Here is a 144,179-nt window from a genome sequence, read left to right as displayed (position 1 = left end):
AAAATCCCAAGCTAGTTGGAGGGCCTTGCCCATAATGCTCCTAAGGTTCTCCATTGAAGAGAGGTCATGCGACCTTGCTGGTTGAGGTAGGATTTGGCAACCACAAAGAGAAGCGGTAGAAACTCGCCATATGTGGTTAGGTATTATCTTGCTGCAGTGTAAGCCTAGGAAGGCTTGTCATGAACGACAACTGAAAGGGATGTAGAATATCGTCAATGTACTGCTGTGCTGTAAGGGTGCTGCGAGTGACAACCGAAGGGATCCTTCTATGAAATGGTATTGCACCCCAGACCATCACTCCTGGTTGTCGGACTGTATAGTGGGAACAGCTGGCACGTCTGTGAAGACGTGAAGTACAGTTATTCTCAAAATTACAATTGTCTAACGACAAGATCATCAAAACTGCTTGCAATAAGTATCATCTATTGCAATTTTAACTGTACTGTAAGCAAAAATTTAATACACAACAAAACTAACTTCAAGCACAACCAAAATTATTATATTTGCTTGACAACTGTTTCTACTCAATAGAATTTTTTTAAAAATGTGTGTAAGGTGTGCGTGTAGATGTGTTTGGCTATAGTTACGTTTAATCACAGACCGTAAAAAAGAATTAGTGGTAGAAAAGACTAATGTAAAAGTCTATCTTAAAAATGGTTAGTAAGTTGTCATTTTTCGCTGTCAACAGGCATTATGAGTGACAACTACCAATCATCTGCGAATAACTCCACGGAAAGCTGACCAATAACATCGAAAACCACTGATGTCTTGACAAATAAGTTACTATCATTTTAGAGGGCCTTATCTTATTTGTGCCTTGGAAATGACACGGGTTTACATGTGGAAATATCGAACATTTGACAAATGTATCCAGCTGCATACTTGAGTCTCATTAGAGCACACAACATGGTGGGAGAAGCTTAACTTCTGCTTGGGCAATATGTTGAACATTATAGTCTGCATGATTCAAAGGATACTAAGTCCTAATCAAAAAGTGTAGGAAGTTTTCATTATTATGTATGCATCTGATATGTTGACAAATACATCTTTTAAACCACAAGGCTTTAAAACTAAGAAATATTATCACTTTGTTCCAAAGTTTACATCATGATAACATCGTCACCTATTTGTGTGTTTCCAAACAATGTGATTGTAAATTTACGATGACAGGTTCAAGGCTTAGATCCATCATCACTTCCTTGTCAAATTATTCTTTCTGAAGCTTTTCAGCATGCCATACAGACTGTGCCCATGCTATTGGCGGGATGTTGCCTATTGCCTCTCCACAAGCGATTCAGTGAATGTTATCTTGAATGGTCCCCCGCAGATCGCATAGGTATACTACAGTTGGCGGGAAAATAAGCAAACTTGTGTTTAATCACTAAAACTGCTACGGATGAGTATTTATCCTTTTTCCTGCTTAAGATGACGGCTAATAGTTACATATATTTAAAGAGAAATGCGTAATAACAGTGCTAGTGATTAGCTGAAGTTTAATCGGTTCACACACAGAGCTACTCAAAAGAAACTGAAATTACCAGCAGTTACTAACGCGTTAGTGACGAAGCTCCGCCCACACACAGGCTCATCAGATGTGATTGAAACACTCTGACGAAAAAACAAAAATCACAGCAGCAAAAATTAATTAATGTAGAGTAATGAAATTTCGGGAATACAAATACATGTGTCGAAATCATATATGTAAGTGATTAACATAGCAAAATCACCGGTTACTATAAACATGAGAAAAGTCACTGCAAATGTGAATTGCTCGTACGTTAACAAATGCCAGAAGTTAAATGCAAGCATGCAATATATTGTACAGGTGCCAGATGTCAGTTTGTGTGATGGAGTTAACACCACAGTTGCCTCCGCGTCCTAATTTTTGTGAGCAGAAACAGTAGTGCTAATCCAACCAGGGTGGTCTCCAGTGGGAGGGCTTTGATGCCATCTGAGGACCAGGCAGCATTTCTGGTCGATCACTGTGAGGCTTGCAGAATATCTCCCCAAAGTGAAACCACGTACTGAAAGAACAAAAAATTATTCTAAAAATAACTATGAAAAAATTGTTATTAAACCATATATTGGAACAATTATAAAAACTTTTCAGGGTGGCAACCTATATGGGCTCCGCGCTGGGAGTGCAACACCCACACCAATCACCACTTTGCATTTTTGAATAATTAATTAGGGCAGTAATGACAAGTAGCAGCATAGATGTGAACAAATTTGTGATTCATTGCTCTTTGCTAACAGAGGTGGCTAAGGGATGAGCAATGAGACTGTTCTGCATTGTGTTATGTGCAAATAATTTTTGTGAACAGAGTTTTGTGCAGTATTTTACTTAGGGAGCAGGTGGTGTGAAGCCAGCAAGGCATTAGCCCGAAGGTCGAATTTTACCACCTCCAGCGCCCCAGGTGGTGCTGTCCCCACCAGGGGAGGGCTTTGATACCACCTGAGGACCTGGCGGCGTTTCTGGCCGAACACTGTGAGGCATGCAGAATATCTCCCCAAAGTGAATAACGCAGAGAGACACTATTTCGCCCTTGGTCGTGTCATCCGGGGCTCACAAAAGCATCGCGGGTGACATTACCAGCAAGGAATGTACCTACACGAATCCCCCACTCCATAGTTTTTGTTCGTGGGACAGAGGAGTGAAATGCATCCGTTTAGAAGCTGGCACTAAGGAAGTGTCTGGAAAGTTTTTTGGACGAGCGATGACTCCCACAGGCGACCATGATTGGCCAGATTGATGTGACATAAGCAGTGTTTCTTGCTCACTCACAGTCAAGCAGGAGTAGCACTCAATGGTAAAAATTTGTTAAAATGTTGTGATTGGACAGCCACAACAGCAGAGAGGCACACCCCACTAGATTATGGTAGCATTGACACTAGCATTTCAGTGGAGGAGCTGTGTACCTTATATGGAATTCCGCCTAATTTCATGGAATTGTATCATATACGTGCGCTGCTGTGGCTGCAAGGACATCACTTCTGATCACCATAAAAGCACAACGAGAACAGCCAGCTCGGGACCCTGTAATGGAGTAGAATAGGTAATATATGCGGCTCCTTCCGTAGCACGATCAGCCTTGCAGTTCATAGAAATTAAACAGGTGACCAATGACCCATTGAGCATTGCAGCACATACATGCATTATTTCTGTGATTAGATACTGAGGGAAAGAAGGTGACCTAGAATCTTGTGGTCTCATTCACTTGAGGGAAAGTATCAATCCACATTGCTAGATTTTATAGTTACACATTCGTGTTATACTCCTTTCTCTTTATTAAGATATTAATCTGTCCACACTCAACACACATCACCTCATTAAGTCAACTTGGTAGTGTATGTAATTGTCAAATGGAATAAATCTGATTATCTTTCCTGATATTTCAGAGTACACATATATTGGCACACCAACCCTTTTCCCAAAACCAAGTCACGATTCTGGTGGGGTTAACATGGCATTAATAATTTACATGCATAAATACTTTCTATGAGGCAAGCGACCTCACCCAATATGATTCTTCAACAGAGGCTGGGATTTGTAGTCAGATGTCATTAACCACATAAGAATCACATGGGGGGGAATTTATAGTAGCATTCCGAGTTCAGTAAATAGTCCATTTGCTTATCACCTCACAGTAGCAATGGAACCTCAGTTGACACTTCCCAACTTTGAAAACACATTGTTTACATTAGAAATTAATTTGCTACATCATTGTTATTACTTACAACAGATACTAACACCTTTATCCCAAACAAAACTGACCCTTACCGTATGGTGAACAGAGTACAAATGACAATGCTCAGGCAACTGCTATAGACAGAAAAATGGTAGGGGAAGGGGTTTCCCACTATTTTAATGTGTTCCTATTGGTAGAGAGATAAAAATGGAGGAGGTGGAGGGTTTCCCACCTTTTTAAGCCATTCTTGGCCTATATCAGTGGGTGAAGGGAGAGGATGACCCCAAAATGGTTCAAATGGCTCTGAGCACTATGGGACTTAACTTCTGAGGTCATCAGTCCCATAGAACTTAGAACTACTTAAACCTAACTAACCTAAGGACATCACACACACCCATGCCCGAGGCAGGATTCGAATCTGCGACCATAGTGGTCGCGCGGTTCCAAACTGTAGTGCCTAGAACCGCTCGGCCACTCTGCCTGACTGATGACCTCATCTTAGATCATTATCTGTACCACAATCGGCATACTGGATGAACGAACTTAATTTTTTAGGTGACACAATTGGCCTGCAGGTTTGTGTGAGGCTTCAGGTTACAACCTGATCGTGAATGAAGCCATGCAAAGTGCACTACAGCTGTGGGTTGGGTATCAGTTTACGTTTTGACCAGTTGACCAAAATACAAGGGCAGGGAGGGGTGGCGGGGGGGGGGGGGGGGGGGGTTCCCAAGAAGCATGGGGTTGACCTTGAAATAATATCGTTACCTGGGCTTGTACTGGCCTTGCTACCTTACTGTTGTTTTGTGCGCCACCTTCTACCACAACATCAACCTGCTCTTCACACAGCACTGCTGCTGTCTGCTACCAGTCTGTGCCGCATGTGTTGCCTCCTCCATCACTCTCACTGATAGGGACAGTTGGCTGCATGTGAGGGGGAGCCGCTGCTCACTCGTTTCTGTCCTGCTCCGCCAGCGAAGCCATGTCCTTGCCGCGCTTTCTTCTTCTCAGTTTCTTTTTCTTGGCTATCACAGCACCTGCTGAGCATGCCTGGTCTGTCTTCTTCTTCCACTTCATCTTGTTAACGTTTCTGCAGATTGACTAGGTCATGAAGACGCCAGGATTTGCGACATACAACCCACTGCTATGGGTTCACGTCAGTTCATCGTATTTTTTTTCAGTGTACAAGTTTGAGTGATGTGTTTTTCAGCACACTTCTGCCGGTACAACATACTTGTTGAGTAGAGCCTTGAGAGTTTCCTAGTCAGACAAATACTCTACTCATGCCTACACCTGAGTATTGTCGTCCAGGTGCTTGAAGCTGATCACACCCATCACAGCGCTCTTGAGCATGCCAAGGAACTCCATCTAACCTCCACCCAGGTATTGGATGTAGAAATTCGGACCTGGCATTCTTGGGTCGTGATAGTTGTGAGCTGTGATCCTAGTATCATTTGTCAGCCTTAGTTTATCTCCATTATGAATGTGGCAGGAGGCATCACTTTCCATGGGAAAATCATCCTCAGCTGAGTTGCCAAATTCGTTTTTCGAGTTTCTTCGGACATTGGTCAGACGATCGTCAGTCATCTCATCAGTCAGTTGCTTGGTTGACTCATAACGCATCGTTGCCGTGGGGCAGACCACCGACTGAGATATTTTCCCTTTTTCACAGCATCTTACCCATGGCGCACACACACTGACATGATAGATTGGGCTATTGCTGTTAAATTAGCAAACACGGCAATTTTGCCACGCTTTCCCACTCCACAAGCTAGTCCACTCAGTCATCTAACAGCAGTAACAGAGCGCTCAGCAGCAGCAACGTGCTCGCCGCAGTTGCACAAGTGGAATAGTACTACTGAACTGGAACGAGTTCAGTACTTATACTTACTGGCTTCTCTTTCCCCGATTGGTTCTAGGTCCTCTGCCTGCAGCCCAGTCCCACTACAATTGACCTGAGAAGTTCTGTTTTTGGTCCAGTGCACCTGGCAGTGAGTTGATAGTCCATTTTCGATCCGGCGTTGCGATAAATATCAGGAAATTAATCATACTGTGATCAATGAAAAAAACGTAGGCTCTTGCACAGGCCCTCCAGATACTGGGAGAATATTATAAGAGAGTCAATAAAGATAAAGGCATCAGGAAGTCTCGTGAATCGTGACACTGGGTACCAACTGAGCACAGCATGGGATCCTGCACTGGAGTTAGTAAAACGCAATGGTTGCAGCAGCAGAACTCAACAAAAAGAAGAACTAAGCGTGTGAGCATGGTGAACGAACCCCAGGCAGACGACGAGGTAGCTGTGCCAAGAACAGAAGGTCTGATGGCTGTCAGGCGTATCAAACTGAAAATGGAACATCAGCTCGTTGCCAGGTGCATTGGACCGAAGACGGCGATTTTAATGGGAACGGACAGCAGATAGAGCGACTAGAACTGACAGGGTGGGGGGAAGGCAGCAGATGTAAGTACTGGGCCTGTTCCAGTCGTTTAGCAGTCTCACATAGCACCTGATGAAGACACTGAGCCACGTTGTTGAAATACTATGCATGGACGACAATGATATCTGACAATCCAGTGGTAGTGACAACATTCCTGATTTAATTGTAAAGAAATGTGGAGAATCCATTGTAGAACCCCTAACCCACATAATAAATGCATCCTTTACAAATGGAGTTTTCCCTGACCTACTAAAGACTTCTAAAATTACCCCACTTCACAAAAAGGGCTCTAAAAATGATGTAGCCAATTACAGGCCCATAGCACAACTCAGCTCATTCTCAAAAATATTTGAAAAATTATTTTACACCAGATTGGAAGACTTTACTAATTAACTATCCTTATTGACAAAACACCAGCATGGTTTTAGAAAGCAAAAGACATCTACCACAGCTATTTATGAGTATCTCAACAAAACCTTAAAAGCACTGGATAATAAGGAAATCACTACTGGTATCTTTTTAGATTTATCCAAAGCCTTTGATGTAATTGACCATACCATACTCCTTAAGAAGTTAGCAAATAAAGGTATAAGAGGAATTACAAACAAATGGGTAGAATCTTACCTGTCAAACAGATTTCAAAAAGTTGAAATTAATTTTGAAAAAAAGAATACAACCACCCATCGATCTACTGTCCACTCCTCTGACACAATGCCCATTAGATATGGTGTGCCACAAGGCTCAATCCTGGGACCCGTACTGTTTCTGCTATACATTGATGATATAAGCACGAAGCTTGCTACAGGACATACCACACTATTTGCCGATGACACAAGTATACTAATAACAGGTACTGATACAGAGGACCTCAACCTAAAAATTAAACCGCTTATGTCGTCACTCAGCAAATGGTTCAACAAGAACAAACTGATTATAAACATACAGAAAACAACGTACATCAACTTCAGACTCTCATCCAAAAAACAAGAAATGCCTGATGTGATTCTAAATAACCAAGAGCTTATGTGTGTGGACTCTGTCAAGTTTCTTGGCATATGGCTTGAAAGAAATCTTAAGTGGGAGACTCACACAAATTATATCTCAAAAAAGCTCTCAACTGTGTGTTACATTTTAAGAATACTCAAAAAATCAGTCACAAAATCTGTTCTCATACATGTATATTATGCTTACTTCCATTCTACATTACAGTATGGAATCATATTTTGGGCGAACTCACCTGGAGGTAGATATATTTTCAAAATGCAAAAACAGGCAATACGCATAATATGTAATCTAAGACATAACGAATCATGCAAACAACATTTCAAAACAAATGGCATTATGACACTGCCCTCTGCTTACATTTATAATATCGTCTCGTTTGTCAAGTCATACCTGTTAAACAATGACTGCACACTAAAATTCAATGGAGATATTCATAACTATGCAACAAGGCAGCAATATGACCTACACATGATTCAGTCCAGAACTACCTGCTACCAAAAAAGTGTTTTAAATGTTGGGATACAAATGTATAATAATTTACCCAATGAAATCAAAGCAACAAAGAAACCAAGAGCTTTCCCACATAAGTTAAAAAAATATCTCTTGGACCATTGTTTTTATGCAGTTGATCATTTTTTTGAAAGGGGTTAAAAATGTAAACAATATGAGAAATGTTCAATTAGGTCTGAAAATTATATACTGTGCATGTCTATAAAATATAGTGGATTACTATATACTGTGCATGTCTGTGAAATACACTGGACTACTTTACTATTACATTTGTATTGGCTGTTTGTATTTCACCATACAACATTTGTATTTACTGTTTTGTTAAAGATAGCTAGCTTCCGCATTGCAAAATAATGTAAAATCAATTTATTAAATATTACTTGTCCAGTATCATATGTACAACCTTACAGTTCTATGATTTGTATTAACTGCTTTGTTTAAGATAGATAATTTCCTTGCTACAAAATAATGTAAAAATCAATTTGTAAAAATTACTTGTAAATAGCTCTCTTGACCTATCCAATATCATATGTACAGCTGTACAATACTATGATTGCCTGGATCAATAAAAATACAATACAATACAATACAAAACCAGCCACCTCAGATCACCGGTAAAGCCTGACAAATTACTTCAAGAGACTCTTCAGGGAAGACATGTACTGGAATATCAAGAAGTTGGACATGCTTTGACAAAGGAAAGGGAGGATGCAGAGTTCTCTCAGCTTACTGCTGAGATGTCCAGATGGAGACATAGTACTAGTTTTTGCTAGGATCAAGCATCACATCAACTGCAGAATAGCAAGCAAAATAAAATGTCGGGCGAGCATAGCATGTGTGATAGAAAGGATTCGAGAAACGCTCTACAGGTTAGATGTGGTGACCAGGGAGCTTTCACACATTCACTTCTACATGACAACCTCCCTGCCATGCAAAGATTGGGACTGGGTAAACAGTGCTTCTTAGTCCCTAACAGAATGCGCTAAGTGGAATGCCTCAGATTAACAGTCTGTGAAGTTTGACTGTGTGCGTAAGAAAGCACAGTGGATGGAAGATACTCACACGGTGATTAACTCAAGTGGCAAACAGCTGATGACACCACCTTGAAGGTACTTATTGGAGCCTCAATTTCACAACTACTCCTAGAAATGTGCCTATTTTAAGTTTCATCAGTCCAGTGGAGCAAGTAGCCAACACTATTCCAAAAAATGCGTCAAAAAAAAAAAAAAAAAAAAAATCCGCCGGGAGACCTACAGGGTTCACCAAGACGAAAGGTCGAAAATCGAATATTTTCAGTGACGAAAGGCTGGCACTCAAGAAGCTTCAGAAAGACAGCAGCAGCGTGGTTTTGTCAGCAAATAAAGGGACTTCCCAAGTCATCATGCATCAGACTGATTATGATGAGAATGCTCGTCAACTTCCAATGGACCCAGCGTAGACACTGGAAAGTGGACAAGAAGACCAGAGCTCTCTTGAACTCAACAGGCATGCCTGAAAAGCTCATCAAACAACTATTATCAAGAGTGCCAGTTCCACCTAGGCTGTATCGACTCCTTAATATAGACAAAAAGGGTGTGCCACCACCCCCATTATCAACAACATTGGCACATCAACATACCAAGCTGCTAAGTATTTGAAGGAACTGCTGTTCCCACTTGTGGAGAAGTTTATCCACCACATCTGCAACTTGGAGGACTTGATACAACGTCTCAAGCAACTACACATCATGATCAGTTTTGATGTGGTCTCCCTGTTTACCAATGTACTATAAAAAGACTAACTAGAACTGACTGCACAGAAATTTGATGGTGCTCTGATGGACACGTTCAGGTGTATATTGACTTCAATATGTGTTCTATACGGTGGTCCAATACTATGAGCAGACAGAAAGAGTAGCTATAGGAAGCCCCATGACTCCAATGGTTGCCAATCAATTCATAGAGAAATTTGAGGAGGAAGCATTAGAGACAGCTAGAAAGATATCCACATGTTTCTTCAGATAGTTGGATGATACCTTTGCGATCAGGCGTTATGGTAGGGAAAGGCTTATGGAACTTTTAAATCATCTTAACTCGTGTCACCCAGATATAAAGTCCACCATAGAACTGGAGAAAGTTGGTCCGCTGTCATTTCTGAAGCTGCTGGTGAAAGGGAGAGCAGATTAGGGTAGACATGTAGTGTATGTCCTGGATACACAAACACACCAACAATACTCAAGAGAGGAGCACTAGTAAGATAATGCTGTAACTGGTAAGTAGAAGATAGCAGTGTATGTATGAGAAGACCTTGAACTTGCGTATCAGGTGACACATCTGGTGTCAGGTTGAATACTGAGAAAATGGACTAGTTATATACAAGACAACTTCCCACTTCACGCTCCATTCCCCCACAAAGAGTCACCACGTTCATGAGACAATTATGTGAGTTATATTCAAATTTAGCCCAAATTCCCCCTCCTCCCCACCCCCAGGGAATCACTATCTCGTCCATACATCCCTCCCCCACAAACCAAGAAGGTTCAACCCCCTCCCTTATCATTTATAATCAGAGCAACTGCAAAGGTCCTTTCATTTGAGATTTGTGCATCATAGACCAGGGATCGGGGTGTGGGTATTTGTTAATAATGATGCGTTTTACACACATTTTCTCAATAATGTGCTGTACTGTAATTTTGCAACAATGGCCTGATCACTTCCACAGCGCAAGACGCAGAGGTGGGGAAAGAGAGGTGTTGGCTATAGACCGCGCACAATGAGGGACACGCAGCAGTCCAGACCTCTCTGTTAGTGTGCAGTTAAAGTTTTTTTTTTTTTTTCGCTTCATCACCCGCAATAAGCCGCGGAAACAAAAACGAGCTCGTAATGCTCTGAAACTAAAACAAACACAGTAAATTCTACAGCGGAGAGAGGAATAAAACACAGGATAATAAGTTCGAGGCAGGAAATAGAGGCAAGTCTGGTAAGCTGTTTGTTTAGCTGTAATGGCAACCGCATGAGGGCAGCCAAACATGAAGAAGTTGAGTATTCGCTGTTTGAATGGTTCCAGCACATGCCCTCACAGCAAATTCCGCTGCCTGGCTCCATGGTCCAAGAAAAGATTCGTGAAATCGACCAGAAAAAGTGAATTTTCTGGGTTTGCGCGTTCTGAGGATGATTATCCTGGTTTCAGAAGAGCCATAAAATCTGTGCCGTCGATGTCTGTCATGAGAGACAGAGTGAAACAGGAAGATGCCAATGAGTCGGCGCGAGAATTTCAGTCCAAGCTCTAATACAACTATTACCCAAGAGATACGTTTAATTTGGATGAAGCCAGCGTTTCATGTAACCTGACGCCTGAAAAAGCACTACATATCAAGAGCGAAAAGTGCCAAGGAGGAAAACGCAGCAAGAACAGATTGACGGTGGTCTTCTGATGTTAAGCCCAATGTTTCTGAGAAGCTCAAACGTTAGTGATTGTAAAATACAAAAGTCCACGTTGTCAACCTATTCAATCTGTCAAATTGCCATGCCGCTACGAGAGTAACAATAAAAGTTGGATGACCAGATCTCTCTTCCGTAGCTCATTCTTGAAGGTTCAACAACAAATTGGCTACGGGGAAAAAAATATTTTGCTAACTTCGTATCACTGCTCGGCACATCGTTCGATGACTTGGAACTTCCGAACGCAGGAGTTGCCTTCTCACCAGCTAACTCCACCTAGCGTCTGCAGTCACTGGTTAAGGGAATTATCGTCTCAATGTAGCGTTATTACAGACGCCGATCTGTACAGTCGAACTACAAGAAACAGTTCGATATTGGAATGTATTGTAAGGTATCTGCTGCTTGCGATTAACATGCAACAGACACCATTGCTAACTTTTTAAAGAAGGCCTGGACAGCACCTGAGGACGCCGCTGACACTAAAGAGGAAACTGATGATCCACCATCTGACCTTACTCATAAAGCGAATACCTTTTTGGGATGGAGTTGCAACACACACTACTATTAACTTTTTAAGAAGGCCTGGACAGCATCTCAGAACGCTGCTGAAACTAAAGAGGAAACTGTTTATCCAACATCTGAACTTATTCATAATGCAGATACAACTTTGGATTCTGATGCTGCTATTCTACATGCTTACACCTGGTTGGTGCCGTATTGTACTGTCAATATAGAAGAAGGGTCGTAGTCAGAAGACAACACCTGTGCTACTGAAGAACCAGTCATCAATTCTGCTGATCATGCAGAAGACTATGATACAGTAATATTTCTGTCTTCTTCTGAGGGGAAACGTGAAGACATGAACCAATACCCCATACTGAAATTGCAGCTGGAATTGCTATTCTCAAGAGATTTGTTTCCACGGCTGGTGTCTCCATGGCATTTCAGGCTGCACAGGATGTTCATTGTCTCATAATATTACGACCAACAGACTGACAAACAAACAATATTCATTTAGTAAAACTTCATATAAATTCAGAAGATGCGTTTTTTCTAACAAAGTACAACTTCACTATGTAACAGTTAACCTTTGTGTACTTAAAAGAACTTGCATTCACGTTACTAGCGAGAGGTTGTGACACACACAGTTTCCTGATAACAAGTGTAAAATCTTAATTAGTTTCAATCTTTGAAACTGTTTTTTTTAATTAATGTATTGGAGTGAAATGTGTAATGAATGAGAATGCTTGTAGGCGAAACTAAAACGTGTATTCTGATTAAAATGCAGTGTGTTAAAGAACAGTACAGTAAAATATCATTTGTTGTTTACATAACGCACTAATTCAATGCATACAATGTTCTTCCACGATATGTGTGCCGTTGTACATTTGAAAAAAAAATGATGACAAGCATTTGACAAAATGCACAAATACTTTCTCAGTTAAACAGATTTCAGAAATACTTTTGTACATCCACAGTTAGTTGTTCTTATTTTTCTTGGAGATCATGAAAATAGAGCACCCACGTTCATTGGTACCTATAACGAGAGAGAAATGACCTCAACAGTCGTATATTTCTCCAAGAAACCTCATTAATTCAAATTTGCTGTTTTTTGTTCCCTTTAATTCTGTTAAACAGGCGTCTATTGTATCATGTGAAATGATAGTCTTTTCCTTCATTTGATAGTTTGTCTGAAGTGTCTACCAGTATAACCATCTTCGCACGGCCACGTGAGCGATATGTATTGAGTAGAGCTTAGGTGAACGAAGGAGATGCATGGAGTTACCGGCCACAGAGGGAGAGAGAGTGATGTGTTACAGCAGAGAGAGGAGCATGGGTAGCAGAGGTGCCCACACAGAAAGGAAATTTATTTGAGATGCTCCCTGATGTGAGAGACTATAGGAAATAATTTTGACATTATTTCATAGAGAGATGACACTTTCAGAAGATGGAAACAAGCATTAAGTTTGTTTTGTAGTGTAAGGATTTCATTTTATCTAACGAGATCTATAATTAGTTTCTTCCCACCTCTGACAGTTTAAAGTATTTCCTTATGAATGACTTGGTTCAAGAATCATGAAAGAAGATTGCATACATTGAAGAAGCCTGGAGATACTGGCAGGTTTCAGATAGATTATAGCATGGCAAGACAGAGGTCTAGGAACCAGGTTTTAAATTGTAACCATTTTCAGGGACAGAAGTGCACTCTGACCACAATCTATTGGTTATGATTGGTAGATTAAAACTGAAGAAACTGCAAAAAGGTGGGAATTTAAGGAGATAGGACCTGGATAAACTGACAGAACCAAAGGTTGTAGAGAGTTTCAGGCAGGGCATTAGGGAATGATGAACAAGAATGGGGGAAATAAATACAGTAGAAGAAGAATGGGTAGCTATGAGAGATGAAATAGTGAAGGCAGCAGAGGATTAAGTAGGTAAAAAGATGAGGACTAATAGAAATCCTTGGGTAACAGAAGAGATATTGAATTTTATTGATGAAAGGAGGAAATACAAAAATGCAGTCAATGAAGCAGGCAAAAAGGAACACAAACGTCTCAAAAATAAGATCAGCAGGAAGTGCAAAATGGCTAAGCAGGTATGGCTAGAGGAGAAATGTCAGGATGTAGACGTGTATATCACTAGTGGTAAGATAGATACTGCCTACAGGAAAATTAAAGAGACCTTTGGAGAAAAGAGAACCACTTGCATGAATATCAAGACCTCAGATGGAAACCCAGTTCTAAGCAAAGAGGGGAAAGCAGAAAGGTGGAAGGAGTATATAGAGGGTTTCTACACGGGCGATGTTCTTGAAGACAATATTATGGAAATGGAAGAGGATGTAGATGAAGATGAAAGGCAGATATGATACTGTGTGAAGAGTTGGATAGAGCACTGAAAAACCTAAGTCGAAACAAGGGCCTGGGAGTTGACAACATTCCATTAGAACTACTGATAGCCCTGGGAGAGCCAGCCCTGACAAAACTTTACCATCTGGTGAGCAAGATGTATGAGACAGGCGAAATACCCTCAGACTTCAAGAAGAATATAATAATCCCAATCCCAAAGAAAGCAGGCGTTGACAGATGTGAAAATTACCCAACTATCAGTTCAATAAGCCACGTCTGCAAAATAATAACACGAATTCTTTACAGACGAATGGGAAAACTGGTAGAAGCCGACCTCAGGGAAGATCAGTTTGGATTCCGTAGAAATATTGGAACACGTGAGGCAATACTGACCCTACGACTTACCTTAGAAAATAGATTAAGGAAAGGCAAACCTACGTTTCTAGCATTTGTAGACTTAGAGAAAGCTTTTGACAATGTTGACTGGAATACTCTCTTTCAAATTCTGAAGGTGGCAGGGATAAAATACAGGGAACGAAAGGCTATTTACAATTTGTACAGAAACCAGATGGCCCTTATATGAGTCGAGGGGCATGGAAGGGTAGCAGTGGTTGGAAAGGGAGTGAGACAGGTTTGTAGCCTATCCCTGCTGTTATTCAATATGTATATTGAGCAAGCAGTAAAGGAAACAAACGAAAAATTCGGAGTAGGAATTAAAATCCATGGAAAGGAAATAATAACTTTGAGGTTCGCTGATGACATTGTAATTCTGTCAGAGACAGCAAAGGACCTGGAAGAGCAGCTGAACGGAATGGACAGTGTCTTGAAAGGAGCATATAAGATGAACATCAACAAAAGCAAAACGGGGATAATGGAATGTAGTCGAATTAAGTCGGGTGATGCTGAGGGAATTAGATTAGGAAATGTGGCGCTTAAAGCAGTAAATGAGGTCTGCTATTTGGGGAGCAAAATAACTGATGGTGGTCGAAGTAGAGAGATATAAAATGTCGATTGGCAATGACAAGGAAAGCGTTTCTGAAGAAGAGAAATTTGTTAACATCGAGTATAGATTTAAGTGTCCGGAAGTCGTTTCTGAAAGTATTTGTATACTTTCGAAATGTGGTGCTACAGAAGAACTGAAGATTAGATTGGCAGATCACATAACTAATGAGGAAGTATTGAATAGAATTGACGAGAAGAGAAATTTGTGGCACAACTTGACTAGAAGAAGGGATCGGTTGGTAGGACATATTCTGAGGCATTTAGGGATCACCAATTTAGTATTGTAGGGCAATGTGGAGGGTAAAAATAGTAGAGGGAGACCAAGAGATGAATACACTATACAGATTCAGAAGGATGTATATTGCAGTGGGTACTGGGAGATGAAGAAGCTTGCACAGGATAGAGTAGCGTGGAGAGCTGCATCAAACCAGTCTCTGGACTGAAGAACACAACAACAACAGCATGAAAGAAAAGTGTAAACTTTACATAGGCTAACCATTACGATTCAAAATAAATTTTTATTATGTATGATAATGTTAAAAAAGTGTCACTGTTCATTTTAGTTTGAGTCATTTTTGTTTCATTAAAAGGATTCAATATCATTGAAGAATACTTTCCTTTTGTCATTTATAAATTTTTCACGAAGATTATCCCCACTATCAGATGAAAGATAGAGTTGGCGAGATCTGCACTGTCACGCCTGGCACTATTGTGTGGACAGCGAAGCATATTTTTGGAAAGAGAACAGAAGTTCAGTTTGCTCATGCGGCCTGATAGGTAAAATAAAGTAAGATAATGCAATTTGCCAAGCAGTGATTTATTTCCGGTACATGCAGTTCAATCCTTCATATTTTTGCAGTGTGCATACAGAGTAGGGCCGAGTTATCTCTTGAAAATCTCTTGAAAATCTAAGAATCTATTGTGGGGCCTAAATGAACATTTACAGAAAAACGTAGGAACAATATTTAGTAAAACTTCATTTAAATTCAGTAGATGCGTTTTCTGCATCTTCGAATGTAACCATTGGGTACTTAAAAGAAACTGCTTTCACGTTACTAGCGAGAGGTTTTGACACACACAGTTTCCTGTTAACAAGTTTAGAATCTTAATTAGTTTCAACCTTTGAAAAAACGAGGCGTCTGGCACAAAAACATAACAAGGAGACAGTCGTAAAATCCAAGAAAATGGCTTCTGTGACTATGGGACCTTAGAGGAGACATTGCACAAAAACAGACTGAACGTGGAGATAGCTTTCAAACTGCTCAGCGTTTCATAGGACGGACTTGAAATGCTTTCTGTTCACCAAGCACCTGTGAGGCTGTTCAAACTAAATATTCTTTGGATTACTGTCATGAACGTGGAGTTAGAAACGGTCGTGGACAAACAAACATGTAGTGTGCTTGAGGGAGCCATGTACAAGGAATGGACAACTAATTGATCTCTCAAACAACACAACAGTGATCACAGAGGAACCAAACCAAAAGATAAAATCATATTAGTGAACGGGCAGTGGGCTATAAAAAAGATGTCACAACTATTCTGTGACCATGTAGTTACAGTAGAAATACAGGGTGGGGCAAATGAAAGTGGCCCAGAGAACAGAGTTCCAGGGTACAAAGAAACACAGCAGAGGAAAGGAAATACAGTACTAGCCTAACTACAGCAGATGTTGAAAGTGGGCACTATTCATCTCTTGGAACTTTTGGGCACATTTCGGAATGTTTTTTGACTTGATCAAAACAGATACTTTCTGACTCCATTGTTAGACTAAGCGCTGCATAGCACTCTTTGCTGGTACTGTGACACCACTTAAATTCTCAGCAAACAACTGACCACACCGTTTCCACGACTTTGTTTTCACATAACTTCCTGCAACGAACACCTGCTGCTCTACTTGAGCACCATCGTCCCCTTTGCACTGCTCCATTCACATTGACACAGCCAACGCTATGCTCTGAACCAGTGCGTATCACGTGGCAGGTATAGAGGTGGTGTGTGCGTCACAGGGTGTGCTTATTTGCATACATTCACGTCCAATCGTTTCCACTCGTCCAGGCCACTTTTATTTGTCACTCACTGAATGTAAAGGGAATGATGCAGAGGTAATTCCATCAGTTTATGTGCAGTTTTCTGATGAGATCCGTCTATACAGAGACTCAATAGAGAGAACTGTACAACAGACGTAACACCATTTTTACCAGAAGTTAATGATCACTGCAGATATCAATGTTTATTCAACACTGTAGCACTTATCATGAACAGATACGTGGGGATGCTATATTAATAACGAGTTATGCACTAACAACCGACACCTAGTTAATAATGAAGGGTCAACCCCACATATCGAGCAAAAGGGCAGGAGCAAAATCAACGATTGACATTACAGTAGCAAATACGAAATCTGTTGGGCTCATTACATCATGGGAGGAATGTGACATTGCTACACACAGCTATTATAATGTTACTGTCGCAAGCAGAAGTAAGATTTATGGGAGCGACTCCACTAGGATTAGAAATCACTAGGATTAGAAATCACTAGGATTAGAAATCACTAGAATTATTAATCAGTACGCCACTCAGAAGTGGTGGTTAGTGTTTTACGTCCCGTCGACAACGAGGTCATTAGAGACGGAGCGCAAGCTCGGGTTAGGGAAGGATTGGGAAGGAAATCGGCCGTGCCCTTTCAAAGGAACCATCCCGGCATTTGCCTGAAACGATTTAGGGAAATCACGGAAAACCTAAATCAGGATGGCCGGAGACGGGATTGAACCGTCGTCCTCCCGAATGCGAGTCCAGTGTGCTAACCACTGCGCCACCTCGCTCGGTGAGCCACTCAGAAGTGAGTGCTTTGAAGTGTACTACTGAGTTCCTGCACCTGGAATGTCACCGGTGGTGGAATCTTAAAATTTCTGTTCTGTCTTCTTTTTTTCCTTCCTAATCAAATAATCTTAAATTAAATTCTTTTAATTTCTCAGACTAACCTTATATTTTATTTTTATTTGCTTGTAAAACACTTGTTATAAACTAGGTTACAATAAAAATATCTCTTGTAGAATTTGTAAAAAAAAAAGTAATACAAAAATAAGGTCCTTTCAGTTAGCTAGGTGATGGACCATCATTTTAAATGTAAATGGTTATGGTACAGACCACCAGATACTAGGACACGTTATAAGAGAGCTAACAGAGACTAAGGTGTCAGAAATTCTCATGAATCGTGACAGTAGGTACCAACTCAGCAAAGTCAGGGAACCTGAACTGGAGTTGCAAAGGCCGCAACAGCAAAACTCAACAAAAAGAGTGGAAAATGTTGACATGGAAATCGAACCCCACACAAGGTGCACCATTTTGAGAACAGAACCCCAGATCGCTGTTATGGCACTGGGCCGAAAAATTGTCGTTGTGTCGTCCTTACGACATGTGCAAATCTGTCGTGTTTTCGCGCCACAACATGGACAAACGAAACCAATGGAAGAAAGCTGACTCAGCGAAGGGGCCGTCAGTCATGCATCTCAAAGAGTCTGCCAATGACTGTACATCTGACCCGCCTCTGTACGTTCACTAAAAAAGCACAGGACGGACAGAGTTGTATGAGGTAATGGTTGACTGCCGCGAGCTCGAACACGGCGTCGAGTGTGTAGACTGATGCCCCGATAGACTTCCGGGAACTGAAGAGCGCTGTGGCTGCCCACATCGACGAAGCGCCCACAAAGGAAAAGAGAAGACAACCAAGGTGCTCCTCAAGGGGTTGTCTTGAATTTAAGACGATAAGGCAGCCATGAAGGTCTGCTACATGCTAGCTTCAGGAACGTAGCATTAAATCTGCGTACCAGACAAGAAAGAAGAGATCTCTGTTGTTCGTCGTCGCTATGTGAACTGTGGACGGGTTCAGTAGCGTCTTCGAGCTATGGAAACTCCTTTGCTTCCCCAACACAGTGGAAGTTTACCACGCAGCATAGACTGTCGTTGGCCTCAGTAGTCCTGTTGGCAGGGTGAAGGCCACGTGTCAAAGCACTACCATGGCACCATCAGGTACGTAAAGTACTTTGACGAGCATGACAGTCACACCTGTAGCAGAGGCAAGGAAGAAACACCGGTGTGTGCTTGCTGCAGAGAACCACACATTGTAAACTGGCGTGCCTGCCCAGCTTTTCCAGGCCACGGTAACGTAAGTGAGACAAAGCAAAAGAAGAAGACTAACCAGGCGAGCTTGGCTGGAGCCGAGGAAACCAAGAAGAGGCACCGATGGAGATGCAAGCATGGCAGTACCTCAGCCTCGCTTACAGAGCGCAGTACTCGCCTTCCACGCCATTTGTTGCTCCAACATCTGCTCCCCATCCCAACGAGAGTGGTGGGAGGGGAATTTGGCAGTGAGATGCAGGATGCATTCACTCAGCGCTGACACACAGAGAAGCACAAGTCACCATACTGGCAGAAGACAGTCCGAAAACCAGCTACAAAGAAGATGTCTGGCGAATCGTGGTCGATGGTCTCCTTCTGAAGCCTGAATCGAGAGTTAGAGTGACACTCCATGCAGAAATGGAGGCTGCCTGCCTCTGACTAAAGGAAACATTCCATTGGTAGCACCTGATAGAATCGTGAGAAGAGCAGACAAGCCTACATAAGTGCGCGATGGCGCCAACTCAAACTGAAGAATGGCCTCAACAACAGGGACACAGACATGTGACCTGAAGCCACGAACAAGGACGATAGTGACAAACGAGGCAGTATAGGGGACAAAAGTCATCAGAGGAGAAAAACATTTCTGATCAAGCGAAGGAAGCAAGAGAGCTTGGGTTTAATGTTCAGTCGATATCGAGGTCATTAGAGACAGAGCACAAGCTCGGATTGTGTTAAGGAGAAATCGGCCGTACTCTTTCAAAGGAACCATCCTGGCTTTTGCCTGGAGCAATGTAAGGAAATCACGGAAAACTTGAATCTGGATGGCCGGATGCGGGTTTCAAATTTGTCCTCCTGAATGCAAGTTCAGTGTGCTAACCACTCCAGCAGCTCGACCGGAGTTGAACAAGCCAGAAGCACAGACTGACGAAGTAGTGAACAGAGTCGCCTCCTCACAAGCAGTGAAAGACTGTCCCCCATTCCTGCAAAAAGAAGACATGTATTGACAAAGCTGACATCAAATCCACACACCAAGGGAGAAACATCTGGTGACAAAACAAGGTGCCAGTATAGACACCCTCAGTTCTAACCAGGGTATTAGGAGGTTTTCGTTGGCTGTAAGGCAAATGCCAGAACTGTTCCACAACACCCTCTCAATAAATGAATAACTAAATCCCAAAATGGGAAAGAACCCACAAAACATCACTGAAAAATATAGAGATGCAAATAGCAAACTCATGCCTCAAAGGCAGAAAAGGACAAACATGATCTCTTCAAACAGTCCGCCCTCCTTGATAAGAGGAGGGGAAAAAAATTCAACTAGCAATCTCAAGTAGCACCTGACGAAGAGAACGAGTCACTTTGTCGAAATACTGCGCATGCAAGACAGATATCCGGCAGAGGATCTGACACCTCAATGTGTGAACAGGCCGCTGGGAAAACTTGAAGATTTAGGAAATATGCTACTGTCTAACTGAAACTGTTGTAGCATTACACGGGTAATCGTCCGTGTAGCCCTCGAAATCTTTAAGAAATAATCTTGTGGGGATGTCCATTGCCGTCTGATATACCTTGTGTCAAGTGAGAGTAGGAGAGTCAAAACAGGTAGTAACCCATGACGTCATCTCAAGTCGGGATTTTTTTTTTTTTTTTTTTTTTGTGAAATCTTTGCTGAGTGATTGACACAGTATACATGTTAATAATTTCTAAATTTTATTAGTTATTTATGGAGTAAAGAATTTAATTAAGTTCAATATGTTTTAGGATCAATGGGTAATGAGTCTTTATGAGATGGATATAAATGTATTTTGACATAGCGGACCACAATGCTGCGTTATGTATGATATTTTTTCTCTTTGAGCTTTGAGGAGGATGATGCCTTCTAAGTTGCTCGAGTGCGCGGACAAATCAGTTTTTTATGAATGGACATAGAACTGATAATTCACACCCCGGAGTTGATTTAGAAAATATTCTAGGGAATCACGGCCAAACTTCGTTACAAACCAATCGCGCGCGGACTTAGAAATATCGGCGCGAAGTTTGAGGTACGCGATAGGCTATCGCCCGTTATAGTCGCGTGAAGGATTAAGTGACACTGACCGTGATTTATTGACATTAAGTTAATAATAATTATCAAAGAATTATCGGAAGGGATAGTAAGTGTTCTTGATGCTTAATGCAAGTGTGAGTTGATTTACTGTTTGAATACGATAGTCAGCTAGTTGATACGTTGCTTAGCAACCTATAAACAGATTGTGATAGAATTACCGAAACGATCATTTCAATCACTAGTGACCACTACGAATACACACCACCAGAAAACTAACTATTCTCGTTGTGAATGACATTTAGAACGGATGAGTTTTGTTTCAGCTTCTTGGGATCAATAAACTTCGTCTGAAGTTTAAACTTTACAAACTGTGTCGTGTTCCTTCAGTTTGGTAGAGCGATAGACATTATAGTCTACACTACTATTTACTTTTCTTCAAAAAGAGAGCACTTACCTTTTTCTTTTAGAGGAATGTTTCTGCTTCAGTTAGCAATATTCTCAAAACAGAGATAAGGGTGACACACACACAGCACTATGTCATCGTGAACAACCACACACATGTGCCCCCGTTCTCCGTCCCTTTTTATGTTGAAGACCCTAAGATATAGCCACTGTACGACGAAGGAAGAAGGAAGAGGAGAAGAAAAGGGAAGAGGGCCGAAAAGGTAGGGGTAGAAGGGTTTTGTGGGCGCACGACAGCAAGGTCTTCAGCGCTGGCCGAAAAGGGGAGATCACACTGTATAAAGTATTTTAAATTGTGTTCATGCTACTTTCAAAAAAAAAAAAAAAAAAAAAAAAACATTTCATACATTGCGTATTAACGTCTTTGTCCCCTTCACTCCATACCTTTTCAGTCTCATCCTTTCTCGAGTATTCCAGAAGTTTATAATTGTACAATGTGGGATGTTTTCCCACTTCCCACACAAACTTTACGTTTACCGGTTGATCGTTAAGTTTTATTAATGGAATGGAGCACTGTTGCAATGGATTAGACCCAGAAACTGAATGATTTTAATTACTTCCGAGTCAACACATTGAGCAGCTTGTGACTGATTATTATGGGTTACTGACTGGCTAGTAACTGGTATATAGTTAATGACACATAGCGGACTCTCTAGTGTTTTGCGTCATCAGCTATTCTCTTTTGAGTAGCTCTGTGTGTGGAGTGCCTTAGTCTATTAAGTCAAAAGAACTTCAGACAGCATACTGTGAAATTGTAAAACTTTTAAAAATATTTTAACTATTCCTTCATCCAGGGCTTCAGTTGACAGAAGTTTTTCAGCCCTATAAAGGATGAATAGTTAAGTACATTGTTCAAGACTGTACAATCTGGAACCGCGCGACCGCTACGGTCGCAGGTTCGAATCCTGCCTTGGGCATGGATGTGTGTGATGTCCTTAGGTTAGTTATGGTTAAGTAGTTCTACGTTCTAGGGGACTGGTGACCTCAGAAGTTAAGTCCCATAGTGCTCAGAGCCACTTGAGCCATTTTTTTGTTCAAGAATGCCTTACAAGCTTAGTTCTTGAATCTGCATGCGAGATTGTTTGGGCAAGGATCAGTATTAGCATTGGATATAAAATTGTAGTTGGATTCTTCTATCAGCCACCAGACTCATCTCCTGATCTAACCGAAAACATTACAGAAAGCCTAATTTTGCTTGTATGTAAGTTTCCCCATCATAGTGTAATAAAAGGTGAAGGCTTTAATCATCCAAAAGTCAATTGGGAAAGTTACAGTTCTGTTAGTGGTGGGCAAGGCATGACATCCTGTGAAATATTATTAATTGCCCTCTCTGAAAACTACTTAGAACAGATAGTTTGGAACCTCACTCATGATGGAAATATATTAGATCAAATAGCAACAAACAAACCTGACCTCTTTGAGGATGTCTGCATCGAAACTGGTGTGAAGCAGTTGTGGCAACAATGATTTCCAAACTACAAAGGCCAACTAAAACAAACAGAAAGATATATGTATTCAACAAACTATATTAAAAAGCAGAAGTGCAATTCTCAGCGAGGAACTTGGAGCTTTTCTCACATTACAGGAGCATGTAGAGGAACTTGGATCAAGTTTAAAGGAATAGTTGAACATACACTAGATAAGTTGCTCCCAACATCAGGGTAATTACCCTCTGAGGGGTGAAAAGAAATTTTCTAAGAGGTAGAAAACCAAAAGGGTGTGAGTGTGTGTCAGTCATGAAACTAAATTACTTTTAAAACTTCATTAGTACTATGACAATTTTGGAAGATTCTAATACTGATTAAATAGGTTATCAATAATTAGTTATTAGCATTAACACATGACACCATGCGGTGAAGGTCACAGGCACCTCACATAGGCCACTGAATACACACATACTTTGTACTTTAAATAGTACATATATGAGAGTAAAAGTAAGACATAAGTAACAAATGCTAAATCCCTCTTGAAAATATATATGCAAGTTGTAGATAGTTTCTCCAATAGAGCAGAAATTGCTTCATTATTTACTTTCAAATAGATATATGGATTAATTGGCTTGTTAGCACTATAGTGCTGTACACAGAATTATCATCATCATTTTTGTTGTTAAGGCGGTCAGACACGAAACGTTAACAGCATGATGTCTCGCAATATCTGCCACTTCAGAAGTATTAGGAGTCTAGCACTTAAGTGATTTACTAACAGTAACTATAGTGTACACATTTTAACGAGCTGGATTTTAAATGGGGTCGCATGGTGTGGGTGAAGCAAATGCTACTAGGGAGAGGAATAGTGCAGAGAAGGCATTTTTGGAACAAGTGTCTACCCTCACTGTGGATAGTTAGCTATCGTGACTGAGTCGTAGGTAGCACTCGCTGTTCACAGGGAATTGTTTCATCATTCATTATAGCACATACACACACACACACACACACACACACACACACACACACACACACACACACACGTACATACACACACAAACAGAAATGTGCAAACTAAATATTATTCATCTTTCATCATTTTAAAAACAAAAGTTTTCAAAGAAAAGGGTGGGGGGGGGGGGGTACTAATAATATCAGATTGCTCTCAGGGGTAGTGGTCTAAGGAAGGTTGGGAACCACTGCACTAGACAACTGTAATCCCAGTAGAACAGTTCATAAAGTGAGGGAACCTCCATGGTATACAGACACCATAAAGCAACTTCCATAGAAACAAAGACTACTGCAAAATAGGTGTAAAACAAAGCGTAGCGTTATAGATAGAAATGAAACGCAGTTGGCTGTGAAGAGAGCAATGTCTAAAGCTCTCAGTGACTACTGTGGCAGAATATTGTCAAATGATCTTTCACAAAACTCATATAAATTCTGGTCATATGTAAAGGCTAGTGGCACCAAAGTTAGCGTCCAGTCACACGTGGGTGAGACAAACTGAAGAGGAGGGTAACAAAGCGAATGCAGAAATGCTTAACTCAGTTTTCAAATATTGGTTTACGAAGAAAAACTCAGGAGAATTTTCCCCAATTTAATCTTCGTACTACCGAATAGCGAATGAAGTAAGTGTTAATGTCAGCGGTGCTGAGAAACAGCGGAAATTGTTAAAATGAACAAAGCTCCAGGGTCCGATGGTATCCCCATAAGATTCTACACTGAATTATCGGCTGAGTTAAGCCCTCTGACAACCATAATCTATCGTAGATCCCTCCAACAAAAAATATGCCCAGTAGTTGGAGGAAAGCACAGATCACTCCCATTTACAGAAAGGGTAGTAGACGTGATCAATATTATCGTTATCAATATTATCGGCATCGATTTGTTGTAGAATCTTAGAACATGTTCTGAGCTCAAACATATTGAGGTATCTCGAACAGAATGATTTCCTTAGTGCCAACTAGCTTGTAATCTGAAAACATCAATCATGTGAAACCCAACTCGAACTTTTCCCTCATTTCGTACTGATAGCTTTGGATTAAGGCAGTCACACGGCTGCAGTGTTTCTCGATTTCCGAAAAGCATTTTACTCTTTACTCCATCTATGTTTATTATCAAAGCTGCGATTGTGTTGGGTATCAAGCGAAATTTGTGACTGGACTGAAGATTTTTTGGTAGGGAGGACGCAGCAAGTTACCTGGGATAGAGAGTCATCAAAAGATGTAGAAGTAATTTCGGGTGCACCCCGGGGAAATATGCTGAGTACCATGCTGTTTCTGCCAATATTAATAGCATCCTCGAAGTTTTTGCAGATAATACAGTTATCTGTAATGAACAACTGTATGAAAGAAGCTACATGAATGTTCATTCACATCTTGATAAGATTTCAAAGTGGAGCAAAAATTTGGAAATATGCTTTAAATGTTCAGAAATTCAGTAAAAACTGTGTGCTTCACAAAATGGAAAAACATAGTATTCTATAACTACAATATCAATGTGGATTGTTGGAATCGGTTAATTCCTGCAAATAACTGGGTGTAACACTTTGTAGGGATATGAAACGAAATAGCACAAAGGCTCAGTCATGGGTAAAGCATATGGTATGTTTCGATTTATTGGTAGAACAGTAGTGAAATGCAATTAGCCTGCAAAGGAGATTGGTTACAATTCTCTTGTGTGACTCATCCTAGAATATTACTCGTATGTGTGGGACCCAAACCAAGTAGGACTAATTGGGAGATATTGAATGTCTACAGAGAAGGGCAGCACAAATGGTCACAAATTTGTTTAATCTATGGAAGGACGTCACAGAGATGTTGAAGAACCTGAACAAGCAGGCTCTTGAAGATGGACATAAAGTATCCCGAGGTAGCCTACTTACAAAGTTTCAAGAAACAGCTTTAAATGCTGGAACATACTACAGCCCCCTACATTTCTGTCCCATTGGATTAAATAGATTAGATTAATTACATCACACAGAGAGGAACTTAAATAACCATTCCTTATGTATTCAATGTGTGAACAGAACAGGAAGAAACCCTAGTAACTGTACAATGGGACATGCCCTCTCTCATGAACATCAAAATAATTTGCAAAATATTAGTATAGATTTATATGTAGAACAAATATTGTGCGTGTACCATTTCATAATAGATCGGCATTACTGTAAATAACTAAATAGACTGACACATTAGTTTTCTCTTTTAACAGAAGTGCATATTGACTGTATTTATCATAAATTAACGTTATTGTCTTGTAGCTCCACAAAGTATAGGAGGGGATTACGATGAATAGCCAGTCCTAATGCACTGTAGAACAATATTTATTACCAATAAGGGCATACATTCATAAGTGTTCCCACACGCCCTAATCTTGCCCCCAAGTGTGGAGCCGGCCGAAGTGGCCAAGCGGTTCTAGGCGCTACAGTCTGGAACCACGCGACCGCTACGGTCACAGGTTCGAATCCTGCCTCGGGCATTGATGTGTGTGATGTCCCTAGGTTAGTTAGGTTTAAGTAGTTCTAAGTTATAGGGGACTGATGACCTGAGCTGTTAAGTCCCATAGTGCCCAGAGTCATTTGAACCCAAGTGTGGATCACGGCAAGGTAGGCTGCATGGTGTATTGAGGTGGTGATAATACACGGAGATAGGTAGGCCTCCCAGGTGCGCTGTCTTTTTCCATGCCAAGTATGTTAGGCAGTGAAGTACACTGAATGGTGTATACACGAAAAACTTGGAGTTGGGTCGGCATATGGTGGGGACAGCCTTGGTGTGAGTGTGGGGACGTGTTGGAACTAGGATATGCAGGTGGTGTGTTGTCCAGTGTAGGTAGTGTTGAGGGTGGAGTGGAATCCTGTGGAAGTAGGCGTGGTACCTTGAAAGAGAGACTGCAGGTAGTAGAATAGTGGGAAGTGAGGGTGGCTGTATCATTGTCACGTGGCAGTGCGACGGTTTTACGAAAGTGGTGTTTGATGGAGCCATCTGTAGTCTGGCAGTCCGTGAACAATCCTTCAATGAGAAAATCATCGTCTGTGGTGAGATCCTCTGGAAGGGGGTCACTGACGTCTAATCTGAGCTTGGTGGTTGCTGTGTGGTGTTGAACACCTTAAAGCCATTGGGTGTTGGGCGTGAGTGTGGTTGGCAAGCTTTGTCATCTCCTACGAACTTGTTTAATGTTCAAGCAGGTTTCAGTCTGATAATGGACATGGTATTTGGTTTTTTTCATTGTGGTGGATGACAATGTGTAGTGCAGAACATAGTGTGTCATCTGTCAACATGATGAACTCACAATCAACGAGAGTTTTGTGGACAAACACTTTTGGTAATGAGTGTGGATGAGGCAGCGTTATTCAAAGGTGCGCTATATTTTTTTAATGCACATTACTAATTCTAGTAGATCAGTGGACATGGTTGTCAAGTCTTGAAGTACGAAGTCCACTGGGAGAGATAGTGTCTCGCCTTATAGAAGTACAGCCAACAATGCACATAGTCATGTCTGTATGCTGCACAGACTCTGTGAAGGATCAAAGGAATGCTTGTGACCAACGCCTCTCATGGCAAATGAGGGTGGCTTTTAATATGTGGCGCCATCGTTCAAGTATCCCCATTACTTTGTGGGCGATATGTTGTGGTTCTGAATTGTGTGGTAGTTCATTTGCATAGTTCAGAGATGAGTGCTGACTCAAACTGTCTGCCTTGAGCAGTTGTGATCAGCATGGGTCAGCCAAATATTGATATCCATGTTTCAATGAACGCTTTGGTGGTGGGTTTGGCTGTAATTTCTTAAATTGGTGTCGCCTCAAGCTTTCATGTGATTCAGTAGTTGACCAAGAGGATGTATCAGTAACTGTTGGAGGGTGGCAGTGGGTCGACAAGGTCAAAGTGACTGTGCTGGAAGCGTTCTTTAGGAATGTCGAACTCACGTAAAGATGACTGTGCATGGCTCAAAGCATTACTTTTTTTATGTGTTTTGCATGCATGAGACCATAGTTTACAGTCTTTCTTAACTCTAGACCAAACAAATTCGTCCATGACAAAGAGCCAGATTGTGAAGATGTTCAAAGGTGTCTCAACAAATGCGTCCAGGTGCATGTGGTGTACCCTGTTTTGAGAAGTATCACATACTATAGGCTAGGTCTCATCTGGGATACAGCAAGGTTCAGTTCTGAGGTTCGTGTCTGGGTCGTGGGTGAGTGGTTGTAACTGCATGTCATTTTGTGCCTTGGCGCAAAATCAACAGTGGATGACAGGGTGATGAGTTGAGAAAAATAATCTTCTGCAATGTTCTCTGTGCCTTTGAGGACGTTGACATCTGTTGTAAGCTGTGCTACATCGTCCATGTGTTGATACCATCAAGGACAAACATCTTTGGGAGGGTTGCAGATATAGTTCAAGTGGTTCAAATGGCTCTGAGCACTATGGGACTTAACTGCTGAGGTCATCAGTCCCCTAGAACTCAGAACTACTTAAACCTAACCGACCTAAAGACATCACACACATCCATGCTCGAGGCAGGATTCGAACTGGCGACCATAACGGTCACGTTGTTCCAGACTGTAGCGCCTAGAACTGCTCGGCCACTCCAGCCAGGGCAGATATAGTCCACAAGGGGATGGTAACAGCTGTAAATGATCAGGGGGTGTCATCAACGTCGTGCCTGAAGTATCATGATCCCTTGTAGAGTGCCAGAAGCTACTTGTCATAAGCTGACCACTTGCTTTGGAACTATGTGAATTTGCGGGAGAAGAACTGGGGTGGCTATGGGGCACCTTCAACTCAGCTCTGATATTGGCGTCGCTCATGTCTGCTGTTATGGTGAGTTGTGTGTCATGGAGGGGGTTTGCTAGGGTGACAACTTCCGTGAGGCAGTCTTTGATGGGCTCAAACACTGTCTGCAACTTGTCCATCCATACGGATTTACATTCATCAGTAGTATCTTCAGCAACCAGAGCTTGTTTTAGGGGTGCTTGTAAGGCTGCTGCTTGTGGAAAATGTCTCCTTCAAAAGTTTATCATTCCTATTAACCTGCATAATTTCTCGTAGTCTTGTGGCAGGGACAGTTGATGGCTGATCTCAACATGTTATGATGTGGGTGTAATTCCTGATGCATTTTTGATGGGTCTGAGGAAAACAACTTCTTTGTGGCGAAGTTCCCATTTGCCTTCATTTATTATTACACTATTGTAGCTGAGGGTGTCCAAAACTTATTTGAGGTAATTTTGTGTGAGTCCTCATCAGGTGAAAAAATTAGGATGTCATCGAACTAGAGATAAGAAAATGGGAGCTTGAAGAGTAGTCTGCCGATAAAGTGTTGTGATGTTTGGGTTGCATTTCTGAGTCTGCATGAACATACATTCGAAGAGGCCACATGGCATGATTATGGCTCTTTTTGGAATGTCATCAGTGAGTATAGGTATTTGCAAATATGCCATTTTACAATGAAAACTGGAAGGATTTGCCAGATAGTGAGTGAAGTCCTCTACGTTTCAAATGGGGCAGTTGCCTGTGATGGAGTGAGCGTTAAGGATTCTATGCTCGCTGCATAACCTGACAGAGCCATTTCTGTTTGGAACCAGTTTTATGGGTGAAGCCCATGAACTGTCAGAGGAGGGGGGAGGGGGACTATGCCTCTTTGTAACAGCTCATCTGCATATGCTTTGGCAACCTTTAGTAGGTCAGGTGGCATTCAGCGTGGTCAGTGATTTACCAGGGGATCCGGTGTGGTAATGATCTTATGGACAATTTAGTTTGTAATGGCGCACTATTTAGCACACATTTGCGAAGGATCACACAAAAACTCGGCATGGACGGAGCGAGTGAGTAATGCTCCACTAACTCTTGGAGTGTTCGCTGGAAGCAATGTCATGTGCATGTCCGTTGATATTGATAGAGGTACTGCATTGGCGTGTTATGGGCTTGGCAGCCAGTGGGAGGTGATGAGTGGAGGGACTGCCATAGATGGTCAAAGAGCTGCAGTATCTCAAGAAGTTCATACTTGACATCTTTAATCTTGTTCCTGATGGCGTCAATGTTATGATGTAATCGAAGATTCACTTCATGCATGTCAGAATAAAGCTGGTGAACGTGTTGCAACTGCTCCATAATACTGATGCACCCCTGAAGTGTCTGATGGTTGTTGGGACTGTCCTCAGGTAATGGAGGTCATGGGGCAGAGAGGACTGTGCCAATGAACAGGCATGGTCGAAGATGACATAAATGAAAAGACCACTGGTCAGCTGGAAGAGCCCGTTATTGGATAGGCCTCGGATCAAGCTGAAGTGTTTTAGGAAACTGGCGCCAATAACTGATTCTGGCATGTCTGTAACGAGAAATCTCCAGGTGCATTGCTTTGTGTGACACGGTAGAGTGTGTGAACCTGTGAGCCATAAACCTGAAATGACATGTCATTCGCCATAAGGTGTTGAACAGGCATATAGTCTGTTAATGTATCTGGTGAATAAGGTGGTGTAATGCTGATCTCAGAAACTGTGTTGACGAGGTATAAACGTCTGCATGTGTTGCCATACACAAAATGTCTGTTATCATGAAGTAAGCAGGACACGTGCAATCCGTCATTGACTCTTTTAGTGTCAAGGCGACGTAAATTTCCAGCATGCTCAGGTGCACCTCCAGCAAATCGAGCGACTAGTATGGGAAACTGCATGGTTGGCTGCAGTTGTGAGCAGTGGCATCATATGTTGTACAATACCAGCAGAAGGTGTTCTGCTCATGTGCAGTGTGATCGGCCAGGTGATGCAGCTATGCAGGTTGGCGAAGTGGTTAGTGATGCTCTGTGGGGGAATGGGCGCATTTAGCAGCATTCTATGTCAGTGTGCCATAGATGGCGGCGAGTCGATGTCACGTGAGGATTGTTGCTCCGAACATGTACAGAGACGTCAGAGTCAGTGATAATTCGCTGGGTTTGGTTCAGCTTCACATTGGCATGCCGGTGGATGAGCCATTTTGGAAAATGCACATCATGCACACTGTCATTGTTGTCCACACTACTGATGCAATGTGTGTGTTGTATGATCCAATATATTCAAACCACTAGTGTAAGACGAGCGTCCAGAGGTTCATGTCTATGGGAGACCATAGCCAGTTGTACTTGCAGAGGAAGTTCCACATTCTACAGAGTCCAAAGTACGTTGTCAGGCATGTGATGAATATCGATCTGTGTGCATAAGTGATGTCATAGTTGTGATGGGGTCTTGTCACTGAACACTTCGTAATGAATGATCTGATGAATTTGCTCCTCTGGGAAGTGGGCTGTAGTAGCAGAGAAGAGCACCTTTGATTGTCTTGTACTTGTTGTTTGCCAGTAGAGCAAGAATGATATCACTTACTGCGTCAATATGTTCCGTTAAGTGGCTTAATAACGTGACAAACTTGATCTCATCACTGAGGTTGTCACCCGGTGTGAAGATATTGTCCATGATGGCGAACCACAATGTTGGTTGGTCTGACTAGAAAGTCAGTAGTTTGATGTGGCCCTGTGGTCGAAAGATTACCAGGGCGATGTTCACAGTGGAAAAACTACCAAGTTTTGCCCATAAACAGGGTGACATGATGTGTGGGAAATGGTACAGCAGGTGATGCAGCCAACTGCATGAGTTGTGAAATGATCATAACCGCACGTGGCACGGTTGTGTCATCAAAATCGATTAAATTCATCTCCAAAAATGATATTTATTACCGTTAAGAACACACATACATAAGCGTGTGAACAGAGTCAAGTCACCAGACCAACTACTGTTCAAAAATTCTGTTGTGCCAGACCCTATTCGGTCGCCAGCGATATAACCTCAGGAAGCAGTGTTCCCACAGTCAATTTATTGATGACCATAATCTAAAAAAAGTTTCAAGGAAACAATAAATCAGTACCAATTTTTTCTTTTGTAATAGATATCTCGCTTTGGCTGTATATTTTTTCAGTTCTAAAACAATATCAGATCCGTAAATTAAATTAAAATTTACTTTAAAATCATTTGTTTGTTATTCTGTAAAGTATTGCACCAGGCGTAATACAGTCCCATTGTGTGTGCAGTAATTGAGCACTGACTGAGTTAAATGGTACTTGTAAGCAGTCGGAAATCGCCTTGACTACTGTCAAGTGATTGGAAACTGTTGGAGGTGAGTGTGTTGGGAAGGCTGTCTGGAGTCATGTGCCAGAGATACCAACGGCACCTCAAGTACTGCCCTCTCCTGTGAATACTGTCTCTTCTGCAGGAAATACAGGCTCTGTCACTAATTGTCCACCTGAATGTGAGTGTCATGTCAATGGTACGTGAGGCGTCCGGTACAGGGGAGACAGGGAGTAGAGAGAGCTCAGAATGCTACAATCATTCCCCTAAACAAATTGGAGATGCTGCCTTCCACTGTAAATGAAACTAAGCCAGTGACACTCAGTTCACTTGTTGAGAAATATGCTGAGTGCCATGTCAAGAGAAGGCAAACACAAAGAGGTGGAGGTCTGTTAATCACCTGCAGTTCAAATGTTCAGCTAATAAAATTGCCCCTTACGGAATTGGTAGCAAGAAATGAAAGGAACACCATGTACACGCAGTGTGTATACTTGAAGGCCTCGTTCAACATAGTAAATAGGCTATTCTGGCAACCACTGAGGGAATATTGTGTAGCCACCTGCAGGCTGCGGCACACATTGGAACAAACGATGTTTGTTATCTGGGCTCTGAGGTCATACTTATATCACTCAAGCGACTGGCAGAGAAAGTTCAGTATTCCAGCCTTGCTCACAGTGTTTCATCGAAGATTACAATCTGTAGCATTTTCCCTGGAACTAATTGTGATCCCCTGGTTCGAACCAGAGACTTCAAAGGTTTTGTGACCAGGTAGGCTGTGACATCATGGACTTGCACCAGAGGTCTGAGAATTGTAAGGTTCTCCTAGACTCCTAGACCGCTCATATGTGCACTCTACATCAGAGGCTGCTAACCAGGCAGCTATGTGTGTGCAGTGCACTCGAGGGGTTCTTAGACTAGGCAAATCTCCATTCAGCCCAGATAATGATAGCTGTAGGAGACACAGAACTGTCTGTGTAAATTCTGTAGAAATGCACCCATAGCTAAGACTATGAAAATCCTAGTGATTAACTGCCGAAGCATTCACTACAAAGTACCAGAGTTTGAAGTGCTCCTAAAAAGCACTGAACCTCACTTAATGCTATCTATAGGTATCTAGTTAAAACCCTAAATTGATCCACTGAGATTTCGGGGGAAATTTAATCATTTATCAAAAGGATAGGCCAATGGGAAATGGAGAAGGTTCATTTGTCTCAGTGTACAAGGAACTCATGTCCAAAGAGACAGAAATTGAAGCGTCATGTGAAACTGTATGGGCAGGACTCAGTATCAAGGGTGGGCATAAAATTATAACTGGATCCTTCTAACGATCACCACACTCACAATCGAGTGGGAAAATTACAGTTTTATTACTGATGGGCATGACAAAATGTCCTGTGAAACGTTACTAAATGCTTTCTCTCATAATTAACTAGACCAGATGGTTTGGAATCCATTGACGCTGAACATATATAGATCCATTGGCGACCAAGAAACCTGACTGCCTTGAGAATCTCCACATTGAAACTGGTGTCAGAGTCATGAGGCAGTTGTGGCAACAATGGTTACCAAAGTACAAAGGCCAACTAACACTAGAAAAAAGATTTATATGTTCAGAAAACTACATAAAAAAAGCAGTTGTGGCATATCTCAGTGAGGAACTTGAAACTTATTGTCAGGACAGGATAATGCAGAGGTGATAACAGCTCATGTTTTTTTTAAAAAAAGCTTACATTCACTGGATAGATATGTACCCAGCAGAACATAATGGGAGATACCTGCTATGGTATACAGTCACAGTAAAAAACCTCTAAAGAAACAGAAACTGCTGTAGCCTAGGTGTAAAACAAAGTGTAGGGTTATAAAACATCCTGGCAGATTAAAACTGTGTCCCGGACCGAGACTCGAACTCGGGACCTTTGCCTTTCGGGGGCAAGTGCTCTACCAACTGAGCTACCCAAGCACGACTCACGCCCCGTCCTCACAGCTTTACTTCTGCCAGTACCTCGTGTCCTAGCTTCCAAACTTAACAGAAGCTCTCCTGCGAACCTTGCAGAACTGGCAGAAGTAAAGCTGTGAGGACGGGGCGTGAGTCGTGCTTGGGTAGCTCAGTTGGTAGAGCACTTGCCTGCGAAAGGCAAAGGTCCCGAGTTCGATCTCGGTCCGGCACACAGTTTTAATCTGCCAGGAAGTTTCATATCAGCGTAAACTCCGCTACAGAGAGAAAATCTCATTCTGGAAACATCCCCCAGGCTGTGGCTAAGCCATGTCACCGCAATATCCTTTCTTTCAGGAGTGCTAGTTCTGCAAGGTTCGCAGGAGAGCTTCTGTTAAGTTTGGAAGGTAGGAGACGGGGTACTGGCAGAAGTAAAGCTGTGAGGACAGGGCGTGAGTCGTGCTTGGGTAGCTCAGTTGGTAGAGCACTTGCCCACGAAAGGCAAAGGTCCGGAGTTCGAGTATCGGTCCGGCACACAGTTTTAATCTGCCAGGAAGTTTCATATCAGCGTACACTCTGCTGCAGAGTGAAAATCTCATTCTGTAGGGTTATAGATAGAGATATGCTGAATGAAACACATTTGGCTGTTAAGTGGGCAATGTGTGAAATCTTCAATGACTGCAGTAACAGAATATTGTCGAAAGATCTTTCACAAAAACCAAGGAAAATCTAGTAAGATAGTAACTAAAATTGAAGGTAGCAAAGAAAAAGCTGAAATGCTCAACACCATTTTCAAATGTTCCCCTACAAATGCAAACCCAGGAGAATTGCCCCGGTTTAATTCTTGTTCCAGTGAAAAATGAGCGAAACAGGTATTAATGTCATTGGCATAGAGAAACAGCTGAAATCATTAACTTGCAACAAAGCACGAGGACCTGATGGAATCACAATCAGATTCTATACCCAATGTTCGTTTGAATTAGCACCTCTGTAGATTCCTCAAACAGAAAACCGTACCCCTTACCATGCAGTATCCTTGACGCTCATTTGTGGTAGAATCAGAGCTCAAAGCAATGAGACACAGTATGACCTCCTCATGCCAACCAGCATCGGTTCTGGAAACAGTGATCATGTGAAGCCAACTCATGTTTTTCTCATGATATACAGAGTGTCCCATTTATCTTGACCACCCTAAATAACTGTTTGTCCAGATGTAAATTACAAAATGTTCCAAGAAAATGTTTGTTAGCCGTCAGGGGGCCATCAATCAGCTTTCAATTGCTTTCATTGTAGCTTCGTTTTTTTTTTTTTTTTTTCAAATACTTGAACAGCGGTGTGACTTTTTTAAATGGCACCCTGTATTTTTTATTCGGTAATTCATTTTCTCTCCTAAATGCCTATTCACAAATGTATCACAGTGTACCATTCACTGAAACACAATGTTATTAACTACATAACACAACATTGACTTCGATGCTCCCGGCTCTTATTGCAAGTACTCGGGGTAATGGAACACATCCATGTGCTGACGGCGACAGAGGACAAATGTAAACATAAGTAGAATGCACATCTGTCATTCCGTCAACCATCGTCAGTTGAAGAGTTGTGTGAATAGAATGTACACCAACGAAGAGAAGGTAGAAATGCTACTCACTATGGGGAATGTAAGTTTGCAGAATAGTTATTGGGATACTCTTTTCTTATGTACGGGTATGTTTAGTACAGTAGTTTAGTCCTTTTAAACATTGTTGTGTAGAGTAGGCATACAGTAAAGGCTGTCCTTCCTACAAACTGCATCGACATAACGTTTCTTTTATTGTTGTTGTTGAAGGTAGGTGAAATGCTACGCAGGCAGCGGAACTGTACAGAGAGCGATATCCTGACAAGAACCCACCTTCCCGACGGATGTTTTCTCGTCTTGTTGCGATGCTTCATGAAACTGGAAGTTTCAACCCACGATAACGCAGTCGTCATAGGACTCCCACAGACGAAGCTGCCGAAGTTACTGTTCTCGCTTCCGTTGCAATGAATCCACAAGTGAGCACACGATACATTGATCACGAGATTGGCATTCCTAAAACCAGTGTACATCGTATTCTTAACGTCACCGGTTCCATCCTTACCATGTACACCTACATAAAGAGTTGCATGGGAATGATTTCCAGAATCGTGTACAGTTCTGTTAGTGGGCACAGCAGCAAATCCGCGCCAACCCGAACTTCTTCTCTAATGTTCTATTTACCCATGAATGTTCCTTCTCAAACAAAGGACAGGTAGATACAAGGAACATACATTATTGGTCCAACGACAACCCACGATGGCTTAGACAGGGGAACATCGGCGTCAATGGAGAGTTAACGTCTGGTGTGGGATGCTTGGTACTACAATTATTGGATCTTATTTCATCAATGGCAGTCTAAACAGCACAGCTTATGCCAACTTCCTCAGACAAATTCTTCCTGCTCTTCTGGATGAAGTGCCATTAAGAACCAGAATGCTTGTGTGGTATCAACACAATGGATGTGCAGAACATAATTCCTTGCGTGCACGTCGTGTTCTGGACCGAAGGTACAGAATGATGGGTTGGTCGAGGAGGAACAGTTACTTGACCTGCTAGGTCTCCTGATTTAAATCCTCTCGACTTTTTTCTTTTGGGATGCATTAAAGACGTTGTCTATCGCGATATTCCAACAACTCCAGAGCACATGCAGGAACGTATCATGTTTGCTTGTAATTCTCTTCAGCAGACAACACTGGAAGCAGTAAATAATTCTTTCATTCAACGAGTGCACCAGTGTATCGGTGTCCAGGGTCACCACTTTGAGCACCTTTGAATGTTCTACTCCTGGACAGTGGTACAGGAGAGTCAAAGTCAATTTTGTGTTATGTTTTTACTTGGTTTTCATTTCTTTTCTGACAACTCCAGCAAGTTGACGAGTTCGTGATCCCAGACTCAAATCCAGTGTTGTGTTATGTAATTAATAACGTTGTGTTTCAGTGAATGGCACACTGTGATGCATTTTTGAATAGGTCTTTAGGAGAGGAAATAAATACAGAATAAAAAAATACAGGGTGCCATTTAAAAAAATCATACTGCTGTTCATATCTTTGTAAAAAAAACAAAGCTACAACGAAGGCAATCATGCCGATTAATGTCCCCCTGACAGATAAAGAACATTTACTTGAAACATTTTGTAATTTGCATCTGGACAAACAGTTATTTAGGGTGGTCAAGATAAATGGAACACTCTGTATACTGAAAGTATGAATCCAGGCAGACAGGGAGAAGTAGTATTTCATGATTACCGAAAAGCTGTTGCTAGATCTGTGCTTATTGTCAAAAGTGCGATCGTATGGGGTATAAAACGAAATTTACTATTGGATTGAGGATTTTTTGGGTGGAAGGACGCAGCAAGTTATCTTGAATGGAGGGTCATCATCAGATATAGAAACAACTTTACTTGGGCCTCAGGGAAGTGTGTTGGGTCCCTTGCTGTTCCTATTGTATGTTAATGACCTTGCTGACAATATTAATACTAACCTTAGACTTTTTGCAGGTGATGCAGTTATCTAAGCTGAAGTGCTGTCTGAAAGAAGCTGCATAAATCTTCAGTCAAATCTTAATATTATCTCAAAATGGTGCAGATATTGGAATCTTGCTTTTAATGTTCACGAATGTTAAATTGTGCACTTCACAAAACGAAAAAACGTAGTATCCTGTGACAATAACATCGATGAGTCACCGTTGGAACCGGCCAAGTCATGCAAATATCTGAATGTAATAATCTCTAGAGATATGAAACGGAAAGATCGCTTAGTTACAATCATAGGGGAAGCAGGTGCCAGACTGTAGTTCCTTGGTAAAATAATGGAGAAATGAAATCTGTCTACAAAGAAGACTGCATGCAAAGCACTTGTGCGACCCATCCTAGAATATTGTTGATGTGTTTGTGTGTGTCTACAAAGACATTTAAACAACCATTCCTCCCACGTTTCAGACGTAAATTGAAGGGGAAAGAAGTCCTAAAAGCTGGTGCAGAGGGATGCATCTTCTGCCATTCTTTTCACTGCGGTTTGTGTGTGGTATGGATGTAGATGGCGATGTAGGTTGATAAAAACTAGCCACTCACCCGGAATAAGCTTCATAAAAATCTTTAATAAATTACCATCTATACTTCAACCTATGTTTTTAGAACTGTTTCGGATTAAATTAAGTGCGCAATTTAAATGATGAAGCCTGTGAATGATCATTGGCGGATAAAGATTCTTGATACGTGTATCTAATATGATGTTCAGAAGGAGGCACTGTTTCATGTTGGGAATAGTACTAAGACCATAACGATTGGTGCTATTAACAAAACGACAAAGAACACCGCTTTCGTCTACATACGATTTTCCGTAGAGCCACTGTCACTGTAGTAAAGCGCTTCTGACAGCGATCGATCTTCAGACCCTTTCTTGTTAATCGATAGGTACTTTATCGATTGCTAATGACGTGAATTTGCGCGCGAAAAAACATAAACAGTTTGCTCAACTATAACTGGTAACTACTGACGTAATTTTTTAAGTTTGAATCTGCAACGAGCGAAGAGCGAAAATGAATTTAGTGAATGGAGGTAATGATGCTTAATTGATTTTGCTTTGATAGTTACTATAGAATTTAATAATTTAGCCTCAACACTGGTTCTTCATATACCGGTACGCAAACCACCGTGAAGTGCATTGCAGAAGGTACGTCGCTTTGTACTAGTTAGTAGGGTTTCTTCCCATCCCATTGACGTATGGAGCGCGAGAAAAATGATTGAATGCTTCTGTGCTTGACGTAATTAATCTAATCTTGCTTTCACGATCCCTATGTGAGCGATATGTACAGGGTTGTAGTATATTCCGGGGTCTTCGTTTAAAGTCGGCTCTTGGAGCTATGTTAGCAGACTTTCTCAGGGTACTTTACGTCGGTCCTCAGTTGTCTGCTTTCAGTTTCGTCAGTATTTCTGTGACTCTCCCACGGATTAAACAGACTTGTGACCATTTGTGCTGCCCGTCTCTGTATACTTTCAATATCCCCTGTTAGTCCTATCTAGTACGGGCCCCACACTCTTGAGCAATATTCTAGAAGTGGTCGCACGAGGTACTTGTAAGCAATCCACTTTGTAGACGGGTTGCAGTTCCCCAGTACTTTGCCAACAAACTGAAATCTACCACCTGCTTTATCCTTGACTGAGCCTATGTGGTCATTCCATTTCATATCCCTGCAGAGTGTTACACCCAGTTATTTCTATGAGTTGGCAGATTCCAACAGTTACTCGTTGAATTCTATTCATTGGCTACTGCTTTTAGTTTCGTGAAGTTAGAAATTTTGCATTTCTGAACATTTAGAGCAAGTTGCTAATCTCTGCACCACATTGAATCTTGTCAATATCTGACTGAATATTTATGCAGCTTTCTTTCAGGTAGTACTTCATTACAGATAATTGCATAATCTGCAAAACACTTGATTTTACTGTTAATATTGTCTCCAAAGTCATTAATATATAATATGAACAGCAAGGGTCCCAACGTACTTCCCTGAGGCACACCCAAAGTTATATCTACATCTGACGATGTCTCTCCATCCAAGATAACAAGCAGTGTCCTCCCGACAAAAAAGTCCTCAATTCAGTCACATCTACCTGGTCGTCTTGATCCAGAACTTTCAGTATTTTGTGTGAGAAAAGTGCAAGTTGGGTTTCACATGATCGATATTTTTGAAATCCATGCTGGTTGGCTCCGAGGAGCTCATTCTCTGCTAGATACCTCATTATGTTTGAGCTCAGAATATGTTCTTAGATTCTACAAGAAATCAATCTCAAGGATAATGGATGGTAGTTTTGTTGTTCACTTCTACTATCCTCCTTGTAGACGGGTGTGAGCTGCCCTTTCTTCCAACTACTGGGCACAGTTTTTTGTTTGAGGGATCTATGATAGATTATAGTTATAAAAAGGGTTAACTCAACACCAAATGCAGTATAGTGTTTAATAATAGTTCCATTGGCCCATGGAAATTTGTTCAGTTTTAACGATTTCAGCTGTTTCCCAACGCCACTGACGCTAATATTTATTTCACTCATCTTTTCATTGGTATATGAATAAAATTGTAGCAATTCTGGATTTTTCTTAGTACATGAACATTTGTCTTATTTGCTGGGGACTGAAAAATAACTTATGTACAACTAGAATTTCGTGGGCTTTTGTGAAAGGGCATTTGGAGTCTTCACATTGTTCTATTGACAGCCAAACATGTTTCATTCAGTGAGTCTCTTTATATAGTTTAATGCATTGTTTTACCCCCATTGTTGTTGTTGTGAACACTGTATCTTGTTTCCTGTACTGTTGATACCTCTGTGTTTAAATAATTATTCAAACCAAGCCGAGTGAGTCAGCTGACTCGCTGTTTTTGTTCATCCTTTATCAAGCATCATTGGTCAGCTCACCGGACCTGCATTCAAGAGAAACAGCATTCATATCCAAGTATGATAATCTATATTTTTTCCCAGTGGTTAAATTTATGTGGGTGTCGTAGTGATTCTTTTGAAAATATGAAGTTGGAAGTCCCATTAAATCCCATTTTCTTCCCCACTGTCCATGCAACTTTAATCGTTCATTCTTCTTTTCCTTTTTTTGCCTCTCAACCCGATTGTGTTTCTAATCAGGCGGGTGACTGTATAACCAGTTATGATACTTTGCCAACAATACACTGTGTCCACTTATTATATTTCATGAAAGGGATACAGAAATGAGTGATGGTGCATTGCTACAAAAGTATTGATTTTTATGTCAAACTTCCTGTTGGGAAAGTATGCCTTAGTAATTTTTGTCCCAACTGACTGCTTACAGATTCCTCATCAGGAAAAGCAGCCAGGCTGGTGATGCCACTGTTATGTGCTGTATTTCATGTAATCTTTTTGCCCTTGCCCTATTGTGAGAAGATATGTGTTGTGCAGATAGAGGGGGAGTTAGTGGGGAATACGTATGTGCCTGCACCCATTCTCTGCAAGCCATTGTTGTGGAAGATTTCAGTTAATTACAGTGCATATACTAATAAAAGAAATGTTTTATGTCTAAATTCCAAATCAACACCCGTATTCAATACTTCATATCTTATCACTGCTATAATTACTGCCAAGACAAGTTTTGGCAATGCAAGAATATTTGCACTTATTAAGTATTTATTTGTGCTTATTGTTACAGGTGCAAGCAGCAGTTGTGCTATTGACTTGTTGGCAGATGTTCTTGATGATTTATCAGAAAATGGTGTCAATAATCCTGTTGATAATGACAGTTCTCTTTGTCAAAAACAAAGCAAAACATACACTTTTATTGACATTATGGAAAAGCCTGAACCAGTGCAGGTAACAGAAGCACAAGCTGTTAAACAACTTGTGTTTGTTATATACTCATTTGTGTAATTTTATTTGTATGTTGTTTATTTAGAAACAACAATATTCTGTGACAAACGAGAGTTAGCATGCACTTCTCCCCCCCCCCTCCCCCCTCCCCTTTCCCCACACTTACCACAAAAAAGCATCAAATAGCAGTTAGCAATGTACTCTTGTGTCATACTGGAGGCAGCCAGTGAAGGGATGGTGGTATACAGTAAACAGTGACAATCTTGTCACCAGGTTATGTCCATATGATTGAAACTAGGCATTATATAGGTGACCTTTCCTTCATTTTCTGCATGTGCCTTGTACCAGCAATTTTTTATATTTATTGATATACTGTACCTCTGCACTTGTTATGCTGAAACTTTTATTAATAGTTCTGTCTGAAATATATCATCTTGATTAGTTAGTGAAGCAAAGAGTATGAAGTAGCTGAATATGTGAACTGCTTAACTGCACTCACTAGAGATTCCTGTGTGCTGTCCACAAATTCTGTGTTAACTAATTTACTATGTATTTAACTTATTCTTGCAGTTAGTAACACATTTTTTCCTGGCAATATTAGTTTACTGCAATCGTAACTGCCAGTAATTTGACATTGTCATCACATTAGAAACTGGTACTGATTTTTCATGAAAAAATCATCTAATTAACACATTATTGGCTGCTAAAAATCAGCTGCTGTTCAACCATCTTAATTCTCATGATTTCTTGTGACTGTCGTTACAACCTTTACTTCAGAGTACCTTGGATAGTCCTTCATTATCTTTTATGATGCATTTTTTTGTTATCCTCCTTCACCATTAGAAAAACACAATCCTCCACATTTTGCTCTTAGCGTCTGTACATTGTTTCATGGCCCATGATGGGATTGTGAGGAGCAGTAGAAGCTACAGTTCTATTGATTAACATTGCAAAACCAAGAAGGATAGCAAATAACAAAATTTTACTTATTTTGCATATTCGGTAGGTCCATAATAGGAAGAATACTCAGTTAAATTTGTAGATGCTTTAGGGATATGATGCAGGTATGAAATTCAGTATAGAGAGTTGCCACTTCTGTCAATAACAATGGCTCTGATTTGGCTGGGTCATGAATTGAACTGACCTTGGATAAAAGATCTGGATGCATCATTCCATGCTGCTTCAACTGTATGCCATAGTTCAAAAATCGTGGTTATGCCTAGGCCCTTGTCAGTTGCCAAGGTGCTAGCATGCAGCTACTCACCATGCTAGCACCTTGGCAACTGACAAGGGCATAGGCATAACGATAATACATGGAAGTGTAACACCCAGTGTTCAAATTACTGTCTATGTGAGTAGAGGTGATGCTGTACACAGAACTGGGTCACATCTGAAAGGCCGATATGGTGCCTCTCTTGAGTCCTTTGTTACTGTTGGGCATTCCAATATTGGTGCACCCCTCTTTGCTCTGCCATTTCGAGGAAAGCTACAACTATCTCTAGTGCTATGACATAGTTGCGCTATCTGCGTGGGTACTTGTCTCTCTGCATAAAGCCCAATTCCTGATTCAAGAAATGTGGTGTGGCTGTATGATCCTGCATGGCTGAGTGAATAGTATCTGTCTGCTTGGATGGTAGTCACATGTGTTTGATTGAGATCCTGCATGATGTTGAGTGTGGACCTGCTAATCTGATAGATTCCGTATTTGGATAATAGTCACGGGATCCTGACCACCGTGAGCAGCTATTTTTGTGGAATCATAAACTGTAATTTCAATAGACCGTGATTCTGCTGCTGATGAATTCCATCACCTACTGGTAGGTGTTTCTTTTTAGTACGTGGAACATAAAATGCTCTTCTCCACAAACAACTGTTATTCAGAAGTGCTTTCTGTATGGGCAATCAACTGTGTAGTCTTTCCTATCTCTACTACCTACTTTGAACTGTTGTACTGAAATGCTAATCGTATGCTTATTCTTAACTGTTGTACACTTCATGCCAATGCAACATTTGTCACATGGTGTCTTCATGGTATTGCAGTTTTAATGGCCAGAGGCAATGTTGCATCCTACACACAGATGTATAAAGGAGAGCAGTGTTTAGGAGGAAGCAAGCATTACTTCTTATGTGCAATACAGTTACACTTTTTTACGTTTTACTAAAGATTAATACAAAATTCTTATTATTCCACAACACATTACTCTTCATTGTGTGACTTTATTGAAGTTGCATTTTTCAGTAGGTATGTATGTTAGTTACATCCATAATGTTTAATGAGTGACTGTAGAAAGTTACTAATTTATATAAATTTTTGCATTTTAGGAAAGCACAGGTGGTGGTGATATTCACTCCTATCGAAAATCACTGAAATTTATAAGGGAAGTGAGTGGTGCGTGCCCTGATGAGGACGATGATGGTGATGAAGATGGACAAGTATTTGGCAGTAGTAGTGGCGACCATTATGCAGAGAGTCGTTCTTCATTTGCTCCAGAGAAAAAAGCATCCTGGAAGAGCCGAACACTTTCTGCACCTTCTTCACAGCAGGCAGTTGGCAAGCATGCAAGTGTTGACACGATGTTCGGAATGCGTATTGCGTAAGCTTTATTAGTCTGCTTGCTACGTTTAGTAATTTTTTGTGCTATAATACCTTTATTTTTTTCATGCATATCTTGGACTCTGAATGTTTCTCACCAGGTTCACATATTTTGTGCTCTCTCTCTCTCTCTCTCTCCCTCTCCCTCTCCCTCTCACACACACACACACACACACACACACACACACACACACACACACACACACACACACACAGTGTGTCCTCTCCCAACTTATTTTTAAATCATACAAATAAGTGAATCCATTTTCATAATAGGCCCACCTAACAAAACTTTGGAAAATTGAGTCACTAATCTTTCTCCGTGTATATACAAAAATTTAGTTCACTTTACACAATTCTTCATATCTAAAAGTGTAATTTTGAGAACAACTGAGGAAAGGAGGAGAAATAATAACCTGAGTGGTTGAAACATTCTGGATGTGCAAGAATAGTGTGCAGGAGGTAGGAGGGTTTGTACAGTTTGCAATAAACACTGAAAACAGGTGACAAAAATTTATGAACAGATTTAATTTTTACTTTTAGAAGTTAAATGAAACGCCTAACAGAAGACATCAAAGAAGAAGAAACAAGCAGAAATGTTGGAACTGTGGTATTGGGGGGGGGGGGGGGGGTGAAGACATTTTGATGTAAAATAGATTTCTTTTTCTTGTGGGCAAGTATTAGAGGGGAAAATAGGTAAGTTCAACATGTAAAGCAACTAAAGTTCCTATAGTTTGAGCACGATGTCTTGACAGAGTTTTAAGTCGAGAAAATAGGACAGAAGCCTTGCTTACCAAAGGTTGATATGTTGACAGCTGTGGGGAGAGTTGCAGTGCAGGGCAAACAAGCTGCACTTTCCTTATGCAGCACTGCTACTACACATTTGCTTATTGCTTTGCCACCTCATGACAATCATTTTGTGAGAGCTGAATATAAGTACTATATTTTTAGATCCCCAATGTTGGCAGTAGCCAGATATTGAACACTCGTGGCTTGAAGTCAGCTTCAGCTGATCCAGAGCTAGGAAGCTCTCATTCAGGAAGTTGTGTACAAACTAGACATCATCTTTTGTATTCATTCATGAATGTACTTAACCAGCATAGCCTAAGTTATGCTGCGATTTGTTTGCTGGTCTCTGATCTGAAACATCATCTACAAGTATTCGATCGATACACAAGCATATTAAAAATTTGTAAATCAGTTCAATCTGTTTGACATGCTGGACGTGTCCTATCCTTGTCGAACTATACCTGTAAATATGAAAAGTTAATCAGAAAAGAGGAAATGCCGCACTCTTTAACCCATGCATGTGTTAACAATATAGCTATAAGTAATGGAGACATGGTCACACATTATTGAAGATAACAACTCTGACATGATTATGCCCACTGTCACTTATTAGCTGTGGATGAGCCAGTGCAAGGGCTATCTTTCTCCAGGGCGCAATGCATTTGGTATTTAATTAAGCTCTCATTCTGCAAACAACATATGGCATTTGACACATTAAATTGCATGTTATAATATAAAATGTAAAATCCTGGATAGAATATGAATAATGGATGGCATGAAGTTAAGAAATGATTGCACAGTTGAAGTACTGGGCAGTAACTAACAACCTACCATGTAGTTCAGGTGGTGAACTATTGACAACTAGGACAGAAAACAAACACATGCATGGCTAGTTGGTAGCTGTGCATATGTATGTGAATTCTGTGGGGTCCTGCCGCCTCGTCTCTTATATGGTGCCTTGGGAGCTGCTTTCTCGTATAGCTAGGCAACATACAAGAAAATTGTATTAATGGAGTTTATTACAGAAATTGAATTGACAATACTTAACTTTGATTTACAATGACTTGTCGCAAGCAGTTGGCGACATGAAAATAATCAATATCCTTCGCTATATACAATGTCCATGCTAATTAATCACACAAGTTCATACGGATCACAAGTCATGGCTCTTCTAGTCCTCTTTTCTAGTGCCGGGTCTACCGTACCCAAGGCTGGCAGGAGCAGCACTTATATTCTCTTCGGATAGAGGCCGCTCCTGTCGTGGTATGGTCCTAGTCAGCGTAATATTGACTGATGTCATCTCACAGCCTTCTCTGCAGTTATGTTGTTGACCTTTGTGCTGGTGCTTGTCGTTACACTGGAACAAATTCTGTAACAGTTAACTCTAAAGGAAAACACTCTTCGCAAGCTTAGTAATATTTTCAGTCTTTATATACATATCAACACCTCAGTGGTTCACCTTGCCTTTACTTCTACTTTATTTACATTCTAAAGTAAGATTTCCAAAAACCATTTGAAGTCAATTAAAATGTACTTTAAGAGTTTGTGTGGGCATATAATCAGTTACCATCATATATTTTTGTAATATTTGATGTGTATCATTTGAGATTGATTGATGTTGTTGTTGGGAGTGCTAAAAACACAAAGTATTTTTAGGAAGTCTTAAATGCTTTCTGGTTAGCTGCATTAACACAGGCTTTCACTCTTAAAATAATTATTGCTGCAGATATCCACATGGGCCTCTATCTGTGAGTTGACAGAGAACTCTACAGAGAAGACTTTATAGTGGCATAAGTAATGAGAAAAATCTGTTAGCATGGTCTCTTTAAGATAGCTGAGATTAATTCTTACCTAAAATTTTTCAGACTGAGTTAATTTTTGTCTCTAATGAATGTTAAACTTTGGCAAATGCTTGTTGTCCCTCTAGCACTCTTAATGTAGCAACTAAGTAACTGATGTAAAGAATCTATAGCTTTCTGTTAAATTAAAAATGTTATTGAAGCTCTGGCAGGATGTAAATAATTTAGGAGTAAAAGTAAATACTCACTGAATAGTAGAAGCATTGAGTCACTGATAGGCACACAAAAAAGAATCAAACTTTGGTAAATTTGGCACAAATCCTGTATAGCCAGAGGGTGTGTGTGTGCGCGCGCGCGCGCACACACACACACACACACACACACACACACACACACACACACACACACGCCTCTGTACAGCTACATTGCGTAGCTGTATTCAGCCATAACAGTGTAGCTAGAGAGAGAGAGAGAGTGTGTCCAGTGTAGCTTTTAAAGGAATTCATCAAAAAGCTAGCGAAGTTTATTGTATTTCTGTTGAATTAGGTATAAATGTGTACTTTATTTATATGTGCTTTACTATTTGTACATATAAAAACTTGAGTTTTGAGGAAAGCATTCACAAATTTAAAAGCAATTGATATTTTTTTTTATGTATACATTGTTACTGATTGTTGTGGTTTTTGTGGATTTTTATGTTTTGCACTACAGTAAAACCAAAATAACGTACTGATGGGAACAAAAAGTGAAGAAAAAATTTGAAAAATAATGATAAAACTTCTACAGAAACCCTAAAATTTCTAGAAGATAACAGCATAGTATAATAACAAGTGATCCCACAGGTAGATACCAGAAAAATACACACAGATACTTGTAAAAAAACCATGTCAGACTTATTCACAAAATGGAAAGTGAAATGGCTTCAACAACAGAACATCAAGGCACCCACACTAAACGGCCTACCAAAAAATCCACAAGCAGGATATACCAATATACACAGTTGTACATTTCAGAATGCACCTGCATATCACCTAGCCAGAGAATGACACAGGTATATATAGAAACATCATACATTCACAACAACAGAAGAACACACAACACCAAAGAGCTGATACAAAAGATCAAACATATCAACATACCCACAACAGCCACACACACATCATTTGACATCTCATACAGGTACACAAATATCCCAACCACAGTAACCACCAACAGCAGTTAGAACAACAGAAAGACATTACCAAACTCCACTTAAAAGAAACAACAAAAATATCCAAACTAATTATAGGCAATACTTGTTTCCTATTTGACAACCAGTTCTACTCACAACAAGATTAGGTAACCAATCAGTGGACATCTAGCCAACATCTTTCTTGAGAACAATATATTTTAAACCATAGTAACATCCAAATAATACACAGTGGTATATTGGCTAAATAGATGACCTCATATGTCTTCTAGATGGAACATCCAGTTACCAACTTCCCCACAGTGACATAAACACTATCCATCCAAAAATAAAATTCACCATATGGTGAATTAACTTAAGACTATGTCATTTTTAGTTTCTATGTAGAAAAAGAAAATGAAATAGTCTAAAATTAATTTTCCTTGACCACAACAACCAACACCAGTTCTCCATGTGCAGGAGAATCACCACCGCCAGCATAACCATACACTAAACTCAAATCATGCAATTATGCACAAAAAAGCCATTTACCAATACATTCTGTACAAGTGGAATAAAACTCCCTTGGTGAAGACAACCACAAAAGTGAACTATATATAAGAGACAAACTGAATCACAAAATTAAAACAAAAATGTAAGGGACACCTAGCGCACAGGATAGTGTAGGCATAAGCATCTCGTTTTCTGTGCAGCATTGCTCCACAGTGCATACTGTTTGCCGATGTAGTAGCAGTCACTTTGACGTGGTATCTTGTAATCTCCAGGCATTGTGTTCCCTAGATTGTCCTTCACAGGCTTTGTGAGCTATTATATTTTTGCTAGGAGCATGAAGACGGATGAAACAATATGTATTCAATAGCCGGCTAATGTTTCATAACACTGTGCCACAGAGAGGCAAAATGCAAGTTTCTTGTTCTTTTCTTCAGTGGTGGTTTTCCTGTGTGTCTCTCCAGAAATTACCTGTGGTATCTGGGAGTGAGTGTAGTAGTTTTTCCTGAAGACCTTTCAGAGGTGACTTATTTCTGGTGATAGGTTTTTGGCTTCTGAGATGACTTTAGCACAGTGAATGAGGCTGTTCAGAGTGCCACATTTTTTTGCCTGATGGTGGTGGCTGAGAGCATTCAGATACAAGCGTGTTGGTTTCCTGAAGACGCTGTGGGTGAGGTGCCTTTTTGTTTTTCGGTGATTCGGGGGGGGGGGGGGGGGGGTGTCAAGGAAGGACACTGCACCATCTATCTAGTAGAGATACAATGTAAATTTAATGTGGTCATGAATGCTGTCCAGATGTTCTAAGAGTTGTCCCAGTTTTTCATGTCCATGGGATCAGACGGTAAGAGTGTCATCGACGTAATGATAAAAGCAACTTTCCACAGCTGGAGCTGTGTCAAGGGTGATGTCTTCAAATTTCTTCATAAAAAGGTTTTCTTTGATGGAGCTAAAAGACTTGCCATCTCCGTGCTGTCGAACTGATGGGATTTTAACCACTTGGCGCAGCTGAAAGCATGAGAAATTTTATTAATTCATATTGCTGCGAGACGTTGCATTCATGTGTTTTCTAAATGTTTGTGAATCATGGAATATGTATACCAGTCTGGTATTCACTTAGTTATATGTGAAAACAACCTAAAAACCACATCCAGGCTGGCCAGCACACTGGCCGATGCCATTAATCCACCGCTGGATTTGATCTGGGGCTGGTGCATGCGCCCAAATCATGGAAATGCCAAACTAACATGTGCAGCTATCTGGGCGAGTGTTGTGAATATTTTATTAAAAATGAAATTCCTGTATTTATAGATAAAATGATCCTTTTATTGGTGTTTAACATTTTCCCATTGTTTAACAGAAAGAAAATAAAAAAAAAGACTGTGTAACTTCAGCAAAGCGTGTCTGGGTAAAGGAATAATAAATTGTGCTTGCTGTTGGAAAGGGGGGGGGGGTGGTTTCATCCAAAAACAAATTTATTTGTAAGCTTATACCTCAAGATGTTTATTTACTTAGTTCCAACATATATCTTGTTATGTTCCAGTAATCCAATGATATCATCGCGTACTGTTGAGCAACTTATGCAAGGCAGGAAATTTGTGTCAATCGCACAAGCTAAACAGATGAAAGCAGACAAAGAGCCATCAATTGACTGGGTGGTTGTTGGAGCCATAGTGAACAAATCACAACCACGAACATCAAAATCTGTAAGTTTTTCTCTTGTGCCCATTGAAAGACCTGTTGTCAATATGTTCTTGAAACTATTTGTTATTAACCTCTAGATGTGATATTTGTGTAAAGCAGGCACTGGTGTGTAAAATCTTAAAACTCCAAAGTTAATGGTCATGGTGGATTATTATGTTGTTTGCTTGGCATATATCATAATTTTTATGCAACCATAATAACAGTGCATTTATAACTTTGTAGCAGTCAGTGAGTGAAGTTCTGCGTTATAAATTGTCTAATGGCACATCAAATATGAAAAAAATTTGATACAAGTTCTAAACATTTGTCTGAAGGAGTTGTCATACTAATGTTCTTGTGTGCAGTTTCCTTTATAAATGCCTTGCATTTTCTCAGAACTCTTCCAGCAAATCTGTCTTCCACTCTCCTTCCCTAATACTGATTTTGCATGATCATCCCATTTCATATTGCTTTTTAACTTTTGCTTGTTCCAAAATATTTTGATGATGTGTTGTGCTGAAGATGTTCACCACTAAATTTATAAATGAACACTACCACATTTTTCTCTTGTATTGGACTGTGTCTTGCTTATACCCACATGGAAAGTGTGTTGCCATTGATTACAGTGTGTCTCTCACATGTGACTCTGTGTGGCGGTCAAACATTGTTCATTGACCTTACTTATAATCAGAACTTCGTAGGATTTTCTGATAGGTCTGTCGCCAGGATCTGGCTGTGGAGATGATGGTAGGCTTGACACATAACTTTACAAATGCACAAATTGCTACTGGCTTTTGTCTGTCCATTTCTCTGCTGTTTCTTTTGTAGTAAGAGTGTAGTAGGCTCAGTTTTCACGTTCTCTGAATGGTACCGTGGGAGCCAAGTGGTTCTTTGTCATCTTCTATTACTTTGCTTGGTACTTATTTATCTAGACTGCAGTTTTAATGTGTTTTACATTAAAGTACAATTGTTCTACATTTGTCAGATCTGTGCTGAATGTTCTCATTTTGTGTTTGAAATAAACTGTGGGTGACTTATCAGTTTGATGTAACACAAATATTCTCCTAGCTTCCTAATTGACCTTTGGGACCACTGTTTCTATAACAGATGACTGCCTCTCATTGTTCTCTCTTATTGTGGAACTCTCTTCTACTAATTGATAAAAAGTGGTGGAGAATGTGTAACAAGTTCAGAAACACAATTGCAAGTATTATCTTGGGCAGGGAGATCCTGGAAGAATAAAAATCTTCTAAAGCAGCATTGACATTTTCCATTGTTTACAGTAATGTTGATAAATTTCACTTACAGTTCTTTCCAATAAGCAATTTTCATCTTTCATTTCCTACTTTTTGTTAGTAGTGATTTTTGTTTTGTAGGTGTTAAATACAATTTTCAGAGAATTTGCATAATGTTTGGAAAAAATTTGGCCATGTCATGTTTCTCCATAAAAAATTTAGTCCGTGATTTCTGAAGTATTTAGTGGCATGCCTGTTTTTTCGTATGACAGTGGTAGGATAAGGGAAAGGTTTAATTCTAACACACCTTAAAGGAGAAAGAGCCAAATATTTTTTCATCACTTTGTACCAGAGTTCTCTTTGTATGGGATGGGAGATGTAAGACATCCATTAAAACTGAATTGTACGTAACTACACATATGTTACTTCTATATGGTACAGTATATGCTGCAGTAAATATGACTGAAAGATCAAAGGCAGATAAAGTGTAGATTTTGTTACAAATGGTTCCATGCGATTCCTTTTGTTGAGAATCTATGAAAAGTGTGGCCGATAGTCTTATCATATATTCTTGGAGTTATGTTTGAATAGAAAATTTGTAAACACATTAAAATTTGAAAAGCAGTGGACTGCTAGTAAGCTACATCAAACTATGCTACAGAGCAGTGAAACTGAGTAACACAAGTGTTTTGTTAGTAGTGGAGTTTGTAGACTGAGTGCATTTTCCCAGTATACTACCAATGAACTAAAGTCAGCCACTTGCTTTACCTGTGACTTGACTCATGTGGTCACTCCATTTTATATCCCCACAAATCGTTACATGCAGATATCTGCATGAATTGCATAATAAAATGAGGGAAATCAGAGTTCACATGGAAAGATATAGGTGTTCGTTTTTTTCCACGCACTGTTCAAGATTGGAATAATAGAGAATTATTGTCAAGGTGGTTCGATGAACCCTCTGCCAGGCTCTTCTTTGTGACTTGCAGAATATTAGTGTAGATGTAGAAATGCTCTTAAAAATTTTTCTACATAGCTTTTGTATATTACTTGCAGGATTTCACATATTGAATCGCATAATGTTTCTGAATTGACCCCATTTTGACAAATACCTGCTGGGAAATCCAAATAGTGAACTAAAGTGTTTTGTTAAGGAAGAGGTCACAGAATGATCAGAGATATTGTATTTCCTGCAAAATCAGTTTGTGTTTTTAATGCTGTATGTCAAGCATGCCTACACCATTCATGGGTGATAACTCTTCTTCTTGCTAATTGTGTGCCGTCCAAATTGCAAAATTGTGTCCTGAACCCCATACCTCTCCAATGCCCTCTTGCTTACAAGGTTACAAAATATGATGGGGATCTTTGACCAGAACTGTTTGATCCTCAGCACAAGGAAAATGTAGAGTGGAGGAGAATTTTAACAGTGGCAGTCATTGTTCAGCGAGAGTCATATTGGTAGCTGTGGCGACAACGGTACAAAACTATATGATCAACAATTCTGTCCCTGTATTACAATCTCGTCGAGGAACATGCTTCTGTTATTGCTCATATATGAATTATATTCCATTAATCTATCTACTACAAACTGCACATTTTCATCATATGTGAGGAAGATGTATGGATGATTACCCAAGTATGTCACATTATTTCCTGTGAGAGATTCCTATGGTATGTTTTAGCTTGAAAAGTAGAAAAAGGAAAGAGAAAGCTCACCAGTAGAACTAGAGAAATGAGAGTTGTGATTTCTGTTAAATACCTCATAGATAAAACTCACATGTAGAGCAAAAATTTATAATTGAAGAAAAGTAAAATTTCGAAACCACACTTATTAACACTTTCAAAGGTACCGTAAGTAAAATATGTAAGCTGAGGGATATCAAACGTTTGTGGCAAACAATGCAGATGGAGATTCCAGAGTTGTACTAATTTCACAAAAGGCAGCCAACTATTGTGTGTAGGTTATGCATAATTAGCCACAATGCTCCAGTGGGAGCGTGAAAAGTGTCAGCACTATGCTGAAATGGTTGTTGATGACTAATAAGTGAGTTTATTATTTGTTGCGAAGGGTTCAGTATTTTCTTGAACATCCGTTGTCTGCCTATCCTCCCCCATCATGCTAACCAGCAGGTTCGCAGAAGACATTTACCATTACATTTCAAATAGTCATGCTTAATTGCCTGTATTCTGCGTGTTCCGTGCATGTAAAATTATAATACATGGTTGACTGAATGCAGATTATTGTTTGGCAGTGTTATTGCTACTCTGCCTTGTACACATGCATTTGTTTTGTTTTCAGGGTTCAAGCTACACAGTGTGGCGGATTTCTGATTTGAAGTCCTCTCTACTAACAGTATCAATCTTTTTGTTTGGTGCCGCATACTCCACACATTGGAAGCATGCCCTTGGTACTGTTGTGGGCATCTTGAATCCAAAATTGATGGCTGGGAGGTATGTAACAATTATTATAGTGCCATAAGGAAATAGTATTTTATATTTTTTGTTAGTTTTTCTCTTCAAACATTATTAGTTACATAGTTGACCAGTTGCTTATTTAACGGATTGTTCACATGATAACATGTTGTGAAATGGATTAGGCCTTAAATTCAACTGCATTTCCAGTTTGTAACCAAAATATGAATTAATGGCTTAGTAAACAAATAGTAATGTCAACTTTTCAAATATCACACATTTATCTAATCTTGTTAGTTCTGTTTAGCTTTATTTATAGCTATTTTAGCACAAGTAAACAAACTGGAAAAAGGAGAGTGACATGATGTTAATAAGATTTGGTACTTAGCTTCAGTAATGCTGTCATGAAGATCTTTGCTGGCTCCTTCATGCTAATTTCAGTTTAGAAGCTCCCACAGTGCGAAATCAAACACTGGTTTCATAGTATTCCATTTACAGTATAACTCCTTTTTAACAAATTTCTGGGGACCCAAATATTTTTTCCCCTTTAAATGTGGGTGTTTCTTCATGGAGGTTTTGCCAGAGTACATGGAAGGAATGACCAAGAATCATAAATCAGGCATTTTTAGGTGTTATAAGTGCCATTTCATTACAAAATGGGCAATCTGCTGTGGTACAGATTTAAATGCAGCAAATATAAAATTATTACACTTCTCACAGTACACATGTGATTTTTTTTTAATCAATAGAGCTTGTGAATTTGGTCCATCCAGCACATTATAGTAAAAGAAGTTGTTGTTAAGGAAATTCCTGACAGCATCAATTCCTTGCACAGCAGCAGCGAAACTTGACTCAACACCCTCCTTTTTTCATCTTCTTCGTCAGTGTCACTGCCAGCTCCTACCTGTATTCCTTCATAAGCATTTCATTTGCATTAATCTAGGATATGGAAATCAGGATGTCATCATCACAGTAACACCCTGGAATGTTGCATTTTCAGAAATGACAGTTTTGCTACTCTATTCTTTTGGAAGAATGTTGTCTTCAACAGCAACTGATTTATCACAACCAGACCTTGTGAAAAAGTTAAACGCATCTTGCTTTGTTATAGAATAACAGGCAGTAACAAACATATGCATCATTTGTACAGTTCCGAGCCTCATCACTTTCTTCCTCTTAAAGAACAAAATTGACCTCTATACTACTGCTACTCTGTACTTGACTTTGACAGAGTGTCTTAAGCCCTGGTTCAGAGGCTGCAGATGACTTGGGCAGTTTGGAGTAAGGAACACATCATTTACATTCTTCTGAAATTATGTTTCCTTAGGATGTACAAGGCATATGTCAATAAGAAGTACAATTTTCTTTTCTGCTGCACCCCTCTTAGCATCTAAATGTCCAAAAAAGTTGTTAAGGTTTTTGACACCTCTGGTGTGCTGTTGTAATCATAAGTACAAAGTAGCATTTTTATATTTTGGAAACACCTGGGAATTAACATTGGAAGCAACATTTCACTTTCATCACTTTTTACATACAGTAACATTGTTGTCCTCTATTTCTACCTCCATGCCATTTTGCAGGAAGTAAATTACGAAAGACACCAGTTTCATCAGTGTTCAGGGCTTATAATGTGTATCAACCATGGTGCTGTAATGTTCTTTTCATAGTTCCCACTTTCTGTGAGAAGAGCCTAATTTTCTCTACTTACACTTGAAATGACAGGTTACGATGTTTTTTAAAACAACTTAACCAGTCGTTGAATGTACTGAAATTTTCAGTGCCAATCTACAGAACGATTTCACGGGCCTTCTCTTGCAGTATGTTTCCACTTATAGGAATTCTTCCACTTCTCAGTCCTTGAGACTAATATAGAATATTTTCCACATCGTTGAATGTAGACATACGAATGTTCTGTTTTTGGACCTCAGGAATTGTTAGCATCAGCGTTCGACCCTTTCTCTGCTGTGGGTGAGTACAAACATCCAGCTACACCATTCCTCAGGTGTTGTGGATGTGTATGCACATGTCTCTTGGTTTTACCTACAGCACTTTAGCGGCCTGAATGCATCCTGAGCTGGCGACCTCTCACTGCTGTGGACAAGTTACTTCCGTATCTCTACGAATAAAAAAGTTATTGAGTATTTCTCATACAACATATGTTCCTTGTTGCGTGGTATCATTTGTGAAAAACCATATTTCGATAACTTGAATTATTTATGAGATATAATGATTGTTATAACCACAAGATTTGTGAATCACAAGGGCATGAATGGGTGCCTCATGCACAACCATCCTTCAGTTAGAAAACCCAATAACTTGGGAATAAAAATCAGATATTTTAAATAAAATTTTGATATATTATCTACAGTTCATTCATTGCAATGTACGAGGTGCATTCAAGTTCTAAGGCCTCTGATTTTTTTTTTTTTTTTTTTTCCCCTGCGGACTGGAAAGAGATAGAAGCATGCGCATTGTTTTAAAATGACGCCGTGTTCATTGTTAATACATTCCAGAGATGGCAGCACCTTACGGCAGATGGAATTTTACTGCCAGCGGCGAGAATGAGAACTGTTTTAAATATTTAAAATGGCGACGTTTTCCTTACTTGAACAGCGTGCAGTCATTCGTTTTCTGAATTTGCGTGGTGTGAAACCAATTGAAATTCATCGACAGTTGAAGGAGGCATGTGGTGATGGAGTTATGGATGTGTCGAAAGTGCGTTCATGGGTGCGACAGTTTAATGAAGGCAGAACATCGTGTGACAACAAACCGAAACAACCTCGGGCTCGCACAAGCCGGTCTGATGACATGATCGAGAAAGTGGAGAGAATTGTGTTGGGGGATCTCCGAATGACTGTTGAACAGATCGCCTCCAGAGTTGGCATTTCTGTGGGTTCTGTGCACACAATCCTGCATGGCAACCTGAAAATGTGAAAAGTGTCATCCAGGTGGGTGCCACGAATGCTGACGGACGACCACATGGCTGCCCGTGTGGCATGTTGCCAAGCAATGTTGACGCACAACGACAGCATGGATGAGACTTTCTTTTTGTCGGTTGTGACAATGGATGAGACGTGAATGCCATTTTTCTATCCAGAAACAAAGCGCCAGTCAGCTCAATGGAAGCACACAGATTCACCGCCACCAAAAAAATTTCGGGTAACTGCCAGCGCTGAAAAAAAATGATGGTGTCCATGTTCTGGGACAGCGAGGGCGTAATCCTTACCCATTGCATTCCGAAGGGCACTACGGTAACAGGTGCATCCTACGAAAATGTTTTGAAGAACAAATTCCTTCCTGCACTGCAACAAAAATGTCCGGGAAGGGCTGCGCGTGTGCTGTTTCACCAAGACAACGCACCCGCACATCGAGCTAACGTTACGCAACAGTTTCTTCGTGATAACAACTTTGAGGTGATTTCTCATGCTCCCTACTCACCTGACCTGGCTCCTAGTGACTTTTGGCTTTTTCCAACAATGAAAGACACTCTCCGTGGCCGCACATTCACCAGCCGTGCTGCTATTGCCTCAGCGATTTTCCAGTGGTCAAAACAGACTCCTAAAGAAGCCTTCACCGCTGCCATGGAATCATGGCATCAGCGTTGTGAAAAATGTGTACGTCTGCAGGGCGATTACGTCGAGAAGTAACGCCAGTTTCATCGATTTCGGGTGAGTAGTTAATTAGAAAAAAAATCGGAGGCCTTAGAACTTGAATGCACCTCGTATAAGTTAAAATCAATCCTACATGAAGCTGAAGCAAAGCATTTTTAACTCAGGTCCTTAAAAAATTATGTGCAATGTTCTACTTAATTCAGTGCAGTGTAGAAAGTATGACAGATAAAGGAAAGAAATTCAGTTCTTCATTGAGTGAAGGTTGTTGTTGTAGTCTTCAGTCCAGAGACTGGTTTCATACAGCTCTCCATGCTACTCTATCCTGTGCAAGGTTCTTCATCTCCCAGTACCTACTGCAACCTACATCCTTCTGAATCTGTTTTTTGTATTCATCTCTTGGTCTTCCTCTACAATTTTTACCTCCACACTGCCCTCCAATACTAAAGTGGTGATCCCTTGATGCCTTAGAATATGCCCTACCAAGCTATCCCTTCTTCTAGTCAAGTTGTGCCACAAATTTCTCTTCTCTCCAATTCTATTCAATGCCTCCTCATTAGTTATGTGATCTACCCATCTAATCTTCAGCATTCTTCTGTAGCACCACATTTTGAAAGCTTTTATTATCTTCTTGTCTAAACTATTTATCATCCACATTTCACTTCCGTACATGGCTACACTCCATACAAATACTTTTAGAAACAACTTCCTGACACTTAAATCTATACTCGATGTTAACAAATTTCTCTTCTTCAGAAATGCTTTCCTTGCCATTGCCAGTCTACATTTTATGCTGCAGATATAGTTCAAGTGGTTCAAATGGCTCTGAGCACTATGGGACTTAACATCTGGGTCATCAGTCCTCTAGAACTTAGAACTGCTTAAACCTAACTAACCTAAGGACATCACACACATCCATGCCCGAGGTAGGATTCGAACCTGCGACTGTAGCGGACGCTTGGTTGCAGACTGTAGCGCCTAGAACAGGCCGGCTTTATATGTGTTAAAGTACATAAATGTTTTGAAGTGTGTAAATAAACTGTCAAAACTTTAACGGCCCGTAGAATTCGTTTTATATAAGCACCACTCCCTGCTGTACCAGGAAAAGAAGGTAACCAGCAGAAAAATGCTCCTTTCAGTGCACAAAAAGGCAAATATGTTCCTCTTTAAAAGACTCTGACAGAAAAATGGGAAGCCAACTGCCTCAATCTTCATTCTGCCTTCCTCACCAAATATTAACAATCGATCAGATTCACTATTTTTAGTGCTGAAAGAGAGTAGCAGAGAGATAGTGACAGTGGAACAGGGTGTATACGACCCGGGACAACCGGGAAAAACCCGGGATTTTTTCGGAATTCCGGGAATTTTTCATTGTTTTAGCTTTCAGTTAAATTTTTGTAATTTTGACTGCAGAATTGATTCTCTAGCAAAGAATGTTATTGTTTCCTCCTACTGGAGAATGATACTGCAGCAATAAAATATAAACAAGAAGGAAAAAAATAAATCTTTAGTGGCAAAGGAAAAGTGCAATTTACAACAACAAAACACCGTGCACGCACAAGCGTGTGCAAATAGCAAAAATATGTCAAAGGCCGTAGGGCGCAGACTGTAATTCTTCGTAACAATAAACTGCTTGCTATGAGCATGACATCAAAGCTGTTCACATTATGTTCGTTTGACCAGTTGCCAGCGGTCTGTTGCGCATGCGCATTTGATCGCGTATAAGCAGTACCTTCTCCCATCTCCCTCTACTTGAAGTTTGGCTGTTAGCTGTATCAGTAGTAGCAGCAAGCAGCCAGATGCAAATGAGAAAAATTTTTCTCGCGTGCCATAGCTGCCAGATTCGCGCTTTCACAGAGTTGTCTGAGTTGTAGTGGGGAAGGGGTTAGTCTCCACGTGACCCGTGTTTACGTTAAGTGATTTTGCTGCTTCTCTTCATGTACAACTCCCATGTCAAATGAAAACAAAACAGATTTCTGTGGCCGGGAGCTATCAACTGAATTAAAATACATTCACATAATTATGGAGTGCAAAAATATATTATTAATTTCAATTTTCTGATTTTATTTTATTTCCAAGTTAGGAGCAGTCAAGCATTAATCGCCTTGCAGAACAATGAAGTTATTTTTGCAAGTTTCCTAAAGAAATTTGGCTTTATTAATCTTTCTGCTGAGGAAATCATTTTATTTGAAACATAGTGTTTCATTCTACAGTATTGGCTAGTTCCAACTGTTCACTGAATTTCAAGTACAATTTCAAATGCATGTTATCATCTTCTGCCATGTATGGCATTATGCCATAATAAAGAACCAAAAGTGAGATCGTAGAGTACAGGTACTCCAAGAAAATTGACATCCCAAAAACCACACTGAAATGCTTAATATCAGATGGGACCTTCATTGTGAATCTGGAAAAAGCCAATTTGCACTTCAAGCCGAATTATGCATTTTAGTATGGTTCACGAAATTCCAATGCTCTTTGGAGTATCCTCTGATGCCCTGTTTCTTTTATGGTGTAATGTAAGCTCTCTTAGTGCTTTATACACACGAACATGCGGGCTTCCTACACCACTGCAGTTGCACACGCACAATAATGCCTGTTTTCTGGCGCTCTCTGGCAACTGGTAAATTGACCCTATTTCTAACAGTCTCCGGATAGTACTGTGAACGGTGGTTAGAAAAGCGTTTCTTTCATAGTAAATTTCTTTTTACGCAAGATAAAATAAGTTACGTGTGAGAAACTGGGATGGATATCTAAATCACAGAGCGTTCGAAACTGAACAATTTGAGAACCAGCCACTTACAAGAATTTCGAGCCGAGACATTTATGTCATAATTTTAAATTTACTGGCACAGTTATGTGATGTATCTTAAAGTATAACACACGCAAAAGAGATCAATATTACATGTGAAAGCTTAATTTCTGTTGTAGCGTGTTAATCTTAGAGACCAATATAATATGTGAAAGCTTAGCTTTTCTTGTAGATATACGGTACTGTGTACATTAATGTAAACCATTAACTTTTCCTCTTGTGTGTTCGCGCTATGTAACCAGTGATTTTGCTATTGGCTGACTATAACACGTGTCCTATGCTCTGAATAGCTGCTGTCATCGGCTGGCGATACCTCGTGGCTTGAGATATGACTCGCTTACAAAAGGACATAGCAACCTCGGTTTCAACACTCTGGAAACTAACGCGCTGTATTTGGTACAATTCGAATTTATACTTTTGTAATACGAAAATATGCAACGTATATGTTGCTGAAAATCAAAGATCCTTCCAAAACTTCTCTCATTTTTTTTAATTAAAAGTCTCTCCATACTTCTCTCCCCCGTCTTTTCTTTTTTTCCCGGAAGTTCTACGCGATTGTATAAAACGTTAACCATTCAAAGGATTGATAAGTTTTGCAGTTCCGAGGGAAAATCTACTGAAAACTTACTGTCACTTAGCACGGAAAAAGCGTATTTTTTAAACGGGATATCCGGGAATAATCCGGGAATTTTTTTCCCTTGTCCCCGTATACACCCTGTGGAAGATAGAGGAGACAATAAACATAAAGAGAGAGGAGACAGTGAAAGTTGGAGAGAGAAAGTGGCAGTGAAAGAGAAAGAGAGATGAAGGAAGACAACAGCAGTGGGGATGGAGAGAAAGGAGGTGGTCAGTGAGTGACAATTGCTGTAAAAGAAAAAGAGATGGCTGGAGAACGAAGCCATGGGAGAAAAAGAGAGATGGACTGTGGAAATACAGATGGGTGGATGCCGTACATAGGCTTGGAGGAAATGATAAATACAGACGAGTCATAACTGTAGATATAGGGGACGGTGCATTTTTGGCCAGAATTTTGAACACCTGGGCATAGGGGAAAACATACGTTGGACCCCCACACAGAATTTTTGAGCTCCGAAGGTATGGTTGAAACATTGGCAGTGGGAAAGAAAGACAGAAGGAGACAGTGTAAATGAGTGAGGATCTGCTGTAAGTCAATGGGAGAAAAAGGAGACTGTGGTCAAGAGACGTATATAGATAGTGGCAGTGAGAGATAGATGCTTAGTATGAAGGCTTAACTACAAAGAGAGATTAGGTAAAAGGATTTAGAATGTTCTGTGTTAAAAGAGCACGAAAATGTTCGCACATCAAAATTTTTGGTGAGGAGAGGGCAGAATGATGATTAAGGGAGCTGGTTCCCCACTTTTCTGCCAGTCTTTTAAAGAGAAACATATTTGCTTGTTTTGTGTCTGACAGAGGCATTTTTCTGCTGGTGAAATATTACGTTTGTACTGTATGTTACATAAAAATCACAACTGAAAAAAATTATCTTGACTTGAAGGTAATGCTGCAACAGCTATGGTCAAGACGTATCAAGTGATTCATCATTAAAAATATTTTGTGAATTAAAAGTCTGACACTGCATCAAATAGTACCAAAAAAACGTGGTATCAAACTGTTCATTTTGCCAACTGGTACCAAACTGTTCATTTTGCCAACCTGACCTGTTTCCTGGTACATTACAAAATCTCAGCCTAAATAGATAATCAGTAAATAACATTTAACAGGTATGACAATAATTGTGTTTAATTTTTATACTGTATTATTAATGGATTTATTAATTTAAATTATGTATATATTTAAATTCTCATTTTTAAACACAGTGTTATCAGAAGTAGCTGAAGATTACTAGAAAAGCCTAGTGACAGCAATTTCAGCTGCATAGAACACATTATTAGGATCTCCCTTACAATGAGACAGTTTTAGAGATGAAACAAACATTCTGTGGTGTCTAAAACTTCAGGCAAGATGAGCTGCATGAATTCTGCGAGTGTATTGGTAACTTTTAGCCTCACTTTAACATACCCAACTGAACTTTTTGTTTTATAGGAAAACACAAATATGTTATTCATGCGCCATAAGCCACCAAGTCAGCCCTGTAGTTTTTACTGCAGGGGACTGTCAGCTAATGAAATAAGCCATTGTAAGAAATTGGATATCATAAATTGTTATATTTAGTAAAAATTTCCCGATCTATTCCTGCCATTTTTTGAGTAATGTGGATAGAGGGTTTGGGTTAACAAAAAAAGGGGAGCTGATGGGTGCCATTTCCTTTCTTCAGTTTTGGCTGTCCATATGCAGGTATCATACCAGAAAATGATAGGTATTGCTTCAAGTAGTGTAAGAACCAGTTCTGTTACTTTGCTGAATGATGGGTAGACATTCTGCGAAGCAGTAAACCACAATATACCATTGGAGATGGCCATTGTTGTGCATGGCCATTGTGACATTGCAGAGTTTGTCTGGTTCAGCATATTTGACGTCTCAGTACGCTACACATCAATTTCACATCACACTGTGATGTTCTGCTGTCTGCATGTAATTGAAATTAGGTAGGGGGTTTTGAGGGTATACTAGCAGGGTGTGTACGCCTTGGGAAATCTGAGAAAAATCTGGGAATTTTTTCATCTGGGAGGAAACCAGGAAAACCCAGAAACTTTTTAGATTTCCAGGAATTTTTCATTGTTGTAGTTTTAATTTAAATTTTTGTAATTTTGATTGACAAGAACTAAAACTCTAACAAAGAATTGTACTTTAGCCCACTATTGTAGAATCATACCGCAGGAATAAAACATAAATGAGAGAAAAACAGCAAAATGAAACTTAAATTTCAAAGAAAATGCGCCATTTACAACAAAATACAGAGCACACACTGATTTCTGCTGGCAGCAAAATGTGTGAAAGGCTTTGCAGTGAAAACTATGCAATTCTTTGTACAGGGTGTTTCAAAAATGACCGGTATATTTGAAACGGCAATAAAAACTAAACGAGCAGCGATAGAAATACACCGTTTGTTGCAATATGCTTGGGACAACAGTACATTTTCAGGCAGACAAACTTTCGAAATTACAGTAGTTACAATTTTCAACAACAGATGGCGCTGCGGTCTGGGAAACTCTATAGTGCGATATTTGCCACATATCCACCATGCGTAGCAATAATATGGCGTAGTCTCTGAATGAAATTACCCGAAACCTTTGACAACGTGTCTGGCGGAATGGCTTCACATGCAGATGAGATGTACTGCTTCAGCTGTTCAATTGTTTCTGGATTCTGGCGGTACACCTGGTCTTTCAAGTGTCCCCACAGAAAGAAGTCACAGGGGTTCATGTCTGGCGAATAGGGAGGCCAATCCACGCCGCCTCCTGTATGTTTCGGATAGCCCAAAGCAATCACACGATCATCGAAATATTCATTCAGGAAATTAAAGACGTCGGCCATGCGATGTGGCCGGGCACCATCTTGCATAAACCACGAGGTGTTCGCAGTGTCGTCTAAGGCAGTTTGTACCGCCACAAATTCACGAAGAATGTCCAGATAGCGTGATGCAGTAATCGTTTCGGATCTGAAAAATGGGCCAATGATTCCTTTGGAAGAAATGGCGGCCCAGACCAGTACTTTTTGAGGATGCAGGGACGATGGGACTGCAACATGGGGCTTTTCGGTTCCCCATATGCACCAGTTCTGTTTATTGACGAAGCCGTCCAGGTAAAAATAAGCTTCGTCAGTAAACCAAATGCTGCCCACATGCATATCGCCGTCATCAATCCTGTGCACTATATCGTTAGCGAATGTCTCTCGTGCAGCAATGGTAGTGGCGCTGAGGGGTTGCCGCGTTTGAATTTTGTATGGATAGAGGTGTAAACTCTGGTGCATGAGACGATACGTGGACGTTGGCGTCATTTGGACCGCAGCTGCAACACGGCGAACGGAAACCCGAGGCCGCTGTTGGATCACCTGCTGCACTAGCTGCGCGTTGCCCTCTGTGGTTGCCGTATGCGGTCGCCCTACCTTTCCAGCACGTTCATCCGTCATGTTCCCAGTCTGTTGAAATTTTTCAAACAGATCCTTTATTGTATCACTTTTCGGTCCTTTGGTTACATTAAACCTCCGTTGAAAACTTCGTCTTGTTGCAACAACACTGTGTTCTAGGCGGTGGAATTCCAACACCAGAAAAATCTCTGTTCTAAGGAATAAACCATGTTGTCTACAGCACACTTGCACGTTGTGAACAGCACACGCTTACAGCAGAAAGACGACGTACAGAATGGCGCACCCACAGACTGCGTTGTCTTCTATATCTTTCACATCACTTGCAGCGCCATCTGTTGTTGAAAATTGTAACTACTGTAATTTCGAAAGTTTGTCCACCTGAAAATGTACTGTTGTCCCAAGCATATTGCAACAAACGGTGTATTTCTATCGCTGCTCGTTTAGTTTTTATTGCTGTTTCAAATATACCGGTCATTTTTGAAACACCCTGTAAGAACAAACAGCTTTGGATGAGTATGATGTCACAACGGTTTACATTAGTTTCATTTGATCAGTTGCCAGCAGGTTCGTGTGCAAGCACAGAGGTGAAGTTGCATGTGAGCAGAACTTTCTCTTGCCTCTGGCTACTTGAAGTGTGGCTATTAGTTGTGTGCTGTCCTTAGGTTAGTTAGGTTTAAGTAGTTCTAAGACTTATGACCACAGCAGTTGAGTCCCATAGTGCTCAGAGCCATTTGAACCATTTGGCTATTAGTTATCTAAGCAGTAGCAACAAGCAGCCATGTGTTAGCCACAAAAACTTTTCTAGGACTCCCAAGCTGCTAGATCTGTGCATGCACAGAGCAGTCTGAGTTGTAGAGGAGGGGGAAATCTGCACATGACTTGTGTTCATTTAATGAGTTTGCTGTTTGCTCTTCGTTTACATCTCTCACATCAATTTCTGTGGCTGGGAGGTATAATTCACAAAACTACGGAAGACTAAATATGATATTAGTTTCATTTTATGATTTTATTATATTTCCATGTTATTGGTAATCAACCATTGATCATCATGCAGAACAATGAAGTTAGTTTTGTTGGCTTGCTAAAAAGTTTGGCTTTTATTACTCTTTTCCACAGAGGCAGCCAATTTATTTGAAACACTATTGGCTGGTTTCCACCATTCACTGAATTTCAGGCACATGTTCTCATCTTCTGGTACTAATGGCATAATACCACATCTGGGAGGAAACCAGGAGTACCTGTACTCCAAAAACTTGATATCCCGAAAACCACACTGAAAAGTTTAATATCAGTTTGGGCCCTACATCAGTGTCAGTCTAGACATACTTGAGTCTAGACATGTGCACTTTAAGTGAATTTTGCATTTCAGTATGGTTTACGATACTCTTTCTTGGAGTATTCTGATGACCTGTTTATTTTATGACATAATGTATGACCTGCTAATGCTGTATACGTACAAACACATGTAAATGTTCACTTGAAGATGGCTAAGCAATCAAATTTGGTCAGTAGTATTGAATAAAATGCTGTTTCAAATATATTGACAGCTATATATACACACACACACACACACACACACACACACACATATCCATCCACACATGTGTATGTGTGGATGGATATGTGTGTGTGTGTGTGTGTGTGCGAGTGTATACCTGTCCTTTTTTCCCCCTAAGGTAAGTCTTTCCGCTCCCGGGATTGGAATGACTCCTTACCCTCTCCCTTAAAACCCATATCCTTTTGTCTTTCCTTCTCCTTCCCTCTTTCCCGACGAGGCAACCGTTGGTTGCGAAAGCTAGAATTTTGTGTGTATGTTTGTGTTTGTTTGTGTGTCTATCGACCTGCCAGCGCTTTTGTTTGGTAAGTCTCATCATCTTTCTTTTTAAATATATTTTTCCCACGTGGAATGTTTCCCTCTATTATATATATATATATATATATATATACCTAAAAACAAAGATGATGTGACTTACCAAATGAAAGTGCTGGCAGGTCGACAGACACACAAACGAACACAAACATACACACAAAATTCAAGCTTTCGCAACAAACTGTTGCCTCATCGGGAAAGAGGGAAGGAGAGGGAAAGACGAAAGGATGTGGGTTTTAAGGGAGAGGGTAAGGAGTCATTCCAGTCCCGGGAGCGGAAAGACTTACCTTAGGGGGAAAAAAGGACGGGTATACACTCGCGCACACACACACATATCCATCCACACATATACAGACACAAGCAGACATATTTAAAGACAAAGAGTTTGGGCAGAGATGTGTGTATGTTTGTGTTCGTTTGTGTGTCTGTCGACCTGCCAGCACTTTCATTTGGTAAGTCACATCATCTTTCTAAATATATATATATATATATATATATTTAAAAAGAAAGATGATGAGACTTACCAAACAAAAGCGCTGGCAGGTCGATAGACACACAAACAAACACAAACATACACACAAAATTCTAGCTTTCGCAACCAACGGTTGCCTCGTCAGGAAAGAGGGAAGGAGAAGGAAAGACAAAAGGATATGGGTTTTAAGGGAGAGGGTAAGGAGTCATTCCAATCCCGGGAGCGGAAAGACTTACCTTAGGGGGAAAAAAGGACAGGTATACACTCGCACACACACACATATCCATCCACCCATACACAGACACAAGCAGACATTTGTAAAGGCAAAGAGTTTGGGCAGAGATGTCAGTCGGGACGGAAGTACAGAGGCAAAGATGATGTTGAAAGACAGGTGAGGTATGAGCGGCGGCAGATTGAAATTAGAAATTAGCGGAGATTGAGGCCTGGCGGATAGCGAGAAGAGAGGATATGCTGAAGGGCAAGTTCCCATCTCCGGAGTTCTGACAGGTTGGTGTTAGTGGGAAGTATCCAGATAACCCGGACGGTGTAACACTGTGCCAAGATGTGCTGGCCGTGCACCAAGGCATGTTTAGCCACAGGGTGATCCTCATTACCAACAAACACTGTCTGCCTGTGTCCATTCATGCGAATGGACAGTTTGTTGCTGGTCATTCCCACATAGAACGCTTCACAGTGTAGGCAGGTCAGTTGGTAAATCACGTGGGTGCTTTCACACGTGGCTCTGCCTTTGATCGTGTACACCTTCCGGGTTACAGGACTGGAATAGGTGGTGGTGGGAGGGTGCATGGGACAGGTTTTACACCGGGGGGCGGTTACAGGGGTAGGAGCCAGAGGGTAGGGAAGGTGGTTTGGGGATTTCATAGGGATGAACTAAGAGGTTACGAAGGTTAGGTGGACGGCGGAAAGACACTCTTGGTGGAGTGGGGAGGATTTCATGAAGGATGGATCTCATTTCAGGGCAGGATTTGAGGAAGTCGTATTCCTGCTGGAGAGCCACATTCAGAATCTGATCCAGTCCCGGAAAGTATCCTGTCACAAGTGGGGCACTTTTGGGGTTCTTCTGTGGAAGGTTCCGGGTTTGAGGAGATGAGGAAGTGGCTCTGGTTATTTGCTTCTGTACCAGGTCGGGAGGGTAGTTACGGGATGCAAAAGCTGTTCTCAGGTTGTTGGTGTAATGGTTCAAGGATTCCGGACTGGAGCAGATTCGTTTGCCACGAAGACCTAGGCTGTAGGGAAGGGACCGTTTGATGTGGAATGGGTGGCAGCTGTCATAATGGAGGTACTGTTGCTTGTTGGTGGGTTTGATGTGGACGGACGTGTGAAGCTGGCCATTGGACAGGTGGAGGTCAACGTCAAGGAAAGTGGCATGGGATTTAGAGTAGGACCAGGTGAATCTGATGGAACCAAAGGAGTTGAGGTTGGAGAGGAAATTCTGGAGTTCTTCTTCACTGTGAGTCCAGATCATGAAAATGTCATCAATAAATCTGTACCAAACTTTGGGTTGGCAGGCCTGGGTAACCAAGAAGGCTTCCTCTAAGCGACCCATGAATAGGTTGGCGTACGAGGGGGCCATCCTGGTACCCATGGCTGTTCCCTTTAATTGTTGGTATGTCTGGCCTTCAAAAGTGAAGAAGTTGTGGGTCAGGATGAAGCTGGCTAAGGTAATGAGGAAAGAGGTTTTAGGTAGGGCGGCAGGTGATCGTCGTGAAAGGAAGTGCTCCATCGCAGCGAGGCCCTGGACATGCGGAATATTTGTGTATAAGGAAGTGGCATCAATGGTTACAAGGATGGTTTCTGGGGGTAACAGACTGGGTAGGGATTCCAGGCGTTCGAGAAAGTGGTTGGTGTCTTTGATGAAGGATGGGAGACTGCATGTAATGGGTTGAAGGTGTTGATCTACGTAGGCAGAGATGCGTTCTGCGGGGGCTTGGTAACCAGCTACAATGGGACGGCCAGGATGATTGGGTTTGTGAATTTTGGGAAGAAGGTAGGGGTGCGGGGTGTTGGTGGGGTCAGGAGGTTGATGGAGTCAGGTGAAAGGTTTTGTAGGGGGCCTAAGGTTCTGAGGATTCCTTGAAGCTCCGCCTGGACATCAGGAATGGGATTACCATGGCAAACTTTGTTAGTAGTGTTGTCTGAAAGCTGACGCAGTCCCTCAGCCACATACTCCCGACGATCAAGTACCACAGTCGTGGAACCCTTGTCCGCCGGAAGAATGACGATGGATTGGTCAGCCTTCAGATCACGGATAGCCTGGGCTTCAGCAGTGGTGATGTTGGGAGTAGGATTAAGGTTTTTTAAGAAGGATTGAGAGGCAAGGCTGGAAGTCAGAAATTCCTGGAAGGTTAGGAGAGGGTGATTTTGAGGAAGAGGAGGTGGGTCCCGCTGTGACGGAGGACGGAACTGTTCCAGGCATGGTTCAATTTGGATAGTATCTTGGGGAGTAGGATCATTAGGAGTAGGATTAGGATCATTTTTCTTCGTGGCAAAGTGATATTTCCAGCAGAGAGTACGGGTGTAGGACAGTAAATCTTTGACAAGGGCTGTTTGGTTAAATCTGGGAGTGGGGCTGAAGGTGAGGCCTTTAGATAGGACAGAGGTTTCGGATTGGGAGAGAGGTTTGGAGGAGAGGTTAACTACTGAATTGGGGTGTTGTGGTTCCAGATTGTGTTGATTGGAATTTTGAGGTTTTGGAGGGAGTGGAGCTGGAAGTGGGAGATTGAGTAGATGGGAGAGACTGGGTTTGTGTGCAATGAGAGGAGGTTGAGGTTTGCTGGAAAGGTTGTGAAGGGTGAGTGAGTTGCCTTTCCGGAGGTGGGAAACTAGGAGATTGGATAGTTTTTTAAGGTGGAGGGTGGCATGCTGTTCTAATTTGTGGTTGGCCTGTAGGAGGATGCTCTGAACAACCGGTGTGGATGTGGGAGAGGAAAGATTGAGGACTTTTATTAGGGACAGGAGTTGATGGGTGTGTTGATTGGCTGAGTGGATGTGTAGGTGAAGGATTAGGTGGGTGAGGGCAATGGATTGTTCGGTTTGGAACTGGTATAGGGACTGATGGAAAGAAGGGTTGCAGCCAGAGATGGGAACTTTAAGTGTGAGGCCTTTGGGGGTGATGCCAAATGTCAGACAAGCCTGAGAAAATAAAATATGGGAGTGTAATCTGGCTAGGGCGAAGGCATGTTTGCGGAGGGAATGTAAATAAAACTTGATGGGGTCGTTGTGGAGGTGTTGTGAGGGTGACATGGTACTAGAAGGTGGAAAGTTGAACACGAGGCTGAAATGAAAATGAAAATAAATATAAAAATATATGGGGAGAGATAAAGGTAAAACTAGAAAGCAAATGGAGATCTGGTGTGAAAAAAGGCGAAAAAGGGTTGGTTAGAGCTGGGCTATGTTGATCCTGTGGTGAACTTGTGTAGGTAGATAATGATGTGCATAAAGGTTAGGTGTTTGTGTTGCCGCCAAAACACGTTAAAGGGTGGAGAAATACGGGAAAATTTCGAAACAACTACGTGAGGATGTATTGAAAGGGTGGTTTGGTGGTGGCAGATTATGGGAATGAAGCTAACAATTGTCTGATGAAGAAATAATGACGTTAAAACCTGTGGGAAGCGGCTAAAAATGATCGATGATGTGAGAAAAACGGAAATGGAAATAAAGCAAAAGATATTAAAACTAGCCGAAAAGGTTGTTTAATAGCTGAAAGGAACTGTTTGTGAACTGGAAACGGGGGATTTTATAGCAGCGGTAGTGTTGAAAGTGGAAAAAAAAAATTTGGTTATGGTTTGGAAGTGGGTTACGTATTATTACGTATTATTGAGTATATATCGGCGGGATAAAATTGTATACTGGATTACGGTAAAAAAGGAGAAGGTGAATAGAAAGTAAAACTGCTGGCAAAAACAGAAGGAGGAAATAAGATGACAGAAAAGACTACGAAATGTAACAGTGACAATAACAATAACAAACGTGATTGTTGGATTCAAATTAATGATATGAATATAATAGAGGGAAACATTCCACGTGGGAAAAATATATTTAAAAAGAAAGATGATGAGACTCCCTTAAAACCCATATCCTTTTGTCTTTCCTTCTCCTTCCCTCTTTCCCGACGAGGCAACCGTTGGTTGCGAAAGCTAGAATTTTGTGTGTATGTTTGTGTTTGTTTGTGTGTCTATCGACCTGCCAGCGCTTTTGTTTGGTAAGTCTCATCATCTTTCTTTTTAAATATATTTTTCCCACGTGGAATGTTTCCCTCTATTATATTCATATATATATAGTTATAATAGAAGGAAACATTCCACGAAGGAAAAATATACCTAAAAACAAAGATGATGTGACTTACCAAATGAAAGTGCTGGCAGGTCGACAGGCAGACAAACGAACACAAACATACACACAAAATTCAAGCTTCCGCAACAAACTGTTGCCTCATCAGGAAAGAGGGAAGGAGAGGGAAAGACGAAAGGATGTGGGTTTGTATATGTGTGGATGGATATGTGTGTGTGTGTGCGCGAGTGTATACCTGTCCTTTTTTCCCCCTAAGGTAAGTCTTTCCGCTCCCGGGATTGGAATGACTCCTTACCCTCTCCCTTAAAACCCATATCCTTTTGTCTTTCCTTCTCCTTCCCTCTTTCCCGACGAGGCAACCGTTGGTTGCGAAAGCTAGAATTTTGTGTGTATGTTTGTGTTTGTTTGTGTGTCTATCGACCTGCCAGCGCTTTTGTTTGGTAAGTCTCATCATCTTTCTTTTTAAATATATTTTTCCCACGTGGAATGTTTCCCTCTATTATATTCATATATATATAGTTATAATAGAAGGAAACATTCCACGAAGGAAAAATATACCTAAAAACAAAGATGATGTGACTTACCAAATGAAAGTGCTGGCAGGTCGACAGGCAGACAAACGAACACAAACATACACACAAAATTCAAGCTTCCGCAACAAACTGTTGCCTCATCAGGAAAGAGGGAAGGAGAGGGAAAGACGAAAGGATGTGGGTTTGTATATGTGTGGATGGATATGTGTGTGTGTGTGCGCGAGTGTATACCTGTCCTTTTTTCCCCCTAAGGTAAGTCTTTCCGCTCCCGGGATTGGAATGACTCCTTACCCTCTCCCTTAAAACCCATATCCTTTTGTCTTTCCTTCTCCTTCCCTCTTTCCCGACGAGGCAACCGTTGGTTGCGAAAGCTAGAATTTTGTGTGTATGTTTGTGTTTGTTTGTGTGTCTATCGACCTGCCAGCGCTTTTGTTTGGTAAGTCTCATCATCTTTCTTTTTAAATATATTTTTCCCACGTGGAATGTTTCCCTCTATTATATATATATATATATATATATATATATATATATATATATATATATATATATATATATATATATATATATATAAAAATTATTTTTTTTTTTTTTTTTTTTTTTTTAAATCACAGGACATTTCAACACTTGTCAGGTACCTCCTGTAGGCTTGATGTTATTTGTTAATTTGTGTTATTTACATCTTAAATTTATAGAATGCCATTCTTTGGTAAATTATAAACTGGCAACACCACCGTATTTTATCACTGTAACTACCTTCAAGTCTTTATATTTATTCCAGGAGTAGAATATAAACTGCCAGTTGTACAGTTTCCAGGCTTCACACACAATTTTTTAAACCATTTGAAAAAGTGATGAAAAACTTATTGTCCTTAGTTTCAGTAACACAGAGAACAGGTTTTTAGTTTTTCAAGAAATTTGTTTTCTTTCCTACTACCGTTTTGCAGTGCTCTGTGGATGAAAACCTGATAGGAAATGCTAGATGACAGTATTTCAGAGTATGAATAAAAAGATCTATGTACTTTGAGTTGTACAGTCTAGTTTAGAAATGAATGTTGTGCCAAGGATTGCTTTCTGTTTTGCATATCTGCATAGCGTATGATAAAACAATTGCCTTAACTCCAATAACTCCATATATCCTCTACAGACAGTATATTGCAGTGATGCTTATGGCCACATTATGGCCTACTATGCATGAAATTCCGAACAGAAATGCAACAAAAGACACTTGAGCAGAGAAAGCACCACACATGGATTTTCTACGTCACCGTAGCTGCACGTGCGCGGTAATGTCTGTTTTCTGGTGCTCTCTGGCAACTGCTGAAACTATCTTATTTCTTACAGGTCCTGGGAAAATATTGCGAATGGTGGTTTGAGAGGCATTACTTTCAAAGTAAATTTCCTTTTAGACAAGATGAAGTACGTTACACGTAAGAATGTACAATGAATTTCTTAAATCACAGAGTGTTCAAAACTTAACACTTTGAGAACCAGCCACTTAGAAAAATTTTGGACCCGAACACCAGCCATTTATGTCATTTAAAGTTTTACTGGCACATTTGTGTGTGGTACATCTTAAAGGGTAGCACATGCAAAAAGGACCAATATTACATGTGAAAGCTTAGCTTTGCTTGTAGCTATACTATACATACATTAATTTAAACAATCAATTATTCCTGTTTGTTTGTTCACACTACTTGACAGTAATGTTGCTATTGGCTGACTACATCATGTGTCCTATGCTTTGAAAATCTGCTGTCATTGGCAGGGGAGATCACGTAACATGAGCTATGATTGGCTAACAAAAGTGCATCGCAATTTCAATTTCAGTGCTTTGGAAACTAATGTGCTGTATTTGGTGGAATCTGTATTTATACTTTCGTAATAAGAAAAGAGGCAGTGTGCATGTTTCTGTGCCTCAAAGGTCTTTCCAAAATACATTGTTTTTTGCTTTGTTCCATTCTCTAAAATGCTGGGAAGTTCTACACCTGTGTATAAAACCATTACCTCTCAAAGAATTGATAATTTTTACAGCTCTGAGAGAAAGTATACTGTCACTCATTATGGAAAAAATGTATTTTCACTGGAAAAAAGTATATTTTCACCCAGGATAAAGTATATTTTTAACCGGGAAATCCATTCTCCCCCCCTCTCCCTCCCCTCATGTATACACATTGATTAGCCAACATAGTTGGAAAAAAATTTCAAAGGATATAATGCATGGTAATTTCTGTGACTGTGGAAACATCTGTTTAGTGAATAAATGTAGTTAGTACCACAGAGAACAAAACTAAAATAACATAAATATTCTGATGAACTATCCAAAATTGTTGAATGCCACCATAGTATGTGCTGCCATGAAGTGGTCAGGTGATATAGAAGATAGAAGAAGTGTGTATAGTTCATCATAGGATTAACATTAGCAGCAGAAGTGAGTATAGTGTCTGCAGTATACCTCAACGAGGTTTGCTGCACTCCCTGTCTCCAGGCCACAGTTATGAGGGGTCAAACTCTCAAGTGGTGCTGAAGCATGCCACTGGCACTTATGTGAGACACGTGGGAAAAGAACCCACAACTTCTCTGCCTCAGTGGGTTCTGCATCCAAATCAGTTTTCAGAGATAGTAAAACTGAGCAACAGATCTACTTACAATAAGTAACAGCTATAGTAACAAACTGTATTTGAGCCCATTTGTCCATTGTTTCTGATCCATTCAGTGCTTACATTTTATTTGTCAAATACTTATATGTGTCATTAAGTAAACACTTTGTTTGCAGGGAAGGCTACTCGGACAATGAGACATCACTTTCTGTAAACCAGTCAGACAAATTGTTAGTTGTTGGGACAGCAAAAGACTACGCTCTTTGTCAAGCAAGGTATGTGCTGTGACATTTATTTTGTGTTGGTCTTATTTTGTTGTCTTAACCACCTCATTGTCAGTGGTACTATAACTCCTCTCTAACTTTGTTGTTACACCGAAATACTAGATTTCTGAATTTCAATCTAAGAAATTGTTAAAATGCCAGAGTTGCTCACAATGCTTGAAAGCTATGATCTATATACCTCCACTCAAAGATAGGTATGCTAAAGGAATTTCATCAGTATGGGAGAAATAAAAAAAATCTGAAGATATAATTTGAATGAAATTTTTAGCAACTGGTACTGACAAATAATGAATGAATTGCAGAAGAGAAGGAGCTTTGTTAAACAAGAAAATTTAAAAGAATCAAAAGACATTGTTTAATAGTTTTAAACAACAATAGTGTAAAGAATTCATGATTAGTTCTGGTGCAGTAAGTGTATGTATATGTCCATTTGTTGTATTAGTGTGACATTCCTAGTGTACATTTTGGAAACTCAAAAAATTCATTTATATAATGCAAACAGTCTGTTACTTGCTGAAGGAAGGTTTCTATTTATAAAGAGAAGAGAAACTCTTTAGAATGTTTTCGCCTATTTCTTTTTTGTGAGTGATCACATATAATTTCCTATTTTGAGAAATAGGAAGAAATATTTATTTTCAGAAACTGATACACCATTTGGATATTTCTTTCTTTTGCTGTGTTATTGTCATTGTGGTCATTTTTTTGCAGGCAGTAGGGCAGTTTTGCTTGCCTGAGTTACACTCGCATTCCATATTGTAGTCGAGAAATCATTCGATGTCATGCTTCTCCTCTTTGTCACTGCTTAAGCACCTTTCAGAGAAAGTTCTCTCTGGTGGGTAAACAAGTGCTATTTACTTTTGTTCCACATTTGGAGGATAGGGTTGGTGCATGGTTATCACTCATGCATAGTACTGTAGGACAGTGACAGTTTGATGATGTGTGGGCGAGTATTGTCTTGGACAGCACTTACGCCCTTGCTTAAATCCCTCTTTTTCCAGTTCTGAATTGAGTTCTGGGTAATAATAGGTGTTTGGTCTCAGGCATGAAGTAGAATGTGTGAGGTTCATCATTTGTAACAATATAATTTTTAAAAGATGTGTCCTCATCTGCTTAGGGTTGAAGAAATTTGTACGAAGAATCAACAGATTTCCTGTTGGTAGTTGGCTGTAAAAATTATGAGGACCAGCTTGCACACACTCTATGTTGCTCAATTTTTCAAAATTGTGTGAATGGTGCTTTGTGAAATCTCAGGACCCAAAATTCAGAGATCATCTCATGTGATTTGTTCAGTTTATGACCAGTTGTAACTCTCTACACAACTTGCAGGTGTTTTGATAGCTTTCTGAAACCTCCCATCCAGTTGTGATCATTAAAAGCTAGATACCTGTATGAACTTTGTATCTATCGGAAGTGGAAATGGGAGCTCAATTACAAATCGCTGCCTATCCAGGACTGGACATTCCTGTGAAATAAGTAATGCCTGGGTTGGGGGTTGATTAAGCTGGGAATACATTAGCCTGACCGACTGGTTCAGGGAGAGTATCGTTGTAGCTGCAGTTTGCTTTCGAGATTATCTTCTTACTATAATGATCATGGTCGTTAAGTAACTCCATTACTCACCATACTGAAGAGTTATTGGGCAGCAGGCAGCTATGTAGGAAAAGATTATTGTTTGAACTTTAGGTTGCAGTCTTTCTTCAGCAACCTAACAAATGCTGGTCAATACCTCTTCTGTTCTGAAATTAGTGTTTATATTCCATTTGGATTGTGCAGTGGTTTATTTTTAGTTAAGGTATGTATGTTGGATATGTGATCATAATAGAAGCTGGCATAGATGTTTGAGTACTTCGTAGGTTTGAACCATAATGTCGATATATTTTCTTTTGGTGCCACATATTACCTAGAATTGTTGTTGTTTTTCATTGAAATTTCTTACATCCAAGCCCTGTGCTTCATTTTGACAAGAGCACATTTATGTTTTCTAAGTTGATGCCTTGATGTGACAAAAAAAAGCAACTGACTGTCATTTGTAGGGGATCATTTTAAATTTACTTCTTAATGGAGCCCACGAACCCATATGAATTTGTTGCAGATTGCTTGGTTTAATATTTATATGAAAAAACAGTTTCTACTTTGTAATATTTTTATGTAATAAGCTGAAATAAATAACTTTGTGTCAAAGAGTAAGTAAAGAATATATTGTATTTTGGAACAAATATTTGTTGTTTTGTTGTTGTTTTCATGTTGGCATTAGAGATAAAACACTAGATAAAGAAAGACCTTTGTTATTCTACACCCCCCCCCCCCCGGCACTCTCTCTCTCTCTCTCTCTCTCTCTCCCTCTCCCTCCCCCCCTCTCCCTCTCTCCCTCCCTCCCTCCCCCCCCTCCGCCCTAAAATGCACTATAAATTTCAGTTTACTAATACTACCGAAAATATGCTAGAGTTTTGATTATCCCCTCATTTGGCTTATCTTTAAACATAACTACTGTTACAGTTTTGTGTATATTTTTTCATTATTCTTTTTTTTTGTTTTATTTTATTTTATTTTTTTTTTATGGCATACCGATACCAAGAATTATTTTAGTTCACTGTTAGCAGGCAAAATGAAACACTGCAATTAACAAATTCTTATGCTTGAACATTTAGTTGACTTGTAATGTAAATTTGATTATTGTTATTACTTACGTAATCTCTTCAGTTAATTTTCTTTGCTTCAGGAAAAAGGATGGAACCCCTTGTACAGCTTTTGTAAATGCTCATGATAGCAAAGTATGTGTTCATCACCTTGTCAGTGAGTACAAGAAGACATCGCGTAATTTTGTCTCTCCAAGTACATCTCGCATCAACCTCCAAAACAAGATTTTAGGGAAAAATGAGGTAACAATCAGTCAGTGTTAATAATTTATTCCGTCAGTTAAATTTTTTCATTATTGATAGCAAATAGGCTCATACAGAGATTGAAAATGATATTCTCTGCAGTATTGCCTAAGGCTCATTTGACCGATAATTCCAAAATTAATGGAGTTTATGGTGTATTGTTTTCTGTTGATTATTAACCAAGTCCAGCCATCCTAATTTGGGTTTTGGATCACACTTTTTTTCCCCCCCAAATCATTCAGGCAAATTGTGGGATGGTTGTTGACAACAGGCTGCCATTGACAATTTCTACCAACTATGTCAATAATCAATATTTTAAAACTAATATCTCACTATTGTTAATAATTCATAATAGTTTCCTTAATGTAATTAACTGTGCCACGATGAGAGATCTTCTTGCTTAAACTTCATTTTTCGTTGGAAGAAGGAAAATATTGACTGAACCTAGCAAAGTTTAAAGACGATGCTGTGGAGTTACACTCTCTTTAAGCCCCTATTACGTGATGCACCTAATGTGTACACCCCTTCAGCAGTGCTCCTAGCATACATGTTTGGAATTGCAAACTGGTTTTGGTCACCCACTTACACGATGCATGTGGGATAGTTCTGGTGAGAGTCCATGTTCAAGGTTCCTATTCATTAGGTAATTTTTTTATTTTTGTTATTACTCTTGTTTACTAAGTAATTGTTGTTCTCTTATATAACAATCATGGAATTATCTTATTACTGTTTTGAATCAGAGGCTGGACTATAACTTTTATTTTATGACACTTGGTGGCACAAGAATATGTTTATCTACATTTTGTTCATACATCATTTTGCACATTGAGGATGAAGTTGTTTTTGGAGCTATTTCCCTGGCAGTGTCTGTAACCCTTAGGATTAGGGCATGGCAATGATAATGAAAAGTCAGATGCTGTTGTGTCCAACACTGGCTAGGAAGAAGAGATGAAGGCTGTGGTGTGTGTTCCCTGCTAAGGAAGAAATTGAGGCCTGAACAACCATAGGAATTTTGAACTTTCTGAGAATGGATGTGGCTTATTTCGATAAGCTGTTGTCTATGATAAAGGAAGGAATGAGCACAAGTGACAGAGTAATATAGGAGGCAGCTTCATCTAGTCGGCAGCGTGAATGAAACCATTTGTTTATTCATTTTGTGACTGGCCTATCTTGTCAACTACTGCCATTTTCTCCTTCCTGACTTGCTGAAATAAATCAAAAGATGCAAAAAATCAAACACGACCTTTCTTCAAATATGGCACTATTTATATAAATGGAAAATCATAAAGTATATGCATATTTATTCAGAAGTAAATGATTTCCAGTATATCTTATTATGATACTACAGGTAATGATGGTCATACAGATACCCTTCCTCACTGCATGCCTGAATTAGGATGCTTAATGCTTGTTTTGTCCATTCCATGTCTAGAATACAAAGCAGTTAGTATAAAGTATCTTTTCACAAACATCTTGTGTAATAGAAAGTTTGTTGGTGAAAAATATTGCCTTTGTTTAATTACTGCAATGATGAAAGTTTAATCATTGAAAAATTCATAAAATCTCCAGTATGAAAACTGAAGTTAGCTGCTGGCCAGAAATGCCAAAATGTTTAAACCATAAACAGTAACCGAGCAAGGTGGGGCAATGGTTAGCACACTGGACTCGCATTCGTGAGGACAACAGTTCAAACCCACATTCAGTGATCCGGATTTAGGTTTTCCGTGATTTCCCTAAATTGCATCAGGCAAATGCCAAGATAGTTCTTTCGAAAGAATGCTGCTGCTTTCCTTCCCGCATCCTTCCTTGATCAGAGCTTGCGCTCTGTTTCGAATGACCCCATTGTTGATGGGACGTTAAACACTAATCTTCTCCTCCATAACAGTTACATCCAGAAAGCATGCTTCAAGTACCCCCTTGTGCGCATGCACGAATTACTGTTGTCTATTGCACATGCACAGTTCACAGGAGTTTATAACTGCTTTCTGTTTCCAAGCACAGAGAATGTGTGCACTAATTCTCTTAGTTCCACCTGTTCTAATGGCAGGTGACTGTTGCGCTACACCTTTACTGTATCGTCGTATAATATCCCCTTTAGTATTATGAAGACTGAGCTATTGGTAATCAGTAAGGCAAAGATTAGCCTTAAATGTCAAAGCAATAATAATGAGTAATTTGAAATGAATTATAAATAATATGATGTAACATAGGATTCTACGGAATAGCATGTTCCACACTTACCCTCTTAGACCAATGAAAGGTGTTCATGAGAGCTGAAAAAGCGGAAAACATCTCACAGTGTGCACTCTCGTTTTTAAAAGTCACGTCAGTTTCGGATATCGGCAAGGTGTGACAGTGTATAAAACTCTCCAGCTGCTGGGGCAGAGCATTTGTTCTTCAGACATCACAGATTGGTTGTGTCTTGGAGCCAAGGAGCAGAAAGATGCACACTAGAATGTAAATGCGCAAAAAAACTTAAAAATCGTTTTTAAGAAGTGTAACTCACTTTTTCAATTGCTAATGCCCAAGGAAGATGGATGTATGTTGTAATAGGCTGTCACAAGCTACGAGATATGTTCACCATGATCATTTAGTAGCTTGAACAGATTAAAGTTCTCTTCCAGCACTCGCACATGGCAACAAGGAGTAGTAGTAGTCTAGCAGCATGGCACCATCGTACTGAATAGCATGACTATGGAAGTAATTAACTGTGAGAATGGTGACCAGAAATTATGTACGAGTTAAAGTTGAGACACACACACACACACACACACACACACACACACACACACAGGCACACACCCAGGGTGACATATCTTACATAGAGTGAATTCACAGACTAACCACGAAACACTTCAGTAAGTTACCAAAATCATTAGAAAATATGGAGAGAAGAAGGTAATCCAGAGTAGGAGGTTTAATAATTAAGAAGAATTAATCATAAAATAAAATAAAAAATCTGAAAGAAACTAACACAAAGGAAACTTTTGCAAAAGGAGACAAAGAGAATGGTACTGTTGAAAGTTAAATACAAACGTAGAGGGAAGGAGGCAGGGGCAAGGAGGGAGGGCGACTACCATAAATTAAGATCAACTGAACATTAAGGGCAAAGTGTGTGTTGGAGGAAGCTCAGAAATACTGCTGGTGGTAGAGAGATCAAGCTTATCAGTGCAGTGAAGCTGATACATTGTACAAAGCAAATTGAAGAACTGGCCAGGGTAATGACATAATCATTTTTACATGCAAGAAACATGTAGGGGAGATGATAATAGCATACACTCAAAATATTATTGCAATAGTACAGCTCCTCAGAAGACATATAGATCGGTTATCAACATAGTATGAATGAAGTAGAAACAACTACTTGGTTGAACACTGAAAGCACAGCATTAGTGTGAATATAGGTATAGTTTAAGGTCCCAATTATCTCATCCTAATGCTGTTTGCCCATCATGTAGGACATATTGTTATAAATAGACAAGATGAATGTACTATTCATTAAAATGGCACCTGTTTTTGTAGTGATGACTTAGCTGGTCACATAAGATTTTAGACAGGCACAGTTGAGTTGTTGGACTTCATACAAGCCATGCAATATAATTTGTAATTTTCTTGAGTGTTGAAATGTGTTGCTGTATGTGATTGTAAATAAGAGAGTAGGTTGCACTGCCTCTAGTGTATACATCAAAATTAACATATGAAAAGTGAACATTGCAGAATGTTAATGAAGTAAGTTTCCCATTAGATTTATTGAAAACTAAATGCTGCTGTGTTAAGATGTCCTTCACACAATAACCATGAAGTGTGAATAGTTTGTTACCAATGTTTCTGTGACAAGTACCATTCTAAAAACTATAAAATGTGTAATAAAAAATTGTATGCACCTACAAAATATGCAATATGAAATCAGTTATGGCCTGTGCAGTTGACATGTTACTATGTAATGTATTCAGATCAGCTGATGACAAGCTAAGGAGTCAAAACTGGTAATGAAACTATTTGTATGTCTGGAGGCTTAAAAATGCAACAGAATAATTTTAATCTGTCTCCAGCTGCCAGAGACGGTCTTTGTGTGTGTGTGTGTGTGTGTGTGTGTGTGTGTGTGTGTGTGTGTGTGTGTGTGGTTTTTTGTCTGTTTTTGAAAAAAGGCCTTGTTGGCCAAAATTTAACTTTCCGACATCTTTTTGTGGTGCCTTTCTGCGACTCAGTATCTCCACTATATGGTGAGTAGCAACTATCCTTTTCATTGTATTGCAAAAAAATAATTTTAGCTACAGGATAGCCACAGTATTGACCTTAGCCAGCACACCTAGTTTGTGCTTGATTGTATTTTAGCATTTTGTCATCCGTTTTGTTACCAATGTAATGAAGATGGCTATCAGCTAATATCAAAAGTTAATGTAGAGCAAGGACAAAGAAAAACAGAGAAGTAAAAACAAAATTCTACCACACATCCCCCTCCCAGCATACTAACATGGGATGTCACACACTTGGTTACCACACTGCTTCATAAGTGATGCCATTTCAAATGCTGTTAAATTCATCTCGTGTGCTTTTTGAGGATGATATCTCCTGAACAGAGGCCCACCAGCGCAACAGCTTTAGAGTGACATACCTGGCACCATAAGCTACATCATCAATCAATCTGTTATCGGATTTGCATTCGTGAATGCTGCTATAATTGTTCTAACTCTCAAAAAAGAGAGACAGACAAGATAACTGTAGACCTATAAGTGTCTTTTCAAAAATGTAAAAGATTTTCGCTAACGGACATGATCCTGCATACTGCACAAGCCCAGAAACTGTTCACACAGCCTACTATGCACAATTACACAGTGTAATTCAGTATGGTATTATATTCTGGGGAGACTCTACATATAGCCCAAACATTCTCCTCACCCAAAAGAGAGCTATAAGAATAATGAACAAGGCAAAGCCGACTGATAGCTGCAGACCTCTCTTCCAAAAGTAGCTCATCCTACCCCTTGGCAGCCTGTGTATACTAGAACTATGCAAATTTATAAAAAGTAATATTACAAAATTTAATAAAAATGTAAATGTCCATGACTGTGGTACTAGACAGAAAATGAAACTCCATGTTAAAGAAATGTTCATCTCTGCCTTTAAAAACTTTCTCTTCTACGAAGGCATTAAAATATACAATAGCCTGCCCTCAGAAATAAAAAACAGTAAGTCCCTGACGGTATTTAATAAAAAATTAAAGTCATTCCTACTTGATCATTGCTTCTACAGTGCAAGCGAATTTCTGCTCCACGTGAGTGGAAAGAAACATGAAACAAATTGCAGCAAAGAATTTTGTAAAGAGTAAAACATTAATGCAAGTATGTACAAAAATCTTACTTCTATATCATCTGCTACTAAGCAAATTAAGTGCAGAAAGAACATCCAACCAGGTACTGTTGTGTATTTGTGTTAGAGGAATAAAGCACTAAAATCCAAATGTATAACTGGGTATGTAATTTGTGTGTTCATAACTTCTCAGAAAACGTGTATGTAAGCTCATGTTTGTGTAAGCTTTTGGCATATTACTTCATGCCAGAAAATTATCATAATGTCCAACATCAAATGTATGTTCGTGCATCACCATGTGCATGTCATGTACAGTATTGATTCAGAGGACAATAAATAAATAAATAAATTCTTTAACAAACATAATCTCCACAAGAATTGAATTTATTTCATCATTAGCAAGTTAATTGACACAATCAATGCCAGAGTTAATGTTTGGGTGCCATCACTGCGAAAGAAATCTACTATTTCCAGAATGAGATTTTCACTCTGCAGCAGAGTGTGCACTGGCAGATTAAAACTGTGTGCCCGACCGAGACTCGAACTCGGGACCTTTGCCTTTCGTGGGCAAGTGCTCTACCAACTGAGCTACTGAAGCACGACTCGTGCCCGGTACTCACAGCTTTACTTCTGCCAGTATCTCGTCTCCTACCTTCCAAACTTTACAGAAGCTCTCCTGCGAACCTTGCAGAACTAGCACTCCTGAAAGAAAGGATATAGCAGAGACATGGCTTAGCCACAGCCTGGGGGATGTTTCCAGAATGAGATTTTCACTCTGCAGCGGAGTGTGCTTGCCCGCGAAAGGCAAAGGTCCCAAGTTCGAGTCTCGGTCGGGCACACAGTTTTAATCTGCCAGGAAGGTTCAAATCTACTATTTATTCAGAATATTCTGGCCGTTTAAGTGGTTGTGGAAAGCCAAAAATTCCATTGTGTTAGCACAGAAAGAGCTTCAAAACCTGCTGATACAAATGTTTCCATTTTCTTGCGTTCAAGAAAGTACTGTGTACAGCTTTTTAATTATTCCTTGTGTAACTTCAGAAGTTTCTGTGGTGTGGGAGGGTGGGGAGGAGGGGGGGGGGGGGGGAGCAATTGCAGTTATATTCGGTTCCTATCTATGAACATGGCTTACATGATTTCCATGTGTATTTATTTATTTATTTAAAAGCTGGGCTATTTGTTTCTGTATTTCCACTGAACTTACTGGAAAAGAATGTCACCATCAGTAGGTACTGTATTAACACTAGACGGAACATCAGTATGACACAATATGGCGCCGACCAATACTGTAAAATCCAACTGTTAAAATTTAGTCTCAGTCTGAAGAAATTAACAGTGGTAGTAGGATTTATTACTTGCTAGGAAAAAAAAAAATTATCAATTGGTACTCATGACAAAAATTGTTTGGTAAATTCTACTAGAGATGGGTAGTTTGCGAACAAACGGGTGTAAAAAATTTAGTCTCAGTCTGAAGAAATTAACAGTGGTAGTAGGATTTATTACTTGCTAGGAAAAAAAAAAATTATCAATTGGTACTCATGACAAAAATTGTTTGGTAAATTCTACTAGAGATGGGTAGTTTGCGAACAAACGGGTGTAAAGGACCGAGGAACGAATTCCAAGGAACGATTGGTTCATAGTTCACTTCGGTCGCGGCGGTCTATTTATAGTTCCCAGGAATGAGGAACGATCAGTTCATAGTTCACTTCGGTCGTGGCGGTCTACTTATAGTTCCCAGGAACGAGGAATGATCGGTTCATAGTTCACTTCGGCCACGGCAGTCACCTCGGCAGTTCTCGTTCCAGCCTCGGTCACGTGCTCGTCTGTCTCGGTCTTCCTCGGCCGCACTCGTCGTTCATCGCATGACCACCTGTCTCAGTTCCACTGCCGACTGCTCCTAGCTAGTTCAGTATCCATTTGTTCATTTCGTTCACTGCATTCGCCTATTTTACATGTGTTGTGTTCCAAACTGTTCGTGCACTAGGTTCTCGCTATTCAGCATCCACGACCGGCAATCAAAAAGTATTTTATAGTTACGTAAATTACATAAAAATTACGTTTTATGTAGTAGGTACGTCTTTTCTGGTAACAAAAGAGCATATCAGATCACTTCATTATATCGATGAACAGCAGAAGACATACTTATAACAAGGCAAGTTTTTTGTTATTCATATATTTTTTAGTTTCATCGACTTGATTTAGCAGCCAACTTTTAATAATTTGCTTAATTTTTAGTGTAAGAAAATTCATATAAAATGATTTTCGTGTATCTTTCATATACAAAACTTTACATTTAGGAGGGCTCTAATTATTTTTAAGTTTGGTTTTTTCCAATTTGCATTACCTGCTAGTTTGGTTTCTTTGGGTCATTTTGGCTCAGTAGCAAAAGCGGTGCCTCTCCATTTGAAAAGACATAGATTGCCATAAAATCATGTTGTTGTTGTTGTTGTTGTTGTTGTGGTCTTCAGTCCTGAGACTGGTTTGGTGCAGCTCTCCATGCTACTCTATCCTGTGCAAGCTTCTTCATCTCCCAGTACCTACTGCAGCCTACATCCTTCTGAATCTGCTTAGTGTATTCATCTCTTGGTCTCCCTCTACGATTTTTACCCTCCACGCTGCCCTCCAATACTAAATTGGTGATCCCTTGATGCCTCAGAACATGTCCTACCAACCGATCCCTTCTTCTCGTCAAGTTGTGCCACAAACTTCTCTTCTCCCCAATCCTATTCAATACTTTCTCATTAGTTATGTGATCTACCCATCTAATCTTCAGCATTCTTCTGTAGCACCACATTTCGAATGGTTCTATTCTCTTCTTGTCCAAACTATTTATCGTCCATGTTTCACTTCCATACATGGCTACACTCCATACAAATACTTTCAGAAATGACTTCCTGACACTTAAATCTATACTCGATGTTAACAAATATCTCTTCTTCAGAAACGCTTTCCTTGCCATTGCCAGTCTACATTTTATGTCCTCTCTACTTCGACCATCATCAGTTATTTTGCTCCCCAAATGGCAAAACTCCTTTACTACTTTAAGTGTCTCATTTCCTAATCTAATTCGCTCAGCATCACCCGACTTAATTCGACTACATTCCATTATCCTCGTTTTGCTTTTGTTGAGGTTCATCTTATATCCTCCTTTCAAGACACTGTCCATTCCATTCAACTGCTCTTCCAAGTCCTTTGCCGTCTCTGACAGAATTATAATGTCACCGGCGAACCTCAAAGTTTTTATTTCTTCTCCGTGGATTTTAATACCTACTTCGAATTTTTCTTTCATATATACTTATAATCTCAAAAACATTTGTTCTGAAGGAGCTTTTGAACCAAAAACTTTATTACTGCAAACTTAATTATTATTATTATTATTGCTGCATTAATGTTAATAATGCAACATAAAAACCTTATTTTTACTAAGCGTGTGACGCAAGTATTAGAAAACCACATTTTATTTTATGCTTCCATAAAGTCTCTACTTCGCCTACGAACTCAGAAACAACATGGAGTATATATAGGGTGTAAACGATTATTGTTTACAATGTAGCATAGCTATGTAGTGGAAGTCGAAACGAAGAATTTTATACAAGACACTTGTGGTCTATTAAGTGGGAAACAGCCACCAACAGGTTTACAAGACTACATCAGCTGTAGCCCATGCGCATAGTGTGAGATTTTCATGTTCTCTTCTCCAGCTCTCTACACATCGTCATTGATTGTTTCACAATTGTTGCTTGCATTAGCTTGTTATTTCTTCACTGCCTAATTATTACATGTTTGTCTGTTTGCTGTATCTGCTTGTAACGGGCAACACATCATCCGTAAATGGCGAGCAGTCTGTACTCGGAGCCGGTATTCCGTGCGCCACCCTGTATTATTTCCCCACACAAGGCTACGGGTGGCTAAACGACAGGTTCTGCAGAATCACAGAAATTACTTTTAAAAGTGTGTAAGAATTCTGTAATTAATAAAAATTCTATACTCAAGGGGAGAGGCAAGTGCCCCCTCTTGGTGCCCTCCATCCTTCAGTCACTAACACTACTAGTTTTCAGTTTTTCATAAGAACCATATACCAAGCACAAATGAACGGTGAACGAATGAAAATGAACGGTTCCCAAAAAAGAACGATCAGCAGTGAACTAGTTCCCAAGGATGAACGAGTTTGCACATCTTTAAATTCTACACTCTGCAGAGAAACTGAAAGAATACAGAAAGTATTGTACAAGCATTTCAGAACATTAACATTTATTTGAGTGAGACTATATATACATACATTCACTAAACAAATTCAGTCCTGCACTCTGGGAATGAGTGTGGGGAGCAGATGTTGGAATCTCATGTTGCCTGTCTGCACAAGGTCCTATTATCCATTTCAAAATGATTGACCCCTGACTTTGAGCTCGTATTCTGATCGCATTGCATTATGAACATCGATATGTTATACCTTGTCAGAATTGTGGAAATATCTACTTTTATTTTGTTTCTTAATTAAATCTGGTGATGCTGCAGGAATTAGATTAGGAAATGAGACGCTTAAAGTAGTAAATGAGTTTTGTGATTTGGAGAGTAAAATAACTGACGATGCTCAAAATAAAGAGGATATAAAATGTAGACTGGCAATGGCAAGGAAAGCATTTATGAAGAAGAGAAATTTGTTAACATCGAGTATAGATTTAAGTGTCAGGAAGTCGTTTCTGAAAGTATTTGTATGGAGTGTAGCCATGTATGGAAGTGAAACATGGACGATAAATAGTTTGGGCAAGAAGAGAATAGAACCATTCGAAATGTGGTGCTACAGAAGAAATCTGAAGATTAGATGGGTAGATCTCATAACTAATGAGGAGGTATTGAATAGAATCAGAAAGAAGAGAAATTTGTGGCACAACTTGACTATATGAAGGGATCGGTTGGCAGGGCATATTCTAAGGCATCAAGGGATCACCAGTTTAGTATTGGAGGGCAGCGTGGAGGGTAAAAATCGTAGAGGGAGACCAAGAGATGAATACACTAAACAGATTCAGAAGGATGTAGGTTGCAGTAGGTCCTTGGAGATGAAGAATCTTGCACAGGATAGAGTATCCTGGAGAGCTGCATCAAACCAGCCTCTGGACTGAAGACCACAACAACAACATTATTTTGTCTCTGAATATTACATCTTAGATGAAATGGGGCAATATATTAAGAGAAACTGCTTTTTTTGTTTTTTCAGTGAGTATCAACTTTAGGGACACACAAAAATCGGAGCATGGTTAGGAGAAAAATTTACTTGACCAGGTTAAAGATACAACATTTTTCTACTTACAGGGAGATTTTTATTTATTTATTTTAATTACTCGTTTTAATGCTATAATGTCAAATGTAGGACACTGCCATTGAGCTTACCATTGTAGTTATTATGATGAAGAAGGAACTGGCGTTAATCTTGAACTTTTATTGTGTACACTATATGCCTTTACTAATCAATACTTTCATGTTTGTTAGTTAAGAGTTTGTAAATCAATTGTGTTAGTAGCTGCAATATATGCGAGGCTGTGGTGGAGTGTAGTTATCACACCAGGGCACCGCCACTGTTGTAATGTGCCATAAGTGTCTGTTCATCAGCAAAGAACACAGATTCATAATAGCTTTTCAGTACAGCATTGGCATGTTCAGTTTTTGTTTTGTTGTGAGTAGATGGAAATAATACAGGAAATTACAAATGAATGCTCAATATGCAAGCAGCTCAAATAAATGAACATTTGTACAGCACGTTTCAACAATAAATGGAAAAGTTGATTAGCTCGAATAAATTTTGCAGTAAAGAATGATGACTGAAATAATACCTGTGTTAATCGATTTTGCTGCTGGCTGAGATCTTGCTGCTGTCTGAGGTCTTGCTGCTGTCATTGCAATGATCTGTTTGGATTAGCAATAGTTTTATTGCTATATCAAGACAGTGGACTCTTCAAGTTTGTGTATGTGACTCACTGAAATCCTCCAGATACTTGGAAAACACAACTGTAAAGTACTATTTCTTTTAAAATTCCTGTTCTCCATTGCTACCTTGTTCTTGAAAAATGCCCAGATAAGTAAAATGACACTCAATTCGAAGTGTGCTACAAGCAAGCACAGAAGTTTAATTTCCTTGTCCACTGATCGCAGTATACTTTCCATAAGGTACTCCTGCACCCTGAAGTGTGGTCAGCGTGTTTTTGTATGACATGGCATTAGATGGAAGCTCTACGTTACTGCTTTCCATCCATTCAACAATAGAGTCCTTCTCCATTTCATAGGTGGATTTTATGATACTGGCTTTATCGTTGTGTGATATGGAGCTTGATCAAAACAACTGCAGATGTGTTTGGTAATTTTTCAAGAATACTCCTAAACCACTCTTCATAGTGTGTGTCATTCATTTCAGAATGATAATCATCACCTTCTTTTGGCCAATAAAACATAAGCCAGCAGTTTGCATGAACCCATCTTCGTTCCCTATGTGGCACATTATAATCCTTTTCCCAGAACCAGATGGTGTTTGAATTTCCCCTTTCCAGCCGTTCTACTTGTGAACTCTAACTCTGTGATAATCATATACATTTTCTGATGCATAAGGCATTTTTTGGCAAACCACCAGGAATGATTTGCACCACACCAACTCTCATCAGTGTAATAAATAGCCCATCCAGCATTGCACAAGTGTCTTACGTCCTGCAAGAACTCACCTCTTTTCCATGCTATTTGGTTATTTTCCATCAGCACAGTTTTTTGTTGAACTTTTTGATCTGAAGTCCAATTTTAAAATAGCACAGCAAAGGGTTGTTTCACTCATATTAGGAAAATCTTCCACTTCTGTATTCAAATTTTCCCAACATTGGTGCCACTGTTGGAAACTGCTTTTCCACATAGAGGTCATGAATTTTTCTTCTTATGACTCCCTCTGTAAGCTCGTCCAGCTTGCCTGCCAGAACTCTTATTTGTTGACACAGGACATAAATTTCCTCTATATTCTCTTGAAATTCGATTCACTGTACTTTCATTAACCCTGAGGAATTCAGAAGTTCTCTTTACTGGCTTTACTGCTCATACCCTGATCTTTTTTGGCCTCGAAGTAAGCACAATCACTGATCACCATAGACTTTTCACAACTCCATAAATGACACATCATTTAGCACAAGTACAAACGAATTGATTATGTTATGAGCACTGTTTCACACAAATAAACAACAACAAATGGGAGCCTGATTGTTTCCTATCTGATGGGAAGCGATGCAAACACTGCAACAGTGAACACTGAAGTGGAAATACTGTTCAGAGATCCGGCAACGTAACACACACGAGCACATGGCGCATAAAACCACAAAAGCAAATAAATTAAATATGTGACATTAGTGCTGTGTGTAGATTTACATGCATAAAAGCATAACAACAGTGAAAGGCAACAACAGAGCTTGCACTTACACTTTTCATCTTGTTAATATGTATCACCATAAGGCAAATTGCAAAAACCGACGTGCACCATAATTGGGACAAAACAACTTATTGGACAGCACAGACAATTCATCTGGAAGTTGAATGTCGTTGTATCTTTAAACTGTGCAAAGGAAATTTTTCTCTTAATTGTGGTCTGACTTCTATGACTCCTCAAATTTGACACTCACCAAAAAATGGCAGAAAAAACACACTTTTTCTTAAATATTACTGTGTATGCTGCCCCCTTTTCAACTAAAATGTAATATTCATGCACCAAATAAAAGTAGACATTTCCACGATTCCGGCAAGGTATAAGACGTCAATGTTTGTCAGATGATGTGACCAGAATATGAGCTCTAAACTCAGGTCAATCATTATGAAATGGATAATGATGGAGGTGATACCTTGTTGCCCTTCCTCCGGCCTCTTATGGAGTGTCAAATATGTATCTGTGTCATGTGAGTGACTGATGAGTGCTTGTAGTGCAGTGCTGTGACTGTTGTTATAAATGAAGAAAAGGGGGAAATTGTAACCTGTTGCTGGCACATAACTTATTTCTCTCATACCACACCAAGGGAACCTCCAAACGCAACACCCCCATCTGACAGGCAGATCACCATTGTAGTGTCACATGCCTTCACTCCATGAGACATTGCTGTGAGGTTTGAAATTTAACGTGGGACATCGACAGAAAGTCTACTGATCAGGAACTTTATACCACCACCTTTTATCCCTTCTGTGTCCAAGTACTAGTGATGAAAATTTCTTCTACCTCCAGAATTCAAACCGTCTACCTCCAAGTTGACCAAACTGCTCTGGCATGTGCTAGTTTCTCAGATACAGAAGCAGGTGCTTACAGATATGACAAACAATATTTGTTTGTCAGTAGATATAATTTTTTGTTAACGACTATGTATCCTTTTTTTCATATTACCAAAGAACGACAAAAAAGGCTGTCAGTCCTGCCGGTGCCATGTAGGAACACAGGCATGTGTGTGTGGCTGTTCTTCTTCCTACTCCCCACCCCACATCCCATCGTTCCCATCCCAAGCTGTAGGACTCAAAATTAACCTTCATAGGATGAGTCATGAGCTCTGTCAGTATCATGGTCTTCATCGAAGACCATGCTCTGGATGTAATAAACGAATACATTTATCTGAGACATAAAACCCAGCTCGGGGAAGATAAATGGACAGCAGAGATCACATGGAAAATCAGCCTCACGTGGATGGCATTTGGGAAACTTGTTTGGATTCTCTATAAACTGACTTTCCCTATAAATTTAAAAAGGAAGGTTTATGATTCCTGCTAGGGACAACATAAGGGCTCGAAACACACTTACAAGGAATGCAATTTGTCTCTGGATCTGTCAAAGGGCCATAGAGAGAGCATACGTGGAGTGAGTTTGAGAGAAAGGATCAAGAACGAAGAGAGGAGGAAAAGAATGGAAGTCTATGACACTCTCAAGAGACTGAAGTGGTTTTGGGCAGGACGCATGGCCAGATATCATTTTACACATGGGCCAAAACACCGATGCAGTGACATCTGAGGGAGTCAAAGATTAGTGTCGAATATCCTCTGATGAGCCAATGACATGCAGGAAAAAACTGGATTCGGACTGCCCAGCAAAGAGTGACATGTAAATCTTTGGAAGAGGCGTATGTCCATGAGTGCATATCTAGAGGCTGGAGAAGAAGAAGAATTTGTCTCTCTCAGTAAAGATGACTGTTGAAGCAATTTTCATTACAAAACTGTGTTCTTATTTATGTACAGTGCAGGCTTTTTCTTTACCCAGATGTTGTCAAACTGAAATAATTTTTTGGTTTGTGGTATTAAGTCTTCTCTGGGAGAACTGTTGAAGAAAAAGTGTGAAGTCCTCAAGTATCCTTTGCAGTATGTCATGGAAACAAAGAAAATAATAAAATAAGTCATAATGAAAACAATAGCATAAAATCTAATACTTATCGTCTAGTACAGATATTCTTAATATCATGTGCAGCAATAATATGTTAACATCCAAAGATAACAAATGATGTCAACACCAAAACTTACTTCGCAACATATGTTGTCGGTGACATTACATTGACAGTCTGTGTGAATGCAACCATTTGAAACTCATTATGGAATGTTTAGATGTTCCATTGCAGTCTGCGATATCCAGTTTGAATCGTCTGGCAGTAATATGATGCAATCATGCTAGTGACCTAATGTCTGCCAACATTCTTCAGGCTCAGAATTTGGTAGCTGCACACTCATAAATAATCAAGCAGTCTGAAACCATCACCAAAATAGTTGTATACTTCAGTCACGATGATTTGGAAAAGTCTGTACACGCGTAAGAAGGTGGAAAATGGCATTGGAGTCTGATCAATTCCTGATTATCATCACTATCTGATAAACTTGTACAATAGTAGAATCCATTAATTCATTGATTAAAGCTGCCAAAGTCACAGTCAAAGTCCACTATTTTCCGCTCAGTCTTGCAACACGTCGTCTGATGTCACATCTAGAGCATCAGTTATTCAAATCACTAATGAACAATCATTTTAAGTTTGTACTGGAACCTCAGCCTTCAGGAAAAAGCCAAGACCCAATTTCAGCATCAAATAACTGTGAGTTACCAATGGTAGTAGTTACCAATGGTAGTAGTTACCAATGGTAGTAGTTACCAATGGTAGTAGTTACCAATGGTAGTAGTTACCAATGGTAGTAGTTACCAATGGTAGTAGTTACCAATGGTAGTAGTTACCAATGGTAGTAGTTACCAATGGTAGTAGTTACCAATGGTAGTAGACTCCTGCCCTCGGATTAATAATATTTTTTTATGTGGGGGTGGAAAAAATGCCAGATTTAACTGAAATTTTTGCTTTCACATTATGACTTTAAAAATTGCAGAGTTCACATTGTTTATTACCTTATAGTTTACGTGAAATTTTTCATGTTATATACATTAGAAATGCGGAACATTTAGAATTGGAACATAAAAGAAGATTTTGTGTCAGTAAAGCTTTTTTCACCATCCGGGAGGACTTTTGCATATCCTTAATCTGGAGAAATGAAGGAGTAAGCGATAATGGAACATAACTAAACAACCCTTTATTTGCGTTGACATTGTACTATTTGGCTCTGATGGAGGTGAACTTCAACAACATATAGAAGACAATCAGAGCACGTTAGATGTTGGGCAGAAAATAATAGATAATTAACACATGGAAAAGAAAATGGTACAACATAGATGCCATAATACCATTTGCTATATTCTTATATTTAGAGGTGACTGGATGTATAACACATGAAGTAAACATGAAGAGTAGAAATGTCTGAAAAGTGCTTTTGATAAACTAAATAGAATTTTTAGAACAAGTATTCTGACATATTTGAAATGGAAATGTTTATACCCATCTGTATTGTGAGCTTTGACTTGTGGCATTGTGAGATTGGATATCACAAAAATCATTCAAAAAGTGAGGGTTGCTTCTTGAGCAGTGGAAAGGTATGTGTTGTAAAATTGTTAGAAGAGACAAGAAAATACTCCTTGTTGCCTTATGAAGATACTTCTCAGGCAGTGCACCTAAAGCGAACACAAACAGCGACAGTACTGTGTAAAACAGATGATTATATATCTCACAGATATCTATAGAAGGATCTTGGATTTATTACACTCTTTAATGTTTTTTGTTTCTGATAGTAAAAATCAGTTTCAGTTAAAATTTGTAAAATTCTGGTACATGACACAAAAATAATTTTCATTTAGTCACTGCCTCCTTTTCTATAGTTCATAGTGGAATTATGTACACTTGTGCAAAGGTCTTCACCAAACTCACATCTAACATAAAGCAATAAATTAGAAATATCTATCCATTCACAGTAAAACAAATAATGTACTTTATTAGCTATTCCCTCTGAGTATTATATCCGATTATCCAGATTCATGGATTAGAAATACAGTACCTCTTTGCAAAATGACATGTAGCAATGTTCATTGTTAAGCTGTGCACAAGTAGATATGGTATTTATTGTAAATGGGCCTGTGTTGCTGCAGATGTGAGTAACTATTCTCTTTGTAATATAAGGATGTATTAATTTAAATATTAAGCTACCAGTAGTGATAAACAGCCATTATTTAATATAACTGAGGAAGGAGAAGTTTTTTTTAAAGTAGTGAATTTTCTGCTAATTCTGTTGAGTTATGCTTGGTATTAGAAAGTGCGAAGAAGGAGCAGTTTACTTTAAAGTAGTGGATTTCATACTAATTCTATTAGGTTACGGTTAGTATTAGGTAAAATTTTAATGAGCAGTGTAATTACAGTTTGTTGTTAATTTAATGTACAGATGAAATTTGTAAGGTTGCTTCTGTTTTGTGTACCTTGACTTGTTACACGTTGCTGAAACTCTTCTTGGAAAGATTTTCAAAACATTATGAATGAATGGGGTCTCTGATTCTTGTACACCAAACATGGATTAAACTTTCTGTGAATACGAAACCAATAGTCATACCTGTTCTATACTAATGTTGTAATGATTGTTCCACATGACTGAGTTTGGTTGTAGGACATATGGGTTTTGTTTGCATTTGATAATGATACTACAATGCTGAAAGAAATAGTGTATAAAATAAAATTTCAAAATAAGATGTGTGTTGGACAAGTTTTCCATAATATTTCTTAACTGTTCAGCAATGAACACGAACATTCATTATTGTGAGAAATAAAATATTGGATAGTGATTTAATCACTGCATTTTGGAGGGATGTGTGGCATCCTAAATCGTGAGTAGTTTCAGTTCTGGTAAACCTTCTGAATGTCATTCAAGTAATACTCAGGCATAAATCTTTATCTTTCAGATTTTTGATCAATGGAAACAACGTTGCACATCTGCGATGATAATTATGTTTTGACCTGCATTATGAATACAAACATTCTGGTTGTTATAAATATTTATCTTGTTATTGCACTTAAATACCGAATCTGCATATTATTATTTTGTACTGCTGCTAGGTACTTGCAAAAACGACTGTGTCCCACCCATTCAGGCATCTGAGTGACTTGCCCCTCCTTTTTAACCTTCCCTCAACATATCCCCTTTCTCTTCCATAATAATTCTGAAAGCTTGGACAGTGTGTGTAAAAAATATGTTCCTATCAGCAGTACTGATATTATGTTGCATGACTGTAAATAATGACCAGCTATTCTGTCTCATAATTAAATAGGTTTCTCTAGTGAATTTTCCTTTTGGTACATTTAATCTTTTTTTGTAGTATTTTTTCTTGTATGCTTAACTTCTAGATCTTTTATGGAGGCAAAAGCTATGTGAAAACACCTGCGAAACCAAGTCAGAAGCAGTTGGCCCATGACAAACTTGTATTGTCACGACTCAGTCCAGCAGCTGGTCCAGGATGTGGCATAGGCAGTAAAGCATCTGGCAGTATGCAAGCTATGGGGTAAGGCACTTTACATTTCTAATTCAGTATGTCGTACTCACAGTTACATAATTTTCTCTGTTTCACTACTGCTACGAAATAACACACTTCATATGTTCCAGAATACCATTCCTAGTTAGTAGAATCACTGGTTTCTTATTCAGGGAGGATGAGAGATTGATTTAAGGAGGATTAGTAATAAGTCAGGTTACTTGGAACCAGTGTTGTATGAGGGTGAAGAGAACTGATGATGAAAGAAACATGTTAAAGAAAATGGTAGAAGATGTTTCAAAAATGGTGAGCACTGTTAAGCTTCTGCTCAGAGATGATGGAAGGGAGATATAGGCCATTAGGTGACTGAGAAGTAAGGATAGAGTAGACAAAGTTTACAAAATATATAATTGAAAGAATAATACAAATTGATAAATGGAGAGAGAAAAATGTAATAGATCTCGAGAGGAAAAAATAGAACATGTGGAGCATCTGAAGTGGAAGGATTCATAAATGTTCAGCTGTCTATAGGTCTGAGGTGTATGTATGTGTTCTGCTAATCACAGTCGAACTGATGAACCTGAAATTGTACATGAAAATAGCAAGTATGTATGGTTCAAATCTGTACTTTTTGCCATTTTGAAAGTTTCCCCTTTTCAAAGTTACAGCTATTTATAAGATGTCTGTGAATACCACAGGGGACAATTATAATGCAGGAACACCAATTTGACAGTACCCTCTCCCTTAAAACCCATATCCTTTTGTCTTTCCTTCTCCTTCCCTCTTTCCTGACGAAAGCTAGAATTTTGTGTGTATGTTTGTGTTTGTTTGTGTGTCTATCGACCTGCCAGCGCTTTTGTTTGGTAAGTCTCATCATCTTTCTTTTTAAATATATTTTTCCCACGTGGAATGTTTCCCACTATTATATTCACTACATAATATTCAGTTTGACAGCTACCGCCCTTTCCATGTTGGACACTGCCTTCCTTAAAGCCTTGATATCTACGGTTAAGTAACTGACTAACCCTATCCAACATTAAATATGATGGGCATCCTCTATCACTATGCACCCACTCCTACCAGTACTTTCAAGTATAGCTCCTACTTTCAGAAAGATTCAGAAGAACTGCCTTCATTATCTGGCATAACCCAGACCTTGAATGATTCTCAATAGACTCATCAAGTCATGCCCCACAGTGAGATTACCTGCAGTCTTGAATTCTACCTTATTTTATTTTAATTTATTCTCATGGTTTCCCACAGATGCCTGTCCATTTTTGTTTTCTGTTTTATATTTTTTCACTGTTTTGCTCCCTCTGTATTATTTCTTCCTCTCTCTTTTTTGCTATATGCATTTTTGCTGTTATCTTTTCCACCTACCTTCTTGTCATATTCATCTAATCCATCCCTTACTTCTTATTTTATTGTTCCCTTCTGTAATCTCTGAACTGAATGTGGCACAGTTCTTACTAATGTACTTGTTGCAATCTGCCACACTGGGGCACATTTTCCTTCAATCGTGCTACAGGTCCTCATACAAGATGGTTCCCTCTTAACTTGTATTCTGAATGACATATCCAACCTCACATCTCACTCAGCCCTCCCGTGCACGTCCTTGCTCCCTTTCTTGTCCAGTCTTCACAAACAAATTCTTCTGTCCTCCCCAAAGAAGGAATCTGACAGAGAGAGGGCATTTGCTGCCATACTAAAATTCTTATAACATAAAATGAAATAATTTCACTGTCGTGCTGAGAACAGTTTTGAAATCAGCATAAAAATGTTAATTATCAAAAAACATTTATTTTGAATCACGTGATGTCATGCATCCTGGTGTTCTCCTTAAGTCTGTCTCTTGAATATGAAGGTAGTTTTCTTGCCTTAAGCGTATGTCTTACAGGCTTAGGCTGCGGGGTAACCAAGAACCTTGTGAACTCATGTTTTGAGGTACCTGCACTTGTAATAAATGTCTTTGTGCATGTGCACATTGATAATGTTTGTGTTGTATGTAGAGGTGGGTGGCACACAATTTGTGTTTGTGTGAGCCAGCAAGTGATAGGGTAGTCAGATGTTGTTACAGAAAAACCTTTAACAAATCACCAATTACTTAAATATTTACTTCATTAACTGGGACTTTTCCCTAAATGGTTCACCTCATTTATATGAATGAGGTAACCAGAATGTTATTTCAAAATTTTTTGTTGATATAGTATTCAATAATTACAACTTGCATGTGCTGGAAACTAAAGTGTAGATCAACATTAACTCAGCAAGTTTTCACATTTAAATTGCCTCTAAAATCAGCAGTTTTTGTTGTGATTTAAAGAAAGCATCTAAAATGAAGTAGACATTGTTGTTATTGAAATATTATTCTATTTGACAAATGGCACAGGACGGATATGAGGTAACTTAAAGAAAACTCTTTGTACAATGCATTTTGTCCCCCTACGGAAAAAAATAAGTAAGTTTAGTTTGCTTCTTCCTTCCAATATAATGCACTAACCAGTGTTATGTTTCCCACTAAAATTACACAGAGACCATTGAAACATCAGTCAATTCCAGATGAACTCACAACAATGGAGTAAAAAAATATTAACCAAATATTTACGATCTACCTTTTGACTAGAATGTGGTGGCTGTTGTCGTCGTCGTCGTCTCCAGTCCAACAACAGGTTTGACACAGCTCTCCATGGTAGTTTATGCCCTATTAGCCTCTTCAGCTTTCATTGACAAACATTTTACCAGACATGTCAATACTTGCCCAACCAGTGTGCAGTGTGCTAGTCGTAGACATGAATTTTCAAATCAGATGTATGACTCGGTCCTCATTTCTTCGTTACAAAAAGGTGAACATAAGATCTTCCACAGCAGTGATGTTCAAAATGGATGAGGATTTGTGTGTATTTGTTATCTCTTTATTTGATCGTGGGCTGCCAGTTGTAGAAGTGTGTGTGTCTCCGCATCTCAGAAATGAGCCTAACACATAAAAAATATTAGTCTTCGCAACAATGTAACATCTTCAAATAATGGATTCAATTCAGTCTTGCAGATCCTTTTCCTTCAAATAAAGAAAACCCAGAATCTTTGTACTGCTGGTCATGTGATACCAGGTTTGTCCCAAAAGTTGCAATTTTCTTGAAACAAAATGCCACCGCTATTATATCAATCTTTAAATGTACTCTCTGGTATCAGTAACTCTTTAGTACACTGTCCCCACAACTCTGGATAATCATAGCTGGATAATTCATCTTCCAAATTTTAAATAAACATCTTTGATTAACATATCTCTTGATATGATTCAGTTTATCTGCAATCATAACTTCCCTTAATAATGAATCATAGCTAGAGATATTAATCTGTAGAATTCCAGTATCTACATGTAATATTCTTTTCTAAATTGATTAAAAAAAATAAAAAATAAAAAAAAACACATTTAACATCACAGAATTACCAGTGAAGTCCATTGCACATTATTCTCAGTTAACACTTGCAGGAAGTACTGCTTGGTAATGTAATTTCTAATAGAAGCACATGAAATGTCTCTTGAATGTGCAATGTCATGAGTTCGATCTTCTCTGTCATTCTGCCTTAGAATTCAGAGTTTAGGTACAACTTACGATTTTACATTACAAGCAAAATCTTATGAACTTCTCCTTCGAGTAAACTGTTTATAGTCAGAGATATTACCATATGTAACAAAAAAAATCAATTTTTTATGTTAATAAAATATTCTTTCCTTTCCTGAGCCTCTAATTCTCTTCCTATGTTGAATTAACTTTCAATCAATTTGGAGAAAAAATCTCTCCTAAAAACCCAGGCTCATATCATTGAACTTTGTAGTTTAGATTTCAGTAACTTCCAAGTATTCTTCAGAAATCATTGTAAATGCTTTTTCTTTACTAACAGTAAAAATCAACACAATTTGAGTGATACACTCACAGTTTATTGTTCACGGTACCATCATCTCTACTGAAGTGGTTATAACATTGTTTCAACATTTATTTTGACATTTTAACAATGGGATAAGAGTATTGGAAAAATCTTCCAAGGGATCCTTCTATTGGCTAGCTGTCCTGGACTGCAATATTGGCCAGCTCCAGACAGGGCTGTGATGGCAGCATGTCTTTTCCACTCTCATGGGTATAACATGAAACAAAACACAACAAATACACCTTTCTTGAGTACAACAAAATGGAAAGCAAAGACAATTACAACTAACATTAACAACATACCTGATATCACCCAGTGGAAATACTCACGTAGTGTTTCAAAGCTCCTTTTGAACACTACAGTCTGCACAACTACCACAATTTACATCCATTTGAACCTTCCTATTTTACTCAAGCCTTGATCTCCTACACCTCTTACCCTCCACACTTCCTTCCATTACCAAACTGACAGTGCCTTCATGCCTCATAATGGGTCCTATCAACCAGCCCCTTCTTTTTGCCAAGTTGTACCATAAATGGTTTTTTCCCCCCCAACTCAGTTCACTACCTTCTCATTTGTTATTCAGTTTACTTCAACATTCTTCTATTAAACCACATTTGAAAAGCTTCTGGTCTCTTCTGAACTGCTTGTTGTCTATATTTCACTTCCATGCAAGGCTACACTCCAAATACCTTCAGAAAAGACTTCCTAATACTGAAATTGATGTTAACTATTCCGTGATCATCAATCACTTTGCTACCCGAATAGAAAAACTCATCTGCTACTTTTAGTGTCACCCTTACTACTCTGATCCCCTCAGCATCACCTGATTTAATTCTACTACATTACATTACGCATGTTTTACATTTGTTGATGTTCATCTTATAATCTCTTTTTGAGACACTATCCATTCTGTCTAACTGTTCTTCCAAGCCCAGTGCCATTTCTGAGAGAATGATAGTATCATCGACAAACCTGATAGTTCTTATTTCTGTTTGTTGAACAGTAATTCCCTTCCAAATTTTCTCCTTTGTTTCCTTCATAGCTTAGTCAGTGCACAAATTGAATAACATTGGGGATAGGCTACATTCCTAATTCACTCCCTTCTCAATGACTGCTTTCTTTTTATACCCTTCGGCTGTCATAACTTGTATTTGATTTCTGTACAAGTTGTATATAACCTTTGGCTCTCTGTATGTTACCACTGCTACCTTCAGAATCTCAGCTTTGTAAAAAGCTTTCTCTCTGTGTACAAATTCATTAAACATAGTTTCTCCTTGTTTCTAACTATCTTCTAAGATGGTTGTAGGATGTGTATTGCACATATTCCTCCACAACACAAACTGATCTTCTGTTGTGGTATTTCGCTGCCCAGCCAACCTATACAGTATCCTTGTCTGTCCCTACCCCACCCCTGCTCAAGACCTGCCCCATACATCCTCACACTACTATCTAGTCAAGTCCTGTCAGTGGCATCTCCTAGCCCATCAAAGAAAGGTCCATATGGGAAGCGGCCATGTGATCTACAAACTTAACTGCAACCACTGAGCTACATTCTGTGTGCTTGACAGCTTAACAAGCTGCCAGTCCACTTGCATGACCACCACCTAACTGTGGGTATAGAACAGCTGGACCATCAAGTTGCAAAATACGTCACCTAGACCAGTGTGCTTCAATTTAATCGCTGCTTCACAGCCTGTGCCATCTGGATTCTTTCCATCAATATTGTGAATTGAGCAAGTGGTAACTCCCCCTGCAGCATATCCTGCTTGATCACTGTGCAACGACCTTGGTGTCTGAGCGCGTGAGAGTGAGAGAGAGAGAGAGAGAGAGAGAGAGAGAGAGAGAGAGAGAGAGAGGGAGGGAGGGAGGAGGGGGGGGAGAAAGAGTTGTTGTTTCTGTTGTTGTTGTTGTTGTTGTTGTTGTTGTTGTTGTGAATATGTGAGAGTTTTACTTCAGAAGAAACAGTTTGTCCAAGAACTGAAAATAATTCTAGTATTCCCTTTTGATGAGCTTGTCTGCGACCTAACGCCGGATCTATGTGGTGAGCAGCAATCTGTTTACATATTGTTGTTTTTCTATCATGTATTTCCCGTTGTTTAAAGAAACAGAGTTATTTTTGTGGCTCTTACCTTATTTTCATTTTACCAGGTTTTCAGGAACCATTCGTAACCCGGTCACTGCAAATCACTTACGAAATACGCAAGCGAAGAAAGACAATGACATTTTAGAGCGTTTGTCTGCATCAAGTGGTTCCAGTATGAACAAAGCTTCAAGTGAGCTACCTAATTGGATAAAAAATAAGTATGTTGACTATTTTTCATTATATATAATAAATACTTGTTGATATAACTTTTAATGTTTTTAATGTTTTTGTAAATGTTTGGTGTTCATTAATCTCACTTTTTAAAACCATGGTATTTCTTAACTTATTCTTTCTTCTGCAAGGACTGTCAAGGATGATCAAAAAACTGAAAACACCAGCAGAATTGAAGAAAACACTCCATCTTTTGTGATGAAAGAAAGGATTAGAAGCAATTCACAAAAAAACTCGGAGAAAATCAGCACTAAAGGATCATCATCTTTAGTTTTGAAGGAACAAAACTGTATGAGTATAAGTGATGCTGAATCACTGGACCACAAACAAAAACGGAAAAGTGCTGCTGATCCATTTTACTTAGAAATTACAGAGAATGTTTCTCCTAAACAGAAAAACTGCAAGCTTGCGAAAAAAGAAGATCGGAAAGCGGTAAGAAAAAATACATCTACTGTAAGTTTTTGTGCATCAGTCCTAAGTGCTTACAGTCAGTCATCTCATGATGGCTAGTAAAGTGTACGTGTGCAGGAACTACAAATGTATTTTAGCATTAAGATATGTTAAAGAGGTTTCTGCGCACAAGACATGATGCAGTTAGTGTTGAAATTGTAATACAGTTTGTAGCACAAAAGCAATCCCAGTGTCAAATCCCTCACAGTTTAATGTATATTCGATCACATCAGCCAACATTTAACATGAAAGGTAAAAAGTTCTGATGATATCCATGTGACATGTGTTACTTAAGAATGTAAACATGATAGGTAAAAAGTTCTGATGACGTCCATGTGAGAAGTGTTGGTTGAAAAGACTGTGCTGAATCAATTGCTGATAGCTGTCTGTGGATGCCTGAATGCTGTAATTGTTTGGCATTGAGGAGAATATGTATAATATATTATAACAATGAAGTTATGTATTGTTGTGTTAGTCAAGAAATTTCTGAACTATAGGTGTAGGCTCGATCGGCACTCTACAATTGGTATGTCTGTAATTTTGACATGGGATTTGAAATCTGATTACAGAATCTTCAACAAAGTTATGGAAATTTAGTTTGGTCTGCTAAAAATGTCAAAAAAAGACAAGTGTATGAATCCAAGTTGTTTTTCACTCTGCCCAACTGTAATGAAACTTTTTGAAATTGAGAAAAATAAATTCACAGATGTTACTCCTCCCAGTCTGCACACATGTCGAGAAATAATCATTACAATAAAATTAATGAAATTTATGTTCATGTTTTGATATACCATCACCAGTTTTTCAACCACACTATCTGCAAATGTGATAGGAAAGAAAAATATAGTGGTATAGGGATACATTAGATTTTTGGCGTATAGCAGATATTCAGTTTCTTCAACTGATCTTTCGGCCATCTTCTGAGTGAGCTATGGGACTGAAGCAATAGCACTCTGTTTCATTATTGTAAACTTGAGAGCCACTCTTGTGTTTCAGATAACAAATGTGAATGCTATAGTTTCTGTCTTTCAGCTCACTCAGAAGTTGTCCGAAATATCAGTTGAAGAAATGGAGTCTCTGTGGCTGCACACCTGGTATCTAGTGGATCAGTCAATACACCACAAAAATATAAAGCTGCACACAGTGACACAAAGCTGACCACCCCATATTATTGTCTGGCAGACATGTAATTTTGTGTTATTTTATTCCTCTGACAGGTAGTTAGCAATGCCTCAGTTTTGGAGAATCACATCAGTGTTAATAAGAAGTCAGTGTCATCAGTTATCAGCCCGAGCACTTGCAAAACTGTGTCTGAATCCATATCACCAGATATAACCCAAAGGTCAGTCACATAGGAATGAGGTATTCTTTTATGAATAAATTAATTGTAGCAATTTAAATGTTATGCAATTGTTGTCTCCCAGTAAACTTACTGTTAAGTATCTGTTGTTAAATTATTATTCAAGCAGAATAAACAATAGTTTACTGTGTGTGAGCATGACTTTTGCAGCTGTCATCATCAGTCAGATTTTTATGAATAGGTGCATGCATTGTCTTGTTGTATTGATAGTGTTTTGGGTGTTGTAACATGTAGGCATCGCCAGTGGTAGATTTACTACTGGGCCATTGTGCATTTTATATAGCATTATTTCATCCTATTCACAATGAGCTTGTCAAAAACTTCATTGAACTCTAATGACAGTATTGTGAAAAATTGCAGCTCACCATATAGAGGAGATGTTGAGTCATGAACGGACACATGACAAAAGGACTGCCATACATGCTGACCATTTTCTAAAGTAGTCAATACACATACGTTCACACAAGCACAACTCACAGACATGACCACTGTCTCAGGTCACTGAAGCCAGATTGCGAGCAACTGCATCTAATGGGAGAAACTTATTTAGGAGGTGGGAGTAAAGAGGAGACTGGGGCAGGGAGAGGGAAGGATAGCAGGGTAGGGGGAGGGGGGAGAAGGTAAAGTGCTGCTTGTGAAAGCATGCAGGGACATGGTAGGGACGGGGGGCCAAAAGCTCAACATGTATGGAAGTATTTGTTGGCTCAGTTTCCATCTTAACATCTCCTCTATATGGTGAGCAGCAGTCTTTTGTTTTCATAATATTGTCGTTATTTCATCTTGGATTTTTCATTTAACTTCATTTTGACTTATTGGCAAGATAGGAATAGAGCGACTGACGTCCTCCAATAATAGCAGTTTTTTTTTTTTTAAATTCCTGTTGGCAGTTACTGACAAATGAGAGGTAAGCTAGTACAGTAACATAGTCCTGCTTCTGTGTGTTACCTGGTGGTGGCTGAGATAGCAAATGCATTGTGTGCCTTCAGCCACTATATTTACTGCTAGTGGGCTCTCTCTAAAGTGATGTTGGTCCATAGACACCTGTCAGCTGTGGACTTGCACATCATTATTTTTCAACCTTCCACTCCAGGTGGAAAGAAAAGTTGCACTAACGATGGATGGTGCAGCTATAGGGATGTATGTTCTCACCAGTTGCAGCAAGTATCTTTAAGGAAACTCACAAAGAATCAATGCTCGCACATGCATTATTGTGTCTCAAATGGTGCCATAGTATTCTGGCCAGACAGTGTAGAGGAACAACAAAAGGATCTGAAGCTGCCCCTCGTATTAACAGATTATGAAACATCCATCCAATTAGTCTCATAGTCCACAAGGGGAAGTAAAGTCTATGACATAATTTAAATGGCTAATGTGGGTTGTGCATTAAATTGAGCATGGTTGGAGATAGAGTATCGCCTGCCGAAAATAACTTGGAGAACCACAACTGTTCTCCTCTACACACACACTATGAATCATAATTTTTGCAGCAAAACACCTTATTTGTCTACAGTAGAATAGTGTATTGGCCCTTTGTTCAATTTGGCTTCATTTTACTCATTTAGATTATATGTCAGCCTCACATTGCTAACAGAAGTCAGACCTAGAGACAATTATGATAATAGCTGCACCATAAATGAATCATCTTAAAGATATTGGACTGATGATCATGATTGTTATTCTCTTAAAAAGCTCTGTTTTACACTTGCATTGCCTGTTACATCCCACACAAGCTTACTGCAGCTACTACTTCAAAATAAAAAAATCTATCACTGTCTAAGCCAGCTTCTTTGCCTCTGCAGAAGGAACAATCCATAAGAAAGTGAATAAATAAAGGCAACAGAAAATCATGATTGAGCAGGGTGGTGCACTTCAAACGTCTGTCCGGCTGTCCAAATTTAGGTTTTTCCATTATTTCCTTAAATTGCTCCAGTCAAATGCTGGGATGGTTCCTTTGAAATGGGAACAGCCAATTTCCTTCTTGTCCTGCCCTAAGTTACAAAATGTAAATATTATGTATAGTATTATAAATAAACTGAAACTGTTTATCAGATGTTACAGTATTTCCCTGATATTTCAATTGTATTTTATTTTTATAATGGTGTAGACAGCAGCTTACAGATTTTTTTATTTATTTTTCAAGACTGTCAGCAACTTCTTCTGACAACAAGAGAGACTTGACACAAGAGAATACTCCATCATTTGTTATGAGGCAAAAGACAAGACGTGAAGGTGAAGACAAAGAAAAGAATAAACCTTCACATAAGCCTGAGTCTTCTGCAGTACATAAAGATGATGTAAATGTCGCAGGAAAACAAAGCATGGGACAGAAGACTAAAACTGCCAGTAAGAAAACTGCTTATTATTTAGAAGTGGAGGAAGAACAAAATTCCAGAGTCTCTCTGGATCGTCTTTCAAATTCAGCTGACATGCAAAAGGTTTGTTGGTGACAAAGAATAGTTAAGTGCCTAGCAAAAATATTGACAACAATATATGTCAACAGCAATAGTACAGATACTGGTAAACTATGGACAGTTGATGTTTTGATGAAACACTGCAGCAACACCCTCCCTCCCTCCCTCCCTCCCCTGATGTTTTGATGAAACACTGCAGCAACACCCCAATGAGTCTCCCTCCCTCCCTCCCTCCCTCGTGAACCTGACAACAACAAATACCTGTTCCAAAATACAATCTATTCAGTATTTACTCTTTTAAACTAAATCATTTAAGTGGAATTTCAGCTTATTGCATAAAAATATTCATCAGGAACCAAAGTAGAAACTATTTGTCACATGAACACAAATATTTCCAGGGCAGATGTGGACTTTGACCATAATCTGATGGTTATGAACTGCAAATTAAAATTGAAGAAATGGCAGAAATGTAGGGAATTATGAGATGAACCTGGATAGGTTGAATGAACCAGAGGTTTTCGCATGTTTCAAAGGGAGCATTAGGCAACAATGGAATGAAACAGGGGGACAGAATAGAATAGATATTGAATGGGTAGTTTTGAGCGATAAAATATTGAAAGCAGCAGACCATTCCTTGAATAGTAAGTGAAATACTGAATGCAACTGACAAATAGAGAAAATATAAAAGTTGAGCAAATGAAGCAGGTAAAAGGAAATGAAGATGTCTAAAAATGAAATGGATGAAAGGAGCAAAACGGTAGAACAGGAATGGCTAGATCAGAAATGCAAAATTGTGTAGGTAGGCATGACTATGGGAAAGATAGATGTTACCTGTAGGAACATTAGAGGGACCTTTGGAGAACAGAGAAACAGCTGTATGAATATCAAGGGCTCAAATGGCATGCCAGTACTAAACAAAGAAAGGAAAGCCAAAAGAGGGAAGGAATATATAGAAGGGCTATACAAAGGAAAGAAACTTGAAGACAGTGCAGGGTTAGCTAATTGATTCATTGGATTTCAAAGCACTATTTATTGACAAGTATGACATACAAAGAAGGGTGATACATGGAAAGATAGATGCACTCACCAAGTTTTGAAAGCCCACCTTGTGGCATGCGAGCACACTAGGTGGCAAGCTTGTGATGGTGCTCTAAAAGATGATAACAGTGGAGGAGAAGAGTTTTTGTGTGTTAGAATATGCAAAGTGTTCATCTGTTACGAGTGTTGAGCATGCATTTATATGCAAATACAGAAAAGCTGCACCGGGATTCCAGAGCATTTTGCATTGGTTTCGCCGGTTTTTTACAGGTTGCATTTGTAAAGGGAAAAATCATGAGACTATAACTTGTCTCACAGAAAATCAAGAAGGGCATGAGACAGAGCTTTGTGCAAAGCCTGCAAAAATGAACTGTTCTTGTGAGCTGTGTACTGAGCAATCTGCAGAAAACAGTGTGTAATGTTTTGCGGCGGCTTTTGCATTTCAAACGCTACCGTGTGCAACTGTTACAACAGCTGATTCCAGAAGATTATGTCCACCAACTGGAGTTTTGTACTCGTGCAGCAAGATGGAAGATTATTATTATTATTATTATTATTATTATTATTATTATTATTATGACTACTTTGTGGAGGCATTGATTTTCAGTCAAGTGGCAATTTGCCATTTGTTGGGAAACATGAACCATCACAATGTGATTGTGTGAGGTACTGAATTGCTGCCGGTTCATGTGGAGTTGGAAACGGATTCACCAAAAGTGAATGTTTTCTGTGCTATATCCAAGACAAAGGTGTATGACCTCTTTTTCTTCATCAGGCAGACAGTGACAGGTTCTGACTGCTGACTCTTTGACTTCCATCTTTCAACAGGACATATCTCCACCTCACTGGAGCACAATTGTCTGTGCCTTTTTCAACAGAGAACTGCCACATCACTGGATAGGGGATGATGGTGTGTGTGGCATTCTGCTGCTGTTGCTGTGCCCCCCCCCCCCCTCTGCCCCCCAAACCTCCATCTCATGCCATGTGATTTCTTCCTGTATGGTTATGTTAAGGACAAATTTTATGTCCCCCTAGTGCCAACAATGCTGCATGTACCCCTAGTGCCAACAATGCTGCAAGAACTGCAGGAACACTTCACTGCTGTAGTGACGGTCATTGAAGGAAATATGCTAGTAAACATATGGATGGAAATGGATTACTGTTTGCTGAGTGGCCAAGGGTGAACATATTGAACATTTGCAGAATGTTCCAGAAACTTTGGTGAGGGTATTTACTTTTTTATGTATCACCCGTCTTTGTACATTGTATACTTGTAAATAAAGACTGCTTTGAACCCTGACGAATAATTTAGGCCAACCCTATATCATGGAAATGAAAAAAGAAGCAGATAGAAAGGGAACTATGGTACTTAGTGCAGAAAGACCTAAGTCAAAATGAAGCATACGGAGAAGATGATAGTCCTTCAAAATTACTGAGATTTCCGGGTGTATTAAACATGACTAAACTATTCCACCTGGTATTAATGATATCTGGAACACATAAAATACCATCAAACATTGAAAAGAATGTAGTGAATCATTCCAAAGATGACGGGTACTGACAGATGAGAGTATTGCTGCACCATTAGCTTAATAATACATTGTTACAACTTACTAACACAAATTATCTGTAGAAGAATAGAAAGCCTGATAGAAGCTTATCATGTGCAATATGACTGTGGGTTCGGAAGAAATGTAAGAACGTGCAAGGCAATACTGAAAATACTACTTATCTTGGAAGATAGAATGAAATATTGTCATTCTACAGTTATAGCAATTGGAGTTTTGAAGAAAGTTTTTGACAATGTTGACTGAAATAAACGTTTTCAAATTCTTAAGGTAGTTGTGTTAAAATACAGGGAGGGAAAGGGCTTCTGTAACTTGTACAGAAATCAGATTGCAGTTACAAGAGTTGAACGAGATGAAAAGGATGCAGTAGTTTGGAAGGAAGTGAGACAGGGTTGTATCCTATCATGTTAGTTAGTGACTTCATGTCGCATGGAACGTTTGCACAATAATTTGTAATGATATGGACCAAAGAGAAATTTGTTAAAGAAATTAAAGTTCAGGGAAAAAAAAAAATCTATAAGGTTTGTCGATGACATAGTAATTTTATTCTGTCGGAGATAGCAAAGGAGTTGGAAGTTTGTTGAACGGAATGGATAGTGTCTTGAAAAGAAATTATCAAACAAAGTAGAACATGGGTAATGGATTGTAATCAAATGTAATATGGCGATGCTCTGAAAATGATTTTTAGAAATGCGATTCTAAAAGTAATAGAAAAACCTTGCTATGTGGACAGCAAAATTAAATATAATGGCTGAAGTTAAAGAGGACATGAAATGCAGACTGGCAACAGCAAGAAAAACATTTCAGAGAATCATAAATATTTTAGAATCTAATGGAAATGTGGGAGATTAAGAAGTCTTTTCTGAAAGTATTTGTGTGGAAGTAAAATGTGGGCAATAAGTAGTACAGACAAGAAGGTAATAGAAACTTTTGAAATGTGATGCTACTGAAGAATCCTGAAGATGAAGTGGGTAGAATGAATTTCTAATGAAGAGGTTCTGAACCAAATCATAGAGAAAAGAAATTAGTGGCTTAACTTGACTATTTTGATCTTAATTATTACAATTCTTTTAACACTTTGTAGAGCAGTGACAATAGATATCTTTGTGGATTAAGAATAAGTATCATAACCTCCACTGTGCAGTTATGTAAATAAATGTTTCTTTAACTACATCTTATTGTTACATTTCAGGCCTGTATAGGTGTCAACTCAGCAGGCTCTTTGTCAAAACCAGTTCTTCACCCAAGAAAGCAACAGGCTCGAGTAAGTGACAATTTCTGTATCAAAATTATAAAATTTTTCTGTTTTGTATTCAAGTGTTATATATTTAAAATTTCATAAATTCTACTCTTTTAGTCCGATATATTGTTGAAAAGGGTCACTGTAAAATTTTCTATAACCATATATTTTTTATCTTGTACTGGATTAATCTGTAGACTGTAAGCAACTGAACAAGTAAAAAATAGTGATCAAACAAAAAAACTGAAATAAGTTATTCTTATATGACTTGATAAAGGTAACCTTCAAGTTTATTGAATTCTTTTATACTTTTTAATCAATGATACATGGACTCAATCCTTCCACAAATAGCTGGAAAAATTTGTGATAGTTGGAACACATGAGACTTTGGAACTTCCCGTGTTTTTTGTTATGATTCTTGTAATGGCATATTTGAAGTAGGAATTAGGTTTGAACGGCTGTTTGTAGTTATCTTCTTTTAGAAAGATCCAGAGGCTTAAGTGTTCATCATACTAGAAAAAGTATTTGAGTATTGTGTCATCTAAAAATTAAGGTACCAGTACTACCAGCCACCTACATGTTTCTGATTAGACAATTATGAAACGATTTATCCCATATCAGATTATTATTTTCCTTGTGTTGGTATATTTTATGATTAGTTTTAGTTAAGTTGATGAAACTGTTTGACAAAGAGGTTCTACTCCTGCCAAAGAGTACTCACTCACATTGTAATATAAGATCTCGTTGGTTTTGGCATCATCAGCACAATGTATGTTGCACATAAGGCACAAAGCTAGTTCCTACCATCATGTCATCTCTAAATGTGAAACTGACACATTGCATTGTGTGCTACATAGTGTTACATTGTTTTACCTTTGTGGGATGATATTGGAAGAATTTCTTCATCTTAGAAGATACTAATAAAGTGTAAATTATGTACCTTTTTTGTGCAATATCAAAATTTGTAATGTGTCCTGAATTTGGATCTTGAAAATATAATATTTCATCCACCTCCTTTCATCAAAATCACCATTTTGGTTAAAAAATACATATTAGGTACCCCCTTGCATTTTTCAATATTCATAGACATAAACATTAGGCTTTATCACCATCAATTTGCAACCACAACCAGATTTTTTGCTTCCACATTCATTGGCTTCACCAACTCACAACCAGATTGTCACCTTCCAACCTAACCTCGATCTCGGGTTGCGCTACAGATCAGTCTGTCATCACACCCAAGATTTCGGAGGGGGGGATTTTAATACATAACTTCAGCCCCAGTTTAATGTGTGTAATAAAGAAACGTAACTTTTTTAAATTTAATCCAGTCTGATCACTCTAGCAAAAACTTGCTTATCATCCAAATAAAGTGAGCCCACTCTTTTGGAGCTTTGAGTTTATTGATGTGTATTTTGTGCTCTCATTTGTCTCATGTATAGTGCTTGTTTGAATGGAGGCTATTTTAGCTCTGAAATATGCTCATGTGTGATTTTTTCTCTCATTTGTTTCATGGGTGGTGATCATTTGAATGGGGGACTGTGTTATGTCTGGAATATTTTTCCTAAGAAAATGTCGGCATCAGTAAGTCATACAATAGAGCTGCATGCCCTCTTGAAATAGAACAGCAGTGGCTCCCCTTGCTTTCAGCTTTCACAGTTATAATATAGCAAGGGTATGTTGGCAGATGTTATAAGACCAAATCAGTCATTCATTCAGACCGTTGTCTCGCAACTACCAAAAAGGCTGCTGCCCCTCATTCAGAACCATATGTTAGTCAGACCTCTGCATCATAGATACCCTTTGTTGTGCTTACACCTATGGTACTGCTGTCTATATCATTGTGGGCAACAAGCCTCTCCACTTCAGCAAAGTCCATGATTCTTGGGGAGGGATTGAAAGGGGAGAGAGGGTTGATTTAGCAACACCAAGCTCTATACAGATTCCTGTTTTCTGCCAATATTTTTCATCCGCTGCCTTAATCGGCTTCATTTTAAGTGGGATTCAGTTTACTCTCACCCTCATTTCTCTCCTATTGACTATAAAATAAAATTACAATACCTGCCTTCCAGAACAGAAATTTCAATGCACAACTCACAGACTTTGGCACACCCACATTGAAGTTGGACACTGACTGAAGTTTTTGACAATGGCAGTTCTGATGTCAAATGGTAACAAGGCAGCAGTAGCAACCAGTGTTTGCATCATTTGCCGTAATGAAAAAAATAAGCCAGTACATTTTTGAGACGTCACGATTATAGAAAACAGGTGTATTTGCTCATTTGAGAAGCAAAAAGTTTTTATCTTAAACGATTTTTATTTTGTGGTCAAATAAAATCTTTGACATATATTTGAGATGTGTAAGATCCTGAAAAGAAGGTTGTATACATGGAAGAACCCTGGAGATACTAAAAGGTTTCAGATAGATTATATAATGGTAAGACAGAGATTTAGGAACCAGGTTTTAAATTGTAAGACATTTTCAGGGGCAGATGTGGACTCTGACCACAATCTATTGGTTATGAACTGTAGATTAAAACTGAAGAAACTACAAAAAGGTGGTAATTTAAGGAGATGGGACCTGGATAAACTGACTAAACCAGATGTCGTACAGAGTTTCAGGGAGAGCATAAGGGAACAATTGACAAGAATGGGGGAGAGAAATACAGTAGAAGAAGAATGGGTAGCTTTGAGGGATGAAGTAGTGAAAGCAGCAGAGGATCATTTGGGTATAAAGACGAGGGCTAGTAGAAATCCTTGGGTAACAGAAGAAATATTGAATTTAATTGGTGAAAGGAGAAAATATAAAAATGCAGTGAATGAAGCAGGCAAAAAGGAATACAAACGTCTCAAAAATGAGATCGACAGGAAGTGCAAAATGGCTAAGCAGGGATGGCTAGAGGACAAATGTGTGGATATAGAGGCTTATCTCATTAGGGGTAAGATAGATACTGCCTACAGGAAAATTAAAGAGACCTTTGGAGATAAGAGAGCCACTTGTATGAATATCAAGAGCTCAGATGGAAACCCAGTTCTAAGCAAAGAATGGAAAGCAGGAAGGTGGAAGGAGTATATAGAGGGTCTATACAAGGGCGATGTACTTGAGGACAATATTATGGAAATGGAAGAGAATGTAGATGAAGATGAAATGGGAGATACGATACTCTGTGAAGAGTTTGACAGAGCACTGAAAGACCTGAGTCGCAACAAAGCTCTAGGAGTAGACAACATTCCATTAGAACTACTGACAGCTTTGGGAGAGCCAGTCCTGACAAAACTCTACCATCTGGTGAGCAAGATGTACGAGACAAGCGAAATACCCTCAGACTTCAAGAAGAATATAATAATTCCAATCCCAAAGAAAGCAGGTGTTGACAGATGTGAAAATTACCGAACTATCAGTTTAAGTCACGCCTGCAAAATACTAACGCGAATTCTTTACAGATGAATGGAAAAACTAGTAGAAGCCAACCTCGGGGAAGATCAGTTTGGATTCCGTAGAAATATCGGAACACGTGAGGCAATACTGACCCTACGACTTACCTTAGAAGCTAGATTAAGGAAAGGCAAACCTATGTTTCTAGCATTTGTAGACTTAGAGAAAGCTTTTGAGAATGTTGACTGGAATACTCTCTTTCAAATTCTGAAGGTGGCAGGGGTAAAATACAGGGAGCGAAAAGCTATTTACCATTTGTACATAAACCAGATGGCAGTTATAAGAGTCGAGGGACATCAGAGGGAAGCAGTGGTTGGGAAGGGAGTGAGACAGGGTTGTGGCCTCTCCCCGATGTTGTTCAATCTCTATATTGAGCAAGCAGTGAAGGAAACAAAAGAAAAATTCGGAGTAGGTATTAAATTCCATGGAGAAGAAATAAAAACTTTGAGGTTTGCCGATGACATTGGAATTCTGTCAAAGACAGCAAAGGACTTGGAAGAGCAGTTGAACGGAATGGATAGTGTCTTGAAGGGAGGATATAAGATGAACGTCAACAAAAGCAAAACGAGGATAATGGAATGTAGTCAAATTAAGTCGGGTGATGCTGAGAGAATTAGATTAGGAAATGAGACGCTTAAAGTAGTAAAGGAATTTTGATATTTGGGGGGCAAAATAACTGATGATGGTCAAAGTACAGAGGATATAAAATGTAGACTGGCAATGGCAAGGAAAGCATTTCTGAAGAAGAGAAATTTGTTAACATCGAGTATAGATTTAAGTGTCAGGAAGTCGTTTCTGAAAGTATTTGTATGGAGTGAAGCCATGTATGGAAGTGAAACATAGACGATAAATAGTTTGGACAAGAAGAGAATAGAAGCTTTGGGTGAAGTTTGTGGCACAACTTGATTAGAGGAAGGGCTCGGTTGGTAGGACATGTTCTGAGGCATCAAGGGATTACCAATTTAGCATTGGAGGGCAGCGTGGAGGGTAAAAATCGTAGAGGGAGACCAAGAGATGAATACACGAAGCAGATTCAGAAGGATGTAGGTTGCAGTAGGTACTGGGAGATGAAGCATAGGATAGAGTAGCATGGAGAGCTGCATCAAACCAGTCTCAGGACTGAAGACAACAACAACAACAAGATCCTGAGGTCCCTTTTGCACAATGTTCAGTTAACAATCTTAGTTTGCTGCATGCTTCTGTAGAATAATTTCTTTCTTAACTTCAGCTGTATTGATTGCCCCAGAAGATTATGCCATACATGATATAGAAGTTCAGTTTTACCAGAGGCACATTTTATAGTGGAACTGGAATTCATGGTCTCAGGTAGCTGTGTTTTTCTAGTTATTATGTATTGTAATTGAACTATTCTTTTCATACTGTAAATTGTCAAGTCACTTACACTGTACAATTACAAAAGGAATACAATATACCAGTCTTAGTGGCATTACTAATATTAATGAGCTGTGTAATGTGAAACTGCTACTTGTTAAATACCTTTCTTTACCTTGCAATAGAAAAAAAGTTGTTTACAAACATGAATAACACTTTCTCCTTTTCTTCTTTTTTTTAAAGGCAAAAGCAGCACAGATAATTAAGAAAGTTGGACCACTACCTAAAGACAACAGCAAATCAGTGGCTGCTGTCAAACGGAAATTGGAAGATCAGTCTGGTAAGAGCTTCATCCAGTCTTAGAATTTTATTGTACTATTAATAACGAGAAAATCATAAGATGGAGTTTACCTTCAGGAGGTGAAATGTAGGTACTTCTGATAAATACATTTAAACGTACATACACTGTTCTGGCCTCCGGTGCTAATAGTTCCTTTTCCAGATAGAGGGAAGAGAGAGGTTGGGAAATGTTTAAAGGGAGGACTTCATTCAGACCCCAGGATGAGGTGGACCAACTTGTTGTGAGGATTAAGTGAGACAAAGATCAGTCATTATTTTCTAGTTGCAGCTGCTATTTTGATTTAAACTGATTTGCTTCTGTCCAGTTTTGATATTGTTCTTATCAAGTAAAATGAAAGAGAGTATACCCACAGTGTAGATGTTAATCACAATTGAATGTACCAAAAGGTATGTGGATAACATGGGCCAATGAAAAAATTATTGTCTTTTTGATAGGTAACAGCTTAATCTTATAATTTTTTTGTACACTGAACCTATATCTGATTATATTTTATTTTTTTCCTACCGTATGCAGTTTTTTCACAATAAACTATTAGCAAAACACACACAATTAGAATGAAAAGTAATTTAATTTCTCAAAATGAATGAAGGTTTTATTGAAGTATAAAAACATCACCTTATATAGGAATTATATGCTTATATTTTCGTACCCTCTCCCCCATAAAGCGTCTAATATACCTTTTTCACAGATGAATTGCTTGTTGGTATGCCTTGATGAAGTGACCAGTGGTATGCTTGCTATTCCAATGGCCCTGAACTGTTTTTCCATTACTTTGATGTCACTCACCTCGTTCTTCAGTAATATCGCCCAAATTTTCTGGGGAAAAAATAAAAGTGAGTGTTCAGAAACAGAATCACGAGCCTCATTAAAAAGCATAACTTTTTGACTTCACCAGTATCTTGGCTACAATGGAAATACACTGCTGGCCATTAAAATTGCTACACAAGAAGAAATCCACATGATAAACGGGTATTCATTGGACAAATATATTATACTAGAACTGACATGTGATTACATTTTCACGCAATTTGGGTGCATAGATCCAGAGAAATCAGTACCCAGATCAACCACCTCTGGCCGTAATAACAGCCTTGATATGCCTGGGCATTGAGTCAAACAGAGCTTGGATGGCGTGTACAAGTACAGCTGCCCATGCAGCTTCAACACGACACCACAGTTCATCAAGAGTAGTGACGGGTGTATTGTGACAAGCCAGTTGCTCACCCACCATTGACCAGACATTTTCTATTGGTGAGAGATCTGGAGAATGTGCTGGTCAGGGCAGCAGTCAAACATTTTCTGTATCCAGAAAGGCCCGTACAGGACCTGCAATATGCAGTCGTAACATTATCCTGCTGAAATGTAGGGTTTCGCAGGGATCAAATGAAGGGTAGAGCCACGGGTCGTAACACATCTGAAATGTAACGTCCACTGTTCAAAGTGCTGTCAATGCGAACAAGAGGTGACCGAGACATGTAACCAATGGCACCCCATATCATCACACCGGGTGATATGCCAGTATGGTGATGATGAATACATTCTTCCAATGCGCGTTCACCGCGATGTCGCCAAACAAGGATGCGACCATCATGATGCTGTAAACAGAACCTGGATTCATCCAAAAAAATGACGTTTTGCCATTCGTGCACCCAGGTTCGTCGTTGAGTACACTATCGCGGGTGCTCCTGTCTGTGATGCAGCGTCAAGGGTAACCGCAACCATGGTCTCCGAGCCGATAGTCCATGCTGCTGCAAACGTCATCGAACTGTTCGTGAAGGTGATTATTGTCTTGCAAACGTCCCCATCTGTTGACTCAGGGATCGAGACATGGCTGCACGATCCGTTACAGCCATGCGGATAAGATGCCTGTAATCTTGACTGCTAGTGATGCGAGGCTGTTGGGATCCAGCATGGCGTTCGGTATTACCCTCCTGACCCCACCGATTCCATATTCTGCTAACAGTCATTGGATCTCGACGAACACGGACCTTTATCAAAGCTGGAAATGTGATGGTACGCATATCTCCTCCTTACACGAGGCATCACAACAACGTTTCACCAGGCAACGCCGGTCAACAGCTGTTTGTGTATGAGAAATCGGTTGGAAACTTTCCTCATGTCAGCACGTTGTAGGTGTTGCCACCGGCGCCAACCTTGTGTGAATGCTCTGAAAAACTAATCATTTGCATATCACAGCATCTTCTTCCTGTCGGATAAATTTCGCGTCTGTAGCACATCATCTTCGTGGTGTAGCAATTTTAATGGCCAGTAGTGTATAATGTGGGTTCTTTCTGTTGCTCAAGAACATGATGATAACCACCTCAAATGATGAGTGTCCCTCCTACTCACATTTTTTATTCAAAGTTAGGAACAAATCGAATTATTTGAATATCAGGTCCAAAAAAGCTACCCTCTTTAAATTTTGCTTCTTATTGACATGAAAACACCTTGCAGAAATATTGGATATATTCTCCATTTTGGGGACAGACTTTCACTGACAATTTCGTCAGACCCAGTTTAATGTGCAGAGGAAGTAACAGAATTTTTTTCAGATCCAGGAAATTTCTAGCACAAAGAGAACAGCTGAAGAGCTTGTCATAGTATGTACTTGCATGTCTGGATGAACAGACATTAATGATGGGCGTTCTGAAATTAATTTGAAGTAATTCTCAAACTGCAAATATCTTGGCAACACACATTGGGTATAGATATGCTACCCATTAGTGACACATGAAAATTTATGCTGGACCAGGACTCAGTCTTGGATTTCTGCTGAATTGATTTAAACAGTGGTGCAAGCTGACTAAATTAAACTTACCATTAATTTACAACAGGTGCTTAGAATGATGTCCCTCAGAGGCAAGAGCAGTCTGACATCTTCTGAACATATTACCAAACACTTGGCTGCTGAAATTTGGAAATAACTAGCTGAACCCTGTCTTCTAACTCTTTGAGTGTACGGGGAAAGTTTGCATATACCATAGCTTTCCACATTCCCTAAAGGTAAAAGTCACATGAATTTAGATCTGGAGAATGAGGAAGCCAGTCAGCTATGCTCTCATCAGAAAAATTCATGTTATTGTCATAGAAGCATTGCAGTGTGTGGTCTTTCAAGTGTACTGCATGAAATAACTATAGGCCTTTTTGTTAGATTTTAGTTCTTAAAAAAAAATCTAACATACCTGACAAACACAGTCATGCCTCATCAGGAAAAAAGGGGGGGGGGGGGGGGGGGGGGGGCATTTCAGAATGAATCTCTCCATCATGCAAAGACTGTAACAGCTGTTGCAAAAATTGTATCGAGCAACAGTGTTCAAGTTTGTGAGTCACTGCACTACCGTTACTTTGCGTGGCTTCTGTACTTCTGTCTGAGTCTGTGCACGGCTCTGTGACCAGGTGCTGCTGACAAACCAGTCTGAAGTGCCAAACAGCTCAGTGATTTTTTCAGACTTCGTTCCAAGGCCTCTCCTACCTTGTCTAATTGTCTAATTTATTTTCTGTTAAAACACTGGGTCCTTTACACCGTTGTGTGTCTAACAAGGGCCCAGTATTTAGAAATTTCTTCGCTGATCTACATCTTGTTGAATCACAGAGAACTTACAGACCAGAAAATTTTCATCTGAATACAAGTTGACATTCCATATAGAATTCTGTTTTTGCATAGTTCAATACAAGAAACACTCATTTCCATTTCCTTTACTTTTTTGTGTCTGGAAAATTTCTTTTATCGTTTTCAGCCCAACATCAGTGATTCTTTCTATCATCAAGGATACATCTTGTGGGGCAGTTGAGACATTATAAAAAATGTTCCATGTCCTGGACCTCACCAGAGTCACCTTTGATGTCTGCTTTGCCTTTAAGGCCTGATTTAATTAGATTTGTTTTGACTGGCACTACATCAATTATTAGCTTGGTGTAATGATTCTTGTGCGATATTTAAATCAAGTCCTCATGAAGTTCTGTGTAGCAGGTGGTGCTCATTGAAATTCTGTTTAAATTTTTGTGTGTGCTCATATGAATTCTGTGAGATGCAGAGAATCTAGCCACGTTATATAGGTGGCCAACTGGTGTGGCTTTAATACATCGTCTTGTTAACTTGTGTGTGTCATTTAGGCTAGTATTGATTTTTGTGGCATGTGCAGACTGAACCATATGGCAACCAAAGTGCATGGGCAATCGTTCTTAATATAGTTGGTCTGACACTACTATTCACTAGGTACCTTGTTCCTTGTGGCAAACTGTTGGCGAGGTTTCTCACAGTAATATTTGTATATCAGCGGTCTGTCCAGCGTGGCACCCAGGTACGTTGGTTTGTCCTTGTGTTCCAGGTTTCTGCTGTTCCAGGTGCTACCAACCAAATTTTATGTTCTTTTAACAGTGCAGCGAAACATCTTGTTTAGCCCACATGAAACCTGTCACTATTACCACAGTCTACTCTTACTCACCAGACTGCAAATATGGGTGCAAATTTTGTGCATGATGTCTTACACTTGGGTTCAGTGTGTTGGAATGCCGAAACCAATTCTTACATTGGAATCCTCATATTATGAGATTTCTCTTTAAGTATAGTACTGTAGTAAGGAAGGGTTGCATGTTTCGCTCTCTTACTTCTCCCTTTTCCCCACCTCCAAAGTTGATTTCCTTTTTCTTTTTTTGGTGTGTATAGCTGTAGTAAATGGCCTTAAAGCCAAAGTGATAAGTGGTATATTATAAAGGGAAGTTGTGAATTACTAACAAAAAGCAGGACACAGGAAAGGAGAAGTCAGTTTGAGGATTATGCATGTAGCCCCCTTCCTCACTTTGGTAATTCATCAGAAAAGATAGTTCACCATTTTTGGGATTCTAATGTAAAATATGTTGTTCTGCAGTCCCACGAAGTGCAGCTGTACTTGCTGTCTGGTGTGTATGTGTGGGCCTAACGTGTGGTAATCATGACTGTTTAAAGTGCCCTAGACTTGCAGATGTTTCGCTAGGTGATCCAAGGAATATATAAATATCTGTGGTGTGTCTTCTTTTGGACATGTCCAAAAGAACAGACACCACGTTTGGTTTTTTATTTTTTTTTATTTTATTTTTTTTTTTTTTTTTATTTTAAATTCAGTAGCCAGTATGAATTAAGACACAAAGGAATTACAGACATTGGCTGCAAGCAGGCATTGATTGAAATCAATGGGGAAAGTTGAAAATTTGTGCCGAGCCGAGATTCGGACTAGGGCCCCCTGCTTACTAGGTGGATGCTCAGACCACTGAGCCATTAGGACAGTGGTCAGTGCAGCTGGGGGGGAGGGGGATGCTAGGGTAGTTTGTGCGGCTGCAATGACCACTCTGTCCAAATGGCTTAGTGGTCAGCCGATCTGCCTAGTAAGCAGGAAACCAGATTCAAATCCCCGTCTGGCACAAATTTTCTACTTTCCCCATCAATGTCTATCAATGCCAACTTGCGGCCAATGTCTGTAAATCCTTGGTGTATTGGAACAAACTTGAGTGAATGCAGCAAATCTTTGATTGTCCAGCTTCATGCAAATAATCATCCTAAAGGTAATATTGTAGGCAACCTTAAATTTTTAGTTACAAGAGGTAAAGGCAGACTTTGAGTGTCTTGGAAGAGACTGAAATTTACCATGCGTTCAGTAAAAATCCAGACAGATTTTTCAGTGAGCAGGCTGGCCTTAAAGAGATGGGGCTATTTTAGACAAATTTAGGCAAGTACTGTATCGTGATCATGTGGTGCGTTGTACATCTTTCCCCAATTTTGTGATTCACTGTATTTTGTAAAAATAAATATAGGCCTCAATTTTTTTCCCCCCTGTCAAGTAACATACCTAATATGTCTTCGTATTTTAATGTAGGGTTGTTACTTCTGTACTATTGCCCACATCACTGATTGTCTTTGCAATGCAGAGTTGAGGTTAACTGTGAACAACAGTTATGAGCTGCATCTGTTTGGCTCTGATGGCTGCTTATATTAATTTTTTGTTACTGCACTTATTGTTCTTATACAGCATCTGAGTGTGTGATTTTATGTATCTATGTGAACATGCATTAAGACTGCCAATCAAATCCAATTATAGTATTTTTAAATCACCATTGACTGTGTACTATGCTCTAAATCTGTGTGCTGTATGATGTTTACACATGTATGTGCTGGATGTTCATAGCTCCTGTAGTTAATTAACTAATGCTAATTGGTTTCATATGTATTGATTTTGTGACCTAACTGTTGCTTTACGAAGTGTGTTCAGAAAATTCCGGAACTTTGTCCACAGTTTTTTTTTCTACAGTTACCTTTTACTTATTGTGCATGGTCTCCTTCAAACTACTCTCCTCCACAATTGAAACACTGCTCCCAATGCCATTTCCACTTCCGAAGCAGTCTTGGTGCACCGCTTGCTGGATCACACGAAGCGTCATCTGCAAATTTTCTTTTGTCTTGTCTGTCATTGCAAATCTTCTTCCTTTAAGCAGGGTTTTCAACTTTGGAAATAAAAACAAGTCCACAGGGACCAGGTCTGGAGATTATGGAGGATGAGGCAGCACACGTTTTTGTGCAATAGTCATGCACCAACACAGATGGATGTGCGGGTGTGTTGTCATGATACAAGAGTCATGAATTGTCTTGCCATATTCCTCCTCAGATTTTCTTACAGGTGTTGCAACACGTCCTGATAGTACTGTCAATTAACAGTTCATGATGAACTAATCCTTCAATGTCAAAGAAAAGTATCAACTTGGCTTTGACATCTGACCTTACCTGACGTGCTTTTTTTTCTTCTTGGAGAACCTTCCCCAACCTGTTGTGAAGGCTAAATCTTGGTCTCAACCTCATAACCATAGACCCATGTCTCATCACAAGTTATGATTCTCTTAAGGAATATCTCATTCTCATTTGCGCAATCCAAAAGCTCTTCACAGATTGGAGGTGAAGGTCTTTCTGGTCTTGACTCATGAGCCGTGGGACGAACGTGGCGGCAACACAGTGCCTTCCAAGATACTGTGGCAGGATTTCATAATATGATCCAACTGAGAAGTTACATTCTTCTATGATCTCTTGGTCAGTCTGTCTTTGATTGGTACGCACAATTTCGTTGACATTCCTGACATGAGCATCATAGGTAGATGTCGAAGGGCATCCTTAACGACTGTCATCTTCAGCTTCCATCCACCCGTTTTAAACCATGTGAACCATTCGTAGCACCAAGTATGGTGAAAGCACTCATCACCGTAGGCTTCATGCATCATTTGGTGTGTCTCTGTAAAGGTTTTCTTGAGTTCCACACAAAATTTAATGCAGACGCAAATGCTCCTCTAATTCTACCATCTCGGAATTCCAAACTGTAAGACATAACATTCTACTCAATACAGCACTGAACAATAACAAACAGACATACTACAATTACACATTAAATATGGGCATGTGCAGGGATGCCAACCGCATTTCGCTCCATCACCCCATTGGCGCAAAATTACGAATGTTCTGGAAGTTTTTAAACAGTCCTCATAGTCTAGCAGGAATTCTGCAACAGGTGCACGACTGTGAGAGAACAAGAGGAAAAGTGACTGTAGACACTCTGTTGCTAACAATGTGTAAGTCACTTTTATAACTAACCATTTAAGAGATACATATATACGGTGTTGGAAAGTTCTGGCAGAATGTAAATAATTTATTACCTTCTTACATGAGAGAGTGAGAGAGTTTTAAGAAGAGATGTGCAAACGGATATTTACTATAACCGTGTTTTTTGTTTAAAAACTCATACCCGTCCTTTACCCCCCCCCCTCTCTCTCCCTCTCCCTCTCCCTCTCCCTCTCCCTCTCCCTCTCCCTCTCCCTCTCCCTCTCCCTCCCCCCCCTCCCTCTCTCCCCCCTCTCTGTTTCTCTCTTAGTTTTAAGGATTTAATTAAAATAGCCCAGTCAGTGAAGACAAAAAAGGCAAGACGGGAAAAAGTATAGTTGCAACTTTTTGCACACCATTAGGAGACAGAGGCAGTTTCCTAAACGGGGGGGGGGGGGGGGGGGGGGGGGGGCGTTTAAACGGCACTTTCTATGTCTTCCTCAGGTAACTCAAAAACCCCAACTTCTAGTGAAAATGTTTCCCAATACAAAATTAAACTATATTAAATTTCCAGTGAAAACATTCCCAATCATTTTTTTCCATGACCAGTAGTATTAGAATTGTAGAGAATGGAAAAATTGTAGAGTACTATAAAAATTGTTCTAATTATATAACATTAATGTTTATCTTTAAATAAGGTGGATTAGAAACAAATATTAAATGTGTATGCCACTTCTAAGTGTAGCAGGAATGTTTTAAGGGATAATTATGTTGCAGAGGTGTAACAAGTTGGAGGGAAGGAAATGTGAGGGAAATTAGGTCACAGGATTGTGTTTGTGTACTTCGCTCCTTCATAGCCCTGCAAACTGAAGGTTAAGCTATCTCTGTTGATCCATTGTAGAGACAGAACAGTGACTGGTCAAATATTTACCAAAGAATATCCCCAAACAGCTGTACATTTTGAGAAGTTATTTTATTTAGACAACCAGCTTCGGTATTTAAGTAATGCCATCTTCAGGTTCCATGTGCACTTGTTCATAGATAATCAGATCTGTCAATACTTGCACATTCGAGCCATCAGTATCTGGATACTGTGAGGAACCATCAGTATTTGGATACTGTGAATCCAGTCTTAGAGCGTTTCCTTTGAATGCTTGTTATCAAGTCGTTGAAGGAAACTCTCAAAACACAAATTCACAGTATCCAGATGCTGATGTCTTCAGTTTGTACATATTGATAGATCTGACTGTCTGTACACAAAACACATATGGGGCCTGAAGATGGCATTATTGAGATGTCGAAACCAGTTGTCCAAATAAAATAACTTCTCAGAATGCAAGGCTGTTTGGCGATTTTCCTTTGTAAATAAATGAAATTAAAGCAGGTGATTCACCACTCTGTCTACACCACTACATCACAAGAAGTAACGACAGGGTGCTTCACAAAGTTATACAGACCCTCCACAGCATGCCTAATGAATCACTGGTGTTGTAGTTTGTCTTCATGCCTGGGGGATGTTTATTTTGCACAAAATGTGTTAACACTATATAGAATGCAGATATAAAGTTACTAATGACACTAATGTGAGTAATGCATATGAACAGAATCTACACAAATCTCTGCACACTGTTCTAAACTGCTAGAGGGGAAATTGATTCCCAGTCACCCTGTACGGCAAATGCTCTTTTTGGAAAGGTGAATTCCTCTGCTATGAGTGATGCTTGCTTTTCAATATGCAGACAGGCTATATCTCCCCAGGACTTCCTAACTCTCTTATGTGAGCAGACAAAATAATGTCACTGAGCTCATGTTTATATAGTGGAGTTATTTTCCATTTATGGAATGACTACTTATTTGTTGTTGTTGAGTGAGCTTTTATGTAAAATATGTTCCTCAGTGTTTAATTTGGAAGTGTGATGCTGTCAGTGACCTATGTAGTTAGTGTTGGTGGGAAAGGTATCAGATTGGTATATGTGGGACCCTGGTGCTGTCTGTTGTCGACAGCATATTATCAAGCCATGTAATGGTGTTTTAGTCATTTGGTGGTGAATTAATGAATGGCCAGAAAGTTACTGCACTCTCGCACAATTAATTGTATTCCTTGTTGACTGCTTAAATCTTAATTCCATTCAGGAATTGCTGGCACTTGTAGATGGGGCTGCATGTAGTGGGGCCACTTATCACACATCCACAGTATATCTTCCAAGATAGGTCTGAGTAAGTCTGTTGGAATGGGACTGATCAAGAATAGTAATGTGATGCAATGAATTGCCTGACTCACATTGAAATATCTAAAGCTCTATAACATCTACATGAGCTACTTCCATTGCAGAGGCAGACAATTGAAGTCTGTGGGCCTCTTCGGATTTTAGGAGAGCTGAGACTTGATGGATTTGATACCCCTATGCTGTGAAAAGTATCCTAGACAGCGAAACTGACACTGCTAAATGTATATTGACAGCATGTTACACTTGAAAAAGGCTCTTGTCTACTCGCCCGAGAGAATTGGACAGGGAATGTTGGTGTGGTGTAATCTGTCTACTGAAAAGGGAGCAGCACTCATGGTGGAGAAATTACCTTAGCAGAATAACATTACAGATGCCATACAGGATGACTAAGAATTAATTTCCCCTCTAGCGGTGTAGACCAGCAAGCAGAAATTTATATAGGTTCTGCCCATATGCATTAATTGCATTACTGTTACTAGTAATTCATATGTGCATTCTGTGTAGTGTTAACTCATTTTGTGCAAAATAAACACTTCCCAGGCACGTTTGTCCACTTCGCAGCAAGTGATTCATGAGGTGTGCTGTGGATGGTTCATGTAAATTTGTGAACACCCTGTTGATGCTTCTTGTGATGTAGTGAGGCAGGTAGAGTAGGTACCTGCTTGACCTTATGTTTGCAAACATATGAAGAAGCGAAGTGTGTGAACACAATATGGTGACCTAGTTTCCCCTCATGCTTCTACCCCACATATTTCCCCCCTCCATCCTGATAACACCCTGGAATGCAATTATCCCTTAATATGACTCTATTGCACTTAGATGCTGTATACACATTTCATATTTGTTATTAACCCACACATTTATAGATAAACATTAACTTTGTACTGTTACAATAATATTTTTAATAATCTGCAATTTTTCCATCTTCTGCAATGCATACATTGTTAGTCCTTTAGAAAAAAAAAAAATGAATATGAGGGTTTTTTTTTTATTTTTTTTTTTTATTTATTTTTTTTTTTTTTTTAGCAAATTTAATGTAGTTTAATTTTGCACTGGGAAACAGTTTCGCTAGAGACTGCAGTCTTTGAGTTATTTGAGAAAAATTTAAGAAAGTTATCTTTGAATACCACCCCCAGCCAACCCCAACGCTCACACTACACTGCTGAGGATTTTTAGCAGATCAAGGTGACAAAAGTCGTGGGATACCTCCTAATATCAGATTATCGGACCTTCTTTTGCCTGGCTTAGGGCAGGAACTTGACGTGGCAGGAACTCAACAAGGCCTTAGAAATATTGAGCCATACTGCCTTTATAGCCATCCATAATTGCAAAAGTGTTGACATTAAAGGATGTTACGCACAAACTGACTTCTCAGTTATGTTCCATAAATGTTCGATGGGCTTCATGTCGGGCGATCTGGGTGGCCAAATCATCCTGAGAACAATTGTGGCCTGGTGATATTGTCATGGCGCTCTGACATCCATAAAAATTCTGACGTTGAATGGCTGCAAATGGTCTCAAGTACCAAAACATAACCATTTCCAGTCAATGATGGGTTCAGTTGGACCAAAGGGCCCAGTCCATTCAAAATAAATACATACCACACTATTATAAAGCCACCACCGGCTTGCACAGTGCCTTGTTCATAGCTTGGTTCATGGTTCATGTGGTATGCGACAAACTTGAATGCTACCATCAGCACTCATCAACTGAAATTGGAATTCATTTGACCATGCCACAGGTATCCAGTCTTCTAGGGTCCAGGGTCCAACCAATATGGTCATGAGCCCAGGAAAGGCATTGCAGGCGATGTCATGCTGTTAGTTGTCATCTGCTGCAATAGCCCATTAATGCCAAATTTCACCACACTATCCTAACAGATACATTTTTTGTCACACACATTGATTTATGTGATTATTTCACACAGGGTTGCTTGTCTGTTAGCAGTGACAACTCTATGCAAAGGATGCTACTTTTTGTCATTAAGTGAAGGCCATCGGCCACTGCATTTTCCATGCTGAGAGGTGATGCCTGAAATTTGGTATTCTCTGGACACTCATGACACTGTGGATCCTGGAATATTGAATTCCTAAACAATTTCCCAAATGAAATGTCCCATTTGTCTAGCTCCAACTACCATTCCCTGATCAAAGTCCGTTAATTCCCGTCGTGCGGCCATAATCATGTCAGACACCTTTTTACATGAATCACCGGAGTACTAATTTTGGCTCTGTCAATATATTGCCCTTTTATACCTTGTGTACATGATACTACAGCCATCCATATCTGTGCATATCGCTATCTCAAGACTCTTATGACCACAGTGTATGTTGTTCATGATTTCCTCCCCTCCACCCCAATTTCCTTTCATTGACTGCCTACTATAGTTAATTATTTCCACAGGAAAAACATTTTTAAAAGTTCCTTAGAAGTAATATTTAGATTATACTCAGGGAAACAATCTCTCTCTCTCCCCCCCTCCCCCTACTTCTCTCTCCCCCCATCCCTCTCCCCCCTCCCTCCCTCGACTCCACCCCTGCTCCTTTGCCCCCCCCCCCCCATACCCCATATACCCCCTGCCCCTCTTCTTCACCCAAACACACTTCCACTTCTAACAGGCTTAACTTTTGCAGAAAAAGAGTCCGAAAAGGAACGTGTATCTCAAATGGAAAAATTCAGGCGGCTGATGGGTGTGAGTTCCAAACATACTACACTGATAGAAGCAAGGGATTTGGAAGCTGAAGCAGAATACTTCAACAACCTGGAAAAGAAGGAACAACTAGAAGAGAAGATGCTCACTACATACAAGGTGCCTTGTAAGGCTGTGCGCTGCCCCAAGGTAAGAAAATTCATTGCTCAACCTATAAAGTTATAGACACAGACTTACCTGTACTTCATCATCGTGAATTGTAATGGGAATACAGTGTGAAGCTTTGTGTCCTTGTATTGGTCTTCAATTCTTGAATGTTGAATAATTGTTATTTTTGATTTTGGTGTATTCTGAATTTCATAACCTAGGACTGAGGCAATTTTTACATTATTATTTGTGTACTTGTTTGTATTTTAGAAATAACATGGAGTCATGAAAATGGAAATTTGATGAAAAAATATTTTCACCGACTGGAATGAGGACGAGCTAAAAATAAAATTCCCGCTTTGTGGAACGGAGTGACACTTCGTGTTAATGGCATGTAGAAAATACCTATTAGGCTCTAAATTTGTTAACTTGCTTTTAATCTCTCAGGGGTACCCACTTGCAAATTGAAATTACTTATAGAAAATACCATGTTCACCGTAGATCAGTTATTTTGGACTACAAAAAGAGAGGGTCCCCATCTGGAAAAGAAAAATGGCTTGGAGGGAGATTGCCATTTCACAATTAAGTGAATGAGAAATAGCTGTGTAAGATGAGAGGAATATTAACAATGAAATGCCACCAAAGTCAGTAAATGAGACTAAAATATGTTAACAATAACTTGAAAGTAGACGTCTAGTTGATGCAACTGTAAAGGGGGAAAGAAGCAATAAATAATGGGCCTCAAACAGAGAACAATACTCAGTGAAGGAAGCCACAAAATGTAGTAAAGAGACAGAAGTAAGAAACTAAATAAATCTGAAGAAATGTGAATGCATTGAAATGAACTAAAATTGGTAGAATGATAAATGAAAAAAGGTGATAATGGCAGATTAGTGCAAGTTGACCTTGTTCTTGTGTTAGACAACAAGGCCATGCTGTAGAGAAATTTCGATCTGATGAGATTAGAACTCAAGTAGCCTGCATGATAAAATAGGTATCAGTGTCACAGTGGATTTTGATCTGCATTAATTTAATTCACTGGCTTGGATACACTAAGAATACTTAGTTGATTATGACTTGTGTAATCTATTAGCTGGCTAATCCTATGAGGTAAATTTTATTGGTGATAATGCCAAGGTGAGAGCATGCGATGAGTTGTGCTGCAACGACTTTGTTTGATTGTATATTGAGAAATAGGGTTAACTGACACAACTGCTTGTGTTACTTCTGCAATTACAGCTTCAGATGAAAAAATCCCTCCATCTACAAGGAGTCACCCATTGCCAGATAGATCAGTTTAGTTTGCAATGACAAAATGATCACTGAATTATGTAAACTCAATTATATAATAACACAACTGTAAGTATACTGCGATAAATGTGAACACTAGAAATATAATTATTATTTATTTGGCCTTTATTCTTTGTTGCAACTCATCCATGCAGTCACTGAAGGTTATATCCCACACACAGTGACTGGTGATATTGAAGACTGCTAGTTACTGTGCTGCCATACAGCAGGCATAAAAGTGAATCTACTGGGTATTACTTAGGTGTTCAAAATTTAATTATTTCATTGTAAAATTGTCAAATGGAAGATGCAATGACATCACAACAATGAGAGAGACAAAGGATACTCTTTGTCAGTCTGTGAAGCACAAAGATGCTATAACACAGACTGAAAAGGAGACATTAGCATTTCTCATGAGCTATTAACTGCTATAGTGCCATATTAGCATATGTAAGCTGAAGATGAGGATTAATACATGCTGTCAACATGCAAGAGGCCACATGATCAGCTCTCCTTTGAGGGCTGATACAGGCATTTAGACACTGTGGTAACTTGTTTACAAGCATGGATACAGGAACATTATTTAGACGAAGTACTGCCTCCTCTCATTTTTGTGACCAGTGATATGCTACTGGTAATGACAGTGCTGCTGCATTTAGTTGATTGTAGTTACCAGTTTTTCATTGTTCGTGACATCCTTTGCTATCTTTATTCTTGTCTCCATAGCTTGTTCTAACTGATATATGAAACATTGTGTTCCCATACAAATACTGTTGTATTCATAGTGCGAATAAGGGGACACCAGAGTTTGATACAATATAAATAGAACTGTGTACAGTAATTGACTCATAGCTGCTGTGTATTGCTGACACCATATATGGTACTTTCCGTTTTGATGGGTAGTCACTTAAGACAGTGATAGTATATGATGATTAAGCAGAGATACAGCTTACACATGTATCAAGTTGCTTCATCAGGCTCACTTGACATCAATTTAATGTAGCACATCCAATTCGAACATGCAGTTCAGTAATGCATGTGTATTCCGGATGCTTTTCAGTGTGCTGTGGAGTTAACTCTCCCTCCACCCCCCCCCCCTCTCTCTCTCTCTCTCTCTCTCTCTCTCTCTCTCTCTCTCTCTCACACACACACACACACACACACACACACACACACACACACACACACACAAAAGAGCATGTGTACCATACCACTGTATGTTGGCCTTCATATTGGGTTATTTGCTTTTGGCTCACTTTATGTATTTCACTGTTCAATAGTGTGTTATTTACTTTAATGTTTTCTTTTGGTTTGGCTGGCACAAATACATCTTAAGATGAAATTGTATAATTTTTAAATTGTTTTCTGAAATTTATGAAATTCACAAACAGATCACAACCTATTCCAAATCCCATGCCACCATCCTGAATACTGACATATTAAAGATGTTGAGGTTAGCATCCAAATTCTAATCATCATCATCTTCTTCTTCTTCTTCTTCTTGTTCTTCTCCTTCACTTTCAACAATTACTTCATGGCTGGTGGTAGTAGCTACTCTGACATTCTTCCAAATGGCTCTTCCATTTATATCTACTTTTATCTGTTGTATTTCTCCCCCATCTGTGTCCCACATAAAGCCATCCAACAAAAAGACCATCTCCATTTCAACAGATTCCACTCTGTCTGTGTCTAATGCTCCCTTTCTAACATTCTAGATATCCATGGAAAAGGCACAATCTCCAAAAATGAATCTCTCAGCACTTACCACCAGTGACCTACACCCAGTCTTGTTTTCCTGCAACTATCCCACTAACCTTGTTGAAACCCAAATTTCTTGAGCAATCTCCACTCATTATTCAGTATAAAGTAAGTGTTGAATGTTTCAAAAGATTGCTCATTAGGACTATGACCTTTTTCAGTGAACACTTTTGATAAGATCACTTCCTGCTATCCTCCCCATGACATTCAGAGTTGCGTACTTTTAGCCTTGTAACCCTCACAATATACATGTAAAACTTTACGATATTTCCAAATCACCAACTGTTCACCAAGATGCCTATTTCTGGAAATGTTCCTGGTGTAAAATCTGCCCCAATGCGCCCAACCCCTTTCCCTTCCACCCCTCGAATTACATCCTGCTCCAGCATCTCACATTCAGAAAATGCAACACCAAAGGGAAGGCAGTTCACATGTGAAAAACTATTCATGACATTTACCAATTTAAGTGTGTTCATTGTGTGATTTTTCTGTATATGAACAATAACCGCAAAACATGTAGAATGCATTAGTGGACACTGGTGAAGTGTCTGTGTCTTGAGGATGTCCAGCACCTAGTTGCTGAGCATGATGAATGGCCTAGGATACCCAAATGTGTGCTGTACTGCAAGAGCCATTTTTATCCTCCAACCTAGCATGACTTTCCCTGAACTCTGCTGATATGAACCTCCTCTTCAGCATGTGCTATCACCCTCACCCTCCAAGGCTTAGCATGTTCTACCCATTTTTGTATTTAATGAAATTGTTATTTCTTTTTATTTTTTATTATTCATTTTTTACAGTGGTGCGCACTCCCACCCCCTGCCCACCAAACCCCTATTTACACTATTTTCAATACTTCTCATTTTTCTGTCTATTTACTGCCCCCCCCCCCCCCCATTTTCTTCTATGCTTCTCACTTTCATCAGTCATTTGTGGAATAGTTAGCACAGTTCATGTATTATCTTTGATACTTTATCCCCCATCTTTGCCTCCTTTCTTCCTCAGAAATGTGGATCTCTTTCAGTATGACCTTCTTTTCAGCCAATCTGTCTGTCTCTTCTGGATATCATTCATAATAGTAGTATTCAAATAATTGTTTGTGGCCACGAGTGTTATTTTTATTAAAGTGAAATCCCATACTTTGCTGTATAATTGGAAAATTCTGATGTTGTTTCATTTTATTACAGTAAATTACTTTATGACAAAATATCTTTGGCTCGCGAACATGATGGGCTCAGATGTTTTGAGAAATCTGTAAGGTTTGGGGTCATGTATGGTGTTGCAGTGTAGATCAGTAAAAATGGTAAAATTGTGTTTCATTTGTCATTAAGACAGAGGAAACAACAGTATTTCTTCAGAAGGTAGACATGAAGGATCAGTACAGTTTCTCCTCACTGATATTTTCCTCTGTTGTTGTTGTTGTTGTTGTTGCTGTTTTTTTTTTTTTAAGGGTACACATCAGATTGTTGGTTGATAACAATTTTTTTCTGTTGCTTAACTTGACTTTCAATTGTGCAATCATTTTTGTCTGCAATAAACACAGATTTTGACTGTGGTGTGAGTTCATGATTATAATGTTGATCCCCTCCACCCTTCTCCCCATTACCAGTCACATTTTGTCTAATGGTTTGGATGGGGTAGTTCAGTGGTCAGATGGAGAACAAATGAGATAACATTACCTCCCATGGGGGCTTTCTCTTGTAAAACACTTTGGTGTTCAAACTAGTCTTTGGGTTGTTGGCTTTTTTGGCATGTTACTATTTTTATCTAGATAAAAATAAGGTTTTGAGTCTCATTTCAGTATCTGCCATATCAATCTCCTTTGTCTCATTAAAGTGTCACACATTTTATGTTAAACTTTAGGATCACTTACTTTTTTGTGCAGTATCTCTATTGTTGAACGTGGGTCTGTTGCAGGGGAGCGATCTACCATCACTGTAGATTTAAGTTAATAGCATAATAAAATAATTTATTGCTAAATACTTAAACTAATTTTATTGTGTTCCAGTGCAAGTACCTGGCACTTCAGGCATCAGAATTTTGTCGTTCGCAAGGACATCGGGTGTATGTAGTCGAGACTTCCAAACGATTCTTCAAGTGTGAAGACTGTGGCAATCGCACTATCAGTCTGAGCTTAGTGCCCACACAGACATGCGGCCGCTGTAACGGCTCTCGATGGAAGAGGACAACAATGATTTCTGTTAGTTGACATTTGTTTAATAAAATTATGATACATCTCAATAGTAAACAATATGCATGTTTCAGATACGATTTTTGGAAGTAGATGTAATCTCTTTACTGAATAAGATGTGATAATATGTGGTGACAGTACTGATAAGGTGACAGTTCATGCCATTTCACGTATCAGAGAACAGCAAAGTGACACATCAGTCAGACCACTGGACTCGCACTTTGGAAGAAATAGTTTCAAATCTGTCTGACCATCTAGTTTTAGGTTTTGATAGATTCCCTAAAAGATGAATACTGGAAAAGTTCCTATGGAAAGAACGTGGCTAGTTTGCTTTCTCATCCTTGTCCTGTCTGAGCTTGAGTTCCATCCCTGATGGAGCTAGCACTATAATGCTGGTATATTGTTGTCAGCTGACACAGGAGCCAGTCATGTGTATTCTGTGATAGCTCTGGAGGAGTATACAGGGTATATGTGCATTGGGAAATCCGGGAGAAACCTGGAAATTTTTTCATCTGGAAAAAACCCAGGGAATTTTTGGTTCCAGTTTTCTGTTAAATTTTTGTTGTTTTGACTAGTAAGAACTAATACTCCAACACAGAATTTTACTTTAGCCCACCGCTGCAGAATAACACTGAACTGAGGGGGGGAGGGGGGGTGGGAAATGAAACTTAAGTTCCAAAGAAAATGTGCCATTTACAATAACAAAACACAGTGCACACACAAGTGTCTGCCAGCAGCAAAATGTGTCAAAGGCTTTAGGATGAAGACTATGAAATACTTCATTACAACATACTGCTTCCGAAGAGCGTGACATCACAACAGTTTACATTAGGTTTGTTTGGGCAGTTGCATCCACAGTTGAGCAATGTATGAGCAATACCTTCTCCTGATTCTGGGTACTTGAAGTGTGGCTGTTAGCTGTATTGGCAGTAGCAATGAGCAGCAGGATGTTATCTGGAAAATTTTTTCTGGCGTGCACAAGCTGCCAGATTCATGCATGTGCGGACCTGTCCGAGCTATAGCGGGGAGGGGGGTAGTTTTCGCATGACCCCTGTTTACATTTAGTGATTTTATTGTTTCCTCTTCATTTACATGTCTCACGTAAAATGAAAACAAAATGGATTTCTGTGGCTGGGAACTATCAAGTGAATTAAAATACATTCACATAATTATGAAAGGCTAAAATATGTTTATCAGTTTCAGTTTTCTGATTTTATTTTATTTCAGTGTTTTTGGCAGTCAGACATTATTGCCTTGCAGAGCACTGAAGTTATTTTTGTTAATTTGCAAAAGAAATTTGGCTTTTATTAATCTTTTTCCGCAAAGGCAGTCAATTTATTTGAAGCACGGTTGGCTAGTGTCAACAGTTTGCTGAATTTCAAGGGCTTTTCTTCTGCCATATAGAAAACCAAACATGAGTACTGCTACTTCAAGAAAATTTGCATCCCAAAAACCATACTGAAAAGCTTAATATCAAGTTTGGGATCACTTCTTTGTGAATCTGGAAATATAGATGTGCACTTTAAGGCGAATTACACATTTTTAGTATGGTTTACGAAATTCCAATGCTCTTGGAGTATTCTCTGATGTCCTGTTTCGTTTATGATGTAATGAAGATCTCTTAATGCTGTAAATGTACATACAAACATAGGTTAGGTTAGAAGGGCTTCCTACATCGTCATAGCTGTGCACGGGTGGTAATGTGCGTTTTCTGGCACACTCTTGACAACTGCTGAAGTGAATTCTAACAGGCCACAGGAAAGTACTACAAATAATGGTTTGAAAGCGTTACTTTCAAAGTAAATTTCGCTTTACACAAGATAAATTATGTTATGTGTGCCAATGTGATTTGAATTTCTTAAATCACAGAGCATTTGATTCTTATTTCAAGCTTAACACTTCGAAGGTCAGCCACTTATAAGAATTTTGAGCCCAGAAGACCATACATTTAAAATTTTACTAGCACATTTGTCTGGTGTATCTTAAAGTGGATCACATACAGAAAAAAGACCAATATTATATGTGAAAGCTTAGCTTTTCTTGTAGATACGCTGTGCATATTAATTTAACCCATTAACATTTTCTATTTTTGTATTCGCACTACTTAACAAGGATGTTACTATTGGCTGACTTCATCATGTGTCCTATGCTCTGAATATCTGCTATCAGTGGCTTGCAAGATCATGTGACATGAGCTGTGATTGGCTTACAAAAGCATATCGCAACCTCAGTTTCAACGCTTTGGAAGCTATCATGCTGTGTTTGGTGGAATTCAAATATATACTTTCACAATACAAAAATATGTAGGCGCTCATAATACGAAAATATGCAGCGTACGTGTTGCTGTACATCAAAGATCTTTCCAAAATACGTTTCTTTCCTGGAGTTTGTTTTCTAAAGTACCGGGAAGTTCTATGCCAGTGTATAAGACCTTAACCATTCAAAGGATTGATAAGTTTTATGGTTCTGAGGGAAAATATACTGTCACTTAGCACAGAAAAAGTGTATTTTCACCTGGAAAAAGTGTATTTTTAACTGGGAAATTTGTGAATTTTTTCTCATTTGCCACATATATATCCTGAGTATGTTGTCTGGATGCTTAGGCAGGTTTTCAGTCTTCTTTTTATGTGCCTATCAACCTTTCAATATATCTTTAAAGTGTTGTTTCTAAAATTTCATAGCTTTTGCTACTGCATCTGCATTTCTCACAGTCAGCATTATATTCCTATTTTGTGAAAGTATTCACCTTAAGTGTGTGCCCATTGAATATCACTGTTCGTTTTTAAATAACATATTCCTGTAAGAGAATGGCATCCAAAGTTCTGTGTGTGTTTTAAATATACACAATATAAATAAGTATGGACTACTTCTGTAGGAAAATAATTTAAAATTGGGAGAGTGAAGTAAGGCCACTAGAGAGAAATGCAACATGGTGGCGGTTGTGTAGAGTGCTTCTGAAAAATGCTCCAGTGATTGTACTGATGAGATTGAATAAGAAAAAGTTGTTTGTTTCTTGATGTTTTCAAGTTATTAAATGTAAAATTATTTCAGAATGTTGTAGAAGTGGGTGGGACATTTTAATATGTTCAGATGGTAAAATAATAAGGTAAGAAATAGAATTGGACATTTATTAAAATGAGAATGATGGCTGGCCAAAGAGTGCAATAGTAAGCCCAACAGATGAAATATTAGTGACTCTCTTAATGAGCAAGCTGGTCACGTAAGAGCGTTACAGGTGGTGTACAACTTGTACCAGGCAATCATGTGACCATCCATTGCTGATGTAAGTCATAGCAGTGAAGTGGTGACTATTTGCCAGTCAGTTGTATGGAATCACTACAGTAAGATGAGGAGACATTACAGAGTGGCAGAAAAGATCTATTGTGTGTGAACATGCCCATGAGTACATTGTGAATGAAGTTGCCCTATTTATCCTTGTATCAGTGTGGTCTGTCCGATGTGTATAAGGGAACGGTGTGCAACTTGCAGCCGTATAATGCAGAATAAGTGCATTACTCATAAAAATATCTTAACTGATGAAGATCAATGACGATGACAATTAGTTTCCAACTTGAGAGCAATTGCTGCTGTCAGTGAATCCAGGTCTGTGGCATCCATTTTCCGAGCAAATGTAGCAAAGGTGACATGCAGTACCTCACAAAAGGCCTTTGCTCATAGCGATACATAAACCTGCATGTCTTCAGTGGACCAAAGCAACAAAGTAATCAGACAGTAGCTGATTGGAGGCACGTAGTGTGGTCAAACGAGTCACAGTTTTGCCTTGTTTCAAATGATACAATGAGGTGTTTAATCTGCAGTGTGCAGTTCAGGCCACAGTTGGTTCTGTGATGTTTAGGGGTTATTTCTTGTACTATGACTTCAGCTTACTGTACATACAAACTAGGATGTTGACTTCAGTATTCTCAGCGACCAAGGGTTGCCCCTTCTTTTACATATTCATGAAGAGTATTTCCGGAAGCACTACATGTTCAATAATCACTGAGTAAATTCTGGTGGATTCTTTTCTTTGCCAAATTAATGTCATTATCAAGGTTAGAAACAGTGTTACATGGTATTAGTGTGATGTCTCCTGAAGGTTAATAATGTTTTGTTAAGGTGCCTTACCTCTTGTTATATTAACTGAAGGCTCCACTACTCACGTGTGTGCTCTGTACTGTGTTTTTATCCATTTGGGCAAAAGTTATTACTCAGAAATAATTTCTTTTTCTCACTTGTAACTTAAATTGTTTGTCGTGGTGGTGGTGGTGGTATTGGTATGTGTGAATCAGTGCTAGTATTGCCAATCATCTGAATCTATATCCTGTGTCACTTATAAATGTTTGCATCAGTAGCACATCTCATTTATTCTGCTCCTGATGCTTCTGTCATACGGTAATGGGTATTTTCCTCAGTTCTCAAGGTCTGCCTAAGCTCACATTCTGTCACTAGTGACATCAGTGTCATTTCAATGACAGTCTCTACTTCTGGTACTCAGATTGTATGTGGTGTAACAGTGACCCACTATGCCAGCTGGTAGATCCTCAGTGTTGTGGATGGTGACTCATTTGCACACACTGAGACTGCAATGAGCACTAATTCATGGTTTATAGAACTCCAGAAATGAAGGTCCTGAGTGACACTCGGCAACAGTCCTTATTGAGAGTAATAGTTGTCAGTGAGCTATCCAATCTAGTGAAACTTCAAAAGGTTTCTAAACAATGATAGACTGAACAGTAAACTCCACACATAATGAACAAAAGGCATTTTTTTTAAGTCAAGAGGCAGACAAAAAATGATTGTCACTAACAAACTGAAAGAGAGAGCCTTTTCTGGAGTGATTGTCATGCATGACACTCTAGGAGCACTGCATAATGTGACACAATTGAACACCTTAAAGTCACATGTTATGTAAGGAGAAATGGTACACAGTTAAAAAATGCTAAAAGTTGAAAGAATTTTGTTACAAATCATGTAAGATAAAAGGTTTACATCTGTTTTAAAAGTTAATGTGTGTCGTAATATGAAAATCAAGCATTTTAAAAATTTGCATATGGGATGCAACTAACTGAAAGTGCCCATTACCTTAATAAAGTTAACCTCTGTTAAGAACTCTATATTTGATATGCAATTTTTTTAATTGCGCAGTATCTGGGTCTTGTTCAGTAGAATGTTGTTGGTGTTGCTGCTAGCTAAGAAATCTGTAGCTGTCAGATCAAGAGTAAGTATAGTCCTACATGGTGCATAACACAAACAACTTTCTGTTGCAGGAGAGACGTGGTCCATCTCTTACCACCCCATTGTGCTTGAGGGGTGGTGAGGAAGTCTTCTTGGGACATCAAACTGAGGGAAACATTAATTTGCTTGTTCCCGAAGATTGAGAACAGTGCAGTTGAAAGAACACCTGCTTCACAATTGCATAAGATGTGTGTTATGTGAAGTGCATGAAAATGTGAGGTGTAAGGATCACTGATACAATTATCCTGCAAAATCAGCAATAACTGAACAAGTGGTTTATGCCAGTGTTGAACAAGTTGAACAGAAAGACGTATATAGCACACATCATACTTAAATAATTTGTTACATGCCGTATTTCCTAAACTGAATACAAGGGACTCTGAATGTATCATTTTATGTTAAAAAGGCTGTGGCCTCTGTAAATATTTTGCATCTTAAATATGATTTTAACACTGTTTGTAATTTTTTTATGTTTGTAAGGAATCTCACATAACGAAGGCCAAACTGACTGTACATAATTAATAAAATTTGCAGATACCTTTAAAATACTTAGTTTTTACTTAAACAAATAAGTCTTTTTAAAATTATTCATTTTGAATTAATTCTATTGTATTCGCACAGTGATTGTTATTAAGGTATGTCTTGCATCAAACCAGATGCACTGATAGAAGCTAACCATGAATTTATAAAAGCATTCCATTCAGAATAAGAATTTTTACTTTTATGTATTATGCAGAGATTGTAGTCATTGATAAGTTCAGTAGTGGTGCTATTCGCACATTTTCCGTGGGAGAGCCTCTTATAGTACCTCTCAGAAATCATAGGTGGAAACATAATTGACAATGAAAGTTTATTAGATCTCAAAGTGTGCTAATCTAGCATAATGAGTAAGGATTTTGCTCGTAATGGCATGAAATCCAGCTTTGAATTTCAGTGTGGCACAATTTTCATTAAATAGGGATTCAGATCTTCATTTTTTTTACATTTATATTGATTTCAACTCCATCAACCATTTATTTCATTTCAGTGAATTTATTTCAGTTGATAGTGTGGCAGGGTCAAGAATTTCTGGTAATGATATAAATCTAGAAGGCCTCCAAATATTATCAAAATTTCCTGTAATGTTAATTGTGACTGCAGCACCACACTTCTCCCACTACTGTGGCACCTGATTAGTAGCATTAGCTATTATTTTAGTATTTATTATTTTTCTGTTGGTTTAATTTTGTTAAGTTTTTGAATTTGTTCTTTAATAATTAATCAGTTTCTTTTTTTACAACTTTTTTGGCATTCTGTGCCCTTTCCCTGTCATATTGGTCCATTAATTGGAGATGTTCTTCTATTTAGAAATGTTTGCCCTTGCTAATTTCATAGTCTGTATGGTTTGTTCTGTGTGATATCGTCAACATACGTTTTGTTATAATATCGATTATCACCGTTCCATAATTTATATTCTGTCCCAAAATTGGTAAATAATTTTATTATTCCAGAATATTATCAACTTGTCTGCCCCATGAAGAAGCGTAGTAAACACATTAACTATCTTTGACATTATTATTGACCTGATGCTTTTACCATATCTCTTTTGCTACATTCTCGTCCCACTACATTCTTGTCCCACTATGTAGACAATGCTGCTGATTGTTGTTTTTGTCAGCAAAATGATGATGTTTCATAGAAATTCATTTAAATAGTCATGATCATTGCCACAACTGTACCATAAGAATCTTGCAAAAGAGCAATGACATGACCTATAAATAATTCAGCCTTTTGGGGAGGATTGTAGGGAGGTTGAAAACTGGCAACATTATTTGGGGTGTGACAGATGACATAAAATAACAGTATCATTGGCATATTCTTCTCATCCAGGTCAGAATTTGAAAACAATTTCTGCAGTTTATATCACAGCTCCTTTGATTTTATCATGCCTTCATTATGTATATAAGTAAGTTGTAACATAAATGTTTCATTGGCTCATGTCTTAAAGTCAAGTTTCGTACTAAAAGTTTTGTCCCCAGAACATACTGTTTTCCATGCAACGCTTTAAGTTGCATCCACTGATCCTCCAGTTTTTCACCTACTTGAGCAATTTAATTTAACCCACTTAGTCTACAGAATTACTTCTGCTCATAAGAGGGCTTAAATTTTATTAATAAAATGACTGGAATGTGACAGACTTTTTGAGGAGTGGTGAAAAAATTATTTGGTATGTAATGAAAAAAGTTTAGTTAAAAAATAATCAAATAGCTCATCACACAACTGTAGAGCTATTGGTTGTAACTGATTAGATGAAATGTATTTACATTTCTTCAATACTTTTTTTTTTTTTTTGTTTTTACAAACTGCATCACTTCGAATGAAACACTTGAGCTTTCGATAGATGTCTCCGCCATTGTCATCAAGAGTTAAAGTCACTGACTGCTGGGACTGGCATAGTGTTCTGATTATATAAGTGTGATAGCAGTGTCTGTAACATTTCAGAGGGTGCTGAAGTGACACATGCATGGAAAGCAAGTGGGGCAATTCTGGCACACTACGGGACTGAGAGACATCAGGTGGTGGTAGGACTGGTGCCACATTTGAAATTGTTGATACCGCTTCCCTGCAACTGTCAGTCATCCGCCTTTGCTTTTCCTCAGTGTCCATTTACCTTTCTATTTGATGGATGTCTCTACACTTCTAATGCAGATGACTTACTGCCACCCATGTCTTCAGAGTCCAGTGTCAATGGTGTACATTAAGAGTTAAATTGGTCCTTCTATACAACTGAATGAGTAGACATCTGCTGCTGGATGTCTGGTGCAAAGCTAACCTGACATCAACCTGAAGTTTGATTTGAAAACTGCTATGCTTTATGAGGCATTGTCCTATAGGAGACTGGACGTCCTTGCCTTCCTCTGACTTTTTGAATTTCCATACACCACAGATAATTTACATGCACAAAGCACTGGCAGAGATGAATATATAAAACAGTACAACAACATTGAGAATTCAGCCTGTGTTTGAACATCTGGGATACTGATGATCTTTCTATCTAAGAACAGCCTGCTCTCACTGTGTGAATCTCTTTCTACACATTGATAGTAACTGTGCCTATACCATATATCCTAAGTGCCATGGAGATGTAAGCAGATAGATTTGGTATTTCCACAGTTTGGAAAATTTTGGAAATTGGTGGAACACTGAATTCTGCTTAAGAAAATACATTTGAATCCTTTATTTATCTCGACTTGGAATTGGATTGAAAATTTCCTGACTAGCAGAACATAGAATGTATTTAGGGATGAATGGATGAACAGTTATCCACAGAGATGGAAGTAATTTTTGTTATGCTCCAGGTAATTGTGAAATGCTCATTGCTGTTAATGTAATATGTTAATGTTGCATTAGTTGCAATCTTAGATCAAGCTGAAGAGGTGGTTATCAGTGAGAAAGTGACTGTTTCTGGAAGGTTAAAACTGTGTGCCAGACGTAGTTTTCACTGCAATTCCTTTATCAGCTAAGTATCCAAGGATTCAAAGTCTCAATTTTGTCAGCATCTGTTCCACATTCCTTGCCGGGCTAGCAGACCTTAACGAATGGATATGGCAGTGAGTCGATTAGCCACAGTCTTTGATATGTTTTCAGAATGAATATTTCATTCTGCAATGCACATTCCATCGCAAACTAGAACATTTATTCTGGTTTTAATGAGGATGTATTGTCTGATAACATAACAAGGCTCAAGCAACTGTGGGGTGCTAAGCTGAGAGGGGTACTAGAGACTGGTAACTAACTACGTAGGTAGAGATTAGAAAAATGTAGTTGTTTGTATAATGTGAACAGTGTAAAAATGCACAGTATAGACACCGATCAGCCAGAACATTGTGACCAGTATCACTTGGTGAGGAATGACTGCAAGTCAGACATATGCACGGTGCATGTGGTATCAGTGAGCCTGCTGTCCGTGTGTAAAATGGAAAAGGCGTGCAATTTGCAAGGGCAGATTGTCATGTCTTGGAGGCCTGGTACAAGCATTTTGGAAACTGCACGACTTGTTGGGTGTTAAAAGAGTGCTGTGGTGAGTGTCTTCAACAAGTGGTGAAGCCACGTGCAGATGTCATGTGACTGGGTGGCCATCCCTCATTACAGATGTTGTAGGCTGGACATCAAACAGGACAGCCAGCAAACTGTGGAGGGACTAACATCACACTTTAATGCTGGGCAGGACACAAGTGTGTCTGAACACACAGTGCATTGAACACTCCTGACGATGGACCTCTGCAGCCAACAACCCATGCACGTGCCAAAGCTGACACCATGGCATTGGCAACTACAACTTAAATGGGTTTGTGACCATCAACACTGGACGTTGGCACAGTGACAGAGCATTGTCTGGTCTGATGAATCCTGATACCTGCTTCATCATGCCAGTGGGAGGGTGCGAATGTGTTGTCTTCCAGGGGAACAGCTCCTTGACACGTGTACTGCAGGATAGTGATAAGCTGGCAGCTGCTTCATTTACTCTGGGGAACATTCACGTGGGCATCCATGGATCTAGTGGAGCTCGTGCAAGGCACCATGATGACCGAGAAGTATCGTACACTGGTTGCAGACCACTTACTTCCCTTTTTGGCGGTCATGTGTCCTGATATTTTTCAGCAAGACAATGCGACATGTCAGAAGCTCAGGAATGTGATGGAATGGTTTAAGGAACACAGTGGCGAGCTCCATATGATGTGCTGGAACCACAATTCGCCAGATCTGAACCCTATCAAACACATCTGGGATGTGATTAAATGTGTTGTAAGAGCTCATCGTTCTACTCCCCGAAATTTTCGGGAGTTAGGTGACGTGTGTATGGAGATGTAGTGCCGACACCCTTCAGGGAGCTACCAAGACCTCACTGTTTTCAAGCCATGCCATGTCGCCACTGTTATCCGTGTCAAAGGTAGACAAACTGGCTATAAGATAAGTGATCATAATGTTCTGGCTGATCAGTGTATAAATTTTGATTACCAGATCAATAAGTCACTGCTGTAGTCCACAATGACATATAAACAGGCGACAAAGGGGTAACAATATGTGCCGACCGGAAGTTCGGTAGTAAGTCAGTACAGCAACGTCAATAATCTTACTTGTATTTTATTCCCATGCAGGCGGAACTACAAAATGCCCGTGGTTTATATTCTGGCCGATTCTTGTAAAATCTGCTTCTTCTGTATTGACATCATCGATAGGACGCTAGATCTAATCTTCCTTCATAGAAAGTTGTGTTCCATAAAATATTGGTGATGCCGCTTCTGAGAGACACTTCGTTTTCTTTGTGGAGTGGCAGTTGACAGGTGAAGTAATTGCCCAGGTTACTAGTAAAGATAATAGCTGCTGCCGTATATGGGGACGAGGTTCTTTGAAAGCAACAGTAAACAAGGTCAGGGACAGAAAGAAACGCCTGTGTACAGTGAGGTAAGGACGCGGGATGCCGCTGAGAAGGCAGCACCTCCAGCGGTAGGCGCAGTGACTGGGACTTCCGGAAATCAGACGAACCTGCCCTCACCACTGTGCCAAGGTCAGTAATGAAACGCATCTCATGCAGTGGACTCCTCTGGGACAGAAAGTAAGGAAAGAAGATTGGGATTTAACGTCTCGTCGATGATGAGGCCATTTGGGGATGGAGCACAGATCTGGGGCGGACAGGGAAGGAATTCAGCTGTGCCCTTGGGAGGGTGCGAATGTGTTGTCTTCCACGGGAACAGCTCCTTGACACGAGTACTGTGGGATATAGATAAGCTGGCGGCGGCTCCATTTACCCTGGGGAACATTCACATGAGCATCTATGGATCTAGTTGAGCTAGTGCAAGGCACCATGATGACCAAGAAGTATCGTACACTGGTTGCAGACCACTTACTTCCCTTTTTGGCGGTCATGTGTCCTGATATTTTTCAGCAAGATAATGCACCGTGTCACAAGCTCAGGAATGTGATGGAATGGTTTAAGGAACACAGTGGCGAGCTCCAGATGATGTGCTGGAACCACAATTCGCCAGATCTGAACCCTATCAAACACATCTGGGACGTGATTAAATGTGTTGTAAGAGCTCATCGTCCTACTCCCCGAAATTTTCGGGAATTAGGTGACGTGTGTGTGGAGATGTAGTGCCGACACCCTTCAGCGAGCTACCAAGACCTCACTGTTTTCAAGCCACGCCATGTCGCCACTGTTATCCGTGTCAAAGGTAGACAAACTGGCTATAATATAAGTGATCATAATGTTCTGGCTGATCAGCGTATAAATTTTGATTACCAGATCAATAAGTCACTGCTGTAGTCAACAATGACATATAAACAGGCGACAAGGGAGTAACAATATGTGTCGACAGGAAGTTCGGTAGTAAGTCAGTACAGCAACGTCAATATCCTTACTTGTATTTTATTCCCATGCAGCCGGAACTACAAAATGGCCGTGCTTTATATTCTGTCCGATTCTTGTAAAATAGGCGTATCTGCTTCTTCTGTATTGACATCATAGGAAGTTGTGTTCCTTAAAATATTGGTGATGCTGGTTCTGAGAGACACTTCGTTTTATTTGGGAGTGGCAGTCGGCAGCTGA

General features: G+C 39.4%; 1 protein-coding gene and 1 non-coding gene across 2 annotated transcripts; one reads left to right on the top strand and one right to left on the bottom strand.

Annotated features, from left to right (window-relative positions):
• Window positions 1–33,934: 33,934 nt before the first annotated feature.
• Trnas-cga (transfer RNA serine (anticodon CGA)) lies at window positions 33,935–34,009 on the bottom strand. Its single transcript has one exon. It is a non-coding gene; the product is annotated as a tRNA-Ser (tRNA).
• Window positions 34,010–38,495: 4,486 nt separating this feature from the next.
• Window positions 38,496–138,221, top strand: LOC126161887 (protein MCM10 homolog). The gene is made up of 17 exons (XM_049918027.1): window positions 38,496–38,598; window positions 41,210–41,370; window positions 43,690–43,961; window positions 49,767–49,929; window positions 53,441–53,592; window positions 73,941–74,039; window positions 76,768–76,927; window positions 94,975–95,129; window positions 101,178–101,330; window positions 101,475–101,775; window positions 103,011–103,135; window positions 105,294–105,588; window positions 109,363–109,434; window positions 114,422–114,518; window positions 126,953–127,158; window positions 132,173–132,364; window positions 137,623–138,221. The coding sequence occupies exons 1-17, from the start codon at window positions 38,580–38,582 to the stop codon at window positions 137,731–137,733; spliced, it is 2,733 nt and encodes a 910-aa protein (XP_049773984.1). The 5' UTR covers window positions 38,496–38,579; the 3' UTR covers window positions 137,734–138,221.
• The last annotated feature ends 5,958 nt before the right edge of the window (window positions 138,222–144,179 follow it).

The sequence above is a fragment of the Schistocerca cancellata genome, chromosome 2, assembly GCF_023864275.1.
Source record: "Schistocerca cancellata isolate TAMUIC-IGC-003103 chromosome 2, iqSchCanc2.1, whole genome shotgun sequence".
In the NCBI taxonomy this organism is placed as follows: Eukaryota; Metazoa; Arthropoda; class Insecta; order Orthoptera; family Acrididae; genus Schistocerca; species Schistocerca cancellata.
The sequence above is the reverse complement of the archived record's forward strand: the minus strand, read 5'-3'. Positions and strand labels throughout refer to the sequence as shown.

Bases quoted from the DNA above. Each gene is read 5' to 3' on its own strand.
- LOC126161887 (XM_049918027.1), top strand. The intron at 43,962-49,766 runs GTAAGCTTTATT...GTTATGTTCCAG, and splicing joins ATGTTCGGAATGCGTATTGC to TAATCCAATGATATCATCGC. The intron at 105,589-109,362 runs GTTTGTTGGTGA...GTTACATTTCAG, and splicing joins ATTCAGCTGACATGCAAAAG to GCCTGTATAGGTGTCAACTC.